The 144,179-nt window shown below is 42.0% G+C and overlaps 4 protein-coding genes and 2 long non-coding RNA genes across 18 annotated transcripts; 3 read left to right on the forward strand and 3 right to left on the reverse strand.

Moving 5' to 3' along the window:
* Positions 1-10,238: 10,238 nt before the first annotated feature.
* IVL (involucrin) lies at positions 10,239-43,969 on the reverse strand. 13 transcript variants are annotated; one of them, XM_081485655.1, is made up of 4 exons: positions 13,314-13,349; positions 11,291-12,132; positions 11,156-11,197; positions 10,239-11,095 (listed from the first exon to the last, which is right to left on the reverse strand). In XM_081485655.1, exons 2-4 carry the CDS (start codon positions 12,107-12,109, stop codon positions 10,568-10,570), a joined length of 1,389 nt encoding a protein of 462 aa, XP_081341781.1. In that variant the 5' UTR covers positions 12,110-12,132; positions 13,314-13,349; the 3' UTR covers positions 10,239-10,567. The 13 variants fall into 13 exon arrangements, with proteins under 13 accessions (XP_081341781.1, XP_081341778.1, XP_081341770.1 ...); XM_081485652.1 differs by having other exon boundaries at positions 11,249-12,132; XM_081485644.1 differs by lacking the exon at positions 13,314-13,349 and adding exons at positions 15,084-15,138; positions 16,421-16,687 and having other exon boundaries at positions 10,239-12,132.
* On the forward strand, positions 34,493-43,925 carry LOC145504569 (uncharacterized). The gene is made up of 2 exons (XR_014052307.1): positions 34,493-39,562; positions 41,440-43,925. It is a non-coding gene; the product is annotated as an uncharacterized LOC145504569 (long non-coding RNA).
* Positions 43,970-44,177: 208 nt separating the features above from the next.
* Positions 44,178-45,107, forward strand: LOC145504568 (uncharacterized). The gene is made up of 2 exons (XR_014052306.1): positions 44,178-44,516; positions 45,044-45,107. It is a non-coding gene; the product is annotated as an uncharacterized LOC145504568 (long non-coding RNA).
* Positions 45,108-53,239: 8,132 nt separating this feature from the next.
* LOC145504570 (late cornified envelope protein 1E-like) lies at positions 53,240-118,598 on the forward strand. Its single transcript, XM_081485657.1, has 4 exons — positions 53,240-53,354; positions 57,903-59,603; positions 64,351-64,521; positions 117,954-118,598. Exons 3-4 carry the CDS (start codon positions 64,501-64,503, stop codon positions 118,284-118,286), a joined length of 354 nt encoding a protein of 117 aa, XP_081341783.1. The 5' UTR covers positions 53,240-53,354; positions 57,903-59,603; positions 64,351-64,500; the 3' UTR covers positions 118,287-118,598.
* On the reverse strand, positions 54,933-55,256 carry LCE7A (late cornified envelope 7A). Its single transcript, XM_081486990.1, has one exon. The coding sequence runs from the start codon at positions 55,254-55,256 to the stop codon at positions 54,933-54,935; it is 324 nt and encodes a 107-aa protein (XP_081343116.1).
* Positions 100,282-100,605, reverse strand: LOC145505080 (late cornified envelope protein 1B-like). Its single transcript, XM_081486789.1, has one exon. The coding sequence runs from the start codon at positions 100,603-100,605 to the stop codon at positions 100,282-100,284; it is 324 nt and encodes a 107-aa protein (XP_081342915.1).
* Positions 118,599-144,179: the final 25,581 nt, after the last annotated feature.

The raw sequence follows: 144,179 nt of genomic DNA on the forward strand, positions 1-144,179 counted from the left end.
GGAGTCATTCAACACCACGTGGGTTTCGGTATACGTACTGCTTTCATTTGTCCACATTGTGGTGCTTCGTGAGACAGCTGCCCTTGGGTAAGTTGGCAGAAAGCCTGAAGTACCTGGCATTGTCTGTCTTCCCCGAGTGGCTCTCAGCCAGCGAGTTAAAAGCACAGGAGCACAGCCTTCTTGCCTCCTGCCAGCACAGCTCTGAGTCTTTTTCTACTCTCTGGAGTTCTCCTAGGGAAAGGGGGGATTAATGCTACCCGTCCATCTTTGCCTGAAAACACACATCTGCATGGCTTCTCCTCACAGTCCTGCTTCTCCTACTCCCTTACTAGTTTTGTCTGGAAGCACAGCCTTAATAAATTATTTGCAAACAAATCCTCATCTCAGGGAGTGAGATGACACCAGTTGTGGTTCCAGAAAGCTGATTCTGGTGGTAGAATTTGGAGCTGACATGCTTGCTGTCTAGAAGGAAACAAACTCCCTTCACTGATTGCACTATCCTTCATGGTGAATCAGGGCAAGATCTAATGGAAGGCGACATTCCATTTCTAATGGAATGGCTTGTGCTACATCTTTGATGTTTTGAGATAAATAGAGGAAATGGTAAGCTAGAGGATGGTGAACTCAGTTGTTACTGGTTGATATTGATGCTTTAAAGAGAAAAATAAAGCTCAGGTCATCCACTTATTACCTTAAGATGTGATGTGAAAGTCAGAAGGTATACATAATAGTGTTTAAAAAGACCCTCATCTCCTGCAGATAGTGCTAAATGCCAGACTTAAGACCTAATAGTAACCTCAGCATGTGTACGTGCTAAGTTGCTTTAGTCATGTCTGACTCTTTATGACCCTATGGACTGTAGCTCACCAGGCTCCTCCATGGGAGTTCTCCAGGCAAGAATACTGGAGTGGGTTGCTAATTCCTACTCAGAGGATCTTCCCAACCCTGGGATCGAACCCATGTCTCTTATGTCTCTTATGCATAGGCAGACGGGTTCTTTATCACTAGTGCCACCTGGGAAGCCTAATAGTAACCTCTGTAGAAAGTCAAATTTGCAGCTTTCATGCTTCTTATACCAAAGGAAGATCCTAATAGGGAAAGAATGAAACCTTAAAACTTGGGATGGGAACATGTTCATGGCTGTTTTAGAGAACACCGAACTCCAGAATCCCCTGAATTTTCTCAGGCTGCAGAAGCGGGCCACTCTACTTGGATAGATGGCATCAGTCCCCACATTCTCACTGGCTGAAGATGTGAAGAGGCTTCATCTGAAGCAGATGCTTTGTAAGGCATTATCATCTAACTGAAGATCACCCTCACCTCCTCTCCTGGCCATTGGTTTAAGTCTCAGCAAAGCCAACTTAGTCCTGACCCTGCTAAGGGAGGGAAGAATTATTCACTGATGGAATATTCACTGCAGGGAATCTGCACCAGGACACAGGAATGCTAACCAGATGTCATGATTGTCTATGTACAAAATCTCAAAGCATCAACAATAAATCTCAAACTAACAGCAATTATAGCAAGATCAACAGGATACAAGGCTAATATACAAAAGTCAATTGTTTTCCTATATCCCAGCAATTAACATATGGAATTTTATATTAAAAGCATAATGCCACTTACAAAAGACACTTTGGTAAAAATCTAACAAAATATGTTCAAGACCTTTATGTGAAAACTACAGTAGTCTGAAGAAAGAGAAGAAATATCTAAATAAATAGAAGTATTTTCTTTGTTCATAGATTCAAAGACTCAGTATTATTAAGATGTGATTTTTTTCCCAAATTTATCTGCAGATTCAATATAACCCAAAACAAAATCCCAGCAAGCTGTTTTGTGAATATCAACAGACTGATTCTAAAGTTTATGTGAGAAGGTGAAAGACTCAGAATAGCCAGCCGAAGACCAAACAATAAGAACAAAGTTAGAAGACTGACATTACCTAATTTTAAGGCTTAATATAAAGCACAGTAATCAAAACAGCATGATATTGGTGAAAGAATAGATCTCTAGTTTAATGCAACTGAATAGTGAACCAAAAATAGATCTACACAAGCAGAGTTAACTAATTTTGATAAAGGGGAAAAGGCATGTCAGTGGAGAAAGTCTTTTCAACAAGTCATGTTGAAGCAATTGGACATTTATATACCAAAAAAAAGAGAATGAATTGAGACCCAGAGTTTATACCTTTCATAAAAAATTAACTTAAAATTGATCATGGACCTAAATGTAAAAAATCTATAAAATTTCTCTAGGGTAACCTAGGAGAAAATCCAAGTGACCTTGGGATAGTTGGTGAGTTTTAATTTGTAAAATATTTATTTGTTTAATTAAAAATTTATGCATTTTAAGGAAATTAACATTTTTAGAATCACAACAGGTGTCCACTACCATGTCATTAATCAAAACAGCTTCATCTGCCGCCACTCTAGACCCTGTTTTCACTGGTGCCTGCCTCTATAATTAATTCTCTTCAGAGCTGTGATTTTTTTAAACTTTTTGTTTTATATTAGAGTATAGTTGATTAGCAATGTTGCAATAGTTTCAGATGTACAGCAAAGTGATTCGGCTACATGTATACATGGGGGTGTGTGTATATACACATACACACACATCCACACCTATGTATAGGTGTACATACATACGTATACATGCACCTATTCTTTTTCAAATTCTTTCCCCATTTAGTTTGTTATATAACACTGAGCAGAGTTCCCTTTGCTATATAGTAGGATCTTATTGGTTATGTGTTTTAAATATAGGAATGTGTGCAAGTAAGTCCCAAACTCCCTAACTATCCCTTCCCTTCATCCTTTCCACCTGGTAACCAGAAGTTCATTCTCTAAATCTGTGAGTCTATTTCTGTTTTATGAATTAGTTCATTTGTATAATTTCTGTTTAGATTCCGCATATGAGCAATATCATACAATATCTTTCTCTGTCTGACTTACTTCATTGAGTAAGACAATCTCTAGGTCCATACATGTTGTTGCAATTGTCATTATTTCATTCTTTTTAATGGCCGAGTAATATTCCACTGCATGTATGTGCCTCATCTTTATCCATTCCTTTGTTAGTGTACATTTAGCTCACTTCCATGTCTTGGCTATTTAAATAGAGCTGCAATGAACATTGGGGTGTACATATCCCTTCAAACCATGTTTTTCCCAGGATATATGCCCAGGAGTGGAATTGCAGGATCATATGGTAGCTTCCCATAAGAGAGCTGCTCACCAAAGAAGACAGATGACAAACAAGTATAATGAAAATATACTCAATATCATTTTTTCATCAGGGAATTACAAATTAAAACAATAAGATACCTCTATACATCTATAGCTTAGTTGGTAAAGAATCCGCCTGCATTGCAGGAAGCCCTGCTTCAATTCCTGGGTCAGGAAGATCCACTGGAGAAGAGATAGGCTACCCATTCCAGTATTCTTGGGCTTCCCTTGTGGTTCAGCTGATAAAGAATCCACCTGAAGTGAGGGAGACCTGGGCCTGGAGAATTCCATAGACTGTATAGTCCATGGGATGGCAAAGGGTTGGGCACGACTGAGCAACTTTCACTTTCACACATTTATTAGAATGGCTAAAATACCAAAAGTCAACATTAAACGTTGGTGAGGATGCCAGGCAACAGAAACTCTCATTCATTGCTGGTGGCAATACAAAATAGTACAGACACTTTGGAAGAGAGGATACCTGTTTCTGACAAAGCTAAATATAATCTTACCATATGATCCAGCAACTATAGGGATTTACCTGATTTAAAAATCTAAGGCCACAAAAAGCCTGCACACAAAGATTTATAGAAGTTTTATTCCACAATCACAAAAAAAGCAACCAAGATATTTTTTGATAGATGAATGGATAAGCAAACTGTGATATTTCCATACAATATGATATTAGCAACAAAAAGAAATAAGCTATCAAATCACAGAAAGACAGGGATGAAACTTAAACGCCTATTTCTTTTTTTTATTTTAAATTAATTTATTTACTTTAATTGAAGGGTAATTACTTAACAATATTGTATTTGTTTTTGCCAAACATTGACATGAATCAGCCATGGGCGCACATGTGTTCCCCATCCAGAACCCCCCTTCCACCTCCCTCCCCATTCCATCCCCCAGGGTCATCCCAGTGCCCCCCAGCCCAGAGCACCCTGTCTCATGAATCAAACCTGGACAGGCGATCCACTTCACATATGATAATATACATGTTTCAGCGCTACCCTCTCAAATCATCCCACTCTGCCTTCTCCCACAGAGTCCAAAAGACTGTTCTTTACATCTATGTCTCTTTTGCTGCCTCGCATATAGAGTCATCATTACCATCTTTCTAAATTCCATATATATGCATTAGTATACTGTATTGGTGTTTTTCTTTCTGACTTACTTCACTCTGTATAATAGGCTCCAGTTTCATCCAGCTCATCAGAACTGATTCAAATGCATTCTTTTTTAATGGCTGAGTAATATTCCACTGTGTATATGTACCACTACTTTCTTATCCATTCGTCTGCTGATGGACATCTAGGTTGCTTCCATGTCCTGGCTATTGTAAACAGTGCTGTGATGAACACTGAGGTACACATGTCTCTTTCAATTTTGGTTTCCTTGGTGTGTATACCCAGCAGTGGGATTGCTGGGTTGTATGGCAGTTCTATTTCCAGTTTTTTAAGGAATCTCCACATTGTTCTCCATAGTGGCTGTACTAGTTTGCATTCCCACCAACAGTGTAAGAGGGTTCCTTTTTCTCAGCATCCTCTCCAGCATTTTTAAATGCCTATTTCTAAGTCAAAGAAGCTAGTCTGAAAAGGCTATATACTGTACAATTTTAATTATATGACATTCTATAAAGGCAAAACTATAGAAATAGAATAAAATTAGGGTTCAAGGAAAGCATAGAAGAGTTGGAAAAGTGAAGCATAGATGATTCTGTTTTAGGGCAATGAGACTACTCTGTATGATTATATATATATATATATAATTTTGCATTTGTTAAAAACCAATAGAATTTTACAGCACAAAGAGTGAAACAAAAAAATTAGGAAGTTGGGGAATCCTAGGAAGGAATATAGACTGTTGTGATATTATTTGTGTTACAAATGCATGCAACTGCCTCATTGGAGGAGGTAAGAGAAAAAGAAACTGACTTAAATAGATTTGGAAATGAGAGAAACATGTAAGACTAAAGGCATAAGAACTGCTCATCAGCATTGCGGTATGGTTGAGAAGGGAATAGCAACCCACTCCAGTATTCTTGCCTAGGGGAAGTCCCATGGACAGAGGAGCCTGGCAGACTACTGTCCATGGGGTCGCAAAGAGTCGGACATGACTGGGCAACTAACACTTTCACTTTCATGCTGTGCTCAGTCATGTCCGACTCTTTGTGACCCCACGGACGTTCCCCTGTTCAGGAATTTTCCAGGCAGGAATACTGGAGTGGGTTGCCAATTCCTACTTCAGGGGATCGTCCTGACCCAGGGATCGAATCTGCATCTCCTTTGTTGGCAGGTGGATTCTTTACCACTAGTGTCACTTCTGATTCTGCTATGAATGTACACTGGAAATGAACAATTAGAAGACGGATGGTGGATGGTAGGTGTGACGTTTTTCACTGTTGGAGTTGGAATTTACATATGAGAAAGAGGCTAGAATGATTCATGTGGTTAAGGATTATAGTTGGAGATGTTGATATGAACTATGTTTAGCTTAATATAAATACAGGTGGTTACATATAGAAATGCACACTCGTGCACACATATACATACATGTTAGTACACATACATATGTTTCCTTTGTGAATTGAGTGGACCCAAAAGAAACAACAAACTAGTAAAAGTGAGCATGACAGATCTTGATTTTTAATGGTATTCTCCAATAGAATCAACCAGGACTCCTCGAAGAATTTGTTAACTCTAGAATTGGGGCAGGAATATACATGATAAGCCTGGAGCACCTCATAGTGCCAGGAAAGATGGAATGCTCAAAAAATCAAAGGAGCAAAGGAAAAAAAAAACCTAAAACTCCAGTTTGATGTTTAACAAAGGACACAGGAATCAATTGAAAGATCTCCTAACGGCCAAAGCTGGAACAATTTAAACAACAAAATAAAATACTATTCAGGTCCTTTGCCCAAAACAAAGAAAGTACTATTTGGATCCTTTGCCCATTTTAAGATCAGATTATTTTTTGTTTGTTTTGTTTTATTTGGTTTTTTTGTGTGTGTATTTATTTATAGGAGTTCCTTATATATTTTGGATGTGAACAAACTCCTTTTGGTGACAGACCATACTATTATAGCCAAGACCATTGCCAAGGAACTTATTCTGTGGATAAGTTGCTTTTAGGTCTTGCTTTTAAGTCTTTAATCCATTTGAGTTGATTTTTGTGTATCATTCTGAGAGTCTGATTTTATATTTTTTGCATTGGATATCCAGTTTTCTCAACATCATTTATTGAAGAGACTATCCTCCTCCCTCTTGTATTTTTGTCATCTTTGTCAAAAATTAATTGACTACATAAGCATGGATTCATTTCTAGTTTCTCTAATCTATTTCTTTGATCCATGTGTCTCTTTATATGTCAATATCATCCTGTTTCCAAGAGGTATATGAAAAGGTTCCCAACATCACTTATCAACAGGGAAATGCAAATCAAACCACAATGGGATATCCTCTCACACCTGTTAGAATTGCTGTTATAAAAATGTCAAAAGCTAACAAGTGTTGGCAAGAATGTGAAGAAAAGAGAATCCGTGTACACTGTTGGTAGGAATGTAATTGCTATAGTTATTATGGAAAACAGCATGAAGTTTCCTCAAAAATTTAAAAATAAAACTGCCATATGATTCAGCAATACCACTTCTGGGCATATACACAAAGGAAATGAAATCAGTATCTTGAAGAGATATCCCATGTTCATTTCAGCATTATTAATGATAACCAAGATATCAAAACAACTTAAATGGCAATGGATGAATGGGTAAAGAAAATGTGATATATGATGTTATAATATATATATATATATATAATTTGGACTTCCCTGGTGGCTCAGTGGTAAAGAAGCCACTTGCCAATGCAGGAGATGTGGGTTTAATCCCTGTGTTGGGGAGATCCCCTGGAGAAGGAAATGGCAATCCCTTTCAGTATTCTTATCTAGAAAATCCCATGGAGGGCTACAGTCCATGGAGTCACAAAAGAGTTGGACGTGGCTTAGAGACTAAACAACAACAGCAAATTTAATCTCAGAAAGGGAGGAAATCCTGATATTTGTGACCCCAAAGAAGCTGAATTTATAGTAGCATAGAGCAGAATAGTGGTTATAAGAAGCAAGGGTGTAGGGGGAAAAGAGAGATTTTTAAAAATGAAAGAAAGGAGAATGGTGGTTGCTAAGGGATACAGGGAGAAGGTCATGGGGAATTATTGTTTAATAGGTACAAAGTTTCAGTCTTGCAAGTGGGATGGTGGTGACGGTTGCACAACAACATGAATGTACTTAATACCTCTGAACTGCACATGATTAATATAGGAAACTTTATGTCATGAGTATTTTACCACAATAAAAAAGAAAATAAAGTACTACTGGAGTATAGCCCAAAGTATAAAACAAAATATTAATGCGTGCATGCTGACATAAATAAATGATTAAACACGTCTACCCATATACACATCCAAACATATACACATCCAAATATACATAAGGAGAGGAAATAGATATGTTTCCTATATGGATAACTCAAAATAATTTATGAGGATACTCCATCTTCAGTGACAGGGAGCTTAACTCCTCAATTCTTTCTTAATTGTGGGCTTTGCATAATGATTCCTTCCAAAGAATACAGTATAGTCAGATGGGATGTTGGGAGGGAGGGTGAAGACAGTAATTTTACAGTGGAAAAGCCTGATATATACTACCTCAGCCAGGTGATCAAGGTAATAAATCATGTGACTAGTACGTACTCTTTATATAATGTAATGAAAAAGGCAGTTGACCTCTGTCGTATTCTTCCTAAAAACCCATAACTCCAGTCTAACCGTGAAGAAAACATCAGACAAACCCAAATTGAGGGATATTCTATAAAACACCAGACCAGGACGCCTCAAAACTATCAAGATCATCAAAAAGCAAAGAAAGTCTGAGGAACCATCACAGTCAAGAGGAGCCTAAGGCGACAAGACAACAGTAATGTGGTATTCTAGATGGGATCCTGAAACAGGAAAAGACATTAGGTGAAGACTAAAATAACTGGAATAAACCATGAACTTCAGCTAATAATAGTGTATCAATACTGTTTTGCTAACTACAATAATAAATGTGCCATACTAATATAAGATGTTAATAATAAGGGAAACTGGGTGTGAAGTGTAAAGTAACTCTCTGTACTATCTTCTTGACCTTTTTATAAGTCAAAAGCTATTCTGAAAAAAAGGTATTTTATACATTCGGCTATACATAAAATCTATAAACAATAAAGATCTGTTGTATAGCGCATGGAGCTCTATTCAATATCTTGTAATAACCTACAGTGGGAAAGAATCTGAAGTTGTACACCTGAAACTAACACAGTATTGTGTATCTACTCTAGTTAAATAAAGAAATTAAAAAAAAGAAAAGAACCACCAAAAAGGTCTATTAAAAATCAAAACCTAGGACTTCAAAAAAATTTGCACACATTCTGGGTGTTTCTAATTACTTCTCCCTGTGCCCACAATCTTCCCACCCAGTTCTACCCAAGCTTCCTTTTAACTCTTGTCCTCTTAAAGGACTTGAGCCTGCAATCTCAACCTCTAAATAGTGAGAGCCACCCAAGGAGTGAAGTATTTAGATCAAAATTTTGAATGAAACACCCTGTTCACTGTGTGATGGATGAATTGCAGGGTATGTGGACACAGGGATCAAAGAACAGCTTGAGGGCCATTGCAATTGTTCAGGTGAGAAATGACCTCGGTCAAAGCTTGGAGGGTGTGGGTAGGGTTATCAAGGATTGATCTCTGGCGTGGGGGTAGGGAAGAAGAGGAAATGAGGGTAGGGAATGATGTGGTTTCTCTGGCTTTGGTGAATGCACAGATGGTATCATTACCCAAGAGAGAGAATTCCGGAAGAAGAATGACAGTGCGTGTCACTGGAGTTGGGCGGGGAGTAAGGGACACTAAGTGCCTTTCAGACCCATTGACTTTGGGTGCATATGGCATTCTCAAAAGAGATGTCCCTGACATATGTCCATGATTGTGATGAAATAGCTTTGGGTAACTTGAGACGACCTGCCTGAGATGATGTTAAATTGTCAGAGCCAGGTGATTCCCTGGTGGCTCAGCAGTTATGAATCTACCTATAATGCAGGAGATGCAGGAGATGTGGGTTTGACCCCTGGGTCAGGAAGACCCCCTGGAGGAGGAAATGACAACTCACTCCAGTATTCTTGTCTGGAAAATCCCATGGACAGAGGATCTTGGTGGGCTACAGTCCATAAGGTCACAAAGAGTCGGACATAACTGAGTGCACACACACAAGGTGATTCCCAGGAAGGAAAGAGCCTCGTGTCCTGATGTGGTTGATGGTAGGTAGTAAAGGCTACAGAAATGTCAGGGAGGGAAAACAACTGCAATGGTTTAGATCTGTATTTCTTCAGGCTATTCAACACTTTTGGCTCCCCTGATTCCAGTTTGCCCAAACTTTGCTTCCCTTAGTGACATTTTCTCCACCAGAGACCAGTCCCAGAAGTCCCTCTTCTCCCCATCTTCCCCAATTCTGCTACTTTACTTTAAGTCTTGCTTAACCATGTCAGCAGTTCCAAGACTCTTGGAAACCATGAGCACATTCTGTGGAGAGAAAATCTGGGCAAGCACCAGAACCCAGGTGGAGCCCCTACTCCCTACCCCTGACTTTGGCCGTGGGCTAGGATTGGGTTCAGTGGGTATAATGGAAGGCAGTGCTGAACTGAGATGAACAGATCCTCTTCCCTTAGCCAAGGTAACCCATTCCCTCTTCCTGACTGCTGAGTGCTACTTTCAGGTACATGAGTGAATTTTTGTTTTGCTGTTGCTTTCATTTCATTTTTAGAAGCTGTTGAATGTATTGAGTGGTTTAGGGTACAGAATCAAAGAGGGGTCAGAATATCTGTCCACCTATGGGAACTGGCCAAGAGAGTCATTTGCAACCTTTAACCTGCACACAGGTTTTTAGAGGGTGAGTGATAGAGGGTAAAAAGTCAAAGAAAATACAGGATTCCAAGCCTTCCAGGATTTATTCTGTATTATTGTACACACTCACAGATTCAGCTATAATAGTGGGGATGTAGTCAGAGTAGCTATAGTCACTCTCTCCTCAAGTAGAGCCTCTGGCCACCTGAGGTTGGGATTGGGCTCATCAGGGGTGGATGCTGGGCTATAACTCCCCCCACCCCAGCCCTATCAAAGAGACGTGCAGAAGGTCAGGGTCAGGCAGGTTCACAGATGAGGCGGGTCACCCAGTTTGGGCGCCCGAGAAAAGCGAGGCCACTGGCTCTCTCTTCACTTGTATGGGATTTCTGGGGGCCTCTGGGACACTGCAGGTGGTTACTTATGTTTAGAAGGCACTACACCTCCTGCTTCTTCAGAGGGCAAGGCTTTTCCCTGCAGTGGCAGGACTGGGTGGATCTCTTGGACCTGGCCAGGAGCTGGGACAAACACAGGCTGTTTCAACTGCCCCTCCTGCTGCTCCAGCAGCTGCTCCTCTTTCTTTTCCAGTTGTTCCTCTCTCTCTGCTGGCTCTTGATCCAGTTGCTGGCCCAAGACCTTCTTCTCCTGTTCCAGCTGTCCCTTTAGCTGCTGCTCTCTTTCTGTTTTCTCCTGCTCCAGCTGCAGCCCCAGGTGTTCTGCTTCCTGATGTTCCTCATGCTGTTGTTTTTGCTGCTGCACTTCCTGCTCCTGTATCTCCTGCTGTTGCTTTTTGACATGCACTTCCTGTACCTGTGACTCTAGCTGCTGCAGCTCCACATGCACTTCCGGCACCTGTGACTCTTGCTGCTGCTGCTCCACATGCACTTCTGGCACCTGTGACACCTGTGACTCTTGCTGCTGCTGCTCCACATGCACTTCTGGCACCTGTGACACCTGTGACTCTTGTTGCTGCTGCTCCACATGCACTTCTGGCACCTGTGACACCTGTGACTCTTGTTGCTGCTGCTCCACATGCACTTCTGGCACCTGTGACACCTGTGACTCTTGTTGTTGCTGCTCCACATGCTCTTCTGGCACCTGTGACTCTTGCTGCTGCTGCTCCACATGCACTTCCGGCACCTGTGACTCTTGTTGCTGCTGCTCCACATGCACTTCTGGCACCTGTGACACCTGTGACTCTTGTTGCTGCTGCTCCACATGCACTTCTGGCACCTGTGACACCTGTGACTCTTGTTGCTGCTGCTCCACATGCACTTCTGGCACCTGTGACACCTGTGACTCTTGTTGCTGCTGCTCCACATGCACTTTTGGCACCTGTGACTCTTGCTGCTGCTGCTCCACATGCACTTCCTTTACCTGTGACTCTTGCTGCTGCTGCTCCACATGCTCTTCTTTTACCTGTGACTCTTGCTGCTGCTGCTCCACATGAACTTCTGGCACCTGTGATTCTTGTTGTTGCTGCTTCACATGCTGTTCCTGCACCTGAGACTCTTGCTGCTTCAACTCCACATGCACTTCTGGCACCTGTGACTCTTGCTGCTGCAACTCCACATGCACTTCCTGTACCTGTGACTCTTGCTGCTGCTGCTTCACATGAACTTCTGGCACCTGTGACTCTTGCTGCTGCTCTTTCACATGCTGTTCCTGCACCTGTGACTCTTGGTGCTGCTGTTCCACATGCTGTTCTTGCTGCTCTGGCTCTGGCTGCTCTGGTTCACACTTTTGCTCAGGCACGCCCTTCACAATTGTGTGTTTCTCCCCAAGCTCCAAGGGGACCTCCCCCGGGAGCTCCGAGTGTACCTTCTGGCATGGGGTAGGCAGTGGAGTTGGCTGCTTCACCTGCTCCTGCTGGGTGTCAGTGGGAGGAGAAGCAGGCTTGAGGGGCTCCTGAGAGAGGGCCGGGGGCAGGATCACTGGCAGAGTGTATTGCTGGGACATCTTGGAAGCTGCTTTTGGTCAACCTGAAAAACAGGAGGGGTCAGAGGAGTTACTGAAGGCAAGGAAATAGATGAAGCCCAAGAATCTGTAGCAGTGCTTGGTTTCTCAGCATTCCCAGTTCTCTTGGGTGGGGCACTCTCCTGATCATGCTGGGCTATCATTCCACAGAAGCAGCAAGGTGAAGGTAGGGAGGGAAAGGAGCAGGGAAAGGCCCTCCTGGAAGCTTCTTGTTCCCAAGAGCCAACAACAAGGACTCTCCAGAGCTGCTCTGTGCAGGTGCGCTGGGTACCATCTCGCCTCCTGCTCTTGCCTATCCTTGTCTCTCCCTTGTTCCTGACCTCCTCTGACAAAGAGGAGAGATGAGCTCTGGGATTATGACAGGAAGAGGGAAGGTATCAGGGGGGGAAAAAAAGTTCTCCTGGAGGATCCCCAAGTCCTGGAAAATCAGTAGCCCATCCCAAGAGGATCTGAGAGGTGATGGTGCATGCCCTGGACTGGAGTCACATGACATGATCTTGGCTTAAATCTCTTAGTGAAACGTTGTGTGGTTCTGGGCACGTCATTTAGTCCCTCTGGGCCTCAGATTTCTCCTCTGCAAAATGAACCGGTTGGCATATTCAGCTCCAGAGCTTCTTTCTCTCTTGACCTTCTGAACTTTGGCTGGTGGTGGTGGTGGGAGGGGGCTGGAAGGTTGCTGAGAGCTGGAGCTGGTTCTTTCAAGTCTCCTAGTTCTAAACTGGATTTCCCTGCCCCTGCTCTGCCTGGGTTCTCCAAATGGAAAGTGTTCCCCGTTCGGCATTTCTCCCTTCTGTAGCACAGCTAAAAATTGCAAGTGTGTCCCTGGACTCCCTTCCCCTTTAGAGAAGACAAAAATCATAGTGAGCCCAAATCAAGCAGTTTTAGGAGAGAATCTGACCATATTTCCCCTGCATCCCTCTCTTACTCTTCTCTCCTCCCTGTCCCCCACACTTGAAAATACAGTCCCAAGAAGATATGGTGCAAGAGGGGATTGCTGTCTGTTCTGTTTCCCAGCCATGTACCCGGCCCTCAGCACAGTGACCTGAGCTCCCCCAGAAGGACAGTGGTCCAACTGAATCCCGCACGTAAGCGACCCCTGCACCCCCTCAGGCTGACCACCCCCAGCCACGTTCTGGCCTGTGGGAGGCCCCAGGTCCCAAGCCTGGTTCTACCAGCAAACACTTACCAGACTCACAGTGGGGCCAGCTGGAGAGGCTTCTAGTGGAGTGCTGAGCTGAGCAGGGGCCGAGGTGCCCTTTATACCGTTCCCCAGCCTGGCCTCCTTCCCAAGTTGAAGGAGATGGACTGGTTTCACCACTCCAGTCGATCAACTTCCTCTAGCCCCTTCCTGACTCATCTTAGGCACCTTAATGAGAAACCCCTGAGGGCCCCTTTTCACAGAGACACACAGCTCCTGCCTGGCCAGTGGGCTCTGGGGATTCAGTCACCCCCTTGAGGCTTATCACCTTGGCACAGGGAGGTGAGGGAGGCATCTTGGGAAACTGGTCCCCTTTTCCTCTTTTTTTTTTGACCTCAGCCAAACTTTTCTTCTTAATCTCAGTTTCTTTATCTGTAAAATGGGTTTATCCTGCTTATTAGGCTGAGGGATTCAATTCCAAAGGCACAGAATAGAAAGTTATATGTCTTTCTGGGATGTTCAGTCTGGAGACACGTTAAAGATGGGAGGAACCACTTTTCATGAAGAAACAGGGCTCCTGGGAGATTCTCTTGGCCACTAACCCACAACCCATCTGCTCTCAAGACATACCTATAACTTTATTCTGCGTCGAAGCACTCTGTCCTGGGATGGGGGAGGATTCAGTCTGACAACTTTAGGCCTTGAAAGGTTAAGCAGAAGGCTTGCAGGAGTTCCCTGCCCTGTGTTAGGGGCTACCTAGGCCCTATGCTGAAGACTGTAGTTACAGAAGTTCCCAAGAATTCCAAGCTCACAAAATCTCCAAGGCATGGACCACTTTAGGCAAGAAAACAGGCATTAAATCTATAATATATAAAATAATAAGGATTGCTTTTTAAAGTGATAAAAACAAACATCTCATACAATGTTTTGGGGAAATTCATGAAGATATAAAGATCAAGATTAAAGGGGCTTTCCAGGTAGTGCTAGTGGTAAAGAATCCTCCTGCCAATGAAGGAGACACAAGAGATGTGGGTTCGATTCTTGTGTCAGGAAGATCCCGTGGAGTAGGAAATGGCAACGCACTCCAGTATTCTTGCCTTTAATAACTCCATAGACAGAGGAGCCTGGTGGGCTATAGTCAATGTGGTCACAAAGAGATGGACATGACTGAGTAACTGAGGGTGTGTGCATGCATGCACACACACACACACACACAAACACTCTCACATAAAGATGAAAACTAGATCATCCATTACTTTCTCTAAACTACTTTCGGAACATAGCTTAAGCAAACTTTCAGGGTGGAGGTTAAAGCTGGCTTGTCCCTCACCAGCAACAATGGTGACCTAAGCCTCTTGGAACAAAATGTAAACTCCTTACAAAGTGTTCAAAGACCCTTACTGAGAGTCCTCAGTTACTAGGACAAGCCCAGTGCTCCCCACCTCTGGGGCCTCCCAGGGTCCCTAACTCTTTGTGTCTTTCAGTTTCCCAGTTGATGCTGGGGCCTGCCAGAGGGACTCTCCTGGGACACCACATAAAGGGTTATCCCCTGATTTGCTGCATTTCACTTATAACAACTGAGGGCTGCTTCATTTACTTTTGTTGTCTTGTTTATTTTCCAAATCCCAAATCTCCCATTGAAAACTAAGCTGTAAAAGGCAGGAGTTTCGCCTAGTGTGTTTTCCACTATGTCCCCAGAACCTGCCCTAACTATCGAATATAACCAGTACCCTATAAATATCAGTGGCAAGAATGAAGGAACAGTGCATTTTAGTGTCATGCATGTGTGTGTATAAACAAAATCGAATTGTGACTTGCCTTTCTCTTTAATAGCTTTTTTTATGGACATCATTTAATCTCTCTCATTCACAACCTAATCATAAAAGAAAAAATAAAATCAAGGAAAATACTCATTTCTGGGGCTAATTTTGAGAAGTTCTGATTTCTCTATGGTGTCTCACAGGCACCTCCTTCCAAGCCCCCAGTAGATCTACTTATGAAATAATTTTGCCATGTTTCTGGGGCTTAGTCTGAAAAGACAGATGGAAGGACTCCTGTTTCTGGAATATACCCTCAGCTCGTGCCCTCTATGGTCCATGAGCCTCACCTGGGACCGCACATGGTCTCCTGTTAGCACAGGGACGGCCGTCTTCTGGGGCAGGGCAAGCCCTCTCCAACCTGCCCCCGCCCCCCTTCCCTTTCCCCCAAGCAGAACTAAGCCAGCACCCTCACAAAGGGGCACCAATGCCTTGTGCTTTGCAGCTGACCTCACATCGGAGGAATCTGCCTCTCCCCAGCTCATGACTGTCAGTTCCAGGGCAGCAGACCCTGCTCCAGGAAGTCACACCGGTCTTATGGGTTTCCATGGACTAGAATCTGCCAGATCTACCTCCCGCCCTCTGATTCACAGCATAATGAAAGCTTTGGGGGAAGACAGTGTGTGAGCCTTTGGCCACTGGGCAGAGCCAGGGTGTGGTGAGGAGGGTGAAGCATGGAGTTGAGGGTGTGTGTGTGTATGTGTGCAGGGGAAGGATTGGAGGAGCCCCAGCCCCAGCCCATGGGGCTCAGAGGCCCCAAGTTCTGCCCTCAGATTGCCCCATCTGGGGCACAGAGAGGTGTGCACGGGGGAGATTCTCTTGGTGCCTGTGTGAGCGATCCCACGGGCCCCAGGGCCCCCATGAAGAGGCTGGGTAACTGTCTAGCCCCTGCCCACTATCGTGGGGATGAGCTCATATCCCATGACACATGCAGAGGCCCCAAACCCAGCTCAAGGAGGCCTTGGCTCTTTCTCTTGCAGAGCCAGAAACTGGCTGGTTTCTCTTTCTGAGTGATACATCCTTCTTGAACTGTTGCTTAGCTGTGGGGGCAGGAGGAGTGGGTCACGTACTTCACTGCCCGGGGGGCCGGGAAGGAGAGTTATGAGGACAGCTCTTAGTAAATTGGTGGGATGGGGTGATGGCAGATGGTCCTGGAGCGCTGACTTGGACCAGGTCTCACGTTCTCATCTAGGGTAGCCACGCCTAGGATGTCTCTCAAAGAGGCAGAACCCCCATCCTCTGAGGCCGTGAACATCTTCTCCATCCCCTGAGGCCTTCTCCTCTGCCCAGAGCACTGTTGCCCACATCTTCCCACAGTCCACAACCTGTACTGGTTACCTTCCCACAGGCCCATAGTCCTCTCTGCCCTCCTCCATGGTGCCTCCTGAAAAATGGCCTCTGCTCCTCATTTGCCCTTTGTGTCCATCTGCTGCTCCAGGAAGAGAGAGAAGACCAAGAAAGGGCCAAGAGGCTAAGTATTCCTCTCCAGGCTCCTGGGCTGACCTGTCTGATGTACCCTGGTGCTTCCCGTATGTCTTCCTCAGGCCTCTCTTCCTTGATCTGTGAGGTTGCTAGGTTCCAATTTCTTGCTTGTGAATCTGATCACTGTGGAGAGAGAGACACAGCTCTGCTGCTGGTGCAGTAAGAGGAGCAAAGGCATTAAAGTTGATCAGGAGCAGAGAAAAGGAGCTGTTCAGTGCACTCTCCTCCAGCTTGCAGGATGCCTTCCTCTTGGGCTCCTTGGGAAATCACATCCTTGGTAGCTGATTTTCTGTACCTGATTACAGCAGCATCTCTGAGCTGGGAGCAGGGGTAGGAGCTGGAGAACACATGGGGAGGGCCTGGCCAGTGTGCCCAGGAGCTTCCTGGCACTTCCCAGTCCCCTCCACTGGGGCCAGTGCCGTCTTGTGACAGGTGGGCAGTGAAGTCTGAAGAGAGGACATGAGAAGCCTAAGGTCCTACAGAGGGTCTGCAGTACAGCTGAGTAGAGTTCCCACAAGCTGATCTCTGTCCAGCAGGCTCTCTTCCCCACCAGGCTGCCTTCCCAGGTGCCTGAGCATCTGACAGAGGTAACAGACTACACTAGATAACCTGGGACATCTTCTGAGTGTGAATCAGCCATCTACGGGTTGACCCCCCATGCGGTCAGTTCTGGGCTTCCTGGAGGATGGACCAGTCTTCTTTGGTTCAGATTCAATCAAAATGCCCTGAGGACGACCCTCATTTGTTCTGGGAACAGAAAGCTCTACTTCTTGGCTGGTATATGTGTGTTTGTGTGTTAGTCCATCAGTGACGTCTGATTCTTTGAGAGCCCATGAACTGGGGCCTGCCAAGCTCCTCTGTCCATGGGATTTTCCAGGCAAGAATACTGGAGTGGGTTGCCATTCCCTTCTCTGGGAGATCTTCCCGACCCAGGGACTGAACCCAGATCTCCCGCATTGCAGACAGATTCTTTACCATCTGAGCCACCAGGGAAGCCTTCCTGGCTGGCACTGATGTATTTTAGCCTCATCCAACCCCTAGGATTGTTGTTGTTCTGTTGGCTTTGCAGTCAGACGGACCTGGGTTTAAGTCCCACTGAACCTCTTGTTATCCGAATGAGCTGATTTTCCTCTATGACCCTGTTTCTTTGTTTAGAAAATGAGTATAAAAAATAAATTTTTGTGCTTTTTTTTAATACTATTTTTAATCTAGTAATTTCTCATCCATACCAATCAAATGCCCAGAAAGAGGGGGGAAATCTGTAAAATATATTCACCCCAGCTCTATTTTAATAGCAAAAATTGGAAGAAAACTTTTTCCATTTGAAGATAAGATAGAATATGAAAATATTAAATTATTTTTGAAAATTAATTTCACATATGAGGAACTGGAAAAGATCAGTTTTCATTCCAATCCCAAAGAAAGGCAATGCCAAAGAATGTTCAAACTACCACACAATTGCACTCATCTCACACACTAGCAAAGTAATGCTCAACATTCTCCAAGCCAGGCTTCAACAGTACGTGAAATGTGAACTTCCGGATGTTCAAGCTGGATTTATAAAAGGCAGAGGAACCAGAGATCAAATTGTCAACATCCTCTGGATCATCAAAAAGCAAGGAGAATTCCAGAAAAGCATCTATTTCTGTTTTATTGACTATGGCAAAGCCTTTGACTCTGTGGATCACAACAAACTGGAAAATTCTTCGAGAGATGGGAATACCAGACCACCTGATCTGCCTCCTGAGAAATCTGTATGTTGGTCAAGAAGCAACAGTTAGAACTGGAGATGGAACAACAGACTGGCTCCAAATAGGGAAAGGAGAATGTCAAGGCTGTATATTGTCACCCTCCTTATTTAACTTACATGCAGACTATGTCATGAGAAATGCTGGGCTGGAGGAAGCACAAGCTGGAATCAAGATTGCCAGGAGAAATATCAATAACCTCAGATGTTTGGGGTCCTTTAAATGGACCGGAACTTGGGGGTACAGAGCCCACCGATAAGAAAGTGAAAGAAGCAAGAAAAGAGGTTAGTATTCCCTGGTTTACACAGTATGCCAATATAACTCTAGGACAAAGAGCTAGCACCGTCTACGTAGGCTCAGGGCGCCCTCTCGAAGAGGTCTTGAAAGCCCCGGCAAGTAAGTAGACATGGCGGACACCTGTGCTCCGTGGAAGCAGCCTGAAAGGGAGAGGGGGAGGGAGAGAGAGAGAGAGAGAACGAAATGAGGAGAGACAGGGAGACCAGAGTTCTGGTGGAACTAAGGTGTTTACTTAACATATTGTGGGCATATATATACTGTCTTACAAGATAGCCCTTTTTAGCAGAGACAGGGATAAAAAATCTTACAGTTATTCAGGAAGCTGGAAGCTAGAATAATTTTCAAGAGAGGGGATTGTAAAAGTTACTTTCCATATCAGAAAGGAAGAGAGTTGTAAATGGCTGCTTACGAGATACATAAATTCCTATTCCTGAGAGCTGGCTTGCCAGCTCTTCTCACACCTGTATTCAGGGGCTGTTAAGGAACAAAAGGATTTATGCAAGACCAAAAACAGCATACAGGTAGCCTCCAGTTAAACGCTACCTTACACTCAGATATGCAGATGACACCACCCTAATGGCAAAAAGCAAAGAAGAACTGAAGAGCCTCTTGATGGAAGTGAAAGAGGAGAGTGAAAAAGTTGGCTTAAAACTCAACATTCAGAAAACTAAGATCATGGCATCTGATCCCATCACTTCATGGCAAATAGATGGGGAAACAATGAAAACAGTGACAGACTTTATTTTTTTTGGTCTCCAAAATCACTGCAGATGGTGGCTGCAGCCATGAAATTAAAAGACACTTGCTCCTTGAAAGAAAAGCTATGACCAACCTAGACAGCATATTAAAAAACGGAGACATTACTTTGCCAACAAAGGCCCGTCTAATCAAAGCTATGGTTTTTCCAGTAGTCATGTATGGATGTGAGAGTTGTGCTATAAAAAAAGCTGAGCACCAAAGAATTGATGCTTTTGAACTGTGGTGTTGGAGAAGACTCTTGAGAGTCCCTTGGACAGCAAGGAGATCCAACCAGTCCATTCTAAAGGAAATCACTCCTGAATATTCATTGGAAGGACTAATGCTGAAGCTGAAACTCCAAAACTTTGGCCATGTGATGCAAAGAACTGATTCTTTGGAAAAGACCCTGATGATGGGAAAGGTTGAAGACGGGAGGAGGAGGGGACTACAGAGGATGAGATGGTTGGATGGCATCACCCACTAAATGGACATGTGTTTGAGTAGACTCCAGGAGTTGGTCGTGGACAGGGAGGCCTGGCATGCTGCAGTCCATGGGGTCACAAAGAGTTGGACACGACTGAGTGACTGAACTGAACTGAACTGAATGAGGAACTAACTGTGGTAACATTTAAAATATGAATTTGTTAACTATAAAATAAACTAGAACATGCAGATATTATTTGCAAATTTGTAACAAATGTGTGTGATTATATTTTTTAAAAATGGGTATTTGCAGCTCCTTTGACTTCTGTGAGGATTTGGTGAGGTGATATTTGTGGTTAGCACATAGATGGTGCTCATAAACTGTTTTCCTATTGGGAGTCATGGCAACGTTTGCTGACAGACTGCAGTGTGTCACCTGCCTATACATAGAGCCTTAATAATGCAAGGTTTCACTTTCTCATTTTGCCAATGAGAAATCTGAAACCCCAAAGTCACACAGTGCATGGAGTGAAGTGGGGATAGAAACCAGGGATCCTGATGTCCCATTTACTCCTCCCTCTAGTCTGCCTGCTGTGGGCCTCGGGCGGTGCTCCAGCTCAGCCCACGGCGTGTTTCCCTTGTGCACTCAGGAGGCTCCACATGGACTGATTGTGTTGACACGTGGTAGGCTCACTGAGGAATCCAAATGGGTTTGCATTCCTGCAGCATGATGGTTCACGGAGGGGCCTGGAAGTTGTGTGGGCAGAAAATAGGTGGTGGTTTGGATCTAGCTTTGATGTGGACAGAGGAATCCCAGCAATAGAGTGAGGAGTGCACAGGCAGTCACGGGGAGCCAGAGACAGATAGAAAGGGCTCTGCCAGCTGCATGGAATGGGGGCTGACTGGTAAAGAAGCCAAGGGGTCGAAGCCTTCACAGGGATGCGCGCAAGGAGTGGAAGGCAGTGATGGGAGGAACACATCTCACTAGAGGGCAGACAGAAAGAGTGGAGGGCCTGAGCTGGAGGGAATAGGGGAGGGATTTCACAGAGGAGAGAGGAGGCAGGTGCAGAATGAGAAGAAGAGCAGGACCTAGTCTAGCTGTACAGACTCCCCCAGAAATGTCATCCATGGTCACACAAGTCAGAGGAGGTGAGGGTGCTCCAGCTGACCTCTTGGTTTATCATTCCCCATCCTTTTCCCCCTCTATTAATTAGAGGATGCTGGGGGACACCTGACCCTGCATCAGCTGCTTCTGTAGAGGACTAATTGCTCTTTAGGTTACTCCTGAATGTGGTTGCAGAGGCCACTCAGATCCATGTGGAGTCCATGCATGTACCTGTGTGTGTGTGTGTGTGTGTGTGTGTGTGTGTGTGTGTGTGTAATCTGGGCAATAGAAAAAGCCACTGCAGAGTCCCATACAGAGGATTAGCATTATCTGGTCCTGGATGAGAGGCTTTCACCAAGAGGAGTCAGTAGCCCACATTGCCTTGCTGGGGTCCTTCTCAGACCCCTCTGAGCAGCCTCAGCATGGGTCATTTCTAACCTCATCTGTTTGTATTTGTGGACCACTTGCCTTGAAGCTGTCCAGTTGTTCCAGGCCTCCAGATGGGTTGACCTAGTACAGAGTGTGAAACAGTGCCTCTTCATTCCTTCCTTCCTAAAACATCCCTCCCTGCTCATTATTTGCATTAAACCAGACCAATGCAGAGTTAGGGCGAGTCCTGGTCTCTGGGATCCCAGCTGGGCCAGGGTACTGGGGAGGTCTTTGGCTATCACCCTAACCTCCCAGTCTGAGAGGGAGATACCACCTCTGATTTCAGAAAACCCCAGATTAGGAAGACATGGCTCCTGCTCCCAGGAAACTCCCATCTGAAGGGAAGAGGGGTACAGAAACTGAGCGATGGGTGCAATTCAGTGCTGTGACATGTGAGCCCACAACTAACCTGTCTCTGTGCATGGATACAGGTGTGAACAGGCAGGGCCGTGAGTCTCCCAGCAGGGCGGGCTGGGGGTGGGTGGGCAAAGGAGATACAAAAGCAAAGAAACCTACAAAGCCTGCTGTTTACTAGACATGGTGCTAAACAAGCCTCATCCACCATCTCATTTAACCCTTTGCACTTCACAGGCAAGCAGCTGGGACTCAGAACAGGGGTCCTCCAGTCAGCAAGTGGAGCAAGTCTGGGTGTGTCTGCTCCCAGGCCAGCCCCTCCACCAGAGAAGGCAGACATGTCCATTAAGTCCCACAGATATGGGACATACTGGAGCAGTAGAGTCCAAATGTGACAGAGGAGGACTGGAGAGCTGGAAAGCAGAAGACAGGTGAGCTGGAAATTGCTGGAGAGTGGCTGAAAAGTTATTTTCTTGCCACTCAGGTTTTACTAGAAAGCTTGCTTGGAGTGGGATGGGGGGATGGTGCATGAGAGGGAGAAGGAGGTCAGAAGGCTTTGGGGGAGAAAGGTGAGCCCAGTGCTTCCTCTTACAGGCAAGTCTTTGCATGCATGGCTGTAACTTCACCCTCTCTTTATCCTGTGGTCCAGCCTCCAGCACTTTTCCTCCTAGGGGCCTCAGGCCCCAGGCACCCCCAAAGCACCTCTCTCCCCAGCTTAGGAACACAGCTGAGAAACCTGGCATTGGAGACTTCACAGTCATCAAATTCAACCCTGACTTGTATCACATGAAGAATGACACAGTCTAGAAAGGGGACAGAAGGGCAGGGGTTACACAGGGGGTCAGCAGTAGGCCCTAGCCAGGACCAGATCTCTGGATCTCCTGAGTTCACCTTTACTCACCTCTGTGCCTTTGCACATTCCATTCTCTCTGCTGGAATGCCTTTTTTTCACCTCCTGCTTTATTGATTTTTTTGGTCATTCAGAGCTGATTGAGAGCTTCCCATGTACCTGTGTTCCAGGCATTTAGGGGTACAGCTTTGAACAGGTGAAAGTCCCCACCCTCCCAAAACTTTCATTCCAGTGTTTGGAGAGAAGGTGGCGAGTGACATAAACACATACCTGGGATATAAAGCATGTTAGAAATACTATGTAGAAAAAAGAAGGTAAGAAAGAGGTCTAGGGAGTGCTATGGGATGGGATGCTGTGTATTTTATTTTATTTTATTTTTGGCTGTGCAGCATACCATGTGGGATCTTAGTTCCCCAAAAGGGAATCAAACTTGTACCCTGTGCATTGGAAGCATAAAATCTTAACCACTGGGCAACCAGGGAAGTCCATTGTTGTGTATTTTAAATGGAATAGTCAGGAAAGGCCTACAGCAAGAACCCAAAGGAGTGGGGTCAGGGTGAGGATATGCAGGGGAGAAGGAACAGCAGGGGCCATGTCCCGAGGAGGCATGTTCTGAAATCAGCAAGGAGGCCAGTATAACTGGGCATGTATGAATGAGGGAAAGAGCTGTAAGAGGTGAGGGTGGAGGAGTGGGTGATGCTGGGCAGTGGGAGAAATCATGAAGCAACATGGGTTTTTATGGTGAATGAGATGAGAGAGGAGTGGCATCATCTGACTTACTTTTAAAAGGTTCTCTCTGGCTAGCTTGGAAGCGGGCAGCCACAGTAATGTAGCAGCTGCCTAGAACTAGGGTGACAACAGTAGAGGCAGGGAGAAGTGGTCAGATGATAGATATGTCTTGACAATAGAATCAGTAAGATTCCCTAACCGATTAGATGCAAGGTATAGGTGAGAGCAAACAATGACTCAAAAGTTCTTGGCCTGAATGATTGTAAGGATGGAGCTGCCATTTAACAGTGACAGAGGAGACCACAGGAGGGGCTGGCTTTGTGGGAAAAATCAACAGTGAGCTTTGAGACATGTTGCTTGAGATGCCCATTAGACACACCCAAGTAGAACTATCAAGTAGGCAATGAGATATACTAGAAGGAGAGTTCAGAAAGAGATTCATGCAGAAATCATCAGCATATAAATGGCATGTGAAGTCATGAGCCAGGATTAAGTCATCAAGGGATCATGAGCCAGGATTAAGTCATCAAGGGAATGAATATAGATAAAAGAGAAGAGGTCCCAGGACCACCCCCTGAATCACTCCAGTGTCAAAGGGTCAGATGAGAAGCAACAAGTCAAAAAACTGAGACAAAATGAGAAGGAACAGGTAGTGAGGTAAGAAATTCACCAGAAGAATAGGGCATCCTGGAAGACAAGTAGAAACAGTGTTGACTGGAAAGGATGAACATCTGGGGAAAATGCTGTAAAGATGAGAACTGAGAATGCCTGTTTGGTTGGGCAACATGGAATCCACTGATGACCTTGACAGAGGTAGCCAAGGGCTGTGGTGAGGATGAAAACCAGACTGCAGTGATTCCAAGAGCAAATGAGAAGAGAGGGCTTAGGAGCAGGGAGGATAGAAAGCACTTTCCAAAAATCTTATAGGGAAGAGGAGCAGATAGATGGGAAAATGACCAGTGCTAATTCCTGTCCTCCAGCTTCTTCTGAACTTTGCTCATGACTTTGCCCTTCCCTTGCTGGGAATCTGTCACTGACGGACCAAAGTCTATGAGACCCTGACTGCTCTAGAGCCCACGCTCATTTCAACCCCATCCCCTCACTCTTTGCTCCTGCCTGTAGAAGCCTGGATCCAGCTTGGGACTTCCCCACTTCCCTGTTCCTGTAGAGCTCTTCTGCAAGTAACTCCATGACTTACTTCTGCACCTCATTCAGACTTCTACTCGAAATGTCACTTCCCTGAGATGGCTCCTCCAGCCACGCTGTCTAATAGACCACTCACTCCACCAGGCTATTTATCTCATTGGATTGATCATCACCATTTGAACTTATGGTATTTATTTGTGTGCTTGCTTCGCTAGGGAAATAAGTTCATGAGAAGAGAGCTCTTGACTGCACTAGTTCCTCGACTTGCCCAATATTCAGGACCATACTTTGCATGTGCATGAGTGCTCAGTCACTCAGTCATACTCAATTCTTTGCAACCCTACGGACTGTAGCTCACCATGGTCCTCTGTCCATAGGATTCTCCAGGCAAGAATACTGGTATGGGTTGTCATTTCCTACTCTAGGGGATTCTCCCAACCCAGGGACCAACCCTGCTTCTCCTGCATGTCCTACATTGGCAGGCAGATTCTTTTACCACTGAGCCACTTGGGAAGCCTCATACTTGGCACATGGTTTCTTCAGCATGCCCAATATATCTGTCACCTACATAAATACTCCTTGAAGTAATGTCTACTTATGTTAAAAAGATGCAAATATGTTTTCCCATAAATAAATGTAACCTGTAATATCTAGTCGCTGTTCCTGATGACAGAAAACTTAATGCATTCACATCCAGATAAACTCAATCAACTCTGGCTTAACTTCAAGCATTATAGGATCCACTCTCCTATCCCTTCTCCTCTTAGCCTCAGATTATTTTAAGTCTGCTTTCTGAAAGGTATAAGATTTTAGATCTCTGCCACGAATCCCCAGTTGGAGCTGAAACTCCAATTCTTTGGCCACCTGATGCGACGAACTGACTCATTGGAAAAGACTCTGATGCTGGGAAAGATCCTGAAGGCGGGAAGAGAAGGGGATGACAGAGAATGAGATGGTTGGATGGCATCACCGACTTAATGGACCTGAGTTTGAGCAAGCTCTGTGAGTTGGTGATGGACAGGGAAGCCTGGCGTGCTGCCGTCTATCGGTCACAAAGTGTCAGACACGACTGAGCGAAGGAACTGAATTGAACTGATGAATCCCCAAACCTTAGAAACCTTCAGACTTTTGTTTTGAAGATCCAGCCCTTGACTCTACTCTGGGGTCTGTGCTGTTGGCCAATTGGAAGACTCAGGGAGTTTTTGTACAAGAAAAAGGATGGGATTGAAATATTCCGAAGTTTCACCTCTCCATGTCATCTCTCCTTCTTCTTGCAGTAGTGATCATTTGACCTTGTAAATGTTTCTTCCTCTGCGTTAATAGTCTCAAGCTTTGGAGAGGAAAGCCAGAACCCCATCTTTCCTCCAGTGTCTGCCCTCACTCTTTCTGGTGGTATTTCTGTGCTTCACATTTCAGTCCTCCACTCCCATCCTCCATGGCAATACAGGCCTCCCAGCCATTCTCCACCCCTGCCTCTAAGTAGTTCCAAGCAGCAGGCGGAGCTAACTGGCTCTAAGGCCAAACAAAAGAGTGAAGTCTGCATTTAGGGATGAGACAAGGAGAGACAGTCCTGGCATTTCTGCAGGCCCTAGGAGCTATTAGAGCCAAGCCAACCTCAGCCCTTCTTGGGGGGTGGGTGGGGTGGGGGTGTGTGTGCTGTGCCCTTTCCCAGGAGGCAGGAAGGGGGAAAGGGGCTGAAACCAGGGTAAGTATAGTATGATTTTATGTGGGAAAGGAGGAGCATTCAGTCTATCTGAAGCTCAAGGAATCCCTTCTTCTGTGCTAATCTGTATGATATCAGTTTAAAAATACAGTTTGTGATTTTTGTCCATGACTCCTAAATGCAATTCAACCCCTTCATCCAGTGCTTAACCAATCAAATAGCAATTGATCTAGTGTGAAGGGGAGAGGAAATTAGGATTTTAAAGACCCTTCTTAGGTGGCTCAGTGATAAAGAACCTGCCTGCCAATGCAGGAGATGTGGGTTCAATTCCTGGGTTGAGAAGATCCCCTGGAGGAGGCAATGGCAACCTACTCCAGTATTCTTGCTAGGAGAATTCCATGGACAGAAGGGTGTCAAAGAGTAGGTCATGACTGAGCACATATACATACACACGATTTTAAAGACACATTTAAGTCTCCCCAATTTGTCCCTGCCTGAGTTTTCTGCCACTGAAATGATTCCTATTTTTTTCCAGCTTTATTGAGATATAATTGACATATATCATGTAAGTTTAAGGTATACAATGTGACACTTTGATAAACATATATATTACAAAATAATTACCACAATAAGGTTAGTTAATGTATCCATCTTATAGTTACCATTTATTTGTATGTGTGGTAATTTAAGATCTCATCCCTTAGCAGCTTTCAAATATCATTAAATTCCAGAGCTTACTTATTTTCTAACTGGAGGTTTGTACCCTCCGAACAATATCTTCTGATACCCTTATGTCCACCCCGCCCAGTCCTTAGCAACCACCACTCCACTCTGTCTCCACGATGTTTTTTTTTTTTCAGCTTTCACATATAAGTGAGAAAATTCAGTACTGTCTTTCTGTCAGACTTATCTCACTTAGGAATTACCCAAAATGAAACACAGAAAGACAATTTTAAAAGAGAAAAGAATAAAGCTTCAGTGAGCTGTGAGAAAATATCAAGAAACCTAATACAAGCACAGTTGAAGTGCCTGAAAGATGGAATAGAAAAGCAATTACTAAAATATTTAAAAATTGGGGTGGAGGGGCTCTATATAGATACAAAATATTAATGAACTCAAGCACAAGAAATGTGAAACAAATTATATCAAGTCACATCACAATAAAATTGCTTGTGGCAGCTGATAAAGAAAATCATCACACAGGCACAGAAAAACAGACACATTGCACAAAGAAGATCATATTACAGAGGGAAAAAGAATAAAAGCAAATTGCTCACTTGTCACCATGCAAGCCAGAAAATGGCAGAGGAAATGCACTGAAAGAGAAACTAAGTATACATTGGAATTTTATATCCAGTAAAATATCTTTATAGAATGAAGATAACATACTTTTTCAGACATTTCAAAGGTGAAATAATTTGACACCAACAGACTCTGAACTCTAAGAAATGTTAAAGACAGTCCCTCGGGATGAATAGGAGTGATGTAAAATGGAATGACAAATGCACACAAAGAAGAAATAGCACTCTACCTAGATAAAAACAAAAGACTTCTGCTATTATTTAAACTTACTTGAAGAATAAATAATTGTTTAAAGCAAATTTGATAGAAATTTATTTTGAGGTTTTTAACATATGTTAAAGAAAAGTGTATCATACCAAAGCACATAGGTCAGAAAGAAAGAAATGAAAGGATATTGTTTACAGGTTCTGAGACTCTAAGTGAAGTGATGTAATACGAAGATAAACTATCTTATGTGAAGGATCTGTACAACATAACACACAACATAACCACCAAATCACACAAAGAGTTATAAAGTGTAAATCAACAAAGGAGATGAGATGGGATTATATAAAATACTCCATGCAAAAGAAAAACAAAGGCATAAGAAAACAGAACATATGTGAGACATAGAAAACAAATAGCAAGATGGTAGATTTAAACCCTGATTAAAAGACAGAGATTGTCAGATTGAACATAAAAGATCTAACTAGATATTATCTGAACTTCCCTGGTAGCTTAGTAGGTAAAGAATACACTGGCCAACACAGGAGCCACAGGAGATATGGATTTGATCCCTGGGTTGTGAAAATCCCCTGGAGAAGGAAATGGTAACCCATTCCAGTATTCTTGCCTGCTAAATTCCATGGACAGAGGAGCCTGGCAGGCTATACAGTCCATGGGGTTGCAAGAGTTGGACATGACTTAGCAACTAAAGAACAACAGCATATATTATCTGCAAGGAACTTATTTTAAATATAAAGATACAAATAGGTTAAAACTAAAGTGATAGAAAAAGAAATGTCTTGTTTATACCAATGTCTTGTTTATACCAAGAAATGTCTTGTTTATACCAATAAAAAGAAAGCTGAGGCCTCCTTGGGGCTAAGTGGTGAAGAATCAGCCTGCCAATGCAGAAGACACGGATGATCCCTGATCCAGAAAAATCCCACATGCCTAGGCACAACTAAGTTCACTGTGCCACAACCATTGAGCCTGTATTCTAGAGCCCAGGAATCACAACTACTGAGCCCATGTGCCACAACCACGGATGCTCACGGCCCTCAGAGCCGGCTCCTCAACAAAAAAAAAGAAGTCAATGTAATGAGAAGCCCACACACCACAAGGAGAGAAAAACCCCTTGCAGCAACGAAGACCCAGCACAGCCAAAAATAAGCAAATAAATAAATAAAATTTTATATATATAAAATGAAAGTTAAAGTGACAAAATTGACTTGAAAGTAGATTTTAGAGAAAAGAATATCACCAAGGACAGAGAAGTTCATTCTGTGATGATTATGATGCAATTTATGAAGAGGATATGCTATGTCCTAAATGTTTATGCATCTATTAAGGGATTTTCAGAATATATGAATCAAAACTGTTACAAGAAATAATAGAGGATTTTATGGTTATGTTCAAAGATATCAACACTACTCATTTAATAATTGATAAAACAAGCAGCCATAACATCAGTAGAAATATAGAGGACTTGAATCATACTGTCACACCAATTAACCTAATTGATATTACAGAACATTCCATGCAAAAACAGAGTCCACTCAGATTCCATTCTTTTCAAGTGTACTGGGAGCATTTACTAAGAGAGAGCATATACTGGCCCATAAAACAAGTCTCAGTAAGTTTAAAAACTTTTAAGTGATGCAAAGTATGCTATTTGACCACAGAGGAATAAAATTAGAAATAACAGAAAGATCTTTTAAAAGTCTCCCAACATTTGGGGAGGGGGGTGGTGAGGGGGGGGGGTGGGGGGATGGGGTGGGCGGGGGAAGCCCACTTATAACTAACTCATAAACCAAAGGGCAAGCCAAAAAGAAAGTTAGGAAGTCTTTTGATCTAGAAAATTGCAACACAACATTTAAAAGTTTTTGAGTGTAGCTAAAATAGTACTGAGAGGAAATTGTATAGCATTAAATATGCATATTATAAGAGGAAAGACTTCAAGTTAATGATCTTGGCTTTCATGTTAAAAAAAAACAAGAAAAGAGAAGAACAAAGTAAGCCCAAAGTAAACAGGAGAAGGCAAATAATAAAAGACAGCTCAGATATTAGTGAAATAGAAAAATGAAAACAACAAAACCAATGAAACAAAAAGCTGATTCTTTAAGAAGATTGATAAAATTAGCCAACCTACACATGAAAAAAAGGGAGAAGATATAAATTACCAATATCAGAAATGAAAAGTCACCTTACTACAAATTCCACAGGTATTAAAAAATGGTAAACACATTTTATAAAAAACTTTATGTCAATAAATTTTAAAATAGATAACATGATTAAATTTCTTAAAAATTGACAAAGTTTATTCAAAAGGAAATAGATAATCTGAAAACTCTAAATCAGTTAGAGAAATTATATTTTAAATTAAAAATTTTCCAGGAAGGGACTGACAGTAATAGGCCACAAGGGAAATTTCAGGGTCAGAATGTACTAGTAGTCACAAGGGGTATACATTTGATATAAATCATCAAGCTAAACACTTAAAACAGGTATATTTTTATTACTTGTAATTTATACTTCAGTAAAGTTGATTTTAAAAGTTTGAGCAAAAAAAAAACTTCCCATGAAGGAGCACTGGTGAATTCTACCAAATGTCTAAGGAAAAGATTACATCAAATTATCCACAAGCTACTCCAGAAAGTTGAAAAGAAAGGACTACTTCTCACTTCATAAGGACATTGTTTTGACACCAAAGCCAGACAAAGACAAGACAAGAAAAGGAAGCTGTAGACCAGTATCCCTTATTAACATAGAGACAGAGAAAGTAACAAGATTTTAGCAAATCAAATGTAAACACAGTAAAAAAAAAAAAAGACTAAACAACCCAATCAGATAGGGTTTGCCAAAGGAATGCAAGGTTGTTTTACCATCAAAAATCAATCAGTGTAATTCACCATATTAACAGACTAAAGAAAACTCAACTATATGATCATTTCAATAGATGGAGAAAAAAGCAGTTTTCGAAATTCGACGTTTATAGAAAAATCCTATGAAATTTACATGAAGCTACTAAAACTAAGAAGCAGTATACAAGATTGCTATACAAAAACAATTGCATGTTAATATACTAACTGTTGACTAAAAAATAGAGTCACAACCTGAAAGTAGAGAGTTATTTTATTTGGTGGGAATGTTTAGGGCTCTGAGCCAGGGAGACAGCATCTCAGTAGCTCTGAGAAAACTGCTTCAAGGAGGTGGGGAGAAGTCAGGCTATATACAAGTTTGCCACAAAGGGAGCAGGCAGTCTGAACGTCGAAGATCAGGTATCAAGCTAAGGAATTTAGTATTCTGTGTATGGGAAGATGCAAGCCTCTGGGCTCACTGAATTCATTTCCCTCATATGCACTTCAGCTATCTGGGGCCAAGTTGTGTTTCCTTGTTCACCTTGCTCCTTGTTCCTCAGCAATCACTGTGGGGGTGGCAGCATCTGCTGGATTGCCGTTTTGGGAGCCCTCATTCACATTTGGAGGCCAGAAATAGCAGATGGCTGTGACATTTCCTGATCATTAATATGGCAGCACTGTTTACAATAGCCAGGACATGGAAGCAACCTAGATGTCCATCAGCAGACGAATGGATAAGGAAGCTGTGGTACATATACACAATGGAATATTACTCAGCCATTAAAAAAAATACATTTGAATCGGTTCTACTGAGATGGATGAAACTGGAGCCCATTATACAGAGTGAAGTAAGCCAGAAAGAAAAACAACAATACAGTATACTAATGCATATATATGGAATTTGAAAGATGGTAACGATAACCCTATATGCGAGACAGAATAAGAGACACAGATGCATAGAACAATTTTATGGACTCTGAGGGAGAAGGTGAGGGTGGGATGTTCTGGGAGGATAGCATTGAAACATGTATATTATCATATGTGAAACAGAACACCATTCCATGTTCGATGCGTGAGACAAGGGCTCAGGGCCGGGGCAATGGGATGATCCAGAAGGATGGGATGGGGAGGGAGGTGGGTGGGGGGTCCAGGAAGGGGAACACATGTAAACCCATGGCTGATTCATGTCAATGTATGGCAAACACTATTACAATATTGTAAAGTAATTAGCCCCCAACTAAAATAAATAAATTTACAAAAAAAAAAATATGGTAGGAGATATTTTCATTTCACATAACAATGAATAACCAGAAATTGAAATAAAAATACCATTTACATTATGATAAAAATGTGTGAAATACCTAGGGAAAAAACAGACAAAATATGTGCAAAATCTTTTCACTGAAAGCTACAAAACTTAAAAAGAAATTAAAACGACCTAAATAAATGGAGAGCTAGTCCATGTTTATGAATGGAAAGACTTTATATTGTTAAGATATTCATTCCTCTCCAATTTAATCTATAGATTTAATTCAATCCCAGTTCAAAAATCTCAGCAGACTTTCTTTTTTTGTAGAAATGGACAAGTTTATTGTAAAATTCATATGGGAATGCAAAGAACCTAGAGTAACTACAGCAACTTTGAAAAAGGACAAAATTAGAGGACTTACATTATTTGACTTCAAGATACTATAAAGCTATAGTAAATAATAAAAAAATGTCAGGAAGGACAAATAGATCAATGCAACAAAATAAGAATTCAGAGGTAAATAAAAACAAATACGGTCAGATGATTTTTGACAAAACTGCAAAGGCAATTCAATAAAGAAAGGATAGTCTAGAGCAATTGAATATCCATGGATTCCCCTCCATACTCCCCCATTCACAAAAAAAAAAAAGGATCTTTGTCCGAAGCTTTCACCATATATAAAAAGTAACTTACAGAAGAACATGTAGGAAAAATTTTTCTGTCCTAGGATTAGGCAAAGATTTCTTAGATATGACACCAAAAACAAGATCCATAAAAGAAAAAAATTAATTGGATTTTATCAAAATTAAGAACACCTCCTCTATGAAAGAAACTGTGAAAGAGAATGAAAAGATAATCCACAGACTGGGGGAAATATGTGCAGATAGCTTACCTGATAAAGGACTTGTATCTCTCTCTCTCTATATATATATATAGTTTTATATATATATATATAATATATATATATATATATATTTATATGTCTTAGTTCAGTTCAGTCGCTCAGTCATGTCCAACTCTTTGCGACCCCATGAACCGTAGCACACCAGGCCTCCCTGTCCATCACCAACTCCCAGAGCCTACCCAAACCCATGTCCATTGAGTCAGTGATGCCATCCAACCATCTCATCCTCTGTCGTCCCCTTCTCCTCCTGCCCTCAATCCTTCCCAGCATCAGGGTCTTTTCAAATGAGTCAGCTGTTTGCATCAGGTGGCCAAACTATTGGAGTTTCAGCCTCAACATCAGTCCTTCCAGTGAACACCCAGGACTGATCTCCTTTAGGATGGACTGGTTGGATCTCCTTGCAGTCCAAGGGACTCTCAAGAGTCTTCTCCAACACCACAGTTCAAAAGCATCAATTATTCTGCACTCAGGTTTCTTTATAGTCCAACTCTCACATCCATACATGACTACTGGAAAAACCATAGCCTTGACTAGATGTACCTATGTTGACAAAGTAATGTCTCCACTTTTTAATATGCTGTCTAGGTTGGTCATAACTTTCCTTCCAAGGAGTAAGCGTCTTTTAATTTCATGGCTACAATCACCATCTGCAGCGATTTTGGAGCCCAGAAAAATGAAGTCAGCCACTGTTTCCACTGTTTCCCCATCTGTTTGCCATGAAATGATGGGACCGGATGCTATGATCTTAGTTTTCTGAATGCTGAGCTTTAAGCCAACTTTTTCACTCTCCTCTTTCACTTCCATCAAGAGGCACTTTAGTTCTTCACTTTCTGCCGTAAGGGTGGTGTCATCTGCATATCTGAGGTTATTAATATTTCTCCCGGCAATCTTGATTCCAGCTTGTGCTTCCTCCAGCCCAGCATTTCTCATGATGTACTCTGTATATAAGTTAAATAAGTAGGGTGACAATATACAGCTTTGACGTACTCCTTTTCCTATTTGGAACCAATCTGTTGTTCCACGTCCAGTTCTAACTGTTGCTTCTTGACCTGCACCCAGATTTCTCAGGAGGCAGGTCAGGTGGTCTAGTATTCCCATCTCTTGAAGAATTTTCCACAGTTTCTTGTGATCCACACAGTCAAAGGCTTTGGCGTAGTCAGTAAAGCAGAAATAGATGTTTTTCTGGAACTCTCTTGCTTTTTCGATGATCCAGCAGATGTTGGCAATTTGATCTCTAGTTCCTCTGCCTTTTCTAAAACCAGCTTGAACATCTGGAATTTCACGGCTCACGTATTGCTGAAATCTGGCTTGGAGAACTTTGAGCATTACTTTACTAACGTGTGATATGAGTACAATTGTGCAGTAGTTTGAGCGTTCTTTGGCATTGCCGTTCTTTGGGATTGGAATGGAAACGGACCTTTTCCGGTCCTGTGACCACTGCTGAGTTTTCCAAGTTTGCTGACATATTGAGTGCAGCACTTTCACAGCATCAACTTTCAGGATTTGAAATAGCTCAACTGAAATTCCATCACCTCCACTAGCTTTGTTCTTAGTGATGCTTCCTAAGGCCCACATGACTTCACATTCCAGAATGCCTGGCTCTAGGTGAGTGTGAGTGATCACACCATCATGATTATCTGGGTCGTGGAAATCTTTCTTGTACAGTTCTTCTGTGTATTCTTGCCACCTCTTCTTACTATCTTCTGCTTCTGTTAGGTCCATACAGTTTCTATCCTTTATTGTGCCCATCTTTGCATGAAATGTTCCCTTGGTATCTCTAGTTTTCTTGACGAGATCTCTAGTCTTTCCCATTCTGTTGCTTTCCTCTATTTCTTTGCATTGATCACTGGGGAAGGCTTTCTTATCTCTCCTTGCTATTCTTTGGAACTCTGCATTCAAATGGGTATATCTTTCCTTTTCTCCTTTGCTTTTCACTTCTCTTCTTTTCCCAGCTATTTGTAAGGCCTCCTCAGAAAGCCATTTTACTTTTTTTGCATTTCTTTTTCTTGGGGATGGTCTTGATTCCTGCCTCCTGTACAATGTCACAAACCTCTGTCCATAGTTCTTCAGGCACTCTGTCTATCGGATCTGATTCCTTGAATCTATTTGCCACTTCCACTGTATAATCGTAAGGGAGTTGATTTAGGTCATGTCTGAATAGGCTAGTGATTTTCCCTGCTTTCTTCAATTTAAGTCTAAATTTGGCAATAAGGAGTTCATGATCTGAGCTAAAGTCAGCTCCTGGTCTTGTTTTTGCTGACTGTATAGAGTTCGCCATCTTCAGCTGCAAAGAATATAATCAATCTGATTTTGGTGTTGACCATCTGGTGATGTCCATGTGCAGAGTCTTCTCTTCTATTGTTGGAAGAGGGTGTTTGCCATGACCAGTGTGTTTTCTTGGCAGAACTCTGTTAGCCTTTGCCCTGCTTCATTCTGTACTCCAAGGCCAAATTTGCCTGTTACTCCACGTGTTTCTTGACTTCCTACTTTTGCATTCCAGTCCCCTATAATGAAAAGGACATCTTTTTGGGGTGTTCTAGAAAGTCTTGTAGATCTTCATAGAACCATTCAACTTCAACTTCTTCAGTGTTACTGGTCAGGGCATAGACTTGGATTACCGTGATATTGAATGGTTTGTCTTGGAAATGAACAGAGATCATTCTGTTGTTATTGAGTTTGCATCCAAGTACTGCATTTCAGACTCTTTTGCTGACTATGATGGCTGCTCCATTTCTTCTAATGGATCCTGCTCACAGTAGTAGATATAATGGTCATCTGAATTAAATTCACCCATTCCAGTCCATCTTAGTTTGCTGATTCCTAGAATGTCGACATTCACTCTTGCCATCTCCTGTTTGACCACTTCCAATTTGCCTTGATTCATGGACCTAACATTCCAGGTTCCTATGCAATATTGCTCTTTACAGCATCAAACCTTGCTTCTATCACCATCCACAACTGGGTGTTGTTTTGCTTTGGCTCCATCCCTTCATTCTTTTTGGACTTATTTCTCCACTGATCTCCAATAGCAATATTGGGCACCCACCAACCTGGGGAGTTCATCTTTCAGTGTCCCATCTTTTTGCCTTTTCATACTGTTTATGGGGTTCTCAAGGCAAGAATACTGAAGTGGCTTGCCATGCCCTTCTCCAGTGGACCACATTCTGTCAGACCTCTCCACCATGACCCGTCCGTCTTGGGTGGCCCCACACAGCCTGGCTTATTTTCATTGAGTTAGACAAGGTTGTGGTCCATGTGATCAGATTGGCTAGTTGTCTGTGATTGTGGTTTCAGTCTGTCTGCCCTCTGATGCCCTCTGTCAGCGCCTACTGTCTTCCTTGGGTTTCTGTTACCTCGGACATGGGTATATATATCTATATATCTATATCTATATCTATCTATCTATCTATATATAGTTATCCCATACCGGCTTCCTTGATAACTCAGATGGTAAATAATCTGCCTGGAATGCAGGAGACCCCGGTTTGATTCCTAGGTCAGGAAGATCTGCTGGAGAAGGGATAGGCTACCCATTCCAGTGTTCTTGGACTTCCCTTATGGTTCAGCTGGTAAAGAAACAACATATTTGTTGTTCAGTCACTCAGTTGTAACCCCATGTGTTGCAGGAAGGGGGGCCCCTTACAGGGCCCAAAACTGGGCTTTTGTCTACCATTCAGAAATGATTTGTCCGAGGAGACACATGTGACAAATCTCTTGACAAAGCAAGAGATTTTATTGGGAAAGGGCACCCAGGCAGAGAGCAGTAGGGTAAGGGAACTCAGGAGAACTGCTCTGCCAAGTGGCTGTCTTGGGTTTTATGGCGATGGGATTAGTTTCTGGATTGTCTTTAGCCAATCGTTCTAAGTCAGAGTCCTTCCTGGTGGTGCATGTCTTGTTCAGCCAAGATGGATGCCAGCGAGAAGGATTCTGGGAGGTGATCGAACGTATGGTGTCTCCTTTTGACCTTTCCCGAACTCCACAAGTTGGCGGTGGCTTATTAGTTCCGTGTTCTTTACCAGGACCTCCTGTCATAAAACAACTCATGCAAATGGTTACTATGGTGCCTGGCCAGGGTGGATGGTTTTAGTCAGTGTGCTTTCCCTAACACATGAACTTTGCAACCCCATGGACTGCAGTATGCCAGGCTTTCCTGTCCTTCACTATCTCCTGAAGTTTACTCAAACTCAAGTCCATTGAATTGATGATGCCATCCAACCATCTCATCCTCTGTCATCCCCTTCTCCTCCTGCCTTCAATCTTTCACAGCATCAGGGTCTTTCCAATGAGTTGGCTGTTCATATTAGGTGGCCAAAGAATTGGAGCTTCAGCATGGGTCCTTCCAATGACTTTTTATGGTTGGTTTCCTTTATGATTGATTGATCTCCTTGCTGTGCAAAGGACTCTCAAGAGTCTTCTCTAGCTCTATAGTTAGAAAGCATCAATTCTTTGGCACTCAGCCTTCTTTATGGTCCAACTCGCACATTTCTATGTGACTACTGGAAAAACCATAGCTTAAACTATATGGACTTTTGTCAGCAAAGTAGTGCCTCTGCTTTTTTAATATGCTATTTAGGTTTGTCATAGTTTTTCTTCCAAAGAGCAAGCATCTTTTAATTTCATAGCCCACTTTTTAATATCTCAGAATTCCATCATAAGAAACTAAACATCTCAGTAAAGTACTGGAGGAAATATTAGAAAAGATTCACCAAAGAAGATATATGGAGACAAGTGACCATATGGAAAGATGTTCATACCAGTAGCCATTAAGGAAATGCAAATTAAACTCAATGAAATAACACTGCATATCCATTAGAATATTGAAAAATAGAAAGATGTGCAGCAACCAGAATTCTGATATATATCCAATGGGAATGTAAAATGGCCAACCATTTTGGAAAACAGTTGGGCAGTTTCTTAATAAGTAAAACATACACCTACCTTGTAACAGCCATTCTAGTCTTTTAGGCCTTAAGAGAAATGAAAGCATAGCCCATCCAAAGACTTGTCATGAATGTGCAGGGAAGCTTTATTTGTAATAGTCAAAACCTGGAAACAATCCAAGTGTCCATCAATAGATTAATGGGTAAACAAAATGTGGGTATTATCCATACAATGAGGGCATTTACTACCCAGCAATAAAAAGGAATGAACAACTGATACATGCAACAACTTGTTTGAATCTCAAAGTAGCTTTGCTGAGTGAAAGAAGCCAGGCATAAGGGAATATATACTGGATGATTCTCTTTATATAAAATTCTTGAAAATTCAAACTCATTTATGGGGACCCAAAGTAGATCAGTTGTTTTCTGGGATTGGTGGACAGGGAGGATCATGAGGGAGGAATTATCGAAGGGCATTAGAAAAGTGTTAGAAGGAATGGACATAGCAGTTGTATACCAAGAATACAGGAAAAAGTGATGTTCACAGTGTAGTGAATGGGGCTGATTTCTCTGTTTCTACCTGTGCACCTAGATTAACTGAGCTGTGTTTTGTGGGCAAATTGTTTTATCATGGTAACTCCTTTGGAGGGAAAAAGGGACCTGGTGACTGATAGAGAAGTTTGAGGAGAATCATGCATTGCGTATCCATGATGTGTCAGATCCAATGTTAAGTGCTTTAAATGAATGATCCTATTTCATTCTCATAAAAACCCTTTGAAGCACCATTACTCTCATTTTACAGATGAGGAAATGGAGCCTGAGAGGGTCCAACAACTTGCTTCACCGTTGCAGAGCTGATATTGATGCCATAAGTCACTGCTGCCTGGGCCAGTCACAGTGCTGTGCTGAGTCCTGGGAGCTCTGGTTCTAGGAAGATCTTGGGGGTAAGTGAGGGGAATCATTCCTTGGCACGTGTTTTTGCTGGTTTGACCTCAAATGTGTTGCCCCAGGACCCAGGGGCACTGGAATTCCTTCACTTAGGGTGACTGACCTCCTCCACCCCTCTTCTCCTGGGACTGGAGGGATTCCTGAACATGGAACTTTTATTTTAAAACCAGGATTTTAAAACCAGGATCAGTCACTCTAATTCTGGCTCAGCAGAGGGCTTGTGCTTCCAGACTCTGGTTTTCTGGGTCCTGGGTGCCTTCATGACATGCATAGCACATTTTCCTGGGCTTAGGCCAGACAAGTGAGATGGTTTCAATGGTTTCACAGGTAGAGGAGGAAAGAGAGGCGATTTTCTTTATTGCTCTTTTATTTTTGTGCTATCTAATGTCAGGATCACTAGGCAAGATGGTTCTAGCTTTTTCAACCTCCCATTTCCAACTGGGGCCTCACAAGGTTTGGGGGCTATGAAGGGAGGTGGGGCTTCTGGTTGGGAATAAATGGTGGTCACTGAGAAACAGCTTTTCTAAAGGTAGATCTAGCCTGATGCTGCTGGGTGACGGGTATGGCCCGTCTACTTATTTGGAACAATCTACTTGTCTGGTTACTTCTGCCCCCCGGGACTTTTGGGCCCTTGCTTCGGGCTTTGGGACTGCTGTTGAGTTTGGGAGTTGTTCTGAGTTTGGGGTGCAGCAGGATCGGGCTCCTTATTAAGGCAAGTACACTCAGGCTTGGGGTCCAAACAGCAGCACGGCTTTGATGGGCAGCATGGGTTGCATTTTGATGGGCAGCTTGGATTGCATTTTGGGGGGCAGCTTGGACTGCATTTTGAGGGGCAGCTTGGGCTGCATTTTGGCGGGCAGCTTGGATTGCATTTTGGTTGGTCGCACATCTTCTCAAGTTTTGCGGGTCCTAGAACAAAAAGATTTTCAGAGAAAAAGCTGGCTGTCTGCATTCCCTCACTCCTTCTTTGACCCCCAGGTACACCAGTCTTCAGAGTGATGACATAGACAAAGGCTGGGAAATCAGGCCTACATGTTCAGAGGGAACCCAGTCCCACAGAGCTGTGCTTTCATTTGGGTCAGTGAGCTGGTTCCTCATTGGGCTGTGCTCAGTTGCTCAGTGGTATCTGACTCTTTGCAACCCCGTGGACTGTAGTCCACCAGGCTCCTCTGTCCATGGGATTCTCCAGGCAAGAATACTGGAGTGGGTTGCCGTTCCCTTCTCCAGGGGATCTTCCTGACCCAGGATCGAACCTGCATCTCCTACGTCTCCTACATTTGCAGGTGGGCTCTTTACCACTAGTGCCACCTGGGGAGCCCCAAAGGGAGTCATTTTCCCAATGGAAAAGGAAAGGCCAGAATATGTAATAATTTTGCCTGGGGTCTCTCGGCTAATGAGGAAGAGTATGACCCTTGGCAATCGAGTCTGAGTCGAGTGGTGAGCACTTCACAAACATCATGTCATGAATGATTGCAGCCAACCTGAGAGGTCGATGTTTTCACTCCATTTTACCTATAAGTAAAACTGAGGTTCAGTGATCTACCTCAGTTGCTGTTAGGTAGATTCAAAGCAGTTTCCATCCCCACTCAGAGCATATGCTTGGTCTGGTGTCCTTGGTCTGGTGCTACCCAGAAGCGCAGGTGCCATGAGAATCTTGCTAGATGACTCACTGACCAGTCCTGAAAGCACCACCTCCTCCCGTTCTCCCCAGGGAATAAGAAGTCTCTGCCTTGGGGGCCCTTCCAGCAAGAGGAAATGGAGAGGCCACTGCTCTTGGCATGGAGGGCCAAGATCCAGGCTGGCTCTATGACTCCTGAGCCAAAGAGTGAAGCAGTTCTCTTCACCTCTCTGACCTTTATCTCTTCCTCTATGCTGGGACAGTGTTGGCAATGCAGAGGGGGTAACTGAACCCTGTAAGTGTCCTCAGACTCACCCACTCAGGACTTTTGTAATCTTCCAATTCTTTTAGGAGTAGGAAAAACCCAAACAACTCTTTTCTTTGCATCTTACCAACCCACCTTCCTCCTACCCAGGAAATCCAGGAATGTTCTCCTTACATCCACAGGCATAGGACCCAATATATGGCCCCTGGGGCAGCCCCTCTGGTTTCTGCCCACTACCCCTTTATGAACATGGATGAATGCCACTGGGAGGCCCCAGAGCAGGACAGATGGTCTAGAAGTGGCCAGGAGTCAGTAGACAGAGAGTCCTCTAGCCTTGGAGGAGATGCGGAGGAGGGGAAATAAGCATGTACCCCAATTGGGGGCTTATCCCACAAGGCCACAGACCCCTGTAGGCAGATGCTGGGTCTGTCAGAGGTGGGTATGAGAGCTGGTCACCAGGGTGGAGAAGGGTGAATATGGGAGTTCATCTGACAACTGCTGAGATCAACTGCTTCTACCCTCCAGCCTCCAGCATCCAAAGATAAGCCTCTTTTTTTAAAAAAAAAAATTTTTCTTGTTTGCTTGGCCTGTGGGATTTGAGGTCCCCAACCAGGGAGCAAACCTTGCCCCATGCGGCGAAAGTGCAGAGTCCTAACCATTGGGCCACCAGGAAGTTCCCTCCATACTGTTTTGTTTTAAACTGAACCAGTTATTGCTGTGGGTTTTCCACTAGACACACACACTCAAATGCCTCTGTGTGTGTGTGTGTGTGTATGAGTGTGTGTTTATACAGAAGCACAAGCACAGGAAGGAAGAACTTGAATATTCTGGCCAGGGCTGTGTGGCTGCATCAAATTGAGATTTTGTTGTATTTGTTCATCAGGCTTTAAAACTGGAGCCTGTGTGAACAGCTCCAATGGAACTTACTTCTATTCTGGCCTCAGTCCCTCCTTCTAGTGGATTCTTCCCTGTTCTCTGTCCCAACCTTGCTCTGCCATCTGCCACCCTCTCCCCTAGTGGCTCAGATGGTAAAGAATCTGCCTGCAATGCAGAAGACCCAGGTTCGATCCCTGGGTCAGGAAGATCCCCGGGAGAAGGAAATGGTAACCACTGCAGTTTTCTTGCCTGGAGAATCCCATGGACAGAGGAGCCTGATGGGCTATAGTCTGTGGGTCACAAAGAATCAGACACAACTGAGTGACTAACACACCATCTCCCAGCCCTGCTCCAAATACTCCACGTGCTAAGAAAGCCATGGTTCTCATCTGTTTGCTCTTTTCTGTGTCCTGGGATAGGGGGCCTCCTGGGTATAGGAGGTATGAATCCCCTTGCAACAAAGACTTCCTGAGGGTTCCCTGAGTAGGGAAGGAAAGGCTTACCAGCCCCTTCTTGCCAATGAAGGCAGCTCTAGTTCATGGAAGCTGTGCAGGATTTACATGTTAGGTGGTTCCTGAGGCAGACCTGTCCGGTGACCCATTTTGCTGTAAGCCCAGGGCCTCAGCTGTCTCAGATGATGGGTGTCAGGCTCTTAGCTCAGCCCTTTCATCTGGGGCTCCACCTCACTCAGCTCAGGTGTGCAAGCCAGGCCCCAGTGAGCCAGGTGTGGCTGACACCTCCGCCCAGCTCAGCCTCTCTCCATCCACTTTCAGAACTGCCAGAGCCTCGTCTTGGGGTTCTTCTGTGGGAAGGAGTCCCCAGCATGTGCCTGAAGAGGGGCTGTCACTGTGCTGCTTGTTGCTGTCTTGAGGACAGACTGAAGGGACTCCCATTTGGGGTCCACTATGCTGTGCAACTCCGAGCTGGAGCACCAGAGTGAAAGATATATGAGAAGGAAGCATCACCTCACAGGGTCCCTACCACTGGGTCTGCACCCTCCACAGTCTCCCAAGTCCCTGGCCATCTGGCTGCAGCCTCAACTGTGTCAGCGGCAGGTTCCCACATGAGAGGCAAAAGTGACTCCTGGAGTAGGGTGTTGGCCTCAATTCCCTTGTGACTCTATGCCTGCCAGTTATTCGGGAATTGATTCTGTCATCCAGGGAGAGGTTTCTGCTTAGTTTTAAGCACACGACGCAGGACCAGAACTCCTAAGGGGTGGGAGTAGGGGACAAGTCACACAGTCCCTCCCTTCAGGTCAGGAGACGCTGCAGAGAGGTTGAGGTGACAGAGACCTGCCCTGTCCATGCCCTGACTTGCCTGGGAAGAAGAGGAAGGAGAGGAAAGGCAAAGGGAGACACACAGCCAGGAAAACAGAACGCAGACATCAGCAGGGAAATGGGAAAAAAGAGAGGAGAGTTAAGGTCCATGGAGCCTTGCTCTCTGCCTCCTTTATGGTCTTTGAAGCTGTTTGACAGAAAGTCTGTGTGCACTTGGGCGCCCTGCAGCCCTGGAGAGTGAGCTTCTGTGTGTGTGTGTGTGTGTGCGCACATGTGTATGCACACATATGTGTGTTCTGGGAGGCTGGTATATGACTCAGGCTCCTTGTTGTCTGAACCTGTCCCCTCTGTCCCCCGAGGGGCCAGACCTGAGATCAGGGAAAAGGAGGTGGAGTTGGAAGGGGGTGAGGAGTGGGTGGTGGGGTGGACGGTAAGCCCTTTAAAACTTTTTCCATTGCTTTTCTCTGAGCATGTTTTGGTTTCTTCACAGTTTCTTCTCCCTGCCTCTCTGTCTGTCACTGTTTTCCATTCTCTCTTCCCTCCTCTATCTCTGTGGTTCACTTTTCTCCCTCTGCAGCCAGTGCCCCTGGGCTGACAGCTGAGAGCCTCCTGTCCACTGGGAAATCCGGTATGTCAGGCCCTACCCTTCCAAGTCCAGGCTGGGCTGTTTCTACAGGAGCAGTTCTCATCCTAGTGACCAAAGGGTTCAGCTGGCTGCTCCCAGTCAGCCCCTCCCAGCACTTCCTCTTTGGGTGGGTCCTGAGAACAAGTCCCCAGTGGAGACAGAGACGTCAAAGATGGAGAGCAGCTTGGGAATGAGTCCTGTGCACTAAAGGGGAGGGAAAGGGCAGTGCCGTCAGGCCCCATGCCTTCCAATGTTCTTTGTTTCCCCGCCTGGAGGATGCGAGGCTGCCCTCTGTTGGACCTCTGCCCACCAGCCCACCTCATCTCCAGCCACTGTTCCTCTGAGCTGTCAGACTGGCCCCAAGCAGATCCTTGCTAAAGTCTGCTGGCCTCTGTCTGGGCCTTTGTACTGCTCTTCCCATGGCCTAGAACACCCATACTTACACTCACTAAATTATACTCAAATCTGAAGTCTCAGCTTACACATCACTCGAGGAAGACATCCCTAACTCACAGGGTCTGTGGCTCGGATATGAGTTCTTCGCATTCTCTGTACTTCTCGCTACATTTTTACCATGATTTCCCTAACTGTCTTCTCTGGTGTGTTGTTTGATGAACACAGGCATCCTCACTGTCCTGCTCGCCACTGTTCTCAGCATCTAACACTGTATAACACTATGTAGACTTCAATACCAAGGAATGAATGAATGGATGAACAGACAGTCAGGAAGACAGGCAAGTTTTCTCCGGGTTACCTGCTCTGGTCACTTCTTTTTTGTCTCTTTTCAATTCGTGCTTCTCAAGCTTGGCTTCCGAAAACTGTCTTCCCTGGACCGGCAGGAGATACGCCCCTTGCTCAGCAGCCTAGTGAGTCCATGACTATCAGGAGCCAAATGGTTTCTGTTCCCTGCTTGTGTCAAGATCCTGAGGTTCTTAGCCTCTATGACCTGTCATGAGTGCGTGTCATCCTCACGCCCAAAGATTCTGTGCTTGTGACCCAGCAGCGCCCCCTGCTGACTGGATAGCAGGGCTCCTGACTCCTCTTGATTTCTTCTCCGCTGAAGGGCACAAGGAGCTCTTGAGCGAACCCATAATTGTTCAATCACCTAAGCTTGACGCACACATATGTATTGAGTGTCTACTGTCTACCAGGCTGTGTCCTGAATGTGAGGTGCACAAGCCAATAGTTCATATTCTCAAAACTCTTCTAATTCGGTGTAGAGACAGGAGATGGGGTCAATACCATGTGATGAGAATGATGGCAGGGGAGCACCCGGGGTCAGGTTTGGGGTCTAGGATGCTTTCAGGAAGGAGTGATGTTTAAGCAGGGATTGGATGGCAACTGAAGATAAGGCGTGGGACCTGGAGATGTGTGAAGGCATTCAGACTCAGAGATGGATAGGATAAACACGGCCTGGGTAGGGGAGAAGCTCGGTGTGACTGGAGCATGGAGGAGAAAGAAGAGGTAAGCTAGGAAAGCGGGTGGATGCTGTTCTGATGAGAGCATTGTACGCTGTGGGAAAGGGCTTGGATTTAACCTGAGGATAAGGAGAGTCACTGAGGGGTTTCAAACCAGAGAGAAACAAGGATCCTTTGGGGGGCAAGGGCTCTATTTTAATCATGTTCCTATGTTTCCAGTATATTCCCAGCACAAACACCACCCACCTCCACCTAGGGCCCTTTGCTCATACTGGCTGGAACAGTCTTCATGACTAACTCCCTCACCTCTTTCAAGTCTTTGCTTATAGGTGGCTTTCTAAATGAAATATTACCACCCTCATCCTCGTATTTAAAACTACTAATCTGCCACTCTTTGCCTCATTTCAATCACCTTAGACAGTTCTATCTTCTTTTCCTTGGTAACTCTTTACATACATACAATACACTTTACATATAATTTCTGTGCTGTGTTTTTGTCTGTTGTCTTTTTTCTCTCACCAAAATGTCATCTCCAAATGGGCAAAGTGTTGTGTTTTTTTTTTTCCCCTGCAGACTCATCTCAAGCTTCTAGAATAGTGTCTGACACATAGGAAATAAACAATGTTGATTGAATTTATGCATGCTGATTGTTTGTTACTCTCTTTTGTGGGTCGTGGTCTCTGCTGTAACTCCCAGCTTCATTTGCCCAAAGTGAGAAACCTGTTTTTTTAAAGTCAGTTCTCAAAACATCATCCAAACTAACAGAATGTGTGCCTTCACAGTCCCACTCCTGCCGCCTATGTTTTTCTTTTTGCCTCTGTCATCATAATTAGGGATGATTATGATAATCTTCCTTAGCCAGATAAGCTTAATTTATTGGTAGTGAGAAAGATTGAGCCCACCTTGTAGGAACTAGTGATGTAAACATTAATGGAACAAATCCTTGTGGTCCTCACATCTTTGTACTGGTCCCTGAGGCCTAGCTTCCAGAAGGTCTCCTTTGATATTATCCACTATTATCATATATTCATTTGGTTCCAAACCCAAAAGGTAGAAAGGATACAGAGTACAATTCCCCCTTGCTACTCCAATTCCTTTAGCCAATAGTAATCTGTTTCTCAGATATCCTTTCAGGATATTTAATGTGCAAAAAGCCACACAAAAACATGTATATATTCCCTTCTTTTAACAAAATAAGAAAAGAAACTCCACATTGTCTTGCTCACTGATTTTTCTCACAACATATTCATTAAGTTGGGGATTTCAGTACATAAAGAGTGCCTTCATTCAGTTTGAAGCCTGAATAATAATATAGAGACACATGCATGCTTCTGTGCGACCCCATGGACTGTAGCCCGCCAGGCTCCTCTGTCCATGGGATTCTACAGGCAAGAGTACTGGAGGCAAAAGTATATGCCCTCCTCCAGGGAATCTTCCCCACCCAGGGTTTGAAATCTTGTTTCTTACGTCTCCTACATTGGCAGGCAGGTTCTTTATCACTAGTGCCACCTGGGAAGTCAGAGACACATGGGAACCCCCAATTTGGGCTCTTGTGAATGACACTATAGTGGCATACCATACACTCTTCATGCCTCGGGGAGTATGGACATAGAATACATTGCCCTAAGTACAGTTGCTTCCTCAGAGGATAAAATTGAGAGACATTTTTCTTCTATAAATGTTCTCCTCAATTTTTCTTCTATAAATGTTTCACAAATTTATATAACTCCTTACAATGTATAAAACTTCATGTTTCCCCACAAACTGACACAATGAATTCATTATTGAACTCATTCACTCTATCAATCCAAAAGTAAAACTGATAATTCAGAGTAGGTTTGAGGTTTTTCTTAGTAAGTCAGCTCAATTCTTTTGTCTAGGAGTCATAATATTTCTGTTTTTGGAAACTGTCCTGTTATGCAATTTACCTAATATTTAATTAGATTGTTGATCATTTTATTATTGATTTGTGGTGTGCATACTATACTGGGAAAATTATCCCATTTTTGTGCATTGAGATGTACAATATCTTTTGGTGTGTTTTTGACCTTGTTAGACTTCAGCCACACATAATTTTTATGTAAATGGTTTTTTCAAAGTGCCTTTGTGTTTGTTATGGTGAACGGTCACATTCTAAGTAGTGTATAAGGACTGAATTGAAACATAATTAGCAAATTTTCTATATGTTTAGAGCTACAAGCAAAAATGAAAGTGCTTGCTATGCAAATAGGCTTTTAGGCAAGTCCCCTGTCTACCTTTCCACCTATCCTGAGTGCCGTCCCTAAACCAGGCATATATTCTGGAACCACCCTCATTTCATTTAGCGAGTTCGTTATCTTTGGGGTCAGTTGCCACCAGCAGCAGAACAAGTACAGGAATCTCTATTCTTCATTATTCTAAACAATCTGTGAACCTCTGAATTTGCGTCAGCTTACTGGGATCTGTAAAAGGCCTGAATGGTGTGGTCAAGGATACTTCCTGAGTCCCTCCATGTGAATGGGAAACAATATTAAAGCTGCAGGCTTTAACTCAAGCCCGTATCTGTCCTCCATTGGACTTTGGAAGAATTGGGTTGGCCAACAAGTTCACTCATGTTATAGAAAAACCAGAACGAACTTTTTGGTCAACCCAATACCTCCTCTCAGTCATGATTCACTTTTAAGAGGTAGAAGTATCACATTCTTTTCCCAAGTCCATGCTGACATCTCAGGTCCAAACTCCAATCAGGAAGAACTACTCCCAGAGATGACTGTAGTTGTCCCTTTTTCTCTTCATCTCCAATTCGCCTCATCAATAGCCAAAATTCAGAAGGCTCTTCAAGATTATGATGCAGCATAAGAATTTCCAGGTAATTCATGACCAAGCATTGCTGCTGCAGTTTAGTTTAAGGCATAGCTTTACTGCCCCCTGGTGGATATAAATATCCTTACAATACTGAAACCATTTCCTCTTCAGTTGCTTTATTGAGGTGTGAATCCAATCACTGTCTCCAGTGTAAGTCCTTCCAGGACAGTGATGTGGTCTATTAGTCTGAGAAACAAAGGTCTCCGTGGCATTACGAGTGTGTGTGAATGTGTGTGTGTCTGTGTGTGTGTGTGTGTGAGACAGCAAGTGAGAGAGCACACCACTATGTCAGTTATCAATTTATTGCTTCTTGGCTTCAAATGCACTCTTTAATATATGCTTTATGATGAACAATGGACATCATGCTCATTTCTCCGTAAAAGTGAGCATGATGTTAAACTTTCTCCATAGAAGGTGCTGTAGAGACTTTGCAGAAGGAAGGGGCTTCCTGTGGTTTCCACATAGATGGGACCAGGGCAAGCATAGGTGAGTGTGGGGACATCTGAAGGTGCTTGCCCCAGTCATGGGCCACTTTGCTGTCTCCACACAAAGATGACCTTTTTTCTCAGCCCTCTCACCCTGAAACCAAAGTCCCTGCTGGCCCAAGTGCACACAGCCTTCTGTTTGATGAAAGGGGGTGGTGTCCTTCCACACAGAGCTTCAGCTCCCTCTCAAGTCTTCTAGCTGCTGGCATTTGCTGAAGGCCTCTTGCCCCCACTGTGGCTTGGAAGCCCATGGCAGACCCAAGCCACACAGGTTCTTAAGGCTCCCCTTGCCCTGAACTGGGAAGGCGATCTGTTTGCCTGGCAACTCCAGATCAGCTCTGGCCTGGCTAAACCAGAGAGCTCTTCTGCTACCTGGTGGCTGAACCAAATTTTCCAGTCACAAGGACCCCTTCCAAATTTCTCCTTCTTTGAGTACTTTTCCTCAGCTTCTGTTGTATCTTGTATCTACATTGGAAGGACTGATGTTGAAGCCGAAACTCCAATACTTTGGCCACCTGATGCAAAGAGCTGACTCATTTGTGAAAAGACCCTGATGCTGGGAAAGATTGAAGGCAGGAGGAGAAGGGGATGGCAGAGGGTGAGATGGTTGGATTGCATCACTGACTCAATGGACATGAGTTTGGGTAAACTCTGGGAGTTGGTGATGGACAGGGAGGCCTGGTGTGCTGCAGTTCATGGGGTCGCAAAGAGTTGGACACGACTGAGTGACTGAACTGAACTGACCTCTTTCTTTTACTATTGTTAATGATTCTTATATTGAACTTCCCTTTTCTAACTTACTGGTTGGTTTCTATAACCTGGTTGGACCAATTGCTACAGTCATATAGCCCAGAATCAAAGCTTGCTTCTAAAATTTATTCAGCTCTGTGACCATGAACAAATTATTGAAACTCTGATTCCTAGTCTGTAAAAAGAAAGCAGATTACGTGCCCTTGTACAGTCATTATGAGAATTACACAGAGCACATTAAGTGCCTAGAAGTCAGTAACCTTTGTTGGATGTGGCCAGTTAAGGAGATAGAAACACAGAAAAAAAAAAGTCAGAAAAGGAAAATATAAGCCAGAAAAACACCTGATAGAACAAAAGGCAGAGAGAAATGTTAACATAAAATCAAGCAAAAAGAAAATGAGATGAATAGTCAATGGTCCTTGAATTTACTTCAAATGGCAAACATTTTATACAATACTTACAATTTAGAAACCATTTCAAAATACATTATTTCATCTAATCTTCACAATAAACCAGCTTAGTGTGTATTGTCATAAATGATGCTGTCATTTTCAAAGGTCCAAGATGAGACTGAAGAGACATGTTGGAAGCCACCTGCTAGCTTGTAAAAAGAGGGTCTTATCTACCTGCATAGCCCATTGTCTTCCTACCATTGCCCTCTTGTGGTCAAGTAGATATTAACGCCTGAAACATATCTGTCAGCTCACAGAGCTGCAAGTCTCCAACTCTAGTCCCCAAAGAAGACTCTACACAACACTGAAGGGTGTCCAGCCTGACTCAGAGAGGAAGTGTTTCTTATAATAACCTAATCTTGTCAGTTTAAATTTTTTGCTCTGCATTAGGTCGTACTTAAGATTAGCCCAGTAATATATGTACTAATTCATTAGTGAAGTGCACGTGTTATTTTGTAATAGAAATGTAGCTCTAGAGGTACATTTCCCAAAATTATTTGAACAGGGCACAGGTGATATTTTTAAATTTAATAATGGAAGAACGCATTTAATTTTATTCAATAAATACACATAATGCCTTCTGTTAAAACAAACAAACAAAAAAACCTTATGTTAAAGAAGAAAAAAAGAAGATTCCACAAATTGGTTTTCTCAGTAACACATCAAAGAGGAATAAATTTGTGTAGTAAAATGCCTAATGTTTAATAACACTGAATAGTATTTCAAGTGTATTCTGATATTGAAAAATAAGAGAAATATTATTGCATTTTCCCATCCTTTAGACAACATATATCAAGATAGAGATTAACCAGAAATTCTATACATGAATTAACGCCCAAGTTAAAGGTCATGTGCTCCCACGTCAAACAATCTATGAGTGACTTTATGGTTTTCACTGGTTAGGCATGTTATTTTCTTAAACATAGTTTGCATGCTAATAATAAAAATAGTAATAAAAGTATCATTTATATCACAATGAAATTTATATTTTATAAAGAAAAATATCACTTGAAATTATTTTTCATAGAATACCCATTGATATAGCATGGACTCTTTAATGTTCTGTGGAAACTTTTAAATATTTTAACAACTACAACAATTTCTCAGATAAAATCTTATATTGGGACCACTATATGTAAAACAGACAAGGGTTTATTCACTTAAGTTTACTTTTGCATTCAAATTTATATCAATTAATCAATTAAGATAAATTAGACTATTTTGATGAATGCAAAATAATCCATGGATAGCAGATGGCAGTTGCAGTTTTATTATCAGTTTAGCATCCCCCCTTTTCTCTGGATTTTTTTTTCTGGTTGGACAGTATTGGTAAAATCATAATTACTATTTTGCAAATGGTAATCAGGGCCTCTACTCAGAGTTGCACAGGCTGCACACTGCAGAACACCCGGGGGCACCAGGAAACCCCCACCTATAGGTCAGTACTAACAGTAGTTGGAATTTGTCTGTTTCTTTGTTTTGGTTTCAAATCCCATGGACAGAGGAGTCTGGTGGGCTGTAGTCCATGGGGTCGCAAAGAGCTGGGCACAACAGCAACTAACACTTTGTTTTGGTTTCAACAGCTCAGTTTTCACTGTCAGTATACTTTTCTATTAGGCTAATCTCAACATTTTGAAAAAGGAGCCATAGTATCTGGCAAGCAGAAAGTCAACAGTGACCTTGACGATTTGGGTGAAGTGGTGGAGATAAAAGCTTGACTGACTAGGTTAAAAGAAGAATTAGAGACAAAATGTACAAAGAACACTTTTGAGAGTTTTATGGCAAAGAAAACAGATCAGATGAAAATTATCTCTGACTCCTGTTTTCCTTATATACACATATCTGTTTACCAGTTAATCCTGTTGGTCCAAGCCAGCATTAACACTTGCCTTGATTAGTGTGGTGACCTCCTACTTGGCCACTCTGTGTGTGTGTCTGTGCTTTATCGCTCAGCTGTGTCTGACTCTTCGCGACCCAATGACTGTAGCCCGCCAGGCTCCTCCGTCCAGGCAAGAATACTGGAGTGGGTTGCCTTGCTCTCCTCCAGGGGATCTTCCCAACCCAGGGATCGAACCCAAGTCTCCCACATTGCAGGCTGGTTCTTTACAATCTGAGCCGCCAGGGAAGCCCACTTGGCCACTCTGATCTGCCCTTAACCCCACAGTCTATTCTCAAAAAAACAGCCAAAATTATAAATTATGCTTTTAAAACATGGGTTAGGTAATGGCACACCTCTCCCCCAAATCTACTAATACATACTCATTTCACTCATTATAAAAGCCAAAATTCAATAAGATCTTCATAAACTGGATCCAAGTTATCTCTGTGCTCCTACAACTACCCAGACATCCCACTCCCTCCATCCAAGCCTGCTGGTCTCTTTGCTGTGCCCGAAGAGCAAGCATGCTTCTGCCTGAGTTGTACTCATGGTTCCCTCTGCCTAAAATGTTGTTGCTCCAGATATTCATGAGGTTCATGTCTTCATTTCCTGTAAAGAAAATTTTATCACACAGGCCTTCCCTCACCACCCTGTATAATCTAGCAGCCCTCTTGCCCCAGCAGTCTCAGTTCCCCAACCTTCCTTCATTTCTTCTCTATACAAATTAGTAATCTTTAAAATATATTAAACATTTAGTTATTGTGTAGTTATTGTCTGCTTTTCTCACTAGATTCTAAGCTCCACAAGAGTAGGACTATTTTCTTTTTGCTTGCAGCTATATCCTCATCTCTGAGTCTGATGCCTAGCACATAGTAGGTGCTTAATAAATATCCATTTAATGATGTAATAGTGATTGGATGTTTCTTTTTTTTTTTTTTCTTTGCCATGCCTCCTGTCTTGTGGGATCTTAGCTCCCTTACCAGGGATTGAACCTGTGTCCCATGTGGTGGAAGCACAGAATCCTAACCACTTGACTGCCAGGGAATGCCCACAAAAAACTAAATTTATTCTCTCTCTATCTTGAGACAAAAGTTTTAGTTTCATTGTTTATACTTGTCTGCTGATTTAAACAGCAGCATTGCAATACTATATATGTTGAGCTTTTTGAGTTTATTAAACAGATCAGTAAAATTTGGCAACTAATTTATTAGTTTAACTTATGCAACTATGATATATTTATCAACCATAATTATGTTTATAAACAAAATGATCATTCTTATCATATTCAAAATATCTGTGCTAGGACATTGCCTCTATATGGGCAATGATCTGTGGTATAAAAAAGTAAATACTGTTTCTTCTTATTTCACACAAATGACACTGGAAATCTGGCAAGTTAAACTCAATTTTTATGAATTGTTTTGTCAGATCTTGTTTTGTGATGTATCAGCTTCCCATAAAATCCATTTGTCTTCTGCTGCAACACGCAACAATTTCTTTAACACATATTAGCAGCAGTAGTCTCTATACAAAGCACAACTTCCATAGTTTTTCTTGCCATTGCTTTTGTAGTCTCAATAAAACACTACTTTTGCCTATTTATTTAATAGTATATAAAAAATCTGATCTCAATATATAGTTACTTTCTTCTGTTGAGTACCTATCAATCACCTTTGTATTTCTTCATCTGAACATATTGTAGCAAAATGGAAAGATTTTCACCAGCCATCCTCCTGTTGAATTTGAGGTGGAAGATACTTTAAAGAATGAAGCTAGTGACCATGAAGGATCTACTTTAATAAATAAATATTTAAAAGGAATAAATCTAGAATGTGACAATAAGAATATTACTCCTTAAATAAACTGATATAACTAAAACCTTAAAAATGCACACTGAGATGTTACCCAGTTTCTAATCTGACATCTACTAGTGAGGTTAGCAGTCCTGATGATCTCCAAAGCATTATCATTTGTCGCTTCTTATTTAACACTTTTGGTGAGCATGCTGAATATTATCACAGCATTTTAAACATACACAAACACAGTCTTTCTCTCGCAGACATCTCAAAAATCTCTGTAATACCTCTCTGGACTCCTACTGTTCTTTTTGTTAGAGGTTGAAGACCACTGAACTAGAAGTCCTTTTCTTCGGACAGAGTATTGGGAAGTAACAAAAGGTGGTCAGGTTTACCTTCATTCTAACTGCCAGAGCTCTCAGTGCCCGGGATGCCCCTGGTCAACCATGAGTTTCAATACTGTATTGTGATCCAAGAGGATGGCCTAGTCCAGCAGCCTGCAAATGTCTCTTCTGCAATAACACACCTAATGAACAGCATTCATGTGTGAGACCTACTCCACTGCATGAACCCAGATGTTTTAGTAGCTGTGTGGCTTGCTTCAACTAAGCTGGGACTATGTACAGTTTCTAGAGGACTGATCATAACTCCATCTTTTGTCACTCACCAGCCCAACAGGTAGCCATGTATCATGAAACTGTGGTTAAGATCCAGAGTACTAGAATAGATTGGGAGTTTGGGACTGACATGTATGTACTACAATATTTAAAACACTTAAAATAGGTATGCTAGGGACTTCCTTGGTGGTCCAGTGGTTGAGAGTCCACCTGCTGATGCAAGGGACACGGGTTCAATCCCTGGTTCAGGAAGATTCCACATGCCACAGGGCAAATAAGCCCATGAGCCACAACTACTAAGCTGGTGCTCTGGAGCCTGTGAGTTGCAACTACTGAGCCCACACATCTAGAGGCTCTGCTCCACAATAAGAGAAGCTACTGCAGTGAGAAGCCTGTGCACAGCAACTAGAGAGTAACCACCACTTGCTGCAACTAGAGAAAGCCCACGTGCTGCAACAAAGACCCAGCACAGCCAAAAATAAATAAAATAAATGAATTTAAAAACAAAAATATTTTAAAAAGTAGATAACCAGCAAGGACCCACTATATAGCACAGTGAGCTCTGCTTAATATTCTATAATAACCTAAATGGGAAAAGAATTTGAAAAAGAATAAATGCATATATAATTGAATCACTTTGCTGCACACTTGAAACTAACACTTGATTAACTAATATTGTTAATCAACTCTGCTCTATTATAAAATAAAAATTTAAGAAAAAAGAACCACGGTGCTGGAGGAAGGGCAGAAGTATTACTGTTGCCTACGGCCCACTGTTAGTCTGGAAAAAGTACTTTGAGAACTTGCTCCCAAACCCATGCCACTTGTCCCATTAAATAAAAGAGGGAAAGAAATGACATGGGATGAAGAGCAACAGCAAGACCCGAATGTCTCTCAGGGGTATTGTGCTCAGTGGACCTCGGCATATATTCCCACCAGATTCTGGCACCTGAGTGAAGAGAAGGCGTGAGGGGCTAGGTCAGGCAGATTTGCTCAAAGAGAGTCATTTTCATGGCTTTCTGAACTGAGATCTGGAAACTACAAGTACCTTTGTGACATTTCTTTCTTAAGCACATGATTACCCCAGATAAGAAGGATCTGGAGGCTAAATTCTGTGGCTGGGAAGTAGTGTGTCTTTTATGAGTAGGAAGAAACTTCAGTGATGGTGGCAGATGGGTCCACAGAAGTGGAACTGGGTCATGATACTTTGGGGACACCCCCCTCCTATTCCTCTCTGGATCTTTTTTAACAGCCTCCCAAACCGCTCAGACCCAGGGTCTACCTAAGAGGGAATGTCCCACCTGGTGTCTCTTCGAGGAAGTCTGCTTAAGGAATCCAGATTCCTGGGAACTTCTCAGAGCCAAGGCTGGGGGCATCAACAAACACCAAGAAGTTCTGGGTGCCAAGACAGATAAGCTTTATTTTTGCACACTGATAAGGCTTTGAGAAGCAGACTTTATTCCAGTATTTGGATCTTCTTGACCTAAGACCAGAGCTAAGGCCGGGAGGTGCGAGATTTTCGGGAAAAAGAGGAATTCATCTCAGCAGCTTAATTCAGGAGGAGAGGGAAGAATAAGACCGAGAAGTGACGTTGGCTCCAGACTTGGCTGTGGCTCTTTGGATTCTCAACAGTTGCAGGTCAGCTGTAGTCCCCAAAACCGTGGCAGCAACTGGAACATCCAGCAAGCTCCACGTCTAAGCAGCTGGAAGGCTGGGGCTGGCGTCGGTAGTTGCTTGGGAACCGATGGGATACCAGAGAGCTGCAGCCTCCAAAGCCAGAAATAGAGCAGCTGGAGACATAGTGAGTGCGTGCAGGAGGCAGGAAGGGAGCCGGGGCCTGAGGAGCCTGAGGGGCCTGAGGGGTCTGAAGGGCCTGAGGGACCTGAGGAAAGCACTTAGGTGGGTATTTGGGGAGGCTCTTGGTGGGGAGCTGGTACTTCTGCTGGTTTTGCTGGCAGAACATCTTGGAGAATGTTCAGTTGCTCTGTAAAGCAATGCAGATTTTCCAAAAGTTCAGTGAATATAAACTTCATTTGTATCAGTATTTTCCCCAGAGTCTGATGTTCTGTAATTGATTCTGTGGCTCCAGGGCCCATATCTTTGTAGCAGAGTAGCCCTACTTTCCTGGCATAGGGGGAAATCAGCAGTGGGTAAGTTAGACTTTGGTAACACCTTCTCCAGGTGGCTAAGTGGTTAAGAATCTGCTTGCAAGGCAGGAGACATGGGTTCAATCTCTGGGGTTGGGAAGATCCCCTAGAGAAGGAAATGGAAACCCACTCTAGTATTCTTGCCTAGAATATTCCATGGACAGTGGATCCGGTGGGCTGCAGTCCACGGGGTTGCAAATAGTTGGACTCAACTGAGCACGCATGCACACACACACACACACACAAACACAAACACCTTCTCTGACCTGTTCTGGTTCTCCTGAGTCTTCTGAATTCAAAGGCAGCAACGTAGGGCACTAGATAGTTCCCCAAATCTTAAATTTTTAAAAAACATTTTCTGGTTTAAGAACCCTAGAAACCACATGTTTAGCCTGAGCCCATGGTCAAACTAACTGGTTTCATCATTTGCCTTTTTTTCTTTCTTACATCATGGGCTCTGCCTTAAGCCCTGTGTGGCTATCTCTTGTCTTACAAAGTAACCACCCCTCACCCTTGGCCCAATCTCTGGTTAACATTTATCCCCCCTAGGATTGCTTCTTCTGAGCCACCTCAGTGATTTCCATGAGCCTGACTGTCCTTCATTTACGAGGTAGTTCCCATTCTCTCCAACCTGGAGTGGCTTGTCTAATTGATGTGTGGCAGTCCTGGCCCTCCCCAAATTGCCATCAGTTCAATGAAGACACTCACCTTGTTCTTCTCACCTCAGGCAAGTAATGGTATATCAAATGCAGTGAGGAGACAGTGTGATCTGAGGCCTTTTATACATATCCTGCACCCAACTCAAGGGAATGAGCCACGGTCATATGAAAGCTGTTCCCAACCAGGTCTTTATGAGGACCATTTCCCACATTCCAGGGGCTCCGTCACTCTGTTATACTGGGTCATTACTATATACTCATGAATATCTTTCCAGAGCATCCTCCCCACCGTAAACCCTGGAAGTATTTCCATAAAGATGAGAAGATTGTGATTTCCAAGGGATTTATAATGGAACAGAACAACCTGGAGATTGAATTTAGGGTTTATGGAGGAATCCAATGCATGCTTGAGATGAAAGCCACAAATGTTGGGTCACCCAGAACATGTGTAGGAGTTTCTGAAAACTCTGTTAACAGATTTGGGACCAGTCGTCCAAGCACCCTGGGGCCACAACCAAAGGATCAGTGTATCTGATTCAGATCCCAAAGTGTCTAAAACATTGACCAATGATGTTGCCTCATAGAAGAGCCCACCTGGACAAGACTTCAGGCCACTTCTTACCCTCCACACATGGATGACAAAACTGAAAGCCAGAGAGGATGAGGGAGATGCTCTGAGTCTTACAGAGTCTGAACTAGAAACCAGGTTTCCTAACTCTCTAGCTAGTTCTTTCTTTAATCATAGTTCCTTGTTTCTAACTTGCTTGAAATCTACTAGCTCCCTTCCCACCAGCAACCTTTCCTAGTTTGCTTTTCTTAGTTCATCATTTCAACCACATTTTGGCCAACATATTACAGATGTGAGAATTGGAACAAAGAAAACCGAGTGCTGAAGAATTGATGCTTTTGAACTGTGATGCTGAAGAAGACTTTTGAGAGTCCCTTGGACTGCAAGGATATCAAACCAATCAATCCTAAAGGAAATCAACCCTGAATATTCATTGAAATGACTGATGCTGAAGCTCCAATATTTTGCCCACCTGATGTGAAGAGCCAGCTTGCTGAGAAAGATCCTGATGCTGGGAAAGATTGAAGGAAAGAGGAGAAGGGGGAAGCAGAGGATGAGATGATTGGATGGCATCATCAACTCAATGGACAGGAGTTTGAGCAAACTCTGGGAGATGGTGATCGACAGGGAAGCCTGGCGTGCTGCAGTCCATGGGGTCACAAAGAATCAGGCAGGACTTAGCAACTGAACAACAACAATAAATAAACTTTCTTGCACCTTTAGCTTGTCAATGCACTTGACTGACAAAACGCCAACCTTGGCTGAATCTTCCCTGCTATGCCTTGCTGCTATAAAAATAAAAACAAAACAGATACTCTGGATGGTTGGCATCATCACTAGATCATAATCATCCTCTCAGTGTCTTAGTTGAGCCCAAAACACTGCTTGGCAATCCTGTATGCTTCTCTGTACTTACTCTGCACACACATATTGACTTTTCTCCTCTCTTGAACCTTCAAAACATTCACTGCTGCCTCCCGATAGATGATGCTGCCTCCACTTCTTGGGGCAGACAGTAGCTGTCAAGTTGAAAGTGTTCCACTTCCCACCATCAACTCTTCAAGCCTATCCATGCCTGCAACTATCTTCTGTGACTTCCTTTGTTTGAGAAGGATCAGCTCCTTTTCTTTTCTAACGCCTCTCTACTCCTTTGCTCTGGATTCCTCTATCTCCTACAAAATGTCATCGTAGTTTCCTGTACTTCTCATTGCACCATGCTTGCATTTATTTTTCAGTATCTGTCATCCTGGATCACCGACTCAATGGACATGAGTTTGAGCAAGCTCTGAGAGATGGTGAAGGACAGGGAAGCTTGGTGTGCTGCAGTCCATGGGGTTGCAAAGAGTTGGAGATGACTGAGTGACTGAACAACTACAGCCTGGATAAAATGAAATCTCAGTATTTGTTAGTTTACTGTTTATCCTCAGCACCCACAATAGCTGACATCTTGTAAGGCCTCAAAAAATTTTTTTGCTCAGTGAATTAATGAGCTATTTGTGATTGAGGCCAAGGTCTCCCTCCTTTCACTCCTGGAGAGAGAGTACCTTGGGAGGCCAGGTCAGTGGCAGGTAAATAGGTCAGATATGGAGGCTGCTCCCACGGTGGAGTCATCAGTGCCAATCAGCCACAAGAATTTGGCAATGGAAGTCAGGCCTCTGGTCCTGGCTCTGCTACTCCTCCCTGGGTTTCAAAGGAGACTGGACCAGATGGTCTCTGTACATCTTCAAATGTGTATTTCACTCATTAGCATCAGACCTTCAAGGACTTTCCCTGGTTTGCTATTGTCTCTGAACTTATTTTATCTGGGGTCATGAGTGGAGGTGAACTTGATGAAGAAGGAGGAGATGATGGCTAGTGTGTATGTGAGGATGTGAAACACTGGAAGGTAAGACACGTGGAGAGGAAGCACTTCCTTATAGTCTATTTAGTTCATTCCATTTAGTAGAGGAAATTACTTAAGTCATCTGGCTGTGACAAAGCAGAGTATTATGTATATGTGTGGCTCTTGCTTAATCATTTCTCTCCTAGCTAAGAGTTTGAGCTATTGAAGCCCAGATCTGTGGGATGGGCAACATTATGCCCCTTCTCTGCATGGCCTCCACTAAAACATTACAAATAATTTTCAAAGGTTGAAAAACATTGTTCTATGACATTGATCTAATACCATCAATGAACCATTGATTCAATCATGAAAAATTATTTATCCCAAAGAAAGTCCTTTCTAACCATAACTTGGAAATGACCATTTTAATGACATTAATTTGTTCACTGAGTACCTACTGGGTGCAAGGTTTTGTGAATTCACAAAAAAGGTAAAGATACTTCTTTGCCCTTAAGGAATGATACAAGTGAGTTGATGTGAGGGAAAGGAAGGGAATTAAGATTTATTCTTAACCTGTCGTCCATCAGTCTTGTTATTTTCACTATTCCAATACATTATCTCATTGAGTTTCTTGCTGTTAATCCCATGTTACACATAAAATAAGTCAGAGGCTCAAAAACAGAGTGGGAGTTAGTCAGGGGATGAGAAGGAAACTGAACACACACATAGGCACAGAGATGTGAAAGGGCTTGATCTTTTCCAGAAACAGAATGGCCATCCTGTTGGATAAGAGCCAGAAGCGGGACACTAGCTGGACAAAAAGGAAGGGAGGGCCCGGAGCATCAAGAGAGTTACATACTGGGTTGTGTACTTTAGCCTATAGATTAATGGCTTCCAAAATTATATCCCTTGAAACCCTATTGCCTGGGATGTTCAAACATCACCTCCTTGGAGAGCCATAACTGCAGACAGTATAAGTTGTTCTGTCTTGGGTCACTTCCAATCCCCCCTACCTGCCGCCACCATTGCTATTGTGCTAATTTCATGTCTTTGCAGGCACAGAAGCTGCAAAAAGATGGTTCTCAGAGTCAGGGCACTACCCTTTGAATCATAGGTATGTTATTTACCGTTTTTGAGCCTCATCTCTTTTTCTTAATCTATAAAATGGGGTTAATCTGTAAAATAAGAACCCCATAGAACTATTTACTGTGATAACGAGAGTAACGTTTAACACGTAGTAGATTGAAAATACATTTTTGTTTCCTTCCTTTCCCTCACCATCTTACTGATAAGAGGATTCCTTAAAAACTTTGAGTCAGGTTTTAAAAGATTGTTTATCTTTAATTCTTGACTATGTGGGCTCTGTGGGGGTGGGGGTTCTGAGGTGACATCAGTCTGGACCTTCCACTTATCCCTTGCTGCAATCAGAGTCATTACATCTTTGCCTGCTGTATATATTGGAGGTAAACAATCAATTTCATCTGAAAACTAGATTATGCTGCCTAAAATAGTTTGACCTTTTTAAGAGACAGTTGAGGCATCATTGACCATTTAAGCAAAGAAGGAACATGATGAGATTTACGTTTTAGAAAGATGCCACAGTTTAGGTGGCCTTAGGTGCCTTGACTTGATTACACGAGCTGATGTCTGTGGTGACAACAAGGCTACAAGTCTGATGTGAGGATCAGAGTGGGACTAGGGGGGCTCTTCTGTTAATGAGCTTGTCGATAAAGGGACTGGTTGAAAGGTGATTGAAGGTCTTCCCTTGGCAGAGGCCTGTCTGGACTGGAGAATTCCTTGTGCATTTCTGGACTCTTCTCTCATCTGCCCAAACTCCTCCTCACCATCCTGCCTGCCTGAGGATTCAGGCATGCTCAGGATTCCTTCTGTCTTGGGTGTGCCCTTAATAGAAGGGTGAGGAACCAACCAGGCCAACACTGGCATGTGTGAGATTCTTATCAAGTTAATTCCTAAGAGATGAAATAAAGGAAAACAAGGATCTTCATTCTGACTGAGCAGTGAGATCTTTGAGCCGTCTTCCTATGGGCCAGAACACCAGTGGGTGGGCAGACTGGTGGCAAACAGCCTAGGGAGAGGATTCATGGTCCTCTCAAGGGCAATGGGATTCACATTTGGACTGTTGAAGGACCCATGATGCTTGCGCTTGGCTTGGGATGGAAGTCATGACCTGCATTCAATGATGGCCCTGCGGGTCTGAACACATCCCAGTTAGGGGATAGAAGAAAGGGACACGATCTACTCAGCATAACACATCCCCATCTCTTGCTTCTGGGACTGACATGGCCTCAAATCCAGTCACACTCCTCCGTCTGCAGAGTGTGGACTAGAGACATATGCCCACCTCGTCGTATAGGATGGTGGTTTGAAAGAAGAAAACAGCATCAACACTGAGTGGGGTTCTGTGAGCTGTAGGTACAGCATAAGCGTTATCATTCTTTATTGCAGTTTCCAATGTTCACCAGCTGCTGAGTCTTCTTCCTGTGGGACCAGGGGACACACAGCAATGTCATCTGGTACCAACATTATGGCCCCTCTTTTCTCTAGGCTCCCATTGTAGAAAACTCCCTTGGAATGAAATAGCAGGTCATCCCTAGGGCATAGGCCCAGTCCTGACACTGACCAGCTGTGGGTCACTTGCCTCTTCCAGGCTGCAGTGTCTTCACTTGCAAAATGAGTGTTGTTGTTGTTCTTATCTTGATCTCTCAGGTAATGATGGAGGCTGCTTGATCTTATTAGGACCTGAGTGACTTTCTGATTTATCATCTTTCATGGTTGTGTTGGTAACAAATATAAGCATCCTTCTTTGAATCCTGGGCTCCATCCTGACCCCTCAGTTGACCTCAGTGAGTCGAGCAATAACTAAGACCTCCTGAGTGTGTGCTCCATCACTCAGTCATGTCTGACTCTTTGCCACCCTAGGGACTATAGAGCCTGCCAGGCTCCTCTGTGCATGGGATTCTCCAGGCAAGAATACTGGAGCAGGTTGCCATCTTCTCCTCCAGTGGATCTTCCTGACCCAGGAACTGAAAACTGCATACCTTGCATCCCCTGCGTTGGCAGGTGGATTCTTTACCACTGAGCCACCGGGAAGCCTACTAAGACCTCTAGGGCTTATATGTACAAATGTCACCATCAAAGGACCCCTTTTAGTCCTAAGGTCAGAAAAGATACAGAGAGATCACCTTGCCTACTCCTTTTCCTCCAGGCAATGATCCCAAGAAGATATTTCTGAATCTTCCAGGAAATGAGATACTGCAGCCTATAGTGACAGAGCTTTCCTGCCCCTGTATAGCTACATCCCTCTCTTCTGATGCTCACAAAGTGAAAAGAACAGATCTTTGACTCTGTCATCCTACCATTCTTAGAGATTTCTGTACTCATAATATCTCTGGTTCATCACAACCCCATGCAAAAGACTTCACTATCATTCTCTCCGCTGTGCCAAAGAGACAGAGCCCAGTAGATCATATCCCTCAGCTTGCAATGAACACATCTTAAAAAAATCAAGTACAATATTGTGAAGCCATTAACCTCCAATTAAAAATAAATAATTATTAAAAAGAGAAGAAGAAAAAGGCAGGGATAGTGTTACCACCCCTTCCCCCAAAACGTCAACTTCAAGTTGGATCAGGAGGTTATCTTTACCTAGGAAGCCCTGTACTGTAAACTGTTAGAGGATAGGGCTCAGGCATTAAGAAAACTTAGGCAAGTTGCTCCGAGTGTGAGGCCTGCAATTCTCCTCTGTGGCATTAGGACTTTCTGCTCCGTCGGTCTGTGAACCTGTAGTTCTAAGCCATTCAAGGTTTAGGGAAGTAATCCCATAAGGAAAGTCTGTCACATTCCTCCACATTTATACTACATTTCACCAGTTTTACTCTCTCCTCTGAACAACGCTATGAGTTAAGTGTTACTGGTTATGAAAAAAACAGAATATTGGAAAGTTTATGTGTAGTGAAGATCATACAATTCTAGGTTTCTGAGTAAGAGGGCCAACCCAGCAAGGAATTGCCTGAAGCAAGGAAAGAATTCTTTCAGTCTTGCCCTTGGTGCTGTTACAGATCAGAGACTTGAAACCTGGCTGTGCATTTGAGCCATTTGTGGGAAGGACTTTTAAAACACATGTTCCCAGCTATGACCTATTGAGTTGACTCTGAGGAGTGGGTCTTAAGCATTCCCACTGCTTAAATATTCTCTAGGTGATACTGCTAGTTTGAGAAACATAGTTCTAGAGTGTTCTGGTAGTACCTTGGAATGAGAGTCAGCCCATGGAACATTCTGGCGACACTACTACCTTTCTCCAAGCTCCTCCAGGGATCTTCGTAGGCTATTAAAAGATATAAGGTGCACAGGCAATTCACAAACTCATTCAGCCTTGGAGGAGTCTTGGCAAACATCTAGTCAGGTGCCTACATCCTCTCTCCCATCTGCCTGATTCTGCGCTTTCTGGGCTCAAATAAAATGCTTTCATTTGGATAACTCATTACCTCACAAACTAGGCCATTACTCTTCTGCTATTTTTTTTTAGAAAATAACTCTACTTTTATAAGCCCATCAATATATCTGACTTGGCAAACCAAAAACTTACAGGTCCCTGACTTAACTTACCATCTTTCAATCTACCAAATTGTGTTGTTTTATCTCCCCAGTAAATATCAGTTGAATGTAAATAAAATTGATAATGGGCTTCCCAGGTGGCTCCGAGGTAAAGAATTAACCTACCAATGCAGGAGATGCAAGTTTGATCTCTGGGTTGGGAGGATCCCCTGGAGAAGGAAACGGCAACCCACTCCAGTATTCTTGCCTAGAGAATTCTATGGACAGAGGAGCCTGGTGGGCTACAGTCCCTGGGGTCGCAAAAGAGTCAGATGCAACTTAGTGACTAAATAGCAACAACAACAATGCAAAAAAAAAAAAATGAAAGAAAGAAATAATAATAGTACCTCAAGAAGCAATTCTTGATATATTAGTCAGTAGAATGAGTGAACTAATTACAAATAAAATATGTCATTTGACTTGGTTAAGTGTCTATATTTCACACCTGAGAGTTGGAGGATCAGATACATCATTAAACAGAGTTAAAATCGTGACAGAATTAGGATGAAACTCAAGGTCAGTTGATTTTACCCAGTGTTCATGCTTGGGGTGGAGAGGTGACACAGGGTTGAGAGGGGAGCACCGTCATTTTGAGAGCGTGGCATAGGGGCTAAATGTCTAGTATCTGCACTCAGACCACCCACCTTTGAATCTGGGTTTCATCACTCAGTAGTTGTAGTGTTAGGTTTGTCACTTCTCTGTAATTTGCCCACTCATTCGTAAAAGGATGATAAAATTACATCTGCTTCAGAGAGCTGTGAAAAGTCACTCAGTCATGTCTGACTCTTTGTGATCCCATGGACTGGAGCCTGCCAGGCTCCTCTGTCCATAGAATTCTCCAACTAAGAGTTTGCAGGTGGATTATTTACCAGCTGAGCCACCAGGAAAGCCCAAGAATACTGGAGTGGTATTCCTTCTCCCGGATAACTTCCCCACCCAGTAATTGAACCTGCACTGCAGGTGGGTTCTTTGCCCGCTGAGCTACCAGAGAAGTCTGGCGTGCTGTACTCCACGGGGTCACAAAGAGTCAAACACCGCTGAGTGACTGAACAACAGCAACACAGAGCTGTCTTGAGGATTAAGTAAATAACATGTGTACAGAGATTAGAAGTGTGCTTGTACATAGTGGCCTCTCTATAGATACAGATTGTTGCTGTTGCTTTTTGTGTTGCTCTTCTTATTATATTATTATCTGGCTAGTCCAGTGTCCCTCAGTAATTACGATCTATATTTTTATTTCTCTAAAGATTTACAAATACTAGTGGATATCACAAGAACATGTCAGCGACTGGGAAAAGCTGGTGTCACAACATTCTCCCACAACCTCTAACAGGACCACCGCCACCTCCTACAAATATCCTTGTGAGTCATGCTTGGGTCGGGCTATAGCTGTGACGATGGACAGCGGGATGGATCAGGTAAGGATTCAGGGTTGACTGGAGCCATATATTTGAAGAATCACTCTCATAAAGCTGTAATGAGGAACATTTCCTAAAAATCATTCGCCTATATTCTCTGAGAGCAAACTTACTAACTCAGCACTAGAGAAATGAGTAGAGTTCGTGGTAGATTGAGGCAGGGACTGAGTTTGCCTGGGGTTCAGAGTGTGTCAATCCCTCCACTCCATGGGCAATCAAAGCAGGATAGAGAGAACCTGTCAGAGATAAGGGGAGAACTTCTAGGACCTCAATCAGAAGAAGAATGGAGACATCCAAAGGTTCACGTTGGGAGGGCATACTGAAGCTCCAGAGAGGAAGATTGGGATCAGTGAGAATCTAAGGACTTGGAAGGACTGGCAGAGCTGCTGAAGACAGAGCAGTCTAGGAGTTAGATTCTGTGCTTGGGTATTAGATGATGCCTCAGTAGGATGGTTAAAGGAGCAGAAATGATAACCCACTCCTGTATTCTTGCCTGGAAAACTCCATGGACAGAGGAGTCTGGCAGGTTACTGTCCATGGAGTTGCAAAGAGTTGGACACGACGGGCATGCACGAACAAAAAAGATTTATTTAGACCCCTTTATCTTTTTCAAGCATCATTTCACACCAGAATGAAGAACAGGGGTATTTTATTATCTGTATTTCACATATAGATGAACTACAATCCTTATGAACCAAGCAATGACTAGACTCATAAGACCTTCTGTTTTTAGGTTTCCTATACTTTCCATTGACCCTCTCAGCATTTTTCTTTTTTTAATTTTTTTTTAATAAATTTATTTATTTTAGTTGGGGGCTAATTACTTTACAATATTGTAGTAGTTTTTGCCATACATTGACATGAATCAGCCATGGGTTTACATGTGTTCCCCTTCCTGGACCCCCCTCCCACCTCCCTCCCCATCCCATCCCTCTGGGTCATCCCATTGCCCCAGCCCTGAGCATTTGTCTCATGCATCGAACATGGAATGGCATTTTGTTTTAATATGATTTGCTTTTCTCAGTGGGAGGTAAAACAATACTGATTGTTATCCATCTGTAATTTTGTTCTAGTAATGTTTTTAAGTGTATCACTGATCAGCACAAGCAATTTCTTTTAGAATCCATTGTTAGGAGGAACAAGCCTTCTCTTGAAGACTATATATGTCAGATAATTTGTATCTAGATTTTACCTGCTAGGAAGTTCAGAACTACCCATCATTCTGAGATATAGTAACTACTTAGGTCACAAGTTTAATACTTGTGTTCTTTTATCAACCCACAGGCTATCCTGTATTGCTTTCTGATGTACTATAATACTTGTAGTTTTATGACAGAGATGCTATGTCCTCTCCTGTTCTGGTTCATAGAGAGAATCCAGACTGGTCCTAACCCATGCCCAGGAATGGAATGAGGCTTTCTCAGGCCCACAGTCCCACACAAGGTGTTCGTGATCTCATGCTTTTTGCCCAAGCCATTTGATGAACTTGTTCACTGAAAATGAATATGCTAAGGCAGGATGCCAGGAGGAGGAAGCTGAGCCATCTGTATTTGGCAGATGATTTCTAGGGATGAGGAGTGGAAGTCCTCATGGAATGACAATCCATTTCAGTTTAGTCCTTTGGTTTTTAGGATGTCTGGTCTCTATCTTGACCCATACTTATCCAACTTCAAGGACCATTCTTTCCTCTTTAATCAGTAGTTTATGTAGCCTCCAGAGGCAAGAAAAAAAGTTTCTTACATAGCATGAACTTCCTCCTGGGCTTTCATAATTTTGTTTTCAAAACAGAATGCACAATATTCTTGCATACTAGGAATGAACAAATAAGTGAATGTGTGACAGAAGTTGGGAACTGGATTTCTCAATGTTGGAGGAGAAGACTATAGATAAGCAAAAAATGAGGCTAGGACAAACCATGTGATACTGAATTAGAGTTGAAGACATCAGTATGAATTTATATTCGGCTGAATATAGAGATAGATGGAAAACTATTGAAAGAATTACAAACACATGTCTATACACTGGTTAGTATACACATATAATATTTCAAAGCTCCATCCATTGAGAAGGATAAGAAGCAGTGATATCCCAGCAGCACTGAACACAACCAACACGCAGATCTTAGTTTATAATATAATTTCCCAATAAAACAAACTAAGATTCACAAGACAAATATATGAATCTAGGTCTGGGGTAGAGAATACACAAAATGAACCTGAATCATCTTAAAATGTCATAAAGTAAGGAAGTGCTTAAAAAAGAGTCCGGTAGCTTGTTACCAAAGGAATATTGAAGCTCACTGAAACAGCTGCCAAAGTCAGAATAATATGAACAACAAAATAAATAAATTGGCAATGGATTAGAACTCCAAGTATCATATAAATAGATACCAGTATCTGTGAGTACATACTGATACAAATAAATGATTGAATAAACTAGGGGGGTACTCTTTCTATAGAAAAATTTCAGAGAATTGGTGTAGATACTGCCCCCTCAAGAAGATGAGCCCAACTCTCTAATCCTTTGAATGGGTTGCTCATAATGACTTCCTTCCAGAGAGGAATACAGAAATGGAAGGAAAAAGAGTAACTTTAAAGTGGAGAAACCTGACAAACACTATCTCAGCTAGGTGATCAAGGTCATTATCAACAGCGATGTCATATGGATAGTATCTACTCTGGATATGATGGGATGAGAATGGCATTTTACCCCTGTGATCCTCCTTCCCCTAATCCATGATCTCATTCTAATAGTGAGAAAAACACCACACAAATCCCAACTGAGAGACATCCTACAAAATGCCTGACTGGTACTCCTCATGACTGTACAGGTCATCCAAGATAAGGAGAGTCTGAGAAACTGTCACAGTCGAGAGGAGCCTAAGGAGACAAGACAACTGAATGTAATGTGGTGTCCTAGATGGAATCCAGGAACATGAAATAGACACTAGGTAAAAATTAAGGAAATCTGAATTCAGTATGGACTTCAGTTAATAATAATGTATTGTTATCGATTCTTCAATTGTAACAAATGTACCATACTATTGTATGATCTCAACAACAAAGGCGACTGTTATAGGGGACATGGGGAATTCTCTGTACTGTCTTTGCAACTTTCTTATAAATCTAAAATTATTCTAAATACAAAGTCTATCCAAAAAAAAAAAAAAACAACAACACAGAGAACAGACTTGTGAACACAATGGGGAAGGAGAGAATGAGATGAATTGAGAGAGTAGCATGGAAACATATACATTACCATATGTAAAATAGATAGCTAGTGGAAATATGCTGTGTGCGTAGGGAGCTCAAATCAGATGCTCTGTGACAATCTAGATGGGTGGTGGGATGGGATGGGAGGGAGATTCAAGAGGGAAGGGGCATATGTTTACCTATGGCTGATTCAAGTTGATATTTGGCAGAGACCAACACAAAATTGTAAAGCAATTATCCTCCAAACTAAATAAACTAAAAAGATATACCCCAAATGTAAGGTACAGCTAACAATTCAGCTAAATGTGTCAAAACATGTTATCTACAATATCACATATAACACCCTCCACAGTTTTGGAAACAGATACTCTTATTTTACTTTATTTCTAAATGAGGAAACTGAGGCACAGAAAAGCATAGAAATTTGAATAAGATGACAGAGTTATTAGAGATTTGAAATGGGTTCCATCTGACCAAGAACTGAACTTACACTTGATCTGTGAAGCAAGATTTGGCCTGGGACTCATACAAGGGTGTAGAAATGGGATGTGGTTTTATTGATTTTTAGAAAATAATATATTTAAGTAATAATTAAAAACCAAGTTATTCAATAGCTTGTAATATGAAAAAAATGCCTCATTCTAAATAACCTGTTTATACCTTACAGACATGTCTATATACTTCCCCCAGTGAAACACAGTGAATAAAGCTCATGTTCATCAACCCTTCCCTCCCTCCTCCTTATTTAGACATGGTTTTATTTTTCAAGTACCATGTGCATACATGCTAAGTCACTTCAGTCGTGTCTGACTCTTTGCAACCCTATGGACTGTAGCCAGCCAGGCTCCTTTGCCCATGGGATTATCCAGGCAAGAATATTGGAGTGGGTTGCCAGTCCTTCTCCAGGAGATCCTCCTGACCCAGGGATCAAACCCGCATCTTCTGCATCAGCAGGCGGGTTATTTACCACTAGAGCCACCCTACCGCTGTAACTTGAAACATTATAACTAAAATTCTATTTCTTCACTTGCCAAGTTTAGACAGTATTTCTTGCCTTTCTGCTAAATAAGAGAGAAAATTAGCACCCCATACTTTCTTTCACCATAGGATGATTTTATTTTATTGTTTTATTTGTGATAGTTTTATAGACAGAAACAAAAACAACTTTTATTGCTGTTTGTGCTGAATCATGAAGTGTACAGTATCTAGTAATAAAATTTGGTCTTCAGATGTTGTAAACTAAGATGTTGAAAGCTCATTAGACCGAGGGAGTAGGCTTGGACAGAGGAGCCTGGCAGGCTACAGACTGTGGAGTCACAGAGTCACACACAACTGAGCACACACACATCACACCTGCCACAATACTGCATTTGACACTTTTTGAAAATTAGACAAAAGAACATATTAAATTTCAAATGCTCTGCCAACATAATTTTCTTCTAGTCAGAAAGTATTTAAAATGTGTAAATATTTAACACTTGTTAAAACCATAAAGTTAGATACAGTCTAAAGAAAAATGATGTTACTGCTTACTGATCTTTGCTGGCCCTATAAACTTGTTAAGATTTTGAATATGGGACATTTTGCACAAAATGTGAACTCTTTGTTTTTCGTTGTTACTGTAAAATAAATGTACGATGTATGTGGCTTCCCAAGTGGCTCAGTGGTAAAGAATCCACCTGCCAAAGCAGGAGACGTAGGAGACCAGGGCTCGATTTCTGGGTTGGGAAGATCCCCTGGAGGAGGAAATGGCAACTCACTCCATATTCTGGCTTGAAAACCTGGTGGGCTACAGTCCATAGGGTCACAAAGAGTTGGACACGGCTGATCAACTGAGTACTTATGCACAATGAATATACAATGTTAAAATGAATCAGTACTAAAGCCGCATGACAAAGACATTCACAGTATTGGTATTTTTGATGTACAAACATTTGGAAAATGTGAAGATGCCAAATGTAGACCTTTACAAAGAAAAACAACATCAAATTACTAGTTTATTTTCAATGTAGTAATCTTGAAGTCAATTTTATACAGACTAAACAGTGTGTCAACAAAATACTATATAAATTGCACAATTAGCACAGGGAATCCAAGTACCGAATAGGGAAATCTGAATAGGCCAAAATGTTCAGGATTACTCTTATCAAAGGAAATTTGTTTCTGTTAAAACTTTAAAAAAGTCTTTTTTTTTTTTGGTTTGGAGAATGTTTGTTTTCAATAAAGAGAAGAAATAAAAAATAGAAAAAACATATTCTTAGATATTAAGCTTTATACTATCAACTAAGCATTAATATTTTGCTTTTTTTCCTAGGGAAAAATGAGATTTCATTTCCAGAAATCTCTCACACAAATGTAAATGAATATCTACTAGAGTTGATCAATGAATATAGTAAAGTTGCAGGATATAAAATTAACACACAGAAATCCCTTGCATTCCTATACTCCAATATTGAGAAAACAGAAAGAGAAATTAAGGAAACAATACCATTCACCATTGCATCAAAAAGAATAAAATACTTAGGAATATATCTACCTAAAGAAACAAAAGACTTATATATAGAAAACTATAAAACACTGATGAAAGAAATCAAAGAGGACACAAACAGATGGAGAAATATACCGTGTTCATGGATTGGAAGAATTAATATAGTGAAAATGAGTATACTACCCAAAGCAATCTATAGATTCAATGCAATCCCTATCAAGCTACCAATGGTATTTTTCACAGAACTAGAACAAATCATCTCACAATTTGTATGGAAATATAAGAAACCTCGAATAGCCAAAGCAATCTTGAGGAAGAAGAATGGAACTGGAGGAATCAACCTGCCTGACTTCAGGCTCTACTACAAAGCCACAGTCATCAAGACAGTATGGTACTGGCACAAAGATAGAAATATAGATCAATGGAACAAAATAGAAAGCCCAGAGATAAACCCACGCACATATGGACACCTTATCTTCGACAAAGGAGGCAAGAATATACAATGGAGAAAAGACAATCTCTTTAACAAGTGGTGCTGGGAAAACTGGTCAACCACTTGTAAAGTAAAAAATATTTTAAAATCTATCAACTAAATATGAAAGTTTAAGCTATGGTATATCAAAATTTCTAAGACATTGCTTTCTACAACATAAAGCACACTTTTTCCCTCAAAGAGAGAAAGCATCTAATCTTTTTCTGAGAATATGAATTTCATGGCAGTAGAGTAGGTAGACACTTGTCAAGTTTCTCAAAAAGTGTTTCTTTTCACAAGACAGATTTTTTCTGTAGCTAGGGTAATTTTTTAACACAGTACTCTTTCTTACTCCCAAACAAAATCATTCCCTCAAATCATTTTCTTAAATGGAGGCATTGTAATTGCTACCAAGACACAGTTTTCATGGAGGGTCTGAAAGAAAAAAAACTTCATAGTTTCTGGCATTGAATGAACTATTTACAAAACAGAAAAAGACTCACAGACATAGAAAACAAATGATGGTCACCGAAAAGGAAAGAGGGTAGAGAAGGGATAAGTTAGAAGTTTGGGATTAGCAGATACAAACTACTATACATATAAAATAAACAACACGGTTTTACTCTATAGCATAGGGACCCGTATTCAATATCTTGTAATGAGCCATAATGGAAAAGAATATAAAAAAGAATATAATATATATGTATGTAAATGAATCACTTTACTGTAGACTTGAAACTAACACAACACTGTAAATCACTATACCTCAATAAAAAATTAAAAAATAGAACTCCAATTCTAAAAATTTATCTTAGAAAAATTACTAATAATAATCACCAACAACAGTGTTTATGTTACTGCTATTTACACAGCAAAAGAGTGGAAACAGCATAAGCGCCAGGTATCAAAGAACTAGTGGCACAAATTTATGGTGTATTCATCCAATAGAGCAAAATAGTGTTTATCAATATTTATGAGCATAGAAGGATATTATAAGTTAAAAAAAGGTTATAAAATATTCTGAAATAACCTTATTTTGTGATTTTTGTAAAGTATGGAAATAGATCCATAAAATTATTAGCAGTGGTTATTTTTAGGTAATAAGATTTTTGGTTGGTCTTAATCATCTTCCTTATCTACAATGACATATCTTGCATACATAAAAGTATATATCACTTGTTTAATGAGAAACAATATACATTTAAAATTATAATGATGTGTAATTATGTTGTTGATGTTTAGTCGCTAAGTCGTGTCTGACTCTTTGCGACCCCATGGACTGCAGTGTGCCAGGCTTCCCTGTCCTACACTATCTCCCGGAGTTTGCTCAAACTCATGTTCATTGAGTCGGTGATGCTATCTATATGTCTAGATATAGATATTTCACAACAGAGGCAAAATTAGGTCCTAGCAATCAGGAAGATGGTTATACTCTGGAAATAAGCATCCTAAGTATAGGAAATGATAGGCTGATATTCTGCTCTGAGCCTGGGCAATATAGCCTACTGAGTTGAGAGCCTGATTAAAAAAATATTTTCAGTATCCCCCAGAAAATGAGAATCAGCTAAAATTTGCACATGAAACTTACATTGATATGCAACATAGTTGCACCTCAAGGCCCTTCAGTCCTCTATACTTTACCTCAGGTACTCCCAGTTCCAGACTGAGAGACCCTGAGCTTGGGTACAGTCTTTTGCTTGTTAGAGTTTTATATCTTAAGTTCAGCAAATTCAACCAGTTTGAATTTTCACCAGTAACTGGAGTTACGGACTGCCCCCACATTACCATTTTACACCTGGCAATCCAGCCAAATTGAAAATCATGTCATTAAGAAATACCCCATTTACCTTGCATTTGTCATCTGCGCTGTATCCTCTTGCTAGAAGATTCTTCCTCCTCATCCCACGCCCAGCATCAAAGTCTGCTTATCTGTTTCTTTCAAGATTTTTTTTAATGTGGACTATTTCTAAAGCCTTTAATTTGTTACAATATTGCTTCTGTCTTTTGTTTCTTTTTTTTTTTTGCCAAGAAGCATGTGAGATCTTAGCTCCCTAAACCTCCTTGTGTGTGCATGCTCAGTCATGTTCAATTCTGTGGGACCCCATGTAGTGTAGCCTGCCATGCTCTTATGTCCATGGGATTATCCCGGCAAGAGTACTAGAGTAGGTTGCAGTTGCCATTTCCTCCTCCAGGAGAGCTTCTGGTCCAGGGGTTGAACCTGCATCTCCTGTGTCTCCTGCACTGCAGGCAGATTCTATTCCATTGAGCCACCGAGGAAGCCCAGGGATCAAACCCATGCCCCCTGCATTGAAAGCGAAGTCCCAACCACTGAACCACCAGGGAAGTCTCAAAGTCTGCTTATCTTTAAGTGGTGGTAGTTTAGTCACTAAGTCATGTCTGACTCTTGTGACCCCATGAACTGTAGCCTGTCAGGCTCCTCTGTCCATGGGATTCTCCAGGCAAGAATACTGGAGTGGGTTGCCATTTCCAGGGACCTGTTTAAATGCTTCCTACCCCAGGAAGCCTATTCTCTTCTCCCACAAGTGGTGTGCTCTATTTTTCCTTCCGAGGCCCACCTTAGATCTAAGCCACCTTAGATTTACACCATCAGGATGAGTCTCTCCCTGCTGTACTTGACCTTTCATACTCTTTCATACTCTTTTAAGTTCTTTTAGACACAAAGTAAGAAAAAAATAAGTATGTCAATCAGCTTAAAATTATATTAGTCCACCTATTTCCATCCGGAGTGTGCATTGCTTCTTCCAGTAGATTTTAAGCTTCTCTAGAGCAGAGACAAATTTCCTACTTACATCTGTGAACACAGAGCCCAGTACACAGTAGGTTTTGAACACTTGTTTATTACACTGAAGCCTTCAATGCTAGGATCGGGGGATGACACAGGACAATGGCAGTGAGGATGCTGAGAACTCAGACAGAAGTCTCAAACCACCTGTCTCTCTTAGGAGGAAAGCAGGAGAGGCAGCCTGCACCAGCAGAGGTGTTAGCATGTCTGAGCAGAAACCCCAAGTGTTTACAGCAGCCAGGGCTCCACAGCAGCGGTGTTGGTTCTGAGCTGAAGGGGTGGGTGGAGACAGAAGCAGAAGTTCTCGCCTCCTACGTGTAGGGGCGCCAGGAGCCCAAGTGCGAGGGAGGAGACTGTGCTTCCCGCAGAATGAGTGCAGGAGATCAGGGTGGGCCAGTCACCTTAACACTCCTTAACATTCCTCCTCCTTGATATGGTAGGTTGTGCCACCCCTGAGGCAGCGGGGCTTCCGGAGAGCCCTCCAAGAGCCAGCTGGGCTCTGATCCCGGGGCCTTTGGGAACCAGAACCACAGTGCCCTACATAGGGAGGGCAAGGAGCCTCCCAGGAAACTGGGAGAGGAGTTGGTCGTTGCGGACGGGGGCATCTGAGAGCTCTCGGAGACCCCTGGTTTTGCTGATTCTGTTGTGACATGGCCTAGCTAGCCGGAGGAAGCTGGAAGGACAAAGGACATTTGGTTAGATCAGGAACCCAGTGGCCTTGGGTGTCTGTTTCTCTGCTGCATGAGCTGGAGCTGTCGCATGGAGCCTAGCATTTACAACCTGCTAAAATCCACCCCAGGAGGGGAATAATGGATTTGAAAAGGGAGTGAATTGTGGTGAGAACTCTCAGGGGACCCTATCGGCAACAACCAAGCAAATCACTTACTCTTTATCTTAGACAAAATACAAATAAATAAATAAACTGCAACCTAGTTGAGCTGGCAGTCCACATTTCCCAGGTCAGTGTCCACAATGGTCAAGGGTTAAGGAGGTCCCAGTCTCTACCCTTTCATTACTCAGTCTTGCTTTACCCTGAAGTTCCTAAGCCTGCATATACCTTCTCTGTTCTTCTAACTTCTGTGGCTTTCTTCCATGTTAGATCATGTGGGGTCTTTTAAAGGGATCCATTTCCCTTCTCTTCTCCCTGCCCCAAATCTCTCCTTCCTGGTGTATCTATTCCCTTGGAAGAAACCAGAGAAGGAAATAGGGCTCCCTTAGTGGCCTCTGAGTGAGGGACCTCCATGCATCTCCCCACCCAGACGTAGCCTTGCTCTAGAGGAAGACGTGTGGACAACTTACCCCGGGAAGAGTCTGGAGGCCTGTGGGGCTGGGAAGGAAGAGGTGTTTTATACCTACTGCAATTAAAGCCTCCGGGCTACTTGTTATTGGAGGGCAGCCATGGAGTGGTTTATTTATCCGGATGTTTCACAATTCCCAGGGCTGGATTCCTCAGCTACACGCAACTGGATGTACGTCAAAGGGATCTGCATGTGAGTGAGTGACCAAAGGATGGGGCCTTCAGGTTGGCTTGAGTGGAGGTGTACACTGACCAAGTCTAGAGGACATCTCCGGGGGAGTTGAATGGGGACATGACAGTTCTATCTGGGACTGGATGTGGAGGGATCAAGTTCAATATCATCCAAGCATGAGGACGATCCTCCTTGTACACCCTGCTCCTATCACCCATGAATTTCATCATCCAGCTCTATCCTGTCACCTCCATGGAGACTTGCATGGTCGCCCAGACACATGCAAGCCCTCCATCCTCTGAACTTCATACATGCCTCTCACAGCCTTTACAGCTGCTCATGGTCAAGATGACTTAAATTCTTGTCCTAACTCCACTATTAAACAGTTTCTTGATGACAGGGACCTTGTCTTTATCACATCTGCATTCCTAGAGCCTGATGCTGTCCCTGACATAAAGAGGATACACATGAATATTTGTCAAATGAAATAATCTAAGTGGCATTAGAACAGACTTTGAGTTTGGGGAGGACAAAAGACAGGAGGAAAATAAGATCCTGCTCATGTTTGTTTTGTGGATCAGATCTCAACTACTTGCATTCACATCCTTGCCTAATACTGTTTCATGAAGAATGCAGAGAACACTGTGGATGGACCTCATCTTATAGAACAGGCTGAAAATAGTGTGGAGAGTAAACCACTAATATACCCTGCCAGCTCTTAAATGCAAAAAGGGAGCTATTTATGTCATCATCAAGAGAACTTAGGAAAAAGTTGTCCAGAGTGAAAATTTTTTCTTCATCTTTCATGAAAATGTGTATCAGCACATGTTGTCTGTCCTTAAGTGGGGACACTCTCATCTAAATACAGTCCCAAGCTTCTGGATGTTTCCATCTCAGAATTACTGCTGACATGCACAGTTAAGTAAAAAGGTCCTGATGAAATTCCTTGATCTTAGGGATGATGTTTTGCCTGACTCTGCATTTGCAATGCTTGACATCCAGTAGGGACTTGGAAACTGTTGAGTAAAAGAAAAAGATGAGCAATTACAGGGGATATTCTGATTAAAGGAGCAGTTTTCAAAAGCTTCAGTCACACAGAGGACAAAAAGTAGGTAGGATTGAGATGTGGAATTAGTACCTAACCAGGGTGGCAAACAGGACAAGAATAGAAGCAGCTGTTGGGGCCCCAAGCTCAACAGGTCAGGATTATCAGGGCTTACTTGCTTCATCTGGGAAGGCTCCCTGGAGGAGGCAGCCTTGATGTATAGCTTGGATGAAAGTAGAGAAAGGTCTTTGTGAGCAGGACAGAGAGAATGATACGAAACCCATTAGAACAAGACCCTAGAGAGAGGGCTTCCCAGGTGGCACTAATGATAAAGAACCCGCCTGCCAATGCAGGTGATATAAGAAATGCAGGTTCAATCCCTGGGTCGGGAAGATCCCTGGAGGAGGGCATGGCAACCCACTCCAGTATTTTTGCCCGGAGAATCCCATGGTCAGAGGAGCCTGGCGAGCTACAGTCCATGGGATTGCAAAGAGTCAGACATGACTGAGCAACTTTCAATTTCACTAGAGACAAGAGAGCACCTGGTTAATGGGGCCTTGGAGATTAGACCCTTCTTTCCTCACTTCCTCTGTCTCTTCCTCTTTCTCTTTCTCCTACTCTTCTCCTTCCCCTCAGGCATCAGAAAAAAACCTGAAGTGCTCCTCAGAAAGGCTGCAGACACACCAAGCATTAGCAAGAGTGCAAAGAACTCTGTCTCAGTTTACCAGTTGTTCCTTATCCCCACCCAGAACCCATCACATAAACCTATGCTCACAAATGAGTTTCCTTGAGGTCAACTAGAATCTGCCTAACCCCTACTGCCCCTATGTAAGGGTTAAAGAGTCTTTCTGGGGCTCTGCCCTGGATGAGCTAGGTTTCCCTGATACCTCCCCAGCTCCCTGAGCCACTCCTCATAATAATTGCCCACAAGAGTCTCTAGGTCCCATTATTTTCTGCACAATGAAATTTCATAACATGTAGGATGGTACTGGGTATTGACACCACCAAAATTGGCCTTTTCAATGGAGGAGATTATCATCAACTTTGTTCATCCCCTAAAAGGAGCTTGCTTGAGGCCAACAGAGCTGTTTCATCCTCCAACTAGACTTATAAGTCCAGTCAGTTCCAGGTCAGGACTCTAGAAAGTCAATGTTCTCCTTCTCTTCTCCTGGTTCAGATTGTATTTATGAGTTTGATATGTATTAAGACCTGAAGCCAAATCTGGCCTCTGTACCCCAACACAGAATTAAATCTCAGAGACAGAGTTTGGGATGAAGTAGAAAAGAATTTTCTTAGTTTTGGCTTTTCTTTACTTTTGGCAGGCAAAGGGGGCCACAATGGGCTAATGCCCTTATAACTGTGTGTCTCCACTTGGAGAGTATAGTGAGATTTATGATAATGGTTCAGAGAGGGAGTGATCATTTTGTCAATATTCTTCTGATTGGTTGGTGGTGGGGTAAGTAGGAGTCAGCATCATCAACCTTCAGATTCCAACTGGTCTGGGGTCTTCACGCTTGCAGACAGCATACCATCATCAATCTTCATTAATTTCTCCCACCTGGGGGGTTTCCGTATCTGCAAAACAGCTCAAAGATATTGTTTTGTGTACACCTTGGTGAGGAGTCAGGTCCTTGCCCCAGGGCTGCACCACTGTTACTCTTGACTGTTTGCTTCTCCCTGTCCCTCATCCTTCCCTTCCATGATTAACAATTGCTTGAATCTGCACCTTGGAACTCAGGTCATGGAGGCTGAAGAAGGCTATTTCTTGTAATGAAAGTGGCGGACGCAGAAAGGCTTTGTGCCCAGGAGCTCCTCAGGGCCTTGCTTGGTATCAGCGCCTACTATATTCTGGATACAAACAGAATATGAGTCCCATCTTATTCTTCAAAGTTTTCACACTAGAGATAATATAGACACATTGGTATCTAACACAAGACAGTAAGTGAGAGATGGGCAAACAGAAAAGCAGGTGAATTCTGGTTATGAGTTGAGAATAGAAATGTACCAAATTAGAATGATGGTATTTTGAGTAATGTGGCTCCCACTATTATTGGCATCCAGCCTTGTCTGGGGACAGGATAGCCTGTTGCTGAGAATTACCCATTCCTTTTTCACTCCTTAATCCCTATTTGTGACTCTGTTTCTCTGAGCAATAGACATTTCCTTTCTCCCTCCCTCCCTCCCTTCTTCACTCTCTCTTTCCCCTTCTTCTTTCTCTCCTATCCTTTCTTTTTCTTTCTTTCTCCCTCTCTTCCTTCCTCCCTCCCTCTCTTCCTTCCTCCCTCCCTCTCTTCTTTCCTTTATTCCTTCCTATCTTTCTTTCTGCCTTTTCCTTTTGTTCTGAATCCTTTTTTGAGAGTACCTTTTCTGTAATGGGCTCCCTGACAATACCTGATCAAGAAAATCTTCAGAATAGTTATTGCCTGCCATGCATACAACTTATCACACACAATTGCTTTTATGTGAGAGTGTAAACATTTCAAGCATGGGCTGTTGACTTAAAATATAGTTACAACCTAAAAGTTGAGAGTTATGCTTTATTTGATGGGAATTTTTAGGACTTAAAGCCCAAGAGATAGCATCTCAAGTGACCCTGAGAGAACTACTCCAAGGAGGTGGGAGGAGGAGTCAGGTTGAATAGAAGTTTGCAACAAAGGACAGGTAGTCTGAACATCAGAAGTATTTTGTGAATTAAAGAAAACCAGATATCCCAAGTTAAGGAATTAGCATTTTTCTATGTAGGGGAATATGCAAGAGTCTGGGCTCACTGAAACCATATATCTGGGGCCAGCATCCTGTTTTTTTTCATATCCTGAGTTCCTCAGTGCTCATATTAGGGAGTAGCTGCAGTCTAATGGCTGCCAGTTGGCACAGGTATTCTTCTCCTTCCTGAATGCTCTTAGGGCTCAGGAATTCACATTTGGAGGACGGGAATGGCTGATGAATGTGAAATCCTTGTTTACTGATATGGCAGGAAATATTCCATTTCTCAGAGCTATGTCTCATACATCTTCTATCTCCTTTCAGGGTGCACAATGGTTAAGTGCCATAGTAGTTTAATAACTAGTTTCAAAAAATTCCTATCACAAACTTTTGCCAAAAGGAAAAAATAAAGCATTTACCCAGAATGCTTTTCAAATATTATGTCCTGAGTTGATTAATTTCAGGTGAATATGAACTCAGCCATGGCAAGATCAGACACAGTGAGGTGGGGTTGTCTACATCACACCGTGGACACCTCAACTACATTTCCTGAATACTGTGATATTTTTGCTTAGAATGTGTCAACAAATATAGTTTAGAGGGAGTGTTCAGGACATCTATCCTATGGCTTTCACAGTTACTTCTTATTTCAGAGCCCATCCATGTTCTTTTTTTCTAGGAAGAAAGGCTAAGAGATTTTCTGGTCCTAGAGTTTTCCTCCAAGTAGGACCAAATCACCAATTATGCTGACTTGTACACAAGGCTCTAATGTTATGGGGATTAGCTAGTTAAAGGAGACTGCTGCTGCTGCTGCTGCTAAGTCGTTTCAATTGTGTCCGACTCTGTGCGACCCCATAGACGGCAGCCCACCAGGCTCCCCCGTCCCTGGGATTCTCCAGGCAAGAATACTGGAGTGGGTTACCATTTCCTTCTCCAATGCATGAAAGTGAAAAGTGAAAGTGAAGACACCCAGTCGTGTCCGACTCCTAGCGACCCCATGGACCGCAGCCCACCAGGCTCCTCCGTCCTTGGGATTGTCCAGGCAAGAGTGCTGGAGTGGGTTGCCATTGCCTTCTCCATTAAAGGAGACGATAGGGTCTAAATGCTTGGTTTCAATTTTAGTAGAAGAAATTATCAGCAGAAAGTGAGCTTAGTGTAAGCTTTCCTTCACCAGAGGGGTCAGTCTCTTTTCTTTGCCTCTTGCCATCCAAGAAAGAAAAGAAAAGCTTCTGAGATTTACAGAAAAAAAATTAAAACTGTGCTCAGAGGTTAGATTGTTTAAACTCCTCATAAAATAACTTTTAAAGAATAAAAAAGAAATATATAAACACTTAAAATCTTGAGACTTAGTCTTTTTAAGCCTCAAAGAAAACCTAAACCAGATTAAACAAAAGACCTTAAAGGAAGGCTTCCAGAGCGACAGCATGAAGACATCCATGGACCCTCTCCCGCAGAAAAACATCTGTAATTGTTGAAAATTACTTTAAAAAAAGCATTTAAAGTCTATGTAAATTGTCCTGGAGACATACAACAAATGCAGAAACTTTTATTCAAGTATGTGAGCACATGCTTAGTCATTCAATTGTGTTCAACTCTTTGCGACCCATTGGACTGTAGCATACAAGACTCCTCTGTCTATGGGATTTTTCAGGCAAGAATACTGGACTGCGTTGCCATTTCCTTCTGCAGGGGATCTTCCCAACCCAGGGATTGAACTTACGTCTTCTGTGTCTCCCCGTGTCTCCTGTGTCTCCTGCATTGCAGGTGGATTCTTTACCCGCTGAGCCATCAGGGAACCAAGAAAATTACTAAATCTCAGTCACAGCAAAAAAAATCTATGACCCTGGAGTGCACCTGGTTTTAATTGGAGTATTACACCTCTCAGAGAAATAGGATCCTTGTGTCTGAGAATTCCAGTTTAGATAACATGGTAGTCATATGTCCCTTTGGTCACCGATAAGCTCTGTACTTATTAGTATGCTAGTTGGCTTTATTGGAGGGGGTCCCACCAATACGTGTAAAGTTTGACTTCTCTCATTACTGAAACCAATGGAGATGCATCCTTCTGCTAGTTTCTTGGACTATCCAGGGAGGAAGTGTATGCTGAGGATCAGTGTACCGGATGACCCCTCTCTGGACTTAGAATCTTAAGTGACAGACTAAAGACATAGGGACATCTAGAGGTCATGTTAATTACAGCAGTTGCCAGGCCTGAATCATACTATTCTTGTGATGTGTTCCTACTGTCTGCTCTACCAGACACTTGTATCTTTTAACGAATTAAAATACAAATTCAAGGTATCGGCTATTTATCCAGTTGATAATAAGACTATCGAGACACAATAAACTAGAAGTTAACAATGATTAAATCTTATGTGAAACTTGTAATTTAAAAAAAAATTAATGAAAATGCAAGATTTCCTTAAAAAATTTAGAGTTGAAATATTTGACCTGAAAAACTGGACTTGGGACTCAAGGAGAGAAAAGGGAGACTTGAGTGGTTTTGAAAAAGTCCCTGATTCCTCTTACAGGCATTTTAAATTTTGTGATCTTTGCTGTATGCTATATGCATGTTCCTAGTTAGAATTAGCTAAGATTCCCGGTTTATTTGCAGAAAGCTCATATTTAACTTTCTAAACAAATGTTTTGGTTAAAGGAGAAAAGAAAGTTGGGGGTGAGTTGGGGTAGTATCACAAGGGTAGGAGGAAGAGGAGACCAATGGAGGGATGGAATACATATCTGTCAAGTCTGTCTTGTTCCAGGGACCATTGGACCCAGAAGAAAACCTACAGTCCAAGGCCTCATCTTCATGAGAGACATTAGGACATTGTGCTTACGCAGAGCTGCATGGAATTCATCTGAGAAATGGTGCCAAAGTAAGAGGCAGGCTTCTCTGGTGTCTCACAGCCATAAAGAATCCTCCTGGAATGTAGGAGATGTGAGTTCGATCCCTCGGTCAGGAAGATCCCTTGGAGGAGGGCACCGGCAACCCACTCCAGTATTCTTGTCTGGAGAATCCCATGGACAGAGGAGCCTGGTGGGCTAGAGTCCATAGGGTCACAAAGAGTCAGATGCAACTGAAGCAACTGAGCAGGCACACACAAGCAAGAGGCAAGGCCATTTTTCTTGTCTCTCCTCCTATTCTCAACCATATCATCCAGCACATATTTGATTTCCAAGGTCTCAAGCAGCAAGAGAATGGATGACAGTGAGAAGAATATTGGGCCACAAGCAGGCAAGGAAGAGTCCAGAACAAAATGGTGAGCAAATTTCTTGTTTTATTGTTTCATTTGAGGCTGCAGATGCAAGGAGATTAGCTGGGGAGTGAGTTAGAGTCTGCGGTTTGGGGATTCCAGGGCAGACAGCCCAATTGGTGTCAGAGGTCACCAGACAGATTCTTGGGAGCAGATTCAGGTTTCTGAATCCCAGGACAGAGAGTCACTCCAGCCCAGTGTTCAGAACCTTCCCTGGGACCTCTCAGCTACTCAGGCAATCCCAGGAGGAGGAGGAGGAGGAAGTGTTTGTCCATCTGTTGTCCCCAGGTTGGCTCTTCTTGGCTCAGGGTCCACTTCAGCAGCAGCCACCTCCAGAGGACTGACCGCTCCCCCCTCCGCAGCACCTGGAGCCCCCCGAGGGCTGGCTGCAGCAGTCAGACCTCTGGGGTCTGCAGTGGTGGGACCTGCGGCGCCTATGGTGACTCAGGCAGCAGCTCCCACACCCAGAGCTGCAGCAGCCTTCGGAGCTGGAGCCACAGCAGCCCCCGGAGCTGACACCGCCGCAAGAGGAGACTGGGGGGCACTTAGGGGGACACTTTGGGGGGCATTTAGGGGTGGGGCACTTGGGGGCACACTTGGGAGGGGGCTGGCACTGCTGCTGGTTCTGCTGGCAGGACATCTTGGTGGGCAGGTTCAGGAACTGAGGGAGAGTCAGAGAACAGGTCAGACCAGCACACAGAGACCTCCTTTACAGACTTTCACCATCTTGTCTTTCCCCCACATTCTAAAAGCCTGGTAAAGTAACTCGTGGAGAAATTATCTCTAAAATATAGTTTTTCAAGTGTTTTTCACTATCTCATTCGAAATTTGGGAGCTTTTCATAAAACAGACATAGGTTGTCTTCTTTCAACAAAGCAAGACAAAGAAGTCAGTTAACTAAATTGACAAACCTGCCCAAAGTCAAGGTCCTTTCTTTAGAGAAGGCAAAATTGACCTTCACAAAGTCTGACTCAAGCTCACGCGACACCACTCAGAATTCTGATGATGTCCAGTCTAGGAGAAACTTTAGAGCAACAGTGCTGTCTGCTAAGGAAGAGCTAGAGATTCCCTTCTGGAGGAACTTCCCAGATAGCTTTCCAGAGACACATATTATTATCAGATCATATATCTATAAAATTTCATAATTATGCATATGTATTTGGGTTAACCAGTCCATATGCTGGCCCTTTGCAATTCTGTTTATATATTATCTATCTATATCTGTATTTATCTATGTACATGCTTGGCTTCCCAGGTGGCCCTAGTGGTAAAGAACCCCCCTACCGATTCAGGAGACATTAAGAGAAGCAGGTTTGATCCCTAGGCAGGGAAGATCCCCTGGAAGAGGAAATGGCAAACCACTCCAGTATTCTTGCCTGGAAAATTCCATGGACAGAGGAACATGGTGGGCTCTAGTCTATAGGGTCGCAAAGAGTCAGACATGACTAAAGCAACTTAGAACACATAGTGCACATGCTTGTGTATATATATATATATATACACATATGTACACCTATCTATATATGCAAGTATATATGTATATCTCTATATATACATATATAAAATGGAGTCACTAAATCATTTTAGAGAGAAGTGAGCCCCAAACCTAATCAAGACAAGTTGGATGTGAAACTAGGTTTTCTGATCTAGTGAAACTAGGCTTGGTTTTGCACCCTTTACAACACACAGCCTCTTCCATCTTTTACATTTTAGCAGGTGAATTTTAACTTGTTAATCATTATTCAACTCAGCAGCTTCTGGTACGGATGCCAGGCAATGCTCCTGACCAAGTAAGTGACACTTGGTGATGGTGAGGCCCTTGGATCTCTGTTTTTATCTAACCCCAAATACTCTGCCTCTGGTCTCCATTGTTTGAAAAATCACTCTGACCCTAGTAGAGGCTTTGGAGTAGAAACACAGCTGGCTTCTCCAAGGTAATAGCTTCCTTATGAAAGTTTTGACTTATTTAAAACCTGAGAAACTCAAAAAGATACAGAACTAACTTAGAGCACAGAGCATAGACACACAAATGCCACCTCCTGCCTCACAGCCCATCCTTCATCAGGTTTCTAGATTTTTGTTCCCTCTTGAGACCCACCCTCATCCTTGCCATCCCCAAGGCCTTGCCCCCTGCCCTCCCCTCTGGTCTGAACATCCTCTGTGGAAGGCCCTGCTCCGGCTCCCAGTGGACACTTACCAGTGTCCAAGCAGCACAGGGTATGTCAACACCTCAGGAGAGGAGTGGATGGAGGTGCTCTATCCCTAAGGCCTTTTATCCTGGTCTTGGGCTCTGCCTTCAGGTGTGAGACATGACCTGGGCATGAGAGGACCGCCTCCTGCCAACCACATGGCTCCTGTGACAAGTGATGACTGGTATCTCCTTCCTGCCTCTCTCAATGGGTCTCAGAAAAGTTGCTCCCAGCTAAAAATATGGTCAATAGAAATGGAATTGAATTCCTCCCATCATCTGCCACCTTATTATCCTTGTTGGTACCTGCCTTCCAGTCTCTTTCTTGGAGCTTGGTCCTCCAAACCTTCCTGTTTTTCCTCCTGTGACCATAATTCATTAGCTCCAGACCTTCTCATTTGCACAGAAAACACTGATGTCTCCAAGGTTTTCACTTTGCCACTGGGAGTGAATGTACCTGTGTACACCTGTGTGTCTATGTCTGAGCTTTTTTCTAAGTGCGGTGTGTGTATTCAGTGTGCGTTTTATGGAGTTCACATTCCAAAATAGATTTACCTCTTAAAATCAACTCGAGCTTGGAAAAATGACTCAGAAGTTAGGTTTATGTCTCTGGAACCAGACTTTCTGAGCATGAATTCTAGCTCCAACACTTACAATTTAGATTTAATAACTTAGGGCAAATTGTTTAGCTTCTCTGCCTTTGTTTCCTTATCAATATAGTGATTTTAATAACTTCTACTTCATGAGTTTCTTAGGAGAATCAAATAAGATAACATATGTAAAGCTCATAGAACTTTGCCTTGCATATTTCATACACACCATAAGCTATCATCATAGTTATCATCAACATCATTTTCCTTAATTACCTTCTTAGATGCTTGCTGTGGTAATCAATAGATATTCTTGTCAAGTATGAAGCCAACATTTGCATAGGACTTTAAAGTTTCCAAATAGTTTTCTCATATGTCCATCAGCATAAGGCCTGGAGAATGCAGTCATATGTGATTAGGATACATCACTCTGTAACAAAGTCTGGCCCTATGCTGCCTGAGTATGACTCTTATCTTCCTGCTCAGGTTGTTACTTATAAGGGAGTGATTGTAGTATCAATTCCTTGGCTCTCACACAGAAATCTTACTCAGGAGCAAAGCACTGATAACTTCAAGTAATTGGCCTGAGGATTCGTATCGTCCCTGCCTCTAAAGATGTGATACCCAAGCCATCAATCAATCTGGTTTAGATCTGGGTGATGAGAAGGTTTGAAACCTCGTAAGGATTGGTTTGCTTGCCTTGACTGTGTGATGTTGATGGAGTTCAATTCAATAAGAATGTTTTTATTAAGCAAATGATTGACTTTCTCAGTCTTCTGTTACCAAGGGATTGGGAGTAAACATGACTGAGTTTTAGATGCAAATATAAAGCAGATCAAAAGTAATGCAACATGTTCCACATTGAAAAATTACAGAAATAACTCTAATAATTTCTTTTCCAATTTATTTTGACTATGTACAACTATAATCTAGTAATTAACAAATTTTTGAAAGTGTTCAGTTTTTCTAGACTCACCCTGAACTTCACACTGAGGGTTATTTTACTTTTATGCACTAGAACCAGCATCAAGTATGTTTATGGATTATTGTTTCACCCAACAATCTTTTCTTGTAACATACATAGTTAAATCATAGTCAAAATAACAAATAAAAATACAGTTGATGGTTTTTTAGGCCTGGTAGTCCCCAAAGCCATGATATAAATGGAACTATGATGTTTACCCACTTCCGAATAAAACTATTTATATGAAAAAGAGCAACATTTAAGCAAATTTGAAAAAGATATGACCAACTGAGAAGAAAATTACAATTAATATTCCAGGAATAAGGCTAAAACAGTTGGTCTGCAACTACATTTTACAAATTAATAAGGAAAAATTCCAGTGAAAATAATAGACAAAAAGCTAAACAGGCAATACAAAATGTTAGATTTATATATGACCAGTAAATGAATGAGGGCTTCCCAGGTAGTGCTAGTGGAAGAACCTGCCTGCCAATGCAGGAGATATAAGAGGTGGAGGTTCGATCCCTGAGTTGGGAAGATCCCCTGAAGAAGGAAATGGCAGCCCACTCCAGTCTTCTTGCCTGGAGAATCCCATTGAAAGAGAAGCCTGGCAGGCTACAGACCACAGGGTTGCAAAGAGTCAGACACAGCTGAAGTGACTTAGCACACACAAATGAACGAAAAGCTAGGAAAAAAGACATCTTTTATCTTCTCCTATCAAGCACATTTCTTCATGTTGAATAGGCAAAGATTTAAAAATTTTATAAACTAAGTGTAAATGTGGAGGGGAAAAGCCACTGTAAATGGGACATAAGTATTACCTTTCTGAAAGGCAAATTGGTGGTCAATTCATTCAGATTAATTTATTGATAAGTAAAATAATTTAGAATGTACATATATTTTGATTAAACAATTCCAATTTGGGAGTTTTATTTTATGGATATTACCACAAAAATGTGAAAATCTGAATATTCAATGATATAAACTGATATTTATAAGAGAAATTGGGAATAAGTTAATATCTATAATAAACTTTGATACATACATGCAAATACATATACAGTGATTAAAATTATTTATGGTTCTATGTTTAGGCATGAACAGATATTTCTTGACTGAAGCTGTCATATTATTTATTGACTGGTCCTAATATTATAAAGCACAAATATTGTACAAGAATCAGAAAATTGAATTTAAAAATAGAACCATATTTAATAGCAGCAAAAATATGAGATATCTAATAATAAATATTTCAAATTTGCACAAATGGAGAAAATTAGATTCTTTCATCTAGTTGCATTCAATATTGGAAGAAAATTGAACCCCTATGTGAGACTGTATCCCTTTCCCCTAATCTTCATTCAGGGATCAGTAAATGCATTTGGAGAACTGGGAGAAAAGGACAAATATCAAGTGTGAAACATGTGTAGAAGGACTGGGCTCCCTTTCCCTCTGTGATCCACCAGCACACAGAAGCCATTAAATCAAGTTTGGCATTTCGACTTTCTCTGGCTGTACATTCTAATTTCCAAACTGAAACCAGGTTTGTGATTTAAAAATGACATTACTTGGGAAGAGCTATAAAGTCACTAAGTCTTCCCAAGTCTTCATCTAGAATCAGAAGACCATCTCACTGAGTAAAATTTTAAGGACAGTAGTATATAATAAAAATTATATTATATTCTATAATCTCAGCTTGCTTAATAGGAGCATAGAGATAGATTGTTTAATATCACACCTGCTTGGTGAAACTCTTAGATGACTAGATGAGTCTTCCTAGAAGGATGACATTTTGGGTGGGCCTTTAAGGAGGGACAGAACTCCAAAAGGGTCCAGATGGTGGAAAAGAAATTGAAGAGTACTTCAGATAGAGGAAAGAGCAGGTAATGCTGCTAGTAATAGTAGTAGTCACAGTAATGGTAGTAGTAGTAGTAACAGTTTTAGCAGTGAAAGTGCTTATAAAATAACAGTAGAAACTATTCTTTATTGAGAACTAAAACATTCTGGACACTGAACTAAAGATAGTAGCCTCTACTGCTTCCCAGAGTAACAGGCATCAAGATGTACAAGTTTAAGTTATATCTGGTGAGGGTGAGTTGTTCAGTATGGCAAGAACACAAGGTCCCATGAGGCAGTGTGAATGGTGAACCTTAGAAATTAAGTTGGAAATATTTTCTGTTGAGCTTTAAACATAGCACTTAAGAAGAATGTGCATTATTCTGTAGAAAGCCACCATTTTTCAGAAGTAGAGTGACAAGTTCATAAATGCCACATAGAGAGCATGTTTGGGGAAAAAAGGTGTAGAAAATTTAATGAGCTGAAAGAGGAAGAAAGAAGCAGGATTTGCTGAGAGCTTAGTATAAAAGCAGGCTCATATGGTAAAGAATCTGCCTGCAATGCAGGAGACCCAGGTTCAATCCTTGAATTGGGAAGATTCCATGGACACAGGAACCTGGCAGACTGCAGTCCATGGGGTCACAAAGAGTTGGACATGACTGAAGTGACTGAGCATGCAGGATGCACATACCTGGAACCAAACTGATTGAAGAAGGGGTGGATAAAAACCATGGGTTTTCAAAATGTGTTCAATTTGTCTTTTTTCTTTTATTCATTCATTAATTTTTCTTCTCTTTTTCTTTCATGCAAGTATGTGCATTCGTAGGAGGAAGGATGCTTTGGTGGGGTGGGTCAAGAGTAGCAGAATGAGTACATGGGAGAAGAGGAACATGGAAGAACATGAAAGGGCTGGGTTAGGGCCCCAAAGGTGGCCAAGAACCCAAGAAATGTTTACAAAAAAAGCATTTGAAACTTGGTCCATCAATGATGCTTCAGGGCCCTGATGACATAAGAAAAAACAAGAGTTAGGAGCATTTGTCTCTTTTGCATCAGAGTGCCTCTCTGGCGCATGGGGTTCAAGACCACCAGCAGGAGAGGACAGGGTGGAGGAGAACAAAGACAACTCAAGACCAAGATGCTGAGCAGATTCATTTTATTGTTTTACATCAGTCAGAGAGCACCCTTTAAGAAAATACCACGAGGAGTAACTTAGGGAATTTTTCTTAGGGAAATGAGGGTAGACATAGAGACAGAATCCAAGGCCACGGAAGGGGATTCAGAAGAAAATTTGAGTTTCTGAACCCCAGGGAAGATTCATTGTCTTTGCAAGTTCAGAGTCTTCTGTAGGACCTCTCAGGCTCTGCAACCAATGAAGGAGGATAAAGATGATGTCCTCAGCAGTGTGCTGTACCCAAGTTGGATCTTGCAGATTCAGGGACATCTTCAGCAGCAGCCACCTCCAGAAGACTGACCGCTCCCCCCTCCGCAGCACCCAGAGCCCCTCGAGGGCTGGCTGCAGCAGTCAGACCTCTGGGGTCTGCAGTGGTGGGACCTGCGGCGCCTGTGGTGGCTCAGGCAACAGCCCCCACACCCAGAGCTGCAGCAGCCTTCGGAGCTGGAGCCACAGCAGCCCCCGGAGCTGACATCACAGCAGGAGGAGACTGGGGGACACTTCGGGGGACGCTTTGGGGGGCATTTTTGGGTGGAACACTTGGGGGGGCACTTGGGAGGGGGCTGGCACTGCTGTTGGTTCTGCTGGCAGGACATCTTGGTGGGCAGGTTCAGGAGCTGAGGGAGAGACAGATGGCAGGTCAGACCAGCACACAGAGACCTCCCTGCCCCTTCCTGACTTTTCAACATCATTTCTAACATGTATGTTTAAATAACCTGCCTCTGTTATTATTTTAATGTCTTATCAACTACTCTCATAGCATCTCCTTTGAACCTCAGCTTATCCCTTTTAAAGTAGGAAGGGGTCATAACCTATTTTACCAATTTGAAAACTGACATTAAATGATATTTAAAAAACAATTCTTTTCACTTATCTCATTCAAATACTGAAATTGTTCTACAGAGATGAACTTAAAACTGAAATATTTTCCTTACAGAAAAAAAGTCCTGTTAACACCCTAAATAATTTCACATTTTGGACATTTACAACTTCAAATTAGAAAGGGATCTGAGGAATTTCCTGGCTGGCTCACCTTGTTAGAGAGAACGATAAGAGTCCCTTGATCAGATCCTGACGTATAATGGCCTCAGAAACACCTCTTACACCATCCTTAGCCTACAAATTATTAAACTTCTTATGCTTTTCCACCTCTAGAAGTGTACAATGCATTCTCAGGCTCTATCCTTACCCACATGTATAATAATCTCCCAGAGTGCCTCTAATCCTCTCCTCACTCTGACAATTGCTCAAATCAAACCAGGCAGAGGATACAGCATCTCTAGAAGGTAAACTCCCTTCCTGAGACCTGTTCCAGAATATCAGAGCAGCCAGTGGTTTCCTTCTTTGATCCTAGGAGTCCCCCCTCCACAAAGCTGCAGATCTTTGGGTCCCTCCCAGTGTCCTTCGCCATCACTAAACTCCTATCACTCTCCCTGTCTTCCTGTCTGCTCCTGGTTCTTTCTGTCCTTCCAGGGCTTGTCTCCCTCTCACCACATCCCCCAAGGCCCTGCTCCCTGCCCTCCCCTCTGGTCTGAGCATCCTCTGTGGAAGGCCCTGGTCCCACTCCCGCTGGACACTCACTGGTGCACACACAGCGCAGAGTCGTCAGCACCTCAGGAGAAGAGTGGATGGAGGTGCTCTGGCCCCAAGGCCCTTTTATCCTGGCCGTGGACTCTGCCCTCAGGCGTGAGACAGGGCCTGGGCATGAGAGGACCGCCTCCTGCCACCCACGTGGCTCCTGTGACAGGTGATGACTGGCAGCTCCTCCTTGCCTCCCTCCACGAGGCTCAGGGCATCCCAAGCACCAGTGCCCCCTCATTCTCCTTACGGCTTCCTGTCCCTCACACCTTCCTCTTGGAATTTGGCCTCCCAAGCCCTCCTGTCCTAGTTCTCTGATGGTCTGCTTTGAACTAAGACTCATGGAGCCTCCAAGGGTCTCTGCTATGTCCCAGCCCCCCAGGCCCATCCTGTGTGTGTGGATGTTCGTGTTTGCGCTGTTCCTGTTAAAAGCTTGGATTGGGAGTGAGACCCACCTGGGACAGAACCCCTGGTCCCGACACTCAGCTATGTGATCTTATGAAAATCACCTAACCTTTCTCATTCTGTTTCCTCAACTTTAAAATGATTGAGAAAAACTACTCTCAATGGTGTCATGAGAGTCAACAGAATCATAGAAGTAAAATGTCTGCAAAAGGTCTGATAGCACATTGTGTATGCGAGCTCAGTCATGTCCAACTCTTTGCAATGCTGTGTAGGCCACCAGACTCTGGTGGCCACCAGAGTGGTCTGTAGGCCACCTGACTTCTTTGTCCATGCAAGAATACTACAGCAGGTTGCCCTTTTCTCCTCCAGCAGATCTTTCTGATCCAGGGATCAAACCTGTGACTCCTGTGGCTTCTGCACACGTCGGATCCTCACAAATGAGCTATCTATCCATTGATAATTAAAAGTGAGAAAATTTATTTAAAAATACAGTTCTTTTCTAGGATACATAGACCTGACTTTTTAAATGACCAATTTTTTCACCTGAGCTTTTTTGTGCATTTTCATAAAACAATATCCCTGTTGAGTAACTAGGGAGTAAATCTGCATTGCCTTACATAGTAGAATGAGAATTTGCTTTCCAAGAATCTTACACACGGAAAACTGTGAGCCGGTGGACCCGAAAGCAGCAAGAAGAGACAGTGAGAGGGCTCAACCCTGGGGCATAGGTAGAGGGGCTGGGACCCTATTGAAATGTGTGCCCAGGTGGAGGAAGCAGGAGGACCTAACAGAACAGGAGGGCTTGGGGTTCAGTAGGAATCTCCAGTGTTACTTCTTTGTTCCTGTGAGAACCCAAGGGTTCCTTCAAGGGTGTTTGTATATGAACATTTTTACAAGATTAAGATAAGGACTAATGTCATTTTGGTAGGTAGCAGGTGAGCCTTCCATGTGTAGAAGGCAACATCACAAAAAAATGAAACAAATTAATCAGATGAAAGGAAATCAGAGCTAGGATTAATTATGGGAAGAAAACCTTCTTTCCAGAAGTGTCCAAAATAATTTTTTGTAGCAGAATAAGATATGAAATGAGTCAATAATATCTATATCAAGGTCATAATGGATAAAGATAACCAATATCTGGTGAAATGTATACATGTGCACAGGCATAGGGGGTTTTAGATTGACTTAGATTGACTATATTTTAAAAATTGTGGTATAAAATCTTATAGACATGTACACCCATGGTGGATTCATGTCAATGTATGGCAAAACAAATATAATATTGTAAAATTAAAAAATAGAAAATAAACTAATTTAATATAAATAAATAAATAAATAAAAAATAAAATGCTTATAAAGAAAAAAAGAAAAAACCTTATAGACAGAGATAGAGATGCAGGTACAGATACAGCCTCACATCCAGATATAGGTGCAGAATCTATCCCTATCAACCTCAGCACCAGATATGAAAAGGTGGATGGCCTCCGCTGATGAATCACTGCCTCCCATCTGCTAGAATTTCTCCTTAACTCCAGTCTTCACTGGGATACAAGCATGTTCTCTTTCCACCATCCCACACTCTAGGAATCATTATGTCTGCCCTTTAAGGGAGCCTCATTCAGGGCTCCACATTGTGTTCAGGATTGAAGTTAACATTTTTGACTGATACTCAAGGCTTGCTGTAATATGACTTTGTACAACTACTCCAATTTCTGTTTTTCTTCCCAAAATTTACAGTATTGGCTGTACCGTAAGCATATCTTTCCTTACTCTACTCTTCTGCTTTGTTCTATGATATTTTCCTTTCTGAGATGATGAGTTCAAGCCTCACTTACTCCATATGATTTATGTGGACATATCTTACAAATGAGATTGTAACAGACCATCTGACAACCTGTGCCTTATATTTCTGATTCTCCTTCAGCAACTGGGACAAGTTTATGCACACATACGTAGTTAATAGATTTTTTAAGAATTCTTTCATTAGCATTAGCACTGTGTAGTTTACAAGTAGCTCTTCCCTATGACAGGTCATCCTCCTAGAAGACCACACACTGAGATAGGAACAGTGAGCCGTGATGGCCACGTCACCCTGCAGAGATCTGTCCCTGTCTCACCTGGCTATGACAGTGGCCCAGGTTGTTCCAATGAGCTTAGTTATGGGGGAGTGGACAGAATATCTGTGCACTGGCTCACACAGGATCCCAGCTCCTGATTCCTAGAATGATGGGGTAAAGTGGTCATATGGTCCACACCTCTGCCTCGAGGCAGGGCAGAATCTGAAATATCAATCTGCTTGGACTTGGGTGATGAGTCAGAGTCATGATTGCAATCATATCACTTGGACTGACGTTTTGGCCCTGGATAATAGCTGTCAATGGCTTTGGTCTCATTCGATAAGCATTTCGACTACCAAAGGCTTTCTGAGGTCACCTATTCATCCAAGGGTTCTATGACTCTTACAATCATTCTTGCATCTTCTCAAGGAGCAGGAGATCTAATGGGAAATAATTCAAGCTGAGTTAATTTTCCTCTGTGCCCTCCCACTCTCCTCTAGGTGAGCTATGAAGTAGAACATTAACACATTTTCCCTTCATGCAAATTTTTCTCTGAAGTTATAAATGGTAATCAATACTCTAAAGAAATAGAATTTCTAAATGATTGTTGCTTAATTATTAAGGGAGTGAAGGTATTTTAAGAGTGGCACAAAATCCATAATATATAAAGGAAAGAATTGATAAATTACATAAAATAATGTTTATATAGCATAAAGTACCACAGGTAATATTGTTGTTGTTCAGTCACTAAGTTGTGTCCAACTCTGTAACCCCATGGGCTGCAGCATGCCAGGCTTCCCTGTCCTTTACCATCTCCCAGAGTTTGCTCAAACTCGTGTCCATTGAGTCAGTTATGCCATCCAACCATCTCTTCCTCTGTCATCCCTTTCTCCTCCTGCCTTCAATCTTTCCCACCATCAGGGTCTTTTCCAATGAGTTGGCTTTTTACATCAGGTGGCCAAAGTATTGGAGTTTCAGCTTCAGCATCAGTCCTTCCAATGAATATTCAGGTTTGATTTCTTTTAGGATCGACTGATTTGATCTCCTGACTGTCCAAGGGATTGTCAAGTGTCTTCTCCAGCACCACAGTTCAAAAGCATCAATTCTTCAGCTCCCTGCCTTCTTTATGGTCCAGCTTTCATATCTGTACATGACTACTGGAAAAACCATACCTTTGACTATACAGAATTTGTGGGCAAAGTGATGTCTCTGCTTTTTAATATCCTGTCTATGTTCGTCATAGCTTTTCTTCCAAGAAGGAAACGTCTTTTAATTTTATGGCTGTAGTCACCATCCACAGTGATGCTGGAGCCCAAGAAAATAAAGTAAGTCTGTCACAGTTTCCATTTTTTCCCCTCTCTATTTGCCATGAAATGATAGGACCATATGCCATGATCTTAGTTTTTAAAGTCAGCTTTTTTCTCTCCTTTTTCACATTCATCAAAAGACTATTTAGTTCCTCCTCACTTTCTGCCATTAGGATTGTATCATTTGAATATCTGAGGTTGTTGATATTTCTCTCTGCAATCTTGATGCCAGCTTGTGATTCAATCAGCCTGGCATTTCTCATGATGTACTATGCATGTAAGTTAATATCAGCAGGGTGATAATACACAGCCTTGACGTACTCCTTCCCAATTTTAAACCAGTCCATTGTTCCATGACAAGGGTTCTAGTCCAGTTCCACTGCTTCTTGACCTGCATACAAGTTTCTCAGGATACAGGCAAGGTGGTCTGGTATTCCCATATCTTTAAGAGTTTTCCACTGTTTGTTGTGATCCACACAGTCAGTCCTTAGCATAGTCAATGAAGCAGAAGTAGGTATTTCTCTGGAATTGTCTTGCTTTTTCTATGATCCAGTGGATGTTGTTAGTTTGGTCTCTGGTTCCTCTGCCTTTTCTAAATCTACCTTGAACATCTGGAAGCTCTCAGTTGATATACTGCTAAAGCCTAGCTTGAAGGATTTTGAGTATGACCTTGCTAGCATGTGAAATGAGCACAACTGTACAGTAGTTTGAGCATTCTTTGGCATTGCCCTTCTTTGGGATTGGAATGAAATTCTTTTCAAGGCCTGTGTCCATTGCTGAGTTTTCCAAATTAGCTGGCATATTGAATGCAGCACTTTAATAGCATCATCTTTTAGGATTTTAAATAGCCCAGCTGGAATTCCATCAACTCCACTAGCTTTGTTTGTAGTAATGCTTCCTAAGGCCCACTTGACTTCCCACTCCAAAAAAAAAAATTACACTACATACTTGATAAGGAATTGCTTTACTTAATATATAAATTTATCTCATAAATCTAAAAACATATAAAACCATAATGGACAAAGGACACAGAGAGCCCTCATTTCTCATATACATGCATATTCACACATATTGTGTTAGGAATCTTCAGAGAAAGAGAACCCATAGGGCTTGAACATGCATGTAATGAGATTTATGCCAAGGTACTGGCTCCCACAGTTGTGGGGGCTTGTAAGTTTGGTATCTGTAGGGTAAGACAGGTTGACGATTCATGAAAGAGTTGTTAGAGCCTGCATTTTGAGGTCAGTCTGTAGACAGAATTCCCTCTTCTTTTAGAGTGCTAGTCTTTTCTTTTAAAGCTTTCAATTGATTGGATGAAGTCACTCACACTCTGGAGGGTTATCTATTTAATCAAAATCTACTGGTTTACACGTTGTTACTCAGTCACTCAGTCATATCCAACTCTTTGCAACCCCATGGACTGCAGCACGCCAAGCTTCCCTGTCCTTCACCATCTCCCGGAGCGTTCTCAAATCCATGTCCATTGAGTCGATGATGCCATCCAACCATCTCGTCCTCTGTCATCCCCTTCTCTTCCTGCCTTCAATCTTTCCCAGTATCAGGATCTTTTACAGTGAGTCAGTTCTTTGCATCAGGTGGCCAAAGGATTGGAGCTTCAGCTTCAGCGTCAGTCCTTCCAATGAATATTCAGGGTTGATTTCCTTTAGGATTGACTGGTTTCATCTTCTTGAAGTCCAAGGAACTCTCAAGAGTCTTCTCCAACACCACAGTTCAAAGGCATCAATTCTTTGGGGCTCAGACTTCATTATGGTCCAATTCTCACATCCATACATGACTACTGGAAAAACCATAGCTTTGACTATATGAACTTTTTATGATTTACATGTTAATCACATGCAAAGAAACACCTTCACAGCAACATCTAGACTGGTTTTTGGATTACAATCTGGATACCATGGCCTCACCAAGTTAACACATAAAGGTGACCATCACAGTTCACCCCTTGTCAGCTTGGCACCTGTACACATCTCCTTACACCATATTTATTCTCCAAATAAAGACTATGACAAAGCCACATTTCCAGATAACACTATGCACAACTATGCTGTGCACAACAGAAAATGCCCTAACCCTTTCCCCAGAAGAGGATACAAGTTTTTTGAGTGATCTTTACTCTTCCCCCTGATGGCCTTAACATTAATATTGTGATATAAAGTTGGACAATGCTTCAATGCATTACTCAATACATTTTATGTTATGTGAGTAGGATTAGAAAGGGAATAAAACAAAGATATTATAGATACACATACATACAAACATATTCATAACAAACTATGGAAGATATACTAGTAATAATTAAGGTCCTGATTGTGGTTCTTTTTTACCTAATGGGGTGACCCAACATTAATTCCTAAAGAGTCTGGACCATTAACAGTCCTGTATGAAGCAGACTGTTGTAGTTTTCCATTATCTTTCATCAAAGGGTATGGTAGTAATAAGATATGCCCTAAGTAATCTGTCATATTCCATATATATTCTTCACTATATCCATTCTGAAGTAGTATTCCAACTTCCTAATGGTAATCAGACTCAATCACTCCATCAAGTGCATTAACACCCTTCTTTGTCATTTGATTCAGAGGCATAAGGATGCCAAAGTGGCTGGGTGGCAGTCTTAACTTCCAGGTCAATGGAATTACTGTGAGTCCTGGTGGAAGACTTCCTCCCTCAGGCACTAAGACCTCTCGACAAGCATAAGATCACAGGGACAGGAAGCAAAAATTTTGCTAGTAAATTTCTAAAGATAATAGTATGTGTGGTGCCACTCTATTTCCAACTTTGATTCCTGGACCTATATAGTCTGGTTATAGAAGAAACAGAATCATAATATTGATTGCTGATTTTGAGCATATGCAGCCTCCCAAAGAGCCTTGCCCCAACCCTGAAAGGTATTCCCACTATCCTGGTTCTGTAACTAGGTCTTCGAAAGGCCATTCCACAGTTTGATCAAGCCAGCTGCTTGAGGATGATGTGGAACATGGTAAGAAGAGTGAATTCCATAAGCAGACCCATTGCTTTGTTTTACTTGCTGTATTTGTCGATGTTCTCCAGAGAAACAGAAAAAATATGATTTTACACACACACATATATATACATACATATGTATATATACATATGTATGTATATTGGTGCAGTGGTAAGGAATCTGCCTTCCAATGTAGGAGATGCAAGAGACTCAGGTTCAATCCCTAGGTTGAGAAGATCCCCTGGAGGAGGAAATGGCAACTTGCTCTAGTATTCTTGCCTGGAAAATCCATGGACAGAGAAGTCTGCCAGGCTACAGCTCATGGGGTCACAAAGAGTCAGACAAGACTGAGAGACTTAACACTAGCACTGTGTATATAGATATTATGTATATACATATATATATGTGTGTATATAAGTATATACATGTATATGTATATTATATAATATATACATATGAAGATATATATTTTTTAAAATGGGTTTATGTAAATAAGGATTCTAAGAAATCCCATGATCTCCTGTCTGTAAGTTGAAAACCCAGGAAAGCTGGTGGTGTAATTCAGTCCATGTCTGAAATCCCAAGAACCAGGAGAGCCAATGGTGTCGATTCCAGTCTGGGTTTGAAAACCTGAGAATCAGAAAAACCAAGGAGAAATTCAGTGCTTCAACTCAAGAAATCAGTCAAGAATTTTAAAAGGGCAAATTTTTCCATCCTCTGCCTTTTGTTCTATTCAGGTTCTCAATAGATTGCATAATTCCAAACCTACAATGGGAAGAGTAGTCTATTTTAATGAATCCACTAATTCAAATACTGGCTTCATTCAGAAACACCATCACAGACATATCTAGAAATATCATTTAGCCTGGGCATCCCATGACCATTCAGACCAACACGTATAATTAAGTGTCAGAGAAACAGTGTCTTGTGAAGCACCATGATGATAAATAAGACATTCCATAAGTCCTCAGATGAGAATTTTGACAGAAGAATTGCATGCAAGGAAGACAAGTCCGTATCCAGAGAGAGTCTTTATACCAATAAGAACAAAACACTGCCATTTCATGATATGTCCTGATATAGTCAACCTGCCCCTAGGTTGATCAACCCTAGTAATAGTGTCTTACTTGAACTCCGTGTTGGTCTTCATAGATATGTCAGTCATGGTGAGTGAAAATTCATGCTGCTGAACCCATGTGTATCCACAGTTATCCTGGTTAAAGATTGTAGGTCCCTTTGAGGAAGATTGGGGGAAAGACTGACAGTATTTAACTCTTGAGCAGGGTACCAGGGTTTTTCTTCAAAGAGAACTGGCCTCTCCTTCATTCAAAGAGTTCTGGGTTTTATAAACTACCTAGACTAGACATTGATTGGGGGAACATGATTCTCTCTTTTTATGATTTAGTTTTGTTCATTTGACTTAGAGCTCTTAAACTTACATATATCAAGTGAAAATTCAGTAGACCTGACATTTACTTCACTTCTAAGTACACAGAGATTAACTAGCAGAGACAGAGCTCTCTGGTGGTCAGAACACGCTGACTGCTGCATTGACCCTGTCAGCCCTTACAGTAGCCACACTCACTTTGCTATTGGTGACTAAGTGTTGACACTTGCTCCTCTGTCCTGAGATCCAATGATCCCTATTGTGTTTAGGTTTCTTAATTTGGTGACATCAGATACCATTGTTTTTGGCTTATAGAGAAGAACCATTGTAGAACTCTTCAAGGATGCCAGGGCTCCCCTTACAATTGATTTCTCCTGGTCATTGTAAAACATGAGTCCTCTGAACCCTTCTGGGGTGGACAAGCGGATCTTAAGTGACAACTTCACCCTAGCTTCCAATAACACCAAGCCTCCAGATCCCCTCCTCTGCAGTAAACTAAGGCAGTTCTGGTGTTTCACTTTCATTTAGTGGAGACTGCCTCTGCTTCATGTTATAGCCAATCAACAATTTGTTAGAGCCCTTTCTAGCCCCCAAAGTTGCAATGTTAAATCTAGAATATCTACTTGGCTGAGCTAAATCCACAAATTTGGCTTGATCCAACTTTATGTCCCTTCCACAATTACCCCACCCCTAATATCCATTACATACATATGCCCTGGGTTTGTATGTATATAAATCAGAAAATATTATGTAGTTCTTGTGGAGTGTAGTACACTTGTTTGTGGGTCACACTTTATGTCTCACCTTTTGAGGTCTACTGGGACTTCAGTTCACTTATCTAGGAGCAAAGGGAGATAATGGAGTGGTATAGGTGAGAACCAGCAGTCTCCCGTAAGGCTACTTCTTATGGCGAGGTCATTACCGTTTCCTGGGACAATACAGGTTTAATTTACTCAGATGGGGTAGAAAGGTCTGCTTCTACTACAAATAGCAATAACAACAACAACGATAATAATAGATCTGAATCTAGAAATTCAATGTTTTGCCTTTTCAGAATCTTTCCAAATATTTGCATTCCAATTTTCAGAATCTCAGGAATGAGTCAGTTACACATCATGTGAGGCATGATATCAGGCTCTCACGTGCTACAGACATAGCATCACTTCTGTGGGATCCCTTACATAATTGCATAATCACATCTAGTTAAGAAGACCCCCAGACAAACCCCAATTGAGGGTTTGTCCACTAAACTAAGAACTCCTTAAATATGCCCAGGACATGAAGGAAAAAAGGCCTAAGGGCTGTCACAGATAGGAGGATATTGAAGAATCATGGCAACTAAATGCAGTGTTGGATCCTGGATTAGACTTAGAATCAATAATTTTTTTTTTGTTTTGCTGTAAAGGGCATTAGCAGCACAAGTGGCAAATTTGAACAAGGTCTGTAGATACTGAGGCATTAGGGGAACCACAAGTTGAGTACAGAGTGTGAGAAAGATGATGTAGCAATAAAAATATCAGTTCAGACAAGAAGGAATACAGATTTATAGTTTTATTGTTTCACATCATGCTGGTTTATGCAAAAAGAGAGGCTGCAGAGGGACACAGTGTCTGTGCTTTGGGGTTCTCAGAGATTCCACACATATGAAAAGGGGGTGAATAAATGGATTTGGGAGGGAGTTTGGGGCTTCTGGACCCAAGGAATAGGTATTCCCTGGACCAGAGCTCAAAGGCCTCACCCAGACCCCAAGCAATTGGGGCAGGCACAGCAGGAGGGGCAGGAGAAGGAGGAAGTGTTTGTCCATCTGTTGCCCCCAGGTCAGCTCTTCTTGGCACTGGGTCCACTTCAGCAGCAGCCACCTCCAGAGGACTGACCGCTCCCCCCTCCGCAGCACCCGGAGCCCCCCGAGGGCTGGCTGCAGCAGTCAGACCTCTGGGGTCTGCAGTGGTGGGACCTGCGGCGCCTGTGGTGGCTCAGGCAGCAGCCCCCACACCCAGAGCTGCAGCAGCCCCCGGAGCTGGAGCCGCAGCAGCCCCCGGAGCTGGAGCCACAGCAGGAGGAGACTGGGGGGCACTTCGGGGGACACTTTGGGGGGCATTTAGGGGTGGGGCACTTGGGAGTGCACTTGGGAGGGGGCTGGCACTGCTGTTGGTTCTGCTGGCAGGACATCTTGGTGGGCGGGTTCTGGAGCTGAGGGAGAGACAGAGAACAGTTCAGACCAGCACGCAGAGACCTCCCTGCCCCTTCCTGACCTTTCACCATCTTTCTATCCCCTTTAGTTTGACAAACTATTCAATACAGTCCTAGATAAATAAACACTTAAAGTTTCATTGTTTCCAGTAGTTACTCAAATGCTCTCATAGCTTCTTTTTCTAATGTCAAATGTTCTCCTGCTTCATAATTAGAAAAACTGAGGCCAAATAATAAGAAAACGTTCTCAAACCCAAACATCCAGTATGTAGGAGATCTACTATAATTATACTGTAAGAACCCTGAAAATATCCAAGCAGCAGTTTAGAAATGAAGTCATATCTTTAGGGAAAATAGTCATTTCCTCTTGGACGATTTCCTAGATATTCTTGTCCTATAGGGACATAGATGTTCACAATTTCAAAGGATGTTGGAGATTGTCCAGAAGTAGCTTTTTAATTAATATAAGCTGCGACTTGCATGCAGGCCCTTGAGCTAGTCCAGTGCTCTGCATTCTCCACAGACACTAACAACAAACTAATACCTCAGCACCAAGCTTTGGGGTTTGCCTTTCACTTCTGCAGACCCACTAATCTGAGAGCTTAAAAGAGGTCAGTCAGTTCTGATTTCCTCTCTCCTGGCTGAGCACTACTGTCACCATCTCTGCTTTTCCAGGAGGACAGTTATGTTTTCGGAGATAAACGTCCCCTTTTGAACACAACTGTAGGTTAGCATGATGATCAATGTTGCAAATCCTTCAGATCACTGACCAAAAAACACATCAATTGGGTTTCTCTAGAGCACTCAACAATGGCACCCCACTCCAGTACTCTTGCCTGGAAAATCCCATGGATGGAGGAGCCTGGTAGGGCACGGTCCATGGGGTTGCTAAGAGTCGGACGCGACTGAGCGACTTCACTTTCACTTTTCCCTTTCATGCACTGGAGAAGGAAATGGCAACCCACTCCAGTGTTCTTGCCTGGAGAATCCCAGGGATGGCGGAGCCCGGTGGGCTGCGGTCTATGGGGTCGCACAGAGTCGGACACGACTGAAGCGACTTAGTAGCAGCAGCAGCAGCAGAGCACTCAGTCACAACTGCACAACTCCTCCTACCCAGGTTCCCTGCCTCCTCATTGCCCCTTCCCTCAGCCTTCCCAAGACTTGTTATTTTGCTAAAAAAAAAAGACCAGTCTCATCCTCTTCTCATTGGAGAAGGAAATGACAACCCACTCCAGTATTCTTGCTGGAGAATCCCAGGGACAGAGGAGCCTGGTGGGCTGCCATCTACAGGGTTGCACAGAGTTGGACATGACTGAAGCGACTTAGCAGCAGCAGCAGCATCCTCTTCTCACCCTCCCCATCTCAATATACACACACATAGGCATGCGGACACATTGCAAAGCCTCCACATGTCCTCCCTTCTGGTCTGAGCATCTTCTGTAAAAAGCCCTGCTCCCGTTCCCAGTGGACACTCACCAGCGCACACGCAGCACAGGGTTGTCAGCACCCCAGGAGAGGAGTGGATGGAGGTACTCTGGCCCCAGTGTGCTTTTATCCCAGCCTTGCGCTCTGCCCTCAGCTGTGAGACAGTACCTGGGCATGAGAAGACTGCTTCCTTCCACCCATGTGGTTCCTGTGACAGGTGATGACTGGCAGTTCCTCGCCTCCCTCTGTGTGACTCAGGACATCTGTGACCACCGAGGAATATGGTTGCTCAGAAATGAAGGCAGGAAGGGAAAATCCTCTTGTCCTTCCCTACTTGTTCTTTCTGAAGGTTGCCTTTCTTGAGGACTCTTGCCTTTCCTTCTTGGAACCATCCTGCCTGCATCCCTACTCTTTGCTCTGCCCAACACTACCTTTTTCTTCCCAAATGTTATTAATGACTACATACAATCTGGTTTAAAGCAAGTTTTTAAGATATTTCTTCATGTTTTATTCCATCTTCATAACACTAACACTATATATATATATATATGTATATATATATATACATATATATATATATATACATATATACATATAATAGTTGTGTGGTTTCAACTTTATAGTAATGGCATCATACTTGAGTGCCTCATCTGTAACTTTCTTCTTTAAACATGAGTTTGTGAGTTTTTCAAGCTGATTTGTGTAGCTATATGTAGTATCTTTCTACAGTGTATAGTATCCGTCTTATGAGTACAGGGTGAGAGCTTGATTTTATCCTTCCTCTTTTTTCAGATGAGCACTTAGATTGTTTGCTCTATTTGCTATATAAATATTGCAGCTATGGAGATTTTTGTTTGCTTTCATATATGTTGGAGAGATTCTCTAAGTTAAGCCCCTACAAGTGGGGCTGTTGTGTTTTAGATCATATCATCACTCTAATCTCCTCTTATCAATTTCTAGTTCTGCTTATGATATATTAATATAAGAATCATCCTTTCTACCTGTTGTTACTGGACTTAAAATAATTTCCATTTGATGCATATGAATTGGTATACTATTTTAGTTTTAATGTGTCCTTTTTGCTTAGTAATGATCATGAGCATCTTCTTATGTTGGTCATTTGGATTTTCTCTTCTATAAATTTTCTGTTTTTATTTTAAAACTATTTTTCTATTTTTAATTTCTTTTTGTTAGGATCTATAGGTGTTCTTCACATATCCTGGTTACTAAGGCACTATAATTAAATGAGTTGTATCTTTCCTGAATAAATTGTTTTCCTGTTTGCCTTTTAATACTGTCATTTAATTAGAAAGTGTTTTATTTTTAATATAACTACATTTCTGCAACATTGAATTGTTTGCACTTTTCATTATTTTAAGACTTCTCAACCATTTATAAATTCAGAAATCTGTTCTTTTCAGTTTTCTTTAGAAAGTTGTAAAATTTTGCTTTCTTTTAAAAGTTGGGGGAGTTTGGGGCAGAATGGATACATGTATATGCATGGCCCAATGGCTTTGCTGTGTGCCTGAAAATATCACATTGTTAATTGGCTATACACCAATATAAAGTAAGAAGTTTTTAAAAAGTTAAGGCCTTTATTCAACCTAGAAAGAATTTTTGTACAATTTCATATTTAACATTTTTTCCAAGCGGATAACAGTTGTCTCCTTATCATAATCAAATATTTCACTTTCACCACTAATCTAAAATACCTACTCAGTCATAACTGAATTTCCACATATGGGTACTTCTGTAGTTGGACTGATGATTATTTTCATTGTCAATTTGTCCCTGTGAGAATATCTTGCTGCCATCATTACTGTAGGTGTAAAATCAGTTGCACTATCTAATCATACATGTTCCATGATTTTGTTCTGCTCCCTAAGATTGTTTTAACAATTACTAGATTTCTGCTCTTTCTTATAAATTTTACAGTCAGCTTGTCATGTCCCACAAATGAAAATGAAGAAAGACAAAACATCTTCAGAATTGTGATGAAAATTTCACAAGATATTTTCATTAATTGGTGAAGGAGTGACAAATTTTATGATAATTTTTTCTTTCTATTCATCCATAAATACAGTATAACTCTACTTATTTTGGTACTTTATAATGTATTTCAATAAAGTCTTCTCTTCTACCAAAAAATTTTACACAAGGATTATATTTTAGACTTTATATATTTTTTATACTTTAGCAAATTCTAAAATTATATTTTTGAATTACTTTTTGCTGGTCAGTAAAAACATAATTTATTATATATTCTGATATATCTTGCAACTTTTCTAACTTTTGCTATTATTTTAATTTCCTGTAGCAATTATTCTTACACATACGATTTCTATAAAATCTTTTTTCCTTAGGTTACATTCTTAGAAGTTCAGTGCCTGTTTTAAAGAGTATGTTCATCTTAAAGCTAATTTGTATGCAAAGAGTAATTATGTGTTGAATAATGAATAACCAAACTTCCATTCAGATGGTTAGGCCAATTTATTTATTTATTTTTTTTTTAAAATAAATTTATTTATTTTAGTTGGGGGCTAATTACTTTACAATATTGTAGTGGTTTTTGCCATACATTGACATGAATCAGCCATGGGTTTACATGTGTTCCCCATCCTGAACCCCCCTCCCACCTCTCTCCCCATCCCATCCCTCTGGGTCATCCCATTGCCCCAGCCCTGAGCATTTGTCTCATGCATTGAACCTGGAATGGTGTTCTGTTTCACATATGATAATATACATGTAAGCAGGAACAAGGATCTATCTGAAACTGAACAGATCCCACACTGCTCGCAAGAGCTCCAGAGAAAGTCCTGGATATATTTTTACTATTATCTTTTTTTTTTTCTTTTTAATTAAAAAAAATTTTTTTTTACTTTTTTCTTTAAGTCCTCTATTACACCTTTAATTTTCATTTTTATAACCCACTATTACCTTGCAAAAAAAAAAAACCCTATTTTTAAAGCAAACTGCATACATTTATCTTATACTTTTTGTGATTTTGTTTTCTTTTTTCTTTTTTTTTATATTGTATTTTTCTAAGAGTCTAACCTCTACTCTAGATTTTTAATCTTTGTTTTACATATTTGATATCAATTTTGTACATTTAAGAACCCAATCTTTAGTACCCATTTTTACAAAGGATCACCAATTTATATTTCTAACAACTTAAGATCCACTTCTGATCACCTTCAGCAATACTGAGTTTTGTTACCCCTTTTATATTTGTTCCAGTTCCATATAAAGGAATAAATCTGATAGGCCTCATTCCTGAGAAATCATTCTTATTTATTTGTACTTTGTGGTTACTTGCACGTACAAACATGAAACAATAAATTTCAAAATGTATTACTCATGTGAATTTCTTTCTAAGCTATTTGTTCCTGCATTTTGTCCATTAGTTTGTAGGTAGGTTTATTTATTTTCTATAAAATTATAATAAGTTATTGTTTATTTTGAATTTTGACTTTTACTGATTTGTATATTTTGTTTTCTCTCAGGTGGTTGTTTTTAAAATGATGCATTGCCCCACATAGATTTTTAATGTGGTGATTTTTTTCTTAATTAATTCCTTTATTTTAATTGGAGGATAATTGCTTTACAATATTGTGGTGGTTTTGGCCATACATTGACATGAATCAGCCACGGGTGCACATGTGTCCCCCAAACCTGAACCCCCTCCCACTTCCCTCCCCACTCATTTCTCTTGGTTGTCCCAGAGCACCAGCTTTCAGTGCCCTGCTTCATACATCAAATTTCTACTGGTCATCTATTTTACATATGGTAATATACATGTTTCAATGCTATTCTCTCAAGTCATCTCACTCCCGCCTTCTCCCACAGATCCCAAAAGTCTGTTCTTTACATCTGTGTCTCTTTTGCTACCTTGCATATAGGATCATCATTGCCATCTTTCTAAAATCCATATATATGCATTAATATACAGTATTTGTATTTCTCTTTCTGACTTACTTTGCTCTTTAGAATAAGCTTCCATTTCATCCACCTCATTAGAACTGACTCAAATGTGTTCCTTTTTATAGCTGAGTAATATTCCATTGTGTCAATATGTACCACAACTTCCTTATCCATTCATCTGCCATTGGACATCTAGGTTGCTTCCATGTCCTAGCTACTGTAAACTGCTACAGTCAACATTGGGTTACATGTGTCTTTCTCAACTAATGTGGTGATATTTTTTGCCATGCTTAAAATATTTTACTTATAAAAAATCACTAGGTACATATTCTAGTAATTTTGAAGTATTGATTTATTGTTGTTACTATAAGTAGATGTTTGGAGTAGAAGGAAATGAGTAAGAATCACTCATGTGTATAGTGTGGGATCTGGAAAACAGAGCAAAATTCACTGTCTGCATTAATTCTCACTAGGGGTCAGCATTCTTCTCTCCGATCTCCTGAGATTATGAGAGCCTGACCACAGAAGAAATATGTTCTCTCAGAAAATCAGTCCTTTACTAGCGCACATCATTTATGTTAAAATGGTATCCAAGCCATTGAGATCTAAACCCAGTTGTAAAGATGTTACATCATGTTGCTAAACCCAAGTCAAGTTAACTGGTATTTTAGGGCACTGCCCTTTGTGGTGGCAGAGGCATGGACAGAATAATTTCTACATCCCATTGTCTTTGGAATGAATAGACTGGATTCCTGAATCAAAGCCAACTGCATGAGGAAAGTAATCAAAATCTTGACTACATTCTAACTAAATATACTCCTTGAAACAGCATGAGCCATACCTAGGTATTCAAGGAGAAGATTTATGCAAGATGATAGGGTTTGTACACTGTAATGTGAACATCTCAGAGTAAGAATTCTGTTGATGATGGCTTAAGTCATCATCAAAGTAAAGTTAACACTAATATTAATAAATAAATTTTAAAACTCATTATCCACTGAATGCACAGTCCAATATTAGGAGCTGATGAGGGAGATAGAAATATAAGACTCAAGCTGAAGATTCAAGGAGAGTTTGTTTTAAATGTATTTCAGAGAAAAGACTCAAAAAGAATATCACAGCAAGTTATATTTGAACAAAATAGTTTCAGTAGAACATAAAACATGGAATAAAGCATAGGAGTCTGACAAGCAGAAACAAATTACAGTAGAAAAAAATTGAGCCATTTCAGCTTAAGAAGAACATTTCTAAATGGAAGTAGCAAAGCCTATACTGGAGATGTAGCCAAGGTCTACAAAGCCCTCAACAATCCATCAGTAGAGACTGGCTCATTGTAGACCCCAAGGTGAAAACTCCTTCATGGTCCAGGAAACTTACTTCTGAAGGTGAGGGATGGAACCCAGTGAAGAATAGAATTCAGTGAGAGAATTGAAACCCAATGAGAGATGGGGCAAAGGAGAGATAAGGCATTTAAGAGGCAGAACAATTTAGATAATGCTGAGCACCAGGCAATTCCAGATACAGAAAGAAGCATGGTGAGATATATACGTGTGTGTAGGTGTAGGTGCATATACATACACATGCATACATATCATCACATATTTAATCTGTCTCATAATCTCTATAATATTTCTAAGTAGCAGTGTATTCAAGTACATACAGACTGTATATCTCAACACTGTAGGGTTCATACTGCACAAAGTGACCTAGATATTATCAAATCAATATCTATTCTGGGTCTAGGGAACTCCAGAGTTCTACCCCAAGTCTGAGGAAAGTAGACTTTCTTTCTATAATTATCTCTAACTCCAACTCTTCTTCATCTGATAAATTAGTCTAGTTGTTTAATAATCTTGTAATATCACAGATAGGGCTCTTGTTATCTGGCTTACTATCAATCCAAATGCAAACTTTGGCCCTTTTCCTCACTCTCCTACAAATGTGAAAATACCAATATTCCTATGAAGAAAAGCCTGTGTTCATATAGATAACTGAATTGAAGTCCTAAAAGAGTAGAAGGTAGAAGACACTCATAAAAGAGACAGAGACAAAAAAAAAATTATATGAAGTATTAGATAGTCCTGTCTTAGGCTTCCCTGGTGGCTCAGCTGGTAAAGAATCCGCCTGCAATGAGGGAGACCTGGGTTCGATCCCTGGGTTGGGAAGATCCCCCAGAGAAGGAGACAGCTACCCACTCCAGTATTTTGGCCTGGAGAATTCCATGGACCGTATAGTCCCTGGGGTCTCAAAGAGTCGGACACGACTGAGTGACTTTCACTCACTCAGATATTCTCTGGCCTCCACTTTACTAGGAATGTCTGTTTCTTGACTAATTTACATCAGACTGTGCCCAATCTTACACAGTTTCAACATCTCTTCACTACCTCTCCTCCTTCTTGGCTGTAGACTTCATTCAAGCCTCCCATACAACCATGGGAAATCTGAATTTTCACTCTAATTAGCAAATTAAGTCATTTCTCTTCTCCTCCTCCACAAAACTTCATTCCTGGCTCATATATTCTTGTTAAAACCTAGCGATAACCTCAACATAACGAAAGGGTCTTTTATTTTCTAACCATATCAACTCTCTTTAGAAAGCAGCTGTAATTTATAAAAAATGAATATGTTGGCATTTGTAACATATATACAGAGAACCCTGGCAGGCTACAGTCCATAGGGTCGCACAGAGTCGGACATGACTGAAGCGACTTAGCACACACACAGCACACACTTAAACTCTCTACCAAAAGTATGTTGCTTTATTTCACTGACTCTCACAAATTCCTGGACAGTTATTTTGATATTATCTCCTTTGCAGACCGACAAAACTGAGAACAAGAATGATGTGATATTTTTCAGAGTCATGCAGCCAATAGGTGACAGAATGATTGTCTCAGGTCTGTATCACTCTTTAAATGAGGTTCTTAGTTGTTGTGGTACATATACATATGCAAACAAACCCAAACTCATGCCCCTGAGGGTACACACATACACACACACACACACTCTCTCTCTCTATCTCACAAAAAATAATAGAGTTGGAAGATTCTGTGAAACTTGTTTTAAACCAGATTGCTCAGAACCCTTGAATTAAGATTTGAGAGACAAGAAAAAAAAGAGTTGGGAATTCAAGTTCTAAAATTAATCAAGGTGGGTATCTTCCTGGGAGAGAGAGTGGGGAGGAGTTACAGGTAGGGATTTTCTTCCCTGTCACCTTTTCTAAGCAGTCCTATTCCTGGTTGGGAGCAGCTGCCCCTAGCTCCACGGAGGGAGGCAGAGAAGAGCTGCCAGTCATCACTTGTCACAGGAGCCACAGGGGTGGCAGGAGGCGGTTTTCTCTTGCCCAGGTCATGTCTCACACCTGAGGGTGGAGCCCAAGACCAGGATAAAAGGGCCTTGGGCCCAAAGCACCTCCATCCACTTCTCTCCTGAGGTGCTGACAACCCTGCACTGTGTGTACCCTAGTGAGTGTCCACTGGGAGTGGGAGCAGGACCTTCCACAGAGGATGCTCAGAGCAGAAGGGAGGGCAGGGGGGCATGGCCTTGGGGATGGCAAGAATGAGGGGAGCTAGAGAGAAAATCTAGAAATCTGATGAAGGATGAGCTGTGAGGCAGAAGGTGGCACTTGTGTGTCTATGCTCTGTTCTCTAAGTTAGTTCTGTATCTTTTTGAGTTTCTCAGACTTAGATAAGACAGAACTTTCAGAATGAAAATCTTACCCTGGAGAAATCAGTTGTGTTTCTTCTACAAAGCCTCTACTAGGTTGTAGTGATTTTCAAACAGTGGAGACCAGAGGCAACATATTTGGGATTTGATAAACAGAGAGATCCATGGGCCTCACCCTCATGAAGTGTCATTTAGTTGGTCAGGAGTGGTACCTGGTCATCTGTATCAGAAACTCATAAGTTGAATGAGTAACACATTGAAATTCACCTGCTAGGTTGTGAAAAAATGGTTATGTGTTATACAGGGTCTATAACCAAGACTAGATTCACTAGACCAGAAACCCTAGGTTCACATTCAGCTTGCCTTGATTGGTTTGGGACTCTTCTCTATTTCTAAAATGATTTGGTAACTCTATTTTATATACACATAGAAATAGATGTTGGAGAAGGCAATGGCACCCCACTCCATACTCTTGCCTGGAAAATCCCATGGACGGAGGAGCCTGGTAGGCTACAGTCCATGGGGTCGCTAAGAGTCGGACATGACTGAGCGACTTTACTTTTACTTTTCCTTTTCATGCACTGGAGAAGGAAATGGCAACCCACTCCAGTATTCTTGCCTGGAGAATCCCAGGGATGGCGGAGCCTGGTGGGCCGCCGTCTATGGGGTCACACAGAGTCAGACACAACTGAAGCGACTTAGCAGCAGCAGCAGCAGAAATAGATGTATACCTGTACACATCGGTATAGATATAACAAGCATGAACATAGATAAATACAGATACAGATAGATAATATATAAACAGAATTGCAAACGGTCAACATATGGGCTGGTTAACCAAATACATATGTATAATTATGAAATTATATATGATACATATGATAACAATATGTGTCTCTGGAAAGCTATCTGGAAAATTCCTCCAGAAAGGAATTCTTAGTTCTTCCTTAGCAGAGAGCACTGCTGCTCCAAACTGGCTCCTCAATCAGTCAGATCAGTTGCTCAGTCGGGTCTGCTCTTTGCGATCCCATGGACTGCTGCATGCCAGGCTTCCCTGTCCATCACCAACTCTTGGACCTTGCTCAATCTCATATCCATCAAGTCAGTGATGCCAACTGGCTTCTAAAGTGGACATTTTCAGAATTCTGAGTGATGTAGAGTGAACTTGAGTCAGATTTTGTGAAGGCTAATTTTGCCTTCTCCAGTGAAAGTATCCTGACTTTGGGCAACTTTGTCAATTCAGTTGTCCTCTATGTTTTGCTTTGTTGAAAGAAGACAACTTATGTCTGTTTTATGAAAAGCTCTCAAATTTCAAATGAGATAGTGGGAAAGCATTTGAAAAACTATATTGTAGATATGATTTCTCCATGACTTACTTTGCCAGGCTTTAAGAATGTCAGAGAAAGACAAGATGGCAAAAGTCCACAAAGGAGGTCTCTGTGCTGGTCTAACCTGTTCTCTGACTCTCCCTCAGCTCCTGAACACACCCACCAAGATGTCCTATCAGCAGAGTCAACAGCAATGCCAGCCCCCTCCCAAGTGCCCCACCCTGAAATGCCCCCCAAAGTGTCCCCTGAAGTGCCCGCAGTCTCCTCCTACTGCAGTGTCAGCTCCAGGGGCTTCTGTGGCCCCAGCTCTGGGGGCTGCTGCAGCTCTGGGTCTGGGGGCTGCTGCCTGAGCCACCACAGGCGCCACAGGTCCCATTGCCGCAGACCCCAGAGCTCTGACTGTTGCAGTCAGCCCTTGGGGGGCTCCAGCTGCTGCTCCAGGAAGGCGGAGCTGTCAGTTCTCTGGAGGTGGCTGCTACTGAAGTGGACGCTGAGCAAAGAAGAGCTGACCTAGGGACAGCAAGTGGACAAACACTTCCTCCTTCTCCTGCTCTTCCTGCTGGGCCTCCCCTTCTTGCTGGGGGTCTGGGAAGGGCCTTTGAGCTCTAGTCCAGAGGATCCCTGTGCCCTGGGATCCAGGAACCCGAAACCTCTTCTCCAAACCAATTTATTGACCTCCTTTCCCATAAATGTGAGAGCCCTGGGAATCCAAAAGCACAGACCCCGTGTCCCTCTGCAGCGTCTCTTTTTGCATAAACCAGGCTGATGTGAAACAATAAAGCTAGAAATCTGTGTTCCTTCTTGCATTGACTGATTTTTCATTCCTACATCATTTTTTCTCATACTATGTCCTCATCTCCTGGTTCCCTTAGTGCGTCGGTATCTACAGGTCTTATCCAGATTTATCTCTTGTGCTGCTAATGTCCTTTATAACAAAACAAAATTTTATTGATTCAGTATCTAATTCAGGATCCAACACTGCATTTAGTTGCTGTGTTTCTTTTGTCTCCTATTTATGACAGTTCTTCAGGTTTTCTTTGTCTTTCATGACCGAGGTTTTTTAAGAGCCACTGGTTTTTGTACAGTGTCCCTCAATCCAGATTTTTCTAATGTTTCTTCTTGACTAGATGTGATTTAGCATTTTTTGTAGGGATCCCATAGAAAGTGAAGTGAAAGTGTTAGTACCTCAGTCATGTCCAACTCTTTGTGACCCCATGGACTGTAGCTCAACAGGCTTCTCTGTCCATGAAATTCTCCAGGCAGGAATATTGGAGTGGGTAACCATTCCCTTCTCCAGGGGATCTTCCCTACCCAGAGATAGAACCTGGGTCTCCAGCATTGGAGGCAGATTTTTTACCATCTGAGCCACCAGGGAAGGTGATACTATATCCTTCTTAGAATTTGATATTCAGTTTCATAGTGTATATAGTTACTTGTCCTATTCCTGGTGATACAACTTTGACTGCCTGGTTTAGGTGATGTCTGCCAGGATTCTTCATTGCCTAGTTACTTTTTTTTTTTTTAACATGGAAACATATATTACCATATGTAAAACAGATAGCCAATAGGAATTTGCTATTTAACTGGGGGAACTCAAATCAGGGCTCTGTAACAACCTAGAGGGAGTGAAACGGGGAGGGAAGAAGCAGGGAGCTTCAAGACGCAGGGGACATATGTATACCTATGGCTGATTCATGTTGATGTTTGGCAGAAACCAACTAAATACTGTATAGCAATTATCCTTCAATTAAAAATAAATAAATTTTAAAAATAAAATAACTGGTGAGAGATACTTTGATAGTATTTAAATATCTATATTTTATCAAATATTTACCCCAAACTTTTTTGTAATCTGTTCATTCTATATGAAATAATTATTACTCTGGTGTCACTGATGTCATTGATTATAATTTGTGTTTTATATATTGATCTTGTATCCTGTTACTTTGCTCAACTCTTTTATTCAGTTTAGTACAATGAACATTCTTGTAAATGAATTTTTCCTATATCGTATCTTTATTTTCTTAGGCTAAGTTCATATAAAAAGTTATTGAATGAAAGGCTATGTTCATTTTAATTTTAAATTGATCACACAGTAGTAAGTACTAAATTGTCATCCAGAATAATTATGCCTATTTATATTGCCACCATCAAATTTGAATGTATATTACCACAAATTCTCACATCCAAAATTTTATTAGCCATTTCAATAATTGTTATTTTGAAACAAATAAATTAATCTGATAAACCACATCCCCAAATATAAGATATTTGTTCCTTTTTTTGTAATGTTTCAAATATTAGTAATGTTGAACATGGTATGACTTTTAGCGTAACAGATGGCATCTTGCGCATATCCAGTTGTTCCTGTAATTCCATTGACCCTACCAGGACTGTACTGTGAAGTAACTCTTTTCTCTATAGTCAAGGGCTGTGTAGTTAATAGATATCGTCTAATGCTTATTAGATTCAGGTAGCCTCTCTGCTCTGTTAGTCTCAGACAATGAAAAAGACCTTTGCTGCTATATTCCTGGTACCATGAGACTAGTTATCCATCATAAATAAGATAAGGTCTTGACTTAGGAATGCACTCCTGGTCTTCAAGCATGTACCCCATTTCCTAGATTAACTATAAAACTGACCTAATGGCCCCTTGGTGATTCAGAGTGCAGCAGCTCATGCTTTTGGATCATCATTGCCCAATCCTACTCATTTGAATGTTAACCACAATAAACTCCATGCTTCTGTTTTAAGGAGTTGTCTGTTTTGTTTTCGGTATCAAGATATCTTCTCAATTCAGCAGTCACTTTTCATTCCCTTTGTCCTCAGATAAACATCTTTTCAAATTTTTTGTGCTTTTGTGCTTGAGAAAACGCACTCATGCATATGTGTGTGTGTGTGTATGTGAATAAGAATGGGCTTCCTCTTTCCTTTGTCTTTTAGAATTTGTGTATTTTCTTTTTCCTTTTTAAGACATATTTTTATATTAGGGATATTAAATCGTTACCTGGCACATGTGCTGTATTTCTCTGTGGTTGATTACTTGTCCTTTTGCCTTTGCAACATGCAATTAAATTTGTATATAATTTATCCACCTTTTCCTTACATATTATGGGATTTGTGCCATTCTTAAAATATTTTCTGGCCACTTAATAATGAAGTAACAATCACCTATATATTCTGTTTCCTTTATAGTATTGTCTCATCATTTAAAATTTAAAAGAAAGTTTTTCAAGAATGGGAGAAAAGCTAAAATTTGTTAATGTACTAGTTTGTAGCTTAAAAGAGAGGAGAGTGAGAAGGCGCAGAGAAAAAAATACAGTCTGAGTTACTTCACATTAAATCTCAGCAGTGCCTCCTCCAGCTCCCTGAGAAGATGAAATACCTTAAGGTTAATATGTGACCTCAGAAAGCCTTTGGTAACCAAACTGTTTATTGAATGAGGCCAAAGCCATTGACAGCTAATATCCAAGGCCAAAGGATCAGTCCAAGTGATATGGTTATAATCTTATCTCTGACTCATCACCTAAGTCCAAGCAGATTGATATTTGGTCTCTGCCCTACCTCAAGGAAGAGGTGTGGACCAGATGACCTCTTTACCCCACCATTCTAGGAATCAGCAGCTGGGATCCTGTGTGAGCCAGTGCACAGATATCCTGTCCACTCCCCCCTAACTAAGCTAATTGGAACAACCTGGGCCAATGTCATAACCAGGTGAGACAGGGACAGATCTCTGCAGGGTGATGTGGCCATCACAACTCACTGTGCCTATCTCAGTGTGTGGTCTCCTAGAAGCATAACCTGTCATAGAAAAGTGCTACTTGTAAACTGCAACATCAGTGCTAATGCTAATGAAAGGATTTTTAAGAATCTCTGAACCACCCATGTGTGTGTAACCTTGTACAGTTGCTGAAGGGAATCAGAAATATAAGATCCAAGTTGTATTGTCAGAGGATATATTAAAATTTCATTTGTGAGCAATGTCACATAAACGATATGGAGTAAGCTGGACTTGAACTCCCTGACTCAGAAAGGAAAATGTCATGGAATAAAGCATAGGACTAGGATGGGGAGATGGTGCAGGACAGGGAAGACTGGCGTGCTGCAGTCCACGCGGTCTCAAAGAGTGGGACACGACTGAGCAACTGAAGAACGAGGATAGGGAGAGACATGTTTCCAGTACAGCCAATATGTCAGTTCTTTTAGGGAAGCAAATCAGAAATTGGACTAGTTGTACTAAGTCATATTGCAGAGAGCCTTGGATGTCAGTCAAAGTGCTGCCCTTGATCCTGAACATGCTCTGGAACCCTGGATGAGACTTCCTTAAAGTGTGGGGGTAATGATTCCTAGAGTGTGGGACGGTGGAGAGAGAACACACTTATATCCCAGTGAAGACTGGCATCAAGGAGAAATCCTAACACATGGAGGAAATGAAACCAGAGGAGGCTGTGCATCTTGAGATATCTTGTGCTGAAAACATAGACAAGGTGGATTCTGTATCCATATCTATGTCTATATTATATATACTGCTAAACCATTTAAAATACCATTATGTCCACACATACAGCTCACCAGATATTGGTTCTCCTCGCCCGTCAGACCTAGGCATAGATACTACTGAGTTAGGTCTTTGTGTGTATGCTAAGTGGTGTCTGACTCTTTGGGACTCCATGGACTATAGCCTGCCAGACGTTTCTGTCCATGGAATTTTCCAGGCAAGAATACTGGAGTGAGTTGCCATTTCCTCCTCCAGGGAATCTTCCTGACCCAGGGATCAAACTCATGTTTCTTGCATCTCCTGCATTGGCAAGCGGATTCTTTACCACTGCTCCACCTGGGAAGACTCCTCTCAAACTCGAGAAAGTTATTTTGGACACTTATGGAGGGAACACTTTCTTTTCATAGCTAACTCCTAGGTCTAATTTGCCTTCATCTAATTAATTTTATGATTTTTAAAAATACTGCTGCTCTGTAGGCATGGGAGGATACATACGAAATTAACATCAGCCAATATATTAATCTCCATAAAATGTTCAAAGGTAAAAAAAAAAAGTCCTTGAAGGAACACTTGTGTGGAAGTCTTCCTATTCTGTCAGGTCCTCCTGCCTCTTCCAGCTGGAAGCTCATTTCCACAGCACCCTCCTCTACAAATGCTTCAGGATTGAACTCTGTCATTGTCTCTCCCTGCTACTTTCTGGTCCACGGGCTCAGCCTCTTTCCTCATGTAAGGTCCTTGGAAAGCAAATTCTCATTCTACCGTAGAAGGCAATGCAAATTTTCCCTCTAGCTCCTCTACATGGATATCATTTTATGAAAATGTACAAAAGAGCTCAGTTGAAAAAAATGTTCATTTAAAAAGTTAGATGCACTTATCCTAGAAAATAACTTACCTAAAAAAAAAAAAAAAACTACTCACTTTTAATTATCAGTGAGTAAACAGCTCATATGTGAGGGTCCATTGTGTTACAGGGCCTTTTGCAGGAAGAAAAACATCTTTCTTCCATGATTCTGTTGACCCTCAGGATACCATTGAGAGTGATTCTTAGCAACTAATTTAAAGCTGAGAAAACTAAGAATGAGAAAAGTTGGGTGATTTTCACAAGATCACACAGCTGAGTGTCAGGACTGGGATTCTGCCCCTGGTGTATGTCACACCCAATCCAGGCTTTTAGCTGGACTGGTGCAAACACACACGGGCACACACACATGATGGGCCTGGGGGGCTGGGACATAAGCAGAGACACTTGGAGGCTTCATGAATCTCAGTTCAAAGCAGACCATCTAAGAATTAGGACAGGAGTGCTTGGGAGTCCAAACTCTAAGATGAAGGTGTGAGGGACAGACAAATGTAAAGAGAATGAGGTGGCACTGATGCTGGCGATGCCCTGAGCCCCATGGAGGGAGGCAGGGAGGAGCTGTCAGTCATCACCTGTCACAGGAGCCATGTGGGTGGCAGGAGGCGGTCCTCTGATGCTCAGGCCCTGTCTCACACCTGAGTGCAGAGGCCAAGGCTAGGATAAAAGGGCCTCCGGGCCAGAGAACCTCCATCCACTCCTCTCCTGAGGTGCTGACAGACCCTGTGCTGCTTGCACTCTGGTGAGTGTCCACTGGGAAGGGGGTAGGGCCTTGGGGGCTGTGGCTCATATTATTACAGAGATAGACAAGGCCTGAAAGGACAGAAGAAGCCGGGGACTGGCAGGAAGAGTGAGAGAACCATAGGAGTTTAGTGATGACTAAGGACACTGTGAGGAAACCAAAGATGCTGTGTGGGACTCACAGGATGAAAGGAAACCATTGGCTGCTCTGACGTTCGGGAACAGGTCTCAGAAATGGAGTTTACCTTTGAGAGATACTGTATTCCCTGCAAAGTACGATCTGGGGACAGCAATTCTCAGAGTGAGGCGATGATCAGAGGCACTCTGGGAGATTGTTGCACAGGTGGGTCAGGATAGAGCCTGGGAATGCATTGTATAAGCTCTAGAGGGGGAAAAGCACAAGAAATTTAATGCTCTCTTGGTCAAGGATAGTGTAAGAGATGTCTCTGAAACCATCAAAGGCCAAGCTCTGATAAGGGACCTCTTATCTTTCTTTCTAACAAGGTGAACCAGCCAGGAAATTGCTAAAACTCCTTCTAATCTAATGTTTTAAATGTCTAAAATATTCAATTACTTGCAATGTTAACAAAATATTTTTTCCATAAAGAAAATATTTTGGTAATATTTGCATGACATGAGTGAAAAAATTATGTTTTAGTTAATGTCATTTTGTCTCAGTCTTCAAACTGATGAAGCAATTGATGACCTCTTTTTACTTTAAAATCAAAAGCTGAGATTCAAAGGAGATGCTGTAAGAGTATATGATAAGACATTAAGATGATAAAAGTGTCAAGTTATTTAAATGCATGTATTAAAAATGATTCTGAAAGTTCAGGAAGGGGCAGGGAGGTCTCTGTGTGCTGGTCTGACCTGCCATCTATCTCTCCCTCAGTTCCTGAACCTGCCCACCAAGATGTCCTGCCAGCAGAACCAACAGCAGTGCCAGCCCCCTCCCAAGTGTCCCCCCAAGTGTCCCACCCCTAAATGCCCCCCAAAGTGTCCCCCAGTCTCCTCCTGCTATGATGTCAGCTCCGGGGGCTGCTGTGGCTCCAGCTCCGAAGGCTGCTGCAACTCTGGGTGTGGGGGCTGCTGCCTGAGCCACCACAGGCGCCGCAGGTCCCGCTGCCGCAGACCCCAGAGGTCTGACTGCTGCAGCCAGCCCTCGGGGTGCTCCGGGTGCTGCGGAGGGGGGAGTGATCAGTCCTCTGGAGGCGGCTGCTGCTGAAGTGGACACTGAGCCAAGAAGAGCTGACCTGGGGACAACAGATGGACAAACACTTCCTCCTTCTCCTTCACCTCCTGCTTGGTCTGCCCCTGTTGCTGGGGGTTTGGGTGAGGCCTTTGAGCTCTGGTCCAGGGGATCTCTGTGCCTTGGGGTCCAGGAGCCCCAAACATCTCCCCCAAGCCCATTTATTCACCTCCTTTCCCATATGTGTGGCAGCCTTCAGAATCCCAAAGCACAGACCCCGTGTCCCTCTGCAGCTTCTCTTTTTGCATAAATCAGGCTGATGTGAAACAATAAAACTAGAAATCTGTATTTCTTGTCAGATTAATTTTTTATTCCTATGTCATCTTTTTCATGCTCTGTCCTCAATCCTACTTCCCTTAATGTGTATCTTTAGGCCTGTTCAGATTCACCTCTTGTGCTACTAATGTCTTTTATAGCAAAACTAAATTTTGTTGATTCAGAATCTAATTCAGGATCCAACATTGCATTTAGTTGCATGTTTCTTCAATTCCCTCCGATTTGTCACAGTCCTTCAGGCTTTTTGTCTTTCATGACCTGGACATTTTTTTATGAACCATTGGTTTTGTGGACAAACACTCAGTAGGGTTTGTCTGAGGTTTCTTCTTGACTAGATGTGCTTATGCATATTTGTAATGGTTCCCACAGAAGTGATGCTATGTCCTTCATAGAGTCAGAAGTTATGCCTCACATGATGTGTAATTGACTCATTCCTGGGATCCTGAAATTTGCAATGCAAGTATTTGGGAAGATTCTGAAAAAGTGAGACAATTAATTTCTGAATTCTCCTCCACTGCTTTTTTTCTTTTTTGGTAGTAGAAGCAGCCTTTCCACCCCACCTGAGTAAATTAATCCTATATTGTCCCAGTGAATTATAACAACTTTGCCTGAAGTAGTTGCCTTGCAGGAGACTGTTGGTTATCACCTGGACCCACTCTCACCATCTCCCTTTGCTCTTTGACGTATAAGTGAACTCAAGTTCAAGTAGGCTGGAAAAGGTGAGGCATGAATTGTGACCAACAAACAGTTAGACTATAGTCCAAAAGAACTACATGATTTTTTCCCTGATTTATACAGACACAAATGTGGGGGTATGTGTAGAATTTATATTAGGAGCATGGGATAATTGTGGAAGGAACTTAAAGTTGGTTCAGGCCAAATTTGTTGATATGATCAGGCAAGTAGATGTTCCTAGACTTAACATTCTAACACTGTGGATTAGACAGGCTTTAACAATATGGCTGATTGGTTACCATGAAGAAACAGGCAGTCTCCACTAAATGAATGTGAAAGGCAAGAACTTCTTTGGCATATTGCAGAGGAAGGGATCCAGAGGCTTGGGTTGATTGGAATGTTAGAGTGAAGTTATCATTTATATCTGCTCGTCCATCCCAGAAGAGTCCAGAGGACTCACCTTTTACCACAACCAAGAGAAATCGATTTGTAAGGAGAGCTCTGGCATCTTTGACTAACTCTGCTATTGCTCATCTCTCTAAGTCAAAAACTACGGTGGAATCTGATGTCACTAAATTGGGAAACCTAAATGCAATAGTGATAACTGGATCCAGGATGGCAGGGCCAAGTGGCAGCATTTAGTCACCAATAGCAAAGTGGGTGTGGTGACTGTAATGGACCTCAACATCAAAGTAGCAGTCAGGATGTACTGACTCCCAGAGAGTTATCTCTGGTAGTTCATCATGCTGTACCTAGAAGTGAAGTCGGTGGGAAGTCTACTAAATTCTCAGTTGATCCATTTAAGTGGAAGAGTTCTAAGTCATGGGAACAAAACTCTGACAAGAAAGAACATGCTCTCCGATCAGCTTCTAGTCTTGAGCTAGTTTACAGACCCAGAACTTTTTGAATTAAGGCGAGACCAAGTCCCTTTAAAGAAGTACTCTGCCCAAAAGTTATACTGTCAATCTTTCCTCCAACTTTCCTCAAAGGGACCTTTGACCAGGATGATTATGATTATTTATGGGTTCAGCAGGATTTTTACTCATAAGGGCTGATGTGTCTATAAAGACCAACACTGAATTCACAATAAGAAACTATTACTTGGGTTGATCAGCCAGCTACCTGGTGGCAGGTTGACTGGCTCAGGACACTCACATTATGAAATGGCAGTGCTTTGCTCTTATTGGAATAAGGACTTCCTCTGGATACAGATTTGCCTTCTTTGCATGCAATTCTTCTGCCAAAGAATTCATCTGAATGAGCCTTAATAAGAATGGATAAGATGGATAAGAATGTCTTATCCATCATTATGGTATTCCAAGTGGCACTGTTTCTATGATAGTTAATTTTATTTTTTGGACCAAGTGATCATGGGGTGCCCAGGCTAAACAATATTTCTGGATACATCTGTGAGGGTGTTTCTGGATGAGATTAGTATTTGAATCATTGATTCAGTAGATTACTATTCCCAGTGTGGGTTGGGCATAATACAATTTGTTGAGAGCCTAAATAGAACACGTAGCAGAGGATTGAAGATTTTGCCCTTTTAAAATTTTTGCCTTATTTTGTGAGTTGGAACACTGACCTTCTCCTGCTGTTGCTGCTGCTGGTTCTTGACTTTCTGGCCCAGACTGGCATCTACACCATTAGCTCTCCTGATTCTCAGGCCTTTAGACTTGGACTGAAGTACATCACCAGCTTTCTGTGGGACTTTACAGCATCCTTTATTGCATTAGCCCAATTTAAAAAATAAATCTCTTCATGCATACATATATATAATCATACTTTTGTTTATCTGGAGAATGCTGATATATACAGCAAATAAAGCATAGCAAAGGGTCTGCTTATAGAATTCACTGTTCTTACCATGTTCCCTATTATCCTCAAGCAGCTGGCTTGATCAAACCATGGAATGGCCTTTTAAAGACCTAGTTACTGAACCAGCATAGTGGGAATACCTTGCAGAGCTGAGGCAAGGCTCTTTAGGAGGCTACATGCTATATGCTCAAAATCAGCAATCAATATTATGGTTCTATTTCTTCTACAGTCAGATGATATAGGTCCAGGAGTTAAAAGGTGGAAATACTGTGGCACTTCTCACTATTACTTTTAAAGATCTCCTAGTAAAATTTTTGCTTCCTGTCCCTATGACCTTATGCTGTTCAAGAGGTTCCTTAGGTTCAAGAGGTTCCTAAGGGAGGAATGCTTCCACCAGGACACACAATGACTCCACTGAACTGGAAGTTAAGTCTATCACTCAGCCACTTTGGCCTTCTTATGCCTCTGAATCAACAGGCAAAGAAGGGAGTTGCTGTGCTTGTTGAGTGATCAAGTCCGATTACCATTAGAAATTTGGACTATTACTTCAGAATGGAGGTAGAGAAGGACATATTTGAATACGAAAGATCACTTAGGGCATACCTTAGTACTACCATACTCTTTCATTAAAGGCAATGGAAAAACTACAACAATCTAATTCAAACAGGAGTGTTAATGGTCCAGACTCTCCAGGAATTAATGTTGGGTCACTCCACCAGGTAAAGAAGAACCACAACTAGAACTTTAATTATTATTATAGTATAATTATTATTATATTATTATAATAATTATTATTATTATTTCCTCCATATTTTGCTATGAATATGCTTGTGTGTATGTGTGAATAGAGAGTCTTTATTTTATTTCATTTCTAATCTTATCACATAAGGAGTATTGACTACTGTATTTAAGTATGGTTCAACTGCATATCACAATATTTAAGTTAAGACTATCAAGGAGAAGAGTAAACATTACTCAAAGATGATGCTGCATCTTCTTCTGGGGAAATGGTTAGTGCATTTTTTGATGTACATAGCATGGTTGTATTATGTTAGCTGGAAATGTGGCCTTGTCATTGTCTTTATTTAGGGAATAAATATGATGTAAGGAAATGTATGGGGTTTCACTGGTGGCCTGGTGGTAAAGAATCTGCCTGCAATTCAGGAGACCTAGGTTTGATCCCAGGGTCAGGAAGATCCCCTGGAAGAAGACATGGCAACCCACTCCAGTATTCTTGCCTGGAGATTTCTGTGGACAGAGGAGCCTGGAGGGCTACAATCCATGCAGACACAAAGACACAACTGAAGCGACTGAGCACACATGCATGTAAGGAGATGTGTACAAGTACCAAGTTGACAAGTGGTGAACTGTGATGGTTAACGTTATGTGTTAAGTTGGTGAAACCATGGTATTCAAATTGTAAGTTAAACACCAGTCTAGATGTCACTGTTTAGATTTTTTTTTACATATTATTAACATTTGATTAAGTAGATTTTGAGTAAATGAATTATCCTGCATAGTGTGGGTGGACTTCATGCAATCAACTGAAAGCCTTAAAAGACTGAGCACTCTAAAAGAAGAAGGAATTCCGCCTACAGACTGCAGGCTGTAACATCAACTCTTCCATGAATCTTCAACCTGCCAACCTACTCTACAGATATCAAGCTTACCTGCCCCTACAACTATGGGAGCTAATTCCTTAAAATAAATTTCATTAGATATATGCACATGTCCTGTTCATTCTGTTTCTCTGAAGAATTCTAATACAATATGTGTGTGAATATGTGTTTGTATGAGTAATAAGGGCTGTGTTTTTTGTCCATTACAGTTTTGTATGTTCATTAATTTTTGGATTTATAAGATATATTTATATGTTAGGTAAAGTAATTCTTTATCAGGTATGTATTGTATTTTTCTTTTGTTGATTATTTATCTTTTTGTCTCATATATGGCATTTTATGCTATAAAATTACATTTTTGTATTTATTTCCATTACTCTAGAAGGTGGGTCATAAAAGATATTCCTGTGATTTATGTCAAAGAGTGTTCTGCCTATGTTTTCCTCTAAGAGTTTTATAGTTTCTGGTCTTACATTTAGGTATTTAATCAATTTTGAGTTTATTTTTGTGTACGGTGTTAGGAAGTGTTCTAATTTCATTCTTTTACATGTTGCTGCCCAGTTTCCCCAGCACAACTTATAGAGGAGACGTCTTTTCTCTACTGTATATTGTTGCTTTCTTTGTCAAAACTGAGGTGCTCATAGATGCATAAATTTACTCCTGGGCCCTCTGTTTTGTTCCATTGGTCTATATTTCTGCTTTTGTGCCAGTACCATACCATGCTGATGACTGTAGTTTTGTAGTTTATTCTGAAGTTAGGATGGTTGATTCCTCTAGCTCCATTCTTCTTTTCCAAGGATACTTTGGCTCTTCGGGATCTTTTGTGTTTCCATACAAATTGTGAAATTATTTGTTCTAGTTCTGTGAAAAATATCATTGGTAATTTGATAGGGCATCCCAGGTGGCTCAGTGGTGAAGAATCTGCCTACAAAAACAGCTGACTCAGGAGACGTCAGTTTGATCCCTGGGTCAGGAAGATCCCCTGCAGGAGGAAATAGCAACCCACTTCAATATTCTGGCCTGGAAAATTCCATGGACAGAGGAGCCTGGCAGGCTACAGCCCACGGGGTCACAAAGAATCAGACATGACTGAGCATGCATGCACAGAGCCACACAGCCAAGCTGATTCTGTACTCCTGACCAACAGAAATTGCGAAAATTTGATAGAGATTGCATTGAATCTATAGATTTCTATGGGTAGTATAGTCATTTTCACAATATTGATTTTTCCAATCCAAGAACGTAGTATATCTCTCCATCAATTTGTGTCACCTTTAATTTCTTTCATCAGTGTCTTATAGTTTTCTGCACATAGGACCTAATTAAACTTAAAAAACTTTTACACAATGAAGTAAACTATAAACAAGGTGAAAACACAACCTTCAGAATGGGAGAAAACAATAGCAAATGAAACAACTGACAAAAGACTAATCTCCAAATATACAAGCATGAGTTCATGAAGCTCAAAACCAGAAAAACAGACAACCCAATGAAAACGTGGGCAGAAGACTTAAACAGACACTTCTCCAATGAAGACATACAGGTGGCTAATAAACACATGAAAAGATGCTCAGTATTATTGATTATTAGAGAAATGCAAATCAAAACTACAATGAAGTATCATCTCACACTGACCAGAATTGTTGTTGTTCAGTTGCTCAGTTAGGTCTGACTCTTTGCAACCCCATGGACTGCAGCACGCCAGGCTTCCCTATCCTTCATCATCTCCTGGAGCTTGTTCCAACTCATGTCCATTGAGTCGGTGATGCCATCCAACCATTCTGGCCTCTGTCACCCCTTCTCCTCCTGTCTTCAATCTTTCCCGGCATCAGAGTCTTTTCCAATGAGTCAGTTCTTCGCATCAGGTGGCCAAAGTATTGGAGTTTCAGCTTTAGCATCAGTCCTTCCAATGAATATCTAGGACTGATTTCCTTTAGGATTGACTGGTTTGATTCTTTGCAGTCCAAGGGACTCTCAAGAGTCTTCTCCAACACCACAGTTTAAAAGCATCAATTCTTCGGTGCTCAGTTTTCTTTATGGTGCAGTTCTTACATCCATATATGACTACAGGAAAAACCATAGCTTTGACTAGACTGATCTTTTTCAGCAAAGTAATGTCTCTGCTTTTTAATATGCTGTCTAGGTTACTCATAGCTTTCTTCCAAGGAGCAAGTGTCTTTAATTTTATAACTGCAGTCATCAGCTGCAGTGATTTTGGAGCCCCCCAAAATAAAGTCTGTTACTGTTTCCATTGTTTCCCCAACTCTTTGACATGAAGTGATGGGACCAGATGCCATGATCTTAGTGTTTTGAGTGTTGAGTTTAAGCCAATTTTTTCACCTTCCTCTTTCACCTTCATCAAGAGGTTCTTCAGTTCCTCCTCGCTTTCTGCCATAAGGGTGGTGTCATCTGCATATCTGAGATTATTGATATTTCTCCCAACAGTCTTGATTCCAGCTTGTGCTTCATCCAGCCCCACATTTTGCATGATGTACTCTGTATATAATTTAAATAAACAAGATGACTATGTACAGCCTTGATGGACTTGTTTCCCAATTTGGAACCAGGCTATTCTTCCATGTCCAATTCTAAGTGTTGCTTCTTGACCTACATACAGGTTTCTCAAGAAACAGGCAAAGTGGTCTGGTATTCCCATATCTTTAAGAATTTTCCACCTTTTGTTGTGATCCACACAGTCAAAATCTTTAGTGTAGTCAATGAAAGAGAAATGATGTTTTTCTGGAACTCTCTTGCTTTTTCTATGATTCAATATATGTTCGCAATTTAATCTCTGGTTCCTCTGCCTTTTCTAAATCCAGCTTGAACATCTGAAATTTCATGGTTCATGTATTGTTGAAACTTGGCTTGGAGAATTTTGAGCATGTGAGATGAGTGCAATTGTGTGAGAATTTGAACATTCTTTGGCATTGCCTTTCTTTGAGATTGGAACGAAAACTGACTTTTCCAGTCCTGTGGCCACTACTGAGTTTTCCAAATTGCTGGCATATAGAGTGCAGCACTTTCACAGCATCATCTTTTAGTATTTGAAATAGCTCAGCGGGAATTCCATCACCTCTACTAGCTTTGTTCGTAGTGATGCTTCCTAAGGCCCACTAGACTTCAAATTCCAGGATGTCTGGCTCTATGTGAGTGATCACACCATCATGGTTGTCTGGGTTATCATGGTTATCTGCCATGTAAGGCCACCCAAGATGGACAGGTCATGGTGGAGAGTTCTGACAAAACATAGTCCACTGGAGAAGGGAATGGCAAACCACTTCAGCCCTCTTGCCTTGAGAACTCCATGAACAGTATGAAAAGGAAAAAAGATATGACATTGAAAAATGAACTCCCCAGGTCTGTAGGTGCCCACCATCCTACTGGAGAAGAGTGGAGAACTATCTTCACAAGGAACGAAGAGGCTGAGCCAAAGTGGAAACAACACCCAGTTGTAGATGTGTCTGGTGGTATAAGTAAAGTCCGTCATAAAAGCCATCATCAAAAAGTCTACAAACAATAAGTGCTGGAGAGGATGTGGAGAAAAGGGAACACTATTGCACTGTTGGTTGAAAGGCAAATTGATACAGCCACTATGGAGAACAATATGGAGATTCCTTTAAAAAATTAGGAATAAAACTATCATATGACCCAGCAATCCTACTACTGGGCATATACCCTGAGGAAACCAGAATTAAAAAAGACACATGTACCCTAATGTTCATTGCAGCACTATCTACAATAGCTAGGGCATGGAAGCAACCTAGATGTCTATTGATAGATGAATGGATAAAGAAGTCATGGTACATATACACAGTGGAATATTCAGTTCAGTCGCTCAGTCACGTCCGACTATTTGTGACCCCATGAATCGCAGCATGCCAGGCCTCCCTGTCCATCACCAACTCTCGGAGTTTACCCAAACCCAAGTCCATTGAGTCGGTGATGTCGTCCAACCATCTCTTCCTCTGTCGTCCCCTTCTCCTCCTGCCCTCAATCCTTCCCAGCATCAGGGTCTTTTCCAATGAGTCAACTCTTCGCATGAGGTGGCAAAGTATTGGAGTTTCAGCTTCAACATCAGTCCTTCCAATGAACACCCAGGACTGATCTCCTTTAGGATGGACTGAATGGATCTTCTTGCAGTCCAAGGGGCTCTCAAGAGTCTTCTCCAACACCACAGTTCAAAAGCATCAATTCTGCGGCACTGAGCTTTCTTCACCATCCAACTCTCACATCCATACATGACTACTGGAAAAACCATAGCCTTGACTAGATGGACTTTTGTTGGCAGAGTAATGTCTCTGCTTTTAAATATGCTATCTAAGTTGGTCATAACCTTCCTTCCAAGGAGTAAGCATCTTTTAATTTCATGGCTGCGATCACCAACAGCAGTGATTTTGGAGCCCCAAAAAATAAAGTCTGACACTGTTTCCACTGTTTCCCCATCTACTTCCCATGAAGTGATGGGACCAGATGCCATGATCTTAGTTTTCTGAATGTTGAGCTTTAAGCCAACTTCTTCACTCTCCTCTTTCACTTTCATCAAGAGGCTCTTTAGTTCTTCTTCACTTTCTGCCATAAGGGTGATGTCATCTGTATATCTGAGGTTATTGATATTTCTCCTGGCAATCTTGATGCCAGCTGGTGTTTCTTCAAGCCCAGCGTTTCTCATGATGTACTCTGCATATAAGTTAAATAAGCAGGGTGACAATATACAGCCTTGACGTACTCCTTTTCCTATTTGGAACCAGTCTGTTGTTCCATGTCCAGTTCTAACTGTTGCTTCCTGACCTGCATACAGGTTTCTCAAGAGACAGGTCAGATGGTCTGGTATTCCCATCTCTTTCAGAATTTTCCACAGTTTCTTGTGATCCACACAGTCAAAGGCTTTGGCATAGTCAATAAAGCAGAAATAGATGTTTTTCTGGAACTCTCTTGCTTTTTCAATGATCTAGCGGATATTGGCAATTTGATCTCTGGTTCCTCTGCCTTTTCTAAAACCAGCTTGAACATCTGGAAGTTCACAGTTCATGTATTGCTGAAGCCTGGCTTGGAGAATTTTGAGCATTACTTTACTAGCGTGTGAGATGAGTGCAATTGTGCAATAGTTTGAGCATTCTTTGGCATTGCCTTTCTTTGGGATTGGAACAAAAACTGACCTTTTCCAGTCCTGTGGCCACTGTTGAGTTTTCCAGATTTGCTGGCATATCGAGTGCAGCACTTTCACAGCATCATCTTTCAGGATTTGAAATAGCTTAACTGGAATTCCATCACCTCCACTAGCTTTGTTCATAGTGATGCTTTCTAAGGCCCACTTGACTTCACATTCCAGGATGTCTGGCTCTAGGTGAGTGATCACACCATCGTGATTATCTGGGCCATGATGATCTTTTTTGTACAGTTCTTCTGTGTATTCTTGCCACCTCTTCTTAATATCTTCTGCTTCTGTTAGGTCCATACCATTTCTGTCCTTTATCGAGCCCATCTTTGCATGAAATGTTCCCTTGGTATCTCTAATTTTCTTGAAAAGATCTCTAGTCTTTCCCATTCTGTTGTTTTCCTCTATTTCTTTGCATTGATCGCTGAGGGAGGCTTTCTTATCTCTCCTTGCTATTCTTTGGAACTCTGCATTCAGATGGGAATATCTTCCTTTCTCCTTTGCTTTTCACTTCTCTTCTTTTCCCAGCTATTTGTAAGGCCTCCTCAGACAGCCATTTTGCTTTTTCGCATTTCTTTTCCATGGGGATTGTCTTGATCCCTGTCTCCTGTACAATGTCACGAACCTCTGTCCATAGTTCATCAGGCACTCTGTCTATCAGATCTAGTCCCTTAAATCTATTTGTCACTTCCACTGTATAATCATAAGGGATTTGATTTAGGTCATACCTGAATGGTCTAGTGGTTTTCCCTACTTTCTTCAACTTACATCTGAATTTGGCAATAAAGAGTTCATGATCTGAGACACAGTCTGCTCCTGGTCTTGTTTTTGCTGACTGTATAGAGCTTCTCCATGTTTAGCTGCGAAGAATATAATCAATCTGATTTCGGTGTTGACCATCTGGTGATGTCCATGTATAGAGTCTTCTCTTGTGTTGTTGGAAGAGGGTGTTTGCTATGACCAGTGCGTTCTCTTGGCAAAACTCTATTAGACTTTGTCCTGCTTCATTCTGTACTCCAAGGCCAAATTTGCCTGTTACGCCTTCCTGACTTCCTACTTTTGCATTCCAGTCCCCTATAATGAAAAGGACATCTTTTTTGGGTGTTAGTTCTAAAAGGTCTTGTAGGTCTTCATAGAACCATTCCAGTTCAGCTTCTTCAGCATTACTGGTCGGGGCATAGACTTGGATTACCGTGATATTGAATGGTTTGTCTTGGAAATGAACAGAGATCATTCTGTCGCTTTTGAGATTGCATCCAAGTACTGCACTTCGGGTTCTTTTGTTGACCATGATGGCTACTCCATTTCTTCTAACGCGAACCAGGTCCAAGTGGAATATTACTGAACTATAAAAAAGAATTCATTTGAGTTGGTTTTAGTGAGATGGACAAACCTAGGGCCTATTATACTGAGTGAGGTAAGTCAGAAAGAGAAAGAGAAACATAGTATATAATGCCTACATATGGAGTTTAGAATGATAGTACTGATGAATCTCTCTACAGGGCAGCAGTGGAGATGGCAGACACAGAGAAAAGACTTTTGGACACAGTGGGGGAGAGAGAAGTAGAATGATTTGAGAGAGTAGCATTGAAACATATACATTACCATATGTAAAATAGACAGCCAGTGGGGATTTTCTGAATGACACAGGGAACCAAAACTGGTGCTCTGTGCCAACATAGAGCAGTGGGTTGGGATGGGGGATGAGAGGGAGGTTAAAGAAGGATGGATATATACCTATGGTTGATTCATGTTGATGTATGGCAGAAACCATCACAATATTTTAAAGTAATTATCCTCCAGTTAAAAATAAAATGAATTTTAATGGTATTTTAAAATTTAGTTTATTAATTTTTTCCTTTATAACTTATGGGTTTGTGCCACTTTTAAAATATCTTATCCTCCTTGTTAATTAAGCAACAATCATTGATATTTTCTATTTCTTTAGAGTGTTGTTTCATTGTTTATAACTTAAAAGAAGATTTACATGAAGGGAAAATTTGTTAATGCTTTCCTTTGTAGCTCAGATGGAATGAGAGTGGGAGAGCACAGAGGAAAATTAACTCAGCCTGATTTACTTCCCATTATATCTCCAGTTTCTTGAGAACTTGAGGGAATGATGTAGAGATAGAATTCCTGTATGAATTGGTGACCTCAGAAAGCCTTTGGTCGTGAAAATGGTACCAGAGCCACTGACAGCTAATATCCAAACCAAAGAGTCAGTCCAAGTGATACGGTTGTAATCATGACTCTGACTCATCACTTAAGTCCAAACAGATTAATATTTCAGGCTGCCTTGCCTTGAGGCAGAGGTGTGGACCATATGACCTCTTCACCCTATCACTCTAGAAATCAGGATCTGGGCTCCTGTGTGAGCCAAGGCATGGATATCCTGGCCACTCTCCATAACTAAGATCATTGGAACAACCTGGGCCAGTGTCATAACCAGGTGAGACAGGGGCAGAACTCTGCAGGATGACATGTTCATCACAGCTCATGATGCCTATCTCAGAATGAGGTCTCCTAGGAGGATGATCTAAGTCACAGGGAAGAGCTGTTTATAAACTGCAGAATCAGTGCTTTGCTGTATGTTGTTTAGTTGCTAAGTCTTCTCCAACTCTTTGCAACCCCATGGACTGTAGCATGCCAGGCTTCCCTGTCCATTACCAACTCCTAGAGCTTGCTCAAACTCATGTCCATTGAGTCAGTGATGTCATCCAACCACCTCATCCTTTGTTGTACCCTTCTGCTCCTGCCTTCAGTCATTCCCAGCATTAGTGTCTTTTCCAATGAGTCGGCTCTTCACATCAGATGGCCAAAGTGTCAGAGCTTCAGCTTGAGCATCAGTCCTTTCAGTGAATATTCAAGGATGATTTCTTTTAGGATTGATTGGTTTGATGTCCTTACAAGGGACTCTCAAGAGTCTTCCCCACACCACACTTCAAAAGCATCAATTCTTTGGTACTCAGCCTTCATTATGGCCCAACTCTTACATCTGTATGAGACTACTGGAATAACCATAGCTTTGACTATCTGGATCTTTGTTGACAAAGTGATATCTTTGCTTTTAAATATGCTGTCTAGTTTTATCATAGCTTTCCTTCCAAGGAGCAAGCGTCTTTTAATTTCATGGCTGCAGTCACCATCTACAGTGATTTTGGAGCCCAAGAAAATAAAATCTGTCACTGCTCCCATTTTTCCCCCTTCTATTTGCCATGAAGTGATGGGGCTGTATCCTGTGATCTTAGTTTTTTGAATGTTCAATTTTAAGCCAGCTTTTTCACTCTCCTCTTTTACCCTCATCAAGAGGCTCTAGCTCTTCTTCAGTTTCTGCCATTAGAGTGTTATCATTTGCATATCTGAGGTTATTGATATTTCTCCCAGCAATCTTGATTCCAGCTTGTGATTCATCCAGCCCAGCATCTTGCATGATGTACTCTGCATATAAGTTAAATAAACAGCATGACAATATACAGCCTTTTTGTACTCCTTTCCCAATTTTGAACCAGTCCATTGTTCCATGTAAGGTTCTAACTGTTGTTTCTTGACCCACATACAGGTCTCTCAGGAGACAGTAAAATAATCTGGTGTTTCCATCTCTAAGAATTTTCCAGTCTGTTGTGATCCACACAGTCAAAGGCTTTAGCATAGTCTATGAAGCAGAAGTATATTATTATTTTTTTTTTTTTTGAATTCCCTTGCTTTTTCTATGACCCAACGAATGTTGGCAATTTGATCTCTGGTTCCTCTCCCTTTTCTTAACCCAACTTGTACATCTGGAAGTTCTCGGCTCATGTACTGCTGAAGCTTAGCTTGAAGAATTTGGAGCATTACCTTATTAGCATTTAAAATGAGTGTAATTGTTCAGTAGTCTGAATGTTCTTTGGCACTGCCCTTCTTTGAGATAGGAATGAAAACTGACCTTTCCTGGTCCTGTGGCCACTGCTGAGTTTTCCAAATTTGCTGATGTATTGAGTGCAGCACTTTAATAACATCATCATTTAGGATTTTAAATAGTTCTACTGGAATTAATTAATGTACCCCAATAAATATTCATTGAATTAACACCCTGAATCATTAGGCTAATTTACATTTCCAGTAACAAGGCTTTTTGAGGGACCATTTGCACACAACCCACCAACAATAGTTTTAGGAACATTTTTTTCATTTTTAAAAAATATTCACTTATTTATTTATTTGGTTGGTTTTGTTGGGTCTTTGTTGCAACACACGAGAGATCTTCACTGTGTCATGCAGGATGTTTCATTGCAATGCACAGACCCTCTAAAATTAATTTTTAGAGCAATTTAAGCTCATAGAAAAATTGGAGAGAAGGTACTGAGATTTCCCGTATACTTCCTGTCCCAACACTTGCCTAGCTTCCCCCATTGTCAACATCCCCCACCAGACATGTACATTTGTTACACTTGATGAAATTTTCACTTCTACGTCATTATCATACAAAGTCTACAGTTTACATTACCATGTATTCTTAGTGTTCCACATTTTGTAAGTTTGGACAAATATGTAATGACATGTATCATCAATATGATATCATACAGAGTATTTTCACTATCCTAAAAATGCCCTGCCTATACATCCCTCTCCCACCCCAACAACTCTTGGCAAACACTGATCTTTTTTTTTTTTTTTACAAGTTTTATCTATTTACTTACTTTAACTTCTGGCCACACCCTGGAGCATGCGGGATCTTATTAATAGTCTCCCGACCAGCGATCAAACTTACACCCCCTGCACTGGAAGATGAAATCTTAACCACTGGACTGCTGGGGAAGTTCCAGTCACTGATCTTTTTATTTTTGCCACCATTTTGCCTTTTCCATGATGTCATATAGTTGGAACCGTACAATACGTAGCCTTTTAATATTGGCTTCTTTCACTTAATAATATGTATTTAAGCTTCCTCTCTGTCTTTTCATGGCATGATAGATCATTTCTTTGTAGCATTGAATAATATTCCATTGCCTGGATCTACCACAGTTTATTTATTCACCTCCTAAAGGATATCTTGATTGTTTCCAAGATTTGACAATTATAAAAAAGCTGCTCTGAACATCTGTCCATAGATTTTTGTATGGATGTAAGTTTTCAACATTTTTGGGTAAATAACAAGAAACGTGATTGCTAGATCACATGGTAAGAGAACATTTGGTTTTGTAAGAAATTGTCTTCCAAAGTGGTTGGAAAATTTTGCATTTTCATTAGCAACGAGTTAACATTCCTATTGTTCCACATCCTCACCAGTGTTTGGTATTGTCAGAATTCAAGATTTTAGCCATTAAGACAGGTGTGTAGTGGTATCTCATTGCTGTAATTTGCATTCCCCATGGCATACAACATGAAACATCTTTTCACACGCTTATTTGCCATCTGTATATTGTCACTAGTGAGGTATCAGGCCCTTTGTCTATTTTTTAATTGGGTTGTTTGTTTTCTTTTTGTTGAGTTTTAAGAGCTTTTTGGATGTTTTGGATATTACTCCTTTATAATAGAAAATATTCTCTCCAGTCTGTGGCTTATTTTATCAGTCCTAACATTGTCTTTTGCAAAGCAGAAGTTTTTAATTCAATGCAACCTAGCTCATCAATTATTTATTTCATGTATCATGACTTTGGTGTTGTATCTAAAAAGTCACTGCCATACCCAAGATCGACTAGGTTTGCCTCTGTTCTTCTAGGAATGCTATAATTCTCATTTTACATTTAAGTCTGTGATCCATTTTCAGTTTATTTTTGTGAAGAATACAAGTTCTGTGTCTAGATTCATTTTTATGCTGTTAATGTCGAGCCCCATTACATGAAAAGACTATCTTTGTTCCATTATATTGCTTCTTTTTTTTCCCCAAGTACCAGTTGACTATAGGTTTGGGGGGATCTATTTCTGGGCTCTCTATTCTGTTTCATTGATCTATTACCTATTGTTTTGCCAATACCAAACTATGTTGATTATGTAACTTACTTATAGTAAGTCTTGAAGTCAGGTAATGTCAAACCTTATGAGTTGATTCTCATTTAGTACTGTATTGGCTGTTCTGGGTCATATATGAAGGTCATATAATCTTTAGAATCAGCTTGTTGATATCCACAAAATAATTTCTGGGATTTTGATTGGGAGTGCATTGGATTTATAGAACAGATTGGGAAGAATCAACATCTTGATATATTGAGTCTTTCTATCCATAAACATGGAATATCTCTCCATTTATTAAGTTCTATCATTTCATTTATCAGAGTCTTATAGTTTTCCTAAAATAGATTTTATACATATTTTATTAGATTTATACCTAAGTACTTAATATTGAGGGTGCTATTATAAATGGTATTGCATTTTAAAATTTCAAATTTCATTTGCTCATTTCTGGTATATAGGAACGCAATTGACACTTGCTTAACTTTGTACCTTCGCCTTGCTAAAACTCTTCATTCCTATCTTTTAAATTTTCTACAGAGATAACAATGTTATTTGTGAACAAATAATTAACTACCAACTACATTTTAAAGGTGTTGATTGTATTTGTAGTTATATGACTACATATATTTGACAAAACATTGAATTGTACGTTAAAATTAGCAAATTTTATTGCATGTAAATTATACAGCAATAAAAGTGAGTTCTTAATTTAAAATAAAGATTTATTCTATATATATGTTTGTATGTATATATTTTGTATATTTAAACTGATGGAGGAGTCAAGTAGAGATTGTTAGGAGAAGGGTGAGGGATGTGGAGCATAGGAATGAAGAATGACAGTGGGAAGGAGAGGAAGGAGAAGCTGTCTGTCTCCTGGTCATGTCTGAAGGGGACAGTTAGATATATGAAGGGAGGAAGGGAGCCAGAAGTTGAAGAAGCTATGTTCACAACTAATGCTGCTTCAGGATATTGGTTAAAAGGGAAAACAAAGAATTAGGAGAAAATGCAAACCTATAAAAAATACAGACTTTTCCCTTCTGACCCATGACCCTGTCATCTGTCTACTGAGGCCTCTGCAGCCACCAGCAGAGAAGGTACAAGAATAGAACAATGGTGACCAAAACATGAAATGAAATCTGTCTACATCAAGTCAGTGAGCAGACTCTGTATTTGTTATTTTAACTGAGGCAGCAGGATGCAATAAGTTGCAGAGGGACACTGGGTCTGTGCTTTGGGATTCCCAGGGCCATCACACATATGGCAAAGGAGGTGAATAAATGGGTTTCAGGGAGAGGTTTGGGGCTTCTGGACCCTAGGGCACAGGGATCCTCAGGACCAGAGCTCAAAGGCCTCGCCCAGACTCCCCAGCAAGAGGGGCAGGCCCAGCAGGAGGTGAAGGAGGAGGAGGAAGTGTTTGTCTACTTGCTGTCCCCAGGTCAGCTCTTCTTGGCACTGGGTCCACTTCAGCAGCAGCCACCTCCAGAGGACTGACCGCTTCCCCCTCCACAGCACCCAGACCCCCCCGATGGCTGGCTGCAGCAGTCAGAACTCTGGGGTCTGCAGTGGTAGGACCTGCGGCGCCTGTGGTGGCTCAGGCAGCATCCCCCACACTCAGAGCTGCAGCAGCCCCCGGAGCTGGAGCCACAGCAGAAGGAGACTGGGGGACACTTAGGGGGACACTTTGGGGGGCATTTAGGGGTGGGACACTTGTGGGGACACTTGGGAGGGGGCTGGCACTGCTGCTGGTTCTGCTGGCAGGACATCTTGGTGGGCAAGCTCAGAATCTGAGGGAGAGACAAACAGCAGGTCAGATCCAGCACACAGAGACCTCCCTTCCCCCTTTTGCCCTCTTAGCATCACTTAAAATCTTAAAAGCATAATATCCAGTAGTTTTACTGCTCTTAGTAGCTTTCCCATACTCTTGAATTTTATATTTGAAATTTCAGCACAGCCTTGTAAGTCAGACAAGAACTTTCATCTATTTGTATAAAGTAGTAGACTAAGACCAAACAATATAACAAAACATCTCCAAGAGTCTAAAATCTTGTAAGTGGAGATGGAACTGATTCTATCTATGTCTTCCAAATCTGAAATTGTCCAGTTTATAGGCCATTTAAGGACAAATTCTTTCTTAAAGAAAAAATACAGCAACCAGTCCCCTGATCATAATTTGATTTATTCTGTAAGGTCAGCATTGCAAAAAATCTTATAGATTACAGCTCTCATTAAGCTCACTTATATTAAAGATCATTGTTGTTGTTATTTGCTCATCATTTCTGACTCTTTTGCAACCCCATGGACCATAGCCCACCAGGCTCCTCTGTCTGTGGAATTTCCCAGGCAAGAATATTGGAGTGGGCTGCCATTTCCTTCTCCAAGTGATCATTCTGACCCAGGGATCAGGCCTTCATCTCCTGCATTGGCAGGTGGATTTTTTACCACTGAGCCACCAGGGAAGCCCTTTATTAAAGAAGAGACTAGTAATGCTCTCAATCGCTACAGCCCTGGGACTTGAACCTCTGCCCTCTGATCTCACTCCAGAGAGGTCCCATCTCCTTAAGCTGATGGGTTGCGATGGTGATCCTCAGGCTTACTGTTTCTTAATCAACATGGAAGTTTGTAAATGCACTTCCAGACCCATGAATAAGCACGGAGAAGTTTAATAATAAGCAAGTTTAATAATCCTGGAGGAGCCTGACATCTCTATCTTGGGCTGCTCCTTCACCACAGATGGGGGCAGGGCTGTATTTTCACATGTGAGCTCCCTCCTGACGCTTGTCAGAGTGGAACATGGTGACTCTCAGGTCATCAGTGTCCTTGTCCTGAGAGGCCCTCTCCACTACAGGTTAGCTTGTTTCCTTTAGAGCACAGCCACCTGACTCTTCTCCCTATGTTCCAATTGGTACCAGATCCCTCCTTGCATCCCTCCCTCAGTTTTCCTGTGCCCTCCTCCTCTGACACAATGACCTTACTCTGTGAAGGTCCTGCCTTCTAGTTCATATCTGAGCATCCTCTGTGGAAGGCCCCGCTCCAGTTCTCAGAGGACGCTTACCTGTACACACGCAGCACAGGTTCGTCAGCACCACAGGAGAAGAGTGGATGGAGGTGCTATGGTCCCAAGGTCCTTTTATCCCAGCCTTGGGCTCTGCCCTCAGGTGTGAGACAGGGCCTGGGCATGAGAGGACCGCCTCCAGCCAGCCACGTGGCTCCTGTGACAAGTGATGACTGGTAGCTTCTCCCTGTCTCACTCTATGAACTCAGGGCAGCCTCTCCAAGTAGCTTGGAATAGAGCTACTTAGAAACAAGGAGTGGAGAAGTTGGAGACACTTTACTTTGGATCTTCCGTTTCATTCTCCTTGAGAAATACCAGCATGGAAGGCCTCTTAGCTTCTGTTTTTGTTGCTTAGGGCCCAATTACTTTCTTTTCTTCTTCCTTCTGCTATCAATTCATTACTCATGGCAGTCTGTTTCAGACTGTAATTTGGAGATGTCGTCACATTTCTCCAATTATGTAACCCTGCCAGGCTATCAAAGGTCAACAAAATTTGATCTGTCCCCCAAATATGCCCCATGGCCTGTTTCACCGTAGCCTGCAAACTAAGAATGGTTTTACATGTTAAATGTTTGTGAAGAGAAATCAAAAGAAGACTCTTTCATGAAACATGAAAATTATAATCAATTCAAATTTCAGTGTTCATAAAGTTTTACTTGGAACCAGGCCTGCTCATTTCTTTATTCTCCAGGGCTATTTTCACACTGCAGTGGCAGGATTAAGTAGCTGGGAGAGAGACCCTAGGGTTCCCAAAGCCCAAAGTATTTACTCTTTAGCCTTTACCAAAGTTTGCTGATGTATCTCATTGCTTTTATGAGCCTGAGATAAGACGGATCTAGAAAACAATCCTGATTCTGCCACTTGCTAGCTGTGTGTCCGTGCAAAAGTTACTTGAGTCTTTTTTAGTTTTGGTTGGTTGGTCGTTCCTCAGTTATAAAGTACAGATAGTGATAAAAATATTTCACAAGGATATTGTTCCAGTCAATAAGACAGTATAAAGAAAAGGACTGGTGGAAGACTGGCAATGTGGTGGATCCTCAAGTTATAAGATGCCTATGTATTTGTAAATAAAGGGAAATTATATCATTTTAAACCATAACTTCCTTCAAAGAAGGGTAAATCTGGATTTCTTTTCATTCTTTCCTTTTTCAAATTACTTGTTCTGCTTAAATATCTTGACTTTTTTTTTTTTTTTTGGCCATGTCCCTCATCCTGTGGGACCTCAGTTCCCTGACCAGGGATGGAACCCATGCCCCTCCAGTGGAATTGTGGAGTCCTAATCACTGAACCGCCAAGGAAGTCCCTATCTTGATGTTTTTGACTATGAAATATGGCCAGGAAAGGAGTTGGGTGAGGAGGAGATGAGCTCTGCATTGCTCCACATAGAACAGCCAGTCAGAGATGATGTGTAGGGAAAGAGGGAAGTGCAGAGTGGGACACCTAGGCACCAGGGCCAGGGAAACTGGAGGTGAGGTGGTAGAGCGACCTCCAGAGGCTCTTTCTAAGCCCCTTGCAACTTCCTGACCCTAGGTTTTTATTGTAGATTTCTCTGCTTGTAAAGTTTTTCTACCCCAGCAAGATGAGTAGTTGAAAGGCAAGGACAAGAATTCACATTTGGTTCAAGTTGGTGTATAGCACCACGGTGAGATTTTCTGAAAGGAAACTAATTAATTAATTAGAAAAAGGCACACTGAAGCCAGAGGCATCATGTGAAGACACACCTTCTCCTTCCTGTCAGTGGCAGAAAAATTGGGGGAGAATCAAAAGTTTCCCATGACTTAACAAATCACAAGGAGAAGAATGAAGTCAGTTAACATATAGTTACAAGATATTAATAAGTAATTATACATTTGGGTGGACAAATTATATAAACAGAGACTAAATATATGTGTTTATATAAACATACACACACATATATTTTATAGTGGTATCATGTGTGTTGTGTATATATAGGTATTTTATTGGCTGTTATTTTGTGTCCCACCTTCCTGGTTTTTCCCTCTATCTTCTTCATTAGAACTCTTCTAGAAATAATTACCTATGGCCATTAAATAAGGTGACCAAAACCATACATCATAGTTTCCCAGAGACAGTTTTAGATTATGTCTTTTATCCCAGCATAAATTTTCATAAACCTTCTTTTCAGTCTTCTTTTCAAATTCAACCCTGTTCCAGTTCAGATTATGACTATATAGTCACACTACCATCCAATGATGTCTTCCTAAGAGGCTTCACTGATTCAGGATAAAACCTAAGCAACTTGGCCTTGATTTAAACATCTATACCGTATGACCCTCTTCTGTTTCTAAAGGTTTTTCTTTGTTCCCTTAAGAGAAGAAATCCTTCTCTTAAACTGAATTGGCTCATTAGTTCTACTTTGAATAGGCTGCATGCATGCATGCTAAGGCCCTTCAGTCATGTCCGACTGTTTGTGACGCTATGGATTCCAGGCAAGACTACTGGAGTGGGTTGCCATTTCCTTCTCTACTGGATCAAACCCCCATCTCTTATGTCTCCTGCTTTGGCAGGTGAGCTTTTACCACTAGTGCCACCAGGTTACTTCATGCCTTATCTTTGTTTTGCTTATGTGACATATTTCTGATCAAGTGTTTATTGAGAACAGGGTCTGGATAGAAAACATTTATATACCCCTCTGATCCTAGAGCAGAGATATGCAGATAGTCATTTCACCAGTGTTTCTTAGCACTCAAGAGTTTGCACATAGCTTTTCCATGGGATTTAAGTCAATCAGGTAACAGTTTGACATTAAGACATATACTGTTATATGTGCTGGTCATATCATCCTACAGAGATCTCTCTATATTACTCAAGAGAAATGTTTGTTCTCAGGATGTTCTAAAGGGTGTAGCTATGGAAGCAGAGATCGGGATATTGATTCCCTGGATCACCCAGTCAGTACTACTCCAAAGCCCAGCTCATGGATTCCTAGGTTAATGGAGCTGATGTTCCAGTGGGTCCCGCCTCTGCCTCTAGGCATGGCAGCACCCAATCTTCCATGAGTCTGACTCTGGGTATAGGTGATTAATCAGCAACATGGTTGCAATATCTTGAGGACTTCTTTCTAAGCCTTGCCTTTTAGAGTTCAACTGATGCAGTAACATTTCAAAAGAAAACAAAAAATTTAGTTACAAGGGATTGGTTTCCTGAGATTATTTACTCATCAAAGTGTAAGACGAGTGCAGAGAAAAAGAGAGTGAGCTAGGCAGTCGGGCAAGGAAAGGAAATATATTAGAGAGAAAACGAGAGGGTGACTGGCCCTTGAGAAGAACCAGTGTCCTCCCTCTCTGACAGGATCTTTCTTATATTCCTCCAATGAAAAATCTGAAGGGATGGTTAATTTTTAGCCTGTAGCTGAGTCCTGCAGTCACATACCCGGAGGTCTGGAATCTGGTGGTCTTGTAGCCTTCAGAAGGTAGGTGCCAGCAGGAAAGCAGAATGTTGTTTGGGAAATTTGGTCAGTCTCAAGGGTCACTGTGACTTTATCCTTTGTTTGAGAGGTCAACATAATAAGTTATGTTAACAATGAGCCCCCATGCAGGCCCTATCACAAAGGTATCTGTCTCCCATGTTCTTTATAATTTCACAGGATGGGAGGAAACACTGCTGAGATTCATAGGAAGTCATTAAAACTGGGTGAATTTTTCTCATTCCCTGCACCCTACAGCCCCTTCCAGAGATAGGACCTTGTACATCATCAATTTTTAGTTCCCTTCCCTTCCCCTTCAAAACATTTGAAAGTGAAAGTGTGAAAGTGTTAGTCGCTTAGTCATGTTCAACTCTTTGCAACCCCTTGGACTGTAGCCTGCCAGGCCCCTCTGTCCATGGGATTCTCCAGGCAAGAAAAGTGGAGTGGGTTGCCGTTCCCTTCTCCAGGGGGTTTTCCCAACCCAGGGATCGAATCTGGGTCTCCTGCATTGCAGAGATTCTTTACCTTCTGAGCCACCAGGGAAGCCCTCAAAACCTTTATTTTATGTTATAAAATATTTTTAAAAGGACATTTTAAAAGCATTAAGGGAAAATATTTATTATTTCTAATTCATTGAGCAATAAACTTATTTTGAAGGAAAAAGAATTATAAAAGAAAAGCTGATAAATGGGTATATCAAGTTAAAAATCTATATAGGAAATAGCACCCACAAATAAGACAGAAAGAAAATCAATCAGTGGGGAGATTGCAACACATTTATGAGGAACATAGAAGACAGCTCTCACAAGTCAACAGAAAATATGCAAGTTCAGTTCAGTCGCTCAGTTTTGTCTGACTCTTTGCACCCCATAGACTGCAGCATGCCAGGCTTCCCTGTCCATCACCAACTCCCAGAGTCTGCTCAAACTCATGTCCATTGACTGGGTGATACCATCCAAATATGCAAGCATACCAACAAACAGATGAGCGAAAAACATGAACAGGCAACACACTTGTATTTGGAGTATTTATATGGAGTATTTCCTGCCATATCTGTAAACAAGGATGTCACACCCATCAGTGATTTCCGAGCCTTCAAATGTAAATTTCTGAGCCCAGAGGGTGTCCTAAAGGGAGAACAATGCCTGCGATCCAGCAGCTGTTGGATGCCACCACTAAAAACCAAGAAGCAAAATGCTGGCCCCAGATAGCTGAGATACATATGAAAGAAATGATTTCAGTGAGCCCAGATGCTTACATCTTCCCACACAAAAAAGAATGCTAAATTCCTTAACTTGAGGTATCTGGTTTTCCTTAATTAACAATAATCTTTTGCTGTTCAGACTGTCTGCCCCTTTTGTTGCAAACTTCTGTATAACCTGACTCCTCCTTCAACCTCAAAGCAGTTTCTCAGGGCTACTTGAGATACTACCTCCTGAGCTTGAAGTCTCAAGAATTCCCACCGAATAAGACAACTCTACTTTGAGGTTATGACTATATTTTTTAGTTGACACACATATCAGAAAATAAATACAAATGGCCAAAGAATAATGTTACCAATCAAAAAAGACTGACAAATTAAAAGGAAATGTCTCTTGAGAGTCACCCTGGATCCTAATGTGTTGCCTGGACTGTGTGGACATCCTGGCCTCAAACTCAACGGAAATTGTGAAGAATTTCCTATGTGTGGTCAGGAGGGCTCCCACGCATGTGAGGCAGAGAAGAAATTAAGTCCAACCTCCACTGCTGGACACTGACTTCTGGACTCACCAGAGATCAAAAGGTAAAGAGAAGGGAAGATCCAAGAGAGTTTGTCTCCTTGTTTGTAAGGAGCTTCAGGCCTTGAAGCATCTATCAGAACCCATATCAGCATTTCTCCCTGTGCCTAGAGGAAGTGGTAGTTGAACTTGCTGCTTAACAACATTTATTTGCCTTTCATTTCTTCAATAAGTCAGCAGTTCCTTACATAAAGTTCTGCCTGTTAAGGCAAACATCTTAATTTCTGTTTCCTGACCTCCTTTAAGAGAGAGACTAGTTTCAGCTTTAATGAGGACAGGAGTTGAAGGAATTTAATCTTAAGGACTCAATGAGTCTTGAAAGCAACTGATACCGTTCTAGGGTCCAGATGACAAGTGGAGAAAGGTCAGAGGGCAGACATGCTTGACTTTCCCGGTACATCGACAAGTAAGAGGAAAGCAGTCTAGGACAAGGTGGTGAACAGATGATTTGTTTTATTGTTTCATTTCAGGTAGGGAACTGCTAGTGACATAAGAATTATTCTCTGGGGTTCCCAAGGCAGCTTGAAGAGATGGGATCAGGGATCAGTAGACAAGTTTTTAGGAAAGAACACAGATTTCTGGATTCCAGGTCAGAAGAAACTTCTAGGACAAAATTTGAAATCTTCACTGATACGTCTCAGCAGACAGTCAGGCCGAAGGAAGACGGCCTTGTCCTTTTCATGCCTCTAATTCAGCTCTTCTTGGCTCAGGGTCCACTTCAGCAGCAGCCACCTCCAGAGGACTGACCACTCCCCCCTCTGCAGCACCCAGAGCCCCCCGAGGGCTGGCTGCAGCAGTCAGACCTCTGGGGTCTGCGGCAGTGGGACCTGCGGCGCCTGTGATGGCTCAGACAGCAGCCCCCACACCCAGAGCTGCAGCAACCTCCGGAGCTGGAGCCACAGCAGCCCCCGGAGCTGACATCACAGCAGGAGGAGACTGGGGGGCACTTAGGGGGACACTTTGGGGGGCATTTTTGGGTGGAACACTTGGGGGCGCACTTGGGAGGAGGCTGGCACTGTTGTTGGTTCTGCTGGCAGGACATCTTGGTGGGCGGGTTCTGGAGCTGAGGGAGAGACAGATGGCATGTCAGACCAGCACACAGAGACCTCTCTGCCCCTTCCTGAACTTTCAGCATCTTTCTAGCCCCTTCATCTTGAAAGCCTTTAGATCAGACATAAGAAAATCATCTCTTTTGTGCTCATTAACACAGAAAAAGGACCAGGAAATCAAGTGGCTCCAGGTCATCATTCTCCCTACCATGTCACCAAGATCCTTGAAAACGTCCAATGTAGGGACCATTTTAGAGCTGAAAGCCTCATTAAGGAAAAAGCAAGATCTTCCTCTCCCTGAAGAATTTCTGATATGTTTTGGTTTTGCAGAACTTAGAAAATTGCAACTGCAAAGGGCCTTGGAGTCAATGTGTCCCAATCAGCTCATCTCAGAAGAAACTGAAGCAAACAGAGGCAAATTCACTGGCCCGGTGCTATGCACAAACACATCACAGTTTCATCCCCAGGTTCCTGGACTCCCAGCCCAAAGACTATCTTATATCCTTCTCCCCAGGCCTGTCACCAGACTTCTCAGCCTCATTATGGATCTTCTTATTGGAATCCAAACAGATCCACAAGTGTCTCTGATTCTCTCCACTAAGTACCAATAGCCTGAGTCCATTATTTCTACAACTGGATATGGATGTGTTTCCAAAATGATGTTTCCATTATATACTCCACTCCAGCATAACCTAGAGGTCAGTATTTTTATTCCCTAAAAGCAGAAAAACACACCCAGCAACTGAAAACCATTTGGTTTCTCTAAAGCTCCAGCACAAGAATCTTCCCAGTAGTCCTTGGTCCCTCTCACTCATCTCATCCTTCCCTCCTTCAGATTTCCTGGGCTTTTGTTCTTGCCAGCCACAACTCCAGCCCCCAAGTTTCTGCCCTGCCCTCCCCTCTGGTCTAAGCATCCTCTTTGGAATGCCCTGCTCCCATTCCCACTGGACACTCACCAGTGCACACGCAGCAGAGAGTCGTCAGCACCGCAGGAGAGGAGTAGATGGAGGTGCTCTGGCCCCAAGGCCCTTTTATCCTGGCCTTGGGCTCTGCCCTCAGGTGTGAGCCAGGGCCTGGGCATGAGAGGAC

This window comes from Giraffa tippelskirchi, chromosome 5 (assembly GCF_054371585.1).
Source record: "Giraffa tippelskirchi isolate mGirTip1 chromosome 5, T2T-mGirTip1v1.2.pri, whole genome shotgun sequence".
NCBI lineage: Eukaryota > Metazoa > Chordata > Mammalia > Artiodactyla > Giraffidae > Giraffa > Giraffa tippelskirchi.

What these genes read in the sequence shown, in the direction of transcription:
- IVL (XM_081485642.1), bottom strand. Translation starts at nt 12,109, where the DNA reads ATGTCCCAGCAATACACTCTGCCAGTGATCCTGCCCCCGGCCCTCTCT.
- LCE7A (XM_081486990.1), bottom strand. Translation starts at nt 55,256, where the DNA reads ATGTTCTGCCAGCAAAACCAGCAGAAGTACCAGCTCCCCACCAAGAGC.
- LOC145504570 (XM_081485657.1), top strand. Translation starts at nt 64,501, where the DNA reads ATGGACAGCGGGATGGATCAG. An exon ending in TGGACAGCGGGATGGATCAG is followed by an intron (nt 64,522 to 117,953) that starts GTAAGGATTCAG and finishes TCTCTCCCTCAG; the next exon opens with TTCCTGAACCTGCCCACCAA.
- LOC145505080 (XM_081486789.1), bottom strand. Translation starts at nt 100,605, where the DNA reads ATGTCCTGCCAGCAGAACCAACAGCAGTGCCAGCCCCCTCCCAAGTGC.